The 144,179-nt window shown below is 45.7% G+C and overlaps 1 protein-coding gene across 6 annotated transcripts; it reads right to left on the bottom strand.

Moving 5' to 3' along the window:
- Nucleotides 1-27,895: 27,895 nt before the first annotated feature.
- On the bottom strand, nucleotides 27,896-133,498 carry CYRIA (CYFIP related Rac1 interactor A). 6 transcript variants are annotated; one of them, XM_080814336.1, is made up of 16 exons: nucleotides 133,383-133,447; nucleotides 100,878-100,972; nucleotides 89,548-89,574; nucleotides 87,769-87,903; nucleotides 76,678-76,773; nucleotides 63,420-63,540; nucleotides 57,554-57,633; nucleotides 42,960-43,081; nucleotides 41,535-41,640; nucleotides 39,703-39,839; nucleotides 39,154-39,231; nucleotides 38,864-38,980; nucleotides 38,694-38,773; nucleotides 37,007-37,133; nucleotides 33,253-33,323; nucleotides 27,896-31,254 (listed from the first exon to the last, which is right to left on the bottom strand). In XM_080814336.1, exons 7-16 carry the CDS (start codon nucleotides 57,621-57,623, stop codon nucleotides 31,191-31,193), a joined length of 972 nt encoding a protein of 323 aa, XP_080670462.1. In that variant the 5' UTR covers nucleotides 57,624-57,633; nucleotides 63,420-63,540; nucleotides 76,678-76,773; nucleotides 87,769-87,903; nucleotides 89,548-89,574; nucleotides 100,878-100,972; nucleotides 133,383-133,447; the 3' UTR covers nucleotides 27,896-31,190. The 6 variants fall into 6 exon arrangements, with proteins under 6 accessions (XP_080670462.1, XP_080670460.1, XP_080670459.1 ...); XM_080814334.1 differs by lacking the exon at nucleotides 100,878-100,972 and having other exon boundaries at nucleotides 133,383-133,467; XM_080814333.1 differs by lacking the exons at nucleotides 63,420-63,540; nucleotides 100,878-100,972 and having other exon boundaries at nucleotides 133,383-133,467.
- Nucleotides 133,499-144,179: the final 10,681 nt, after the last annotated feature.

Raw genomic sequence — 144,179 nt, 5'->3', positions numbered from 1 at the left:
CGTGCCTAGATTTGAGCCTTGCGCGCCCAGATCCTTCTACCTTCCTGACAGTGGACTACACAGGTGTTTTTCTCATTTTTCCAGAAAAGATCCAGTAACAGAAAATCTCAAAAGAGGAGTTAAGAGCCCAGCCTCTTTCTAGAAGGTTCCTTGCCCCCTGCATTCCTGTGAACCAACCCTACTAACCAAGGGTATCAGAAGGCCCTGGCTTTGTTGCTTGAGGCCAGAAAAAGTCTCATAAGTTCTTTCTCCTCCCAGACCAGTGGGGGGGCAAAAACTTACCAAATTTTTACCCAACCAAAGGCAGCTTCTTGGCTGACTGAACAGAGAGCATGTCCTGGGCTATCCAGAGCTTTTCTGCGGTTCCCCTCACTAGCAAAAACAAACAAATAAACAAATAATGAGCTCCACTCCCCAGACACCTTGTCACAGCAGATGGGGAAGTGCGAGGCAGCCAGGCTGAGTTTCACCCAAGGTCACATAGCTAGTGTGGGGGGAACTGGTGCTCAAATCTGGGTCCACTTATCCCTAAAACTGATGGGGTTTTTTTTATCCCAGTATTATTCTCTCTGGTGGGGAATTTTGGCTGTCTCAAGGATGACTTAGGCTTGCAGTTAATTGGATATCTCATATTTTTACTGCCAATACTATTTAAAAGACACTCATCTTCCTCAAACTCTGGTCATGGTATGTTGGAGTTAGTTGTCGTATTTCTCCTCTCTGATCCCCAAACAAAGTCTGTGGTTTCTGGGGGGCTTACATGACACTGGCTGATCAGGTAGACCAACGTCGTGCCCTAACTCACACCCGAAATCAGCACAATGGGGTATCCCAATGAACCTGACCTGATCCTGGATTTGCCTTCTTGGTACACTGACAGGTCTACAGGGGAACTTGTCCAATCTTTTCTTTGCTCGGGTGCTCACATCTCCATGGGGTGAATAGGGTGGTGGGTCTTGGCAGAGACTGAGGGTCATAAGCTATCAAAGCTAAATGAGGCCCCCAAAGACGCTTGGATCACCCTTTTCATTATACAGTCGAAAAGACTGGGGCCAAGGGAGGGAAGATGATACTCCTTTGCCCACACAGAACTCTTGACAGAAGTGGAATGAGTACGAAGATCCCACGCACATGTATCATGAAGCCTCTTTGGTTCATCATTGACCTCTCCAGATACTATCTTATAAATATATCGGCACTGAAAAATATGTAGGGTGCAAATCAACACCACTAATTTTTCAACAAAGTGCTGGGGCCCAGCTGGTTGAGCTGTCTTGCTCAGGGTCACTTGGTTGGTAGTGGAGCCAGAACTAGGATCCAGGTCTTGTAACAAGGAGGTGTTTATTCCTGTTGCCTCTGCTGGCCAGGAGTGAAGTGCTAAAAGGTTGTTGACCTGGCGGATCGAAGCCACTTTCTGACTCTTTCTGTGGACCCAACAGTGGCATTTTAGTATGACTTCAGAGAAGCTCAGACCTCTGGGAACCAGCTCAGCAAGAACCCAACTCACCTCACACCCAACACCTCTGTGCCTTTTGACCATAGATCACGGCAAGGGAAAAGGACTCTGGTTTGGTGTCAGAATTAAGTTAAACCCTGACTCTATGTCTTACCACTCCCATGACCTTATCCACCATTCTTTAAGCCAGAGTGTCATTTCCAGTTTCCAGAAGCAATAAATGTCTTTGCTTCTTGGTCATTGTTGCTTGACGCCAGCTTCATTGTCCACTGCAATTGTAGGATCTATAGTTAGGCCTGGGGTTTAGATTGAATATTCTCGGTGCCTTCCTTTAGGTATAAAGCCCAAGCTGGCATTGTTCCTGTCTAGTTTTTATTGGGCACAGGGGTCTCTTAGTCTTGGCTGCCACGACATGGACCAGGCCTTCATTAATTTCCAGATCTAAAGAGGCATATTAGAGGTTTCCTGTGGGATAACCCCTTTGGTCCAAAGTTAAGATGATTGCTCAGCCAAAAATGACTGCCCATAGCAGTCACTGCTACCAATCTTTGAGGTTTTCTAGACTGTGAGTTACCTGGAGACTATAGCCAGGTGGAGTTGAGGGCAGTTTCCAGGTCTTTTTTTTTTTTTTTTTTTTTTTTAACAATAAACTCTACCACCACCACAATGGTGTTCTGCAGACTGACATCAGAACAAGTGTTGAGCCTATGCACAAGGCAGATGATAAAGAGACTCAAGGCAAATGAGAAAGCCAAACGGCACTTGAACTTGAAAAAGGAAAGTAGAGTGAAGGAAAGAAGTAAGAACTAGTGATTATTCATAAATGAACCACATTATACTTATTTTTTGTAACTTTGCACTGAAAAGTATGTGAATAAATAAGAGGCCTTTAAAAATGTTATATTTAGCTAATTAAAAATATTTCACATTTTAAAAAGAAAGACAAGTATAAATTCTTTTGTTCTGATCCAAATCTCAGATTAAGGCATAAGGCTTGACGTTTACAAAGCATATCAGCCAATTAAGGTTGGTGGACAATCTCTATGTTGTGTTGGCAAAGAGATAAGCACCTGAGCTAATTGCACAAATGCCACTGGCTTGTTTATTAAGCAGCTTCAAATATTTCTTAAATGGGGATGGACGATCAGCCTGTACCGTATAGGTGATGTAATAATAGGCAGGGCCTAGGGGTACCAGGAATCAAAGACTAATTGGCACCATCATTTATTGAGCCTATATTCATGTCCTTTGGGGAAGGATTATCTCTCCTTGATTCACGAACACTTGATGTCTTGCTCCTCAGTGTCAGTATCAGAAAGTCTTGGCTGAGCCTTGGTCCTTCTTGAGCAAGGCAGGAGGTGTGAACTTCAAATGCACATGTGCCCTGTCATCATTGTCCTTCTATTGATTGTCCAGAAATGAGTTTAATGAAGACAGAATGTCTCCCGTAAACAAATCATTATCCCTGATCAAGGACGTGTAAACAGAGCCGGGCCTGGGAAGCAGGCTCTTTGTCTCTCCCTACCACAGACATGCGAAAGGCCTGAGCTCTGGGGATTTCCAGGAGTCTGGAGTCAATAATGGAACTTCCTGGAGCATAACGGGAAGACCCAACAACCAGACTCGCTGAGAGCCCCAACAGTGTCTTCAACATCAAATCTTACTCTAAAAATGGAAAAGTTGGGTGAAAGCAGGACGAGGTGAGTCTTATTTAAAAAAAAATTAAGTGATCGTAAATGTTTAAAATGTTGATAAAAAGGGGATGGAAATATATCACAAGGCATTTTCTCTAAGACTACTTTGAATTATAGGACCTAGAGTGGGATTCAATTTACTTAATATTACTAACATCAACATTTACTTTCTCTATGCTCTTATCTAAATCATTAGACCCCCTTGATGCTTCATTTATAATACATACTTCATCTACTTTGTATTTATAATACATACTCTAGGAAATTTGTTTTGTTTCTTGATGAAGATAAAGCTGCTTAGATAATTACGAAGGGCCAGGTAAACAGGAGGGGTTATATTTATACAATGTCCAGCACACCTGTCCTTAATAGGTGCTTGTTCTTACCATCGTTATTATAATTATCATGATCAACATCCTTCTACCATTTAATTACCTCGGTGCAAAGTGAAGGAGAGAAGTATGTTCAAATTCATAATGTAATAATGGATATCTCTTATTGATTGTAAACTATATGCCAAGTCCCATACTGGGCGCTTTGCCTACTAATTAACATTTCAGTTATTTCAAGAACCCTGGAGAGGAAAGGCATTGTAATCATCATTTTACTGAGGCTCAGAAAAGTCCAGCATCTTTTTTTTTTTTCAGGTTGCCTAAGTTATTCTCATTCTATAGCCAAGATTATGAGCCATTGTTCCAGAAGTCTTATGGTCCTCCAAATGGCTTGTTAAAATGAATCCAGCTCATATTCTTCAGCAAAGGAGGCAAGAGAAAGAGCCCAGCACCTGCTTTCTACAAGACTGTTGTGGCAAGGGATAACTCCTTGGCAGTGGTACCCTGGTGGCTGAGGGGTTTGGCACTTGGATCTTTCCATGATGTCATACTCACACCCAACAACCCAAGTCCCCTGACCAGTGCCTCCTCCAGATGAGTCTTCCAGCTCGAAGGTCCAGCTAGTTCCGAGGCTCTGGTGTGACAGGGAGGTTGTGTCTCTCTAACTTGCTGCAGGGTCCTGTCTGTGTCACTTCCAAACTCAGGATTTTGAGTGTCTTTTGTGAAGTGAAGATACCAACTCCTGCCTCACTGGGCTGCTGTGAGGTTCAAAGCAGACAGTGTGGACAGAGCTCTGCCGTGCTCTCTACTGGATAAGTACCTGTACCCACGAAGTGGGCTGAGTGAGGGAGGAGAGAGACTGCTTTACACCGTACCAGAGGGAGGCAGGCAGAGGGGACAGACTGAGGAGCCCAGAAGATGCTGAGCTAACCTGTGTGGGCTTTCCTGAGATTCCCTCCTAATGCCCCTACCTGTGAGAACCCCATGCCTACCCAGTTCCTCCAGATGGAGCCTGACCACATTGGAGCCTCCTTCTGGTGGTTTCTGTGCCCATCAGCCAGCCCTCCTATCTGCGTTCCTTACAGATAGGAACTTACTTCTCTCTTAATTCCTTCCAGGGGGTCAGAATTCCCATTCTGAGCCCCTCTGCTAATTCCTTTTGTATGAATTGGAAAAAGCACCAAAATATGAAATCTACCAGCGCTCTCTTTCCTCCTCCTCTCCGTCGTCTTTTCCTCCTCATCTTCTTGTCTCCGCTCTCCTCTTTCCTCAGAAATAGGTGTTCTTGTCCCACACCTCAGATGGGGGAATCACTCACCGTTTCTGTTCTTACGGCTTCTATGTCCCTCAAAATGTCAAGTTAAGGTCAAAGTGAGATGTCTGGGAGTATGTCCTTCAGAACCAGCATCAAGATCCTCCAGATCGTTCACTCATTCATTCATTGAATGAACGTGCAGTTTCAGGCATGTGATGGCATTCTTGAATGGACGCTTGCTTGAAGTCAGAGGACAGACAATCTGGAAGCAGAAGGCAAAATGCATTCTGGGATCTGACCATTTTCCAGTAGTCCCACCAAGCCCACCCTGGTCCCCATCGCTGCCTCTTGTCTGGATAACCGCAGTGACCCCCTAAATCCTTTGAAATTCCTTCTTTTCTCCTGCTCACCTTGCAGGCTAGTCTCAACAAAAAAGTCAAAAGGTCCTTTTTATAATGCAATTTCTAAGAAGTTACTCCTTGCTCAAAACTCAACAATGACTCACCATTTCACTCAAAGTGGAAAACCAAATTCTTACTATGACATATAAAATTGCCAGATCCTCCTCTATCCGACCCAGTCCTACTTAGTTTTCTGGCTGCTGTCCTCGCCCTTACCTACTCTGGCCCCGCAGCTCCTTGCCCCCTCCTCCAACACAACAGGCACTCCTGCACGGGGTTTGTGCGCCATCTCCACTCTCTCTCCTCTTCCCTCATTGCTTGCATCCTTATGCAGGCTGCTTGACTGTGCAGTCCGTTTAAGAATGTGCAATTCCCAGCTGCCCCAGCCTAGGAGATAGCAGGGCGGTCTGGACGTTCAACATGGTAAGAAACACTAGTCTGTTCGTTAAGGATTTCCTAGTCTGCTTCTACCTGAAGCCAAACATCTGGACGGAATATGCACAAGCCAGACCACATAGTTGGGTGTTCTTCACATGTGAGGGTTTGCCAGCAGAACGCAGACCAGCTGGTGACGGCTGCACTTTCATTCTGTGTCCTTAAGTTAAGGTTCAGTTACTTTAAATTCAACAAACATTTGTTTACAGCAACTCTTTGCTAGACCCTGTGGTGGTGGCAGGGGATCTAGAGATGAATGATTCCCACCGTGGAGGAACTGGCAGGCCAGAGGAATGGGTGACAAGGTCACAATAGATTCTACTCAACGCCAAAGTGCCTCGTAAAGATTCCAAAAGCTGCATTGGTGGTGGTGGTGGCGGGGGGGGGGGGGTGTCATAGACCATCAGTGAGCGGGAACGTTGGAAGCTGCCATCTGTCAAGGCTACGAGACAGCCTCCAGAAGCTCGATTGTTAAATCTGTAGAATGGGGAGAAGTCCTTGGGCTGTCCAGGGCTAGAGTGGACAGTGAGGCAAAGACTGTGAGGTCCATGGGGTAGGGGTACTGCCATCTTTATCTGCAAGTGGGGATGTGATCAAATGTAGGAATTTTACCTCTTTGGAAAGCAGATCCTCTTCCTGCTCTCTTTACTGGGTAAACATTTACTCACCACTTAAGACACCACATAACTCTCACCCCCCCCGCCCCCGTCACGAGAAGTCTTCTCTGACTGTGAGTACACCAGCCCCTCTTTGCTGTCTGTGGTCACCTCTCGCCTGGCTAAGCTCCACTACAGTTCCCATCCCACCATGTTCTCATGGTCTGTGTCCGGACCCTATACAGACCAGATGGAAGGGAATTCATGCCCTCCTCCCTGGACACTTCCGGGCTTGCTCTCCTTCACACCCCAGTTGTGACACCTTCTCCAGACACTCTCTAGGGAGCAGGCCCTGCACGGACCATGAGGAAGGGACAGAAGGACCCCAGCTGGCTGGGATGGGGGATCGTGGAGAAAAGGGACACTGCCTGGGAGCAAACAGTGCCAAGCCCTTCGGCTTTCTTTCAGCTGGAGACACAGAGGACATCTGGCAGACACCATTCCACCACAAGTCGCCATGTCGTGAAGCTGGGCGTCCGTGTGCTTGGGAAGACTCACTCTCCCTTCTTGTGCCCCTTTTATTAACTCCACACTGCACTTTATTTTCCTTTGTCTTGCTTCCTTTTCCCTTCTTCCTCATTCACCTTTACCTTTGCCTTCTTTCCTTTCCCTTTCTACCTGCCCCTTTTGACTCCCATGACGTGGGCTGGTCGGGGTTCCTGCAGCTGAGGGGGTACTGAGCAGGCAGAGGGAGCAGCCCTACTGACCTGACCATGGGCTTCGCATACGTATCCTGATTTCATGTCCATCCTCACTCTGTTGGCAGATTTTTCTCATTCCTGCTTTGCAGATGAGAAATATGGGGCTGGAGAGATCAAAGGAGGTTTTCAAAACCTTACACATCTAGTTTAAGAGGTCGCCGGGCCATTCTTTGAGTGCCAACGACACGCGAGGTCCTGCACAAGCCCTGGAGAGCAGAGATGAATACGTCAGTCACTGCCAAGCTCTCATAATCTAGCAGCAGCCGAGCCCCTGTGATTCTGCTGAGATTTTGCTGTAGCACGCTGCTTGGCACAAACCGATCACAGTTTGGGTGGAAACATACAAAGTAAAAATGGATGGGAGTCCCGGATGAAGCAAGAATGGGAAAATGTTGGTAGTTGTTGAACTTGAGTGAGGAGTACCTTGAGGTTTATTGTACTGCTTTGTCATACTTGGCTAATGTTTGAAAATGCCACGTCAGGTGGCTTAAAATTATGTCTTCTCAAAAAAAGAGACCCCACTGGGAGCGTCCCTTCTCAGAAGTTAAAGACAGACCCCACTAGAACAGGTCTGTCCCTATAAACCCTTGTTCTTGTATAGGGTTATACAGGTAAGAATGGCCCTAGAGAAAGGAGGAACTGAATGACATGAACAACACATGTAGGACAGAGGCAGGAGAATCCCATGGAATGAGAAGTCTCTGTCAACAGAGACATCATGGAGTACATTATCTTCTATTTTACAAGCCTTCTGTGATACATGCTCTATTTATGACGATTGTTTAAAAGGCACTAGAAAAAAAAAATTATGATACCTTCAGACACCTAGACCATTTGTTCTTTTGTCTTTTCTCTTCAATATCAGAGTCTCCGTTTCTGAGAAGGCAATAGAATAATCGATTTCCTACAAGATTGCTTTGTACAGGAAAGAGCTTGACTGAAAACCAAAGCCACTGATTCCATCTCCCATCTGCTCAGAGGAGGCTTTTCTTTCTGGCTCTTGGAAATCTTGGCCGTAATGGCTTATTGGTAGACGGATCCTGCTCGATATAGAGCCTGGCAAAAGGCAGGGTCCTGTGCTAATGTCAGATCTCGCCCCACTGAAAGGCGGCCGTGTAACGATCTCAGAAAGCTGCTCTTCGGGTTCTTTCTGGGTTTAGAAACTGGTTTTAGCTGCTGACGTGATGCTTCTGTGCATGCATAATCTATAGCCCGAGTGTGGCCAAACCCAGCTCCGTTGGTGGGTGAAATCTGTTAGGCTGTGGGGAATGTGGGGTGGGAACTGGGGTGGGGAACAAGGGGAACATGGGGTGATTGTACCAATCTGTCAGCTCAGTGTTTTTCACTGAGTACCTTCTTCATGCTGAGGCTTGTGCCAGGAGCCTGGGAGAAACGGAGAGGAACGTGGTGGGGTCCTTTCATGTGGGAGCCGGGGAGACAAACAGCATCATTTAAGCTGAACATGTTCCAAAGCAAGATTCTCTCATTTTACCCACAAACTCACGCCTATTTCTGTGAATGATCCCGTTCACCCTCCACCCCCATCCCCATGCCTCTTCCCAGAGATGTGGGATTCCTCCTAGATTGTTCCCTCCTCCCCACTTGTATCACATCCTAAATGTTCTAGATTTCTCTTCCCTTCCTCCTTTCCCATCTCATGAGCTCTGCCCCATCCACTGTCTTGCGTGGCCTCTCTCCCCAGGTTCCTGTGCTTCCCCTTCCCAGATGATAGCTCATGTCAATGGCTCTCCATCTCCTTCTAGGTCAATGCTACCTAGGCATCTGAAATCCAGGTGCTCCCCCCGATGCAGGCTCATGAGACATTTCCCATCGAATTTCCCAGTGTTTTCCTGTGGGAGTCATCCAGCAAGTTCCTTTCCTCCTTCTGGGATTCCGTCCTGTTTCCCTGATGCTCCCCTTCTTCTGGAATTTTATTCTGTCTGGCATGTGTCTCCCTCTGTTTAAACACTACCTGTGCTCCCTACGTACTCAATGCCACCTCTTTTACGAAGCTTTGCATCTTCTTCCCGCCCAAAGGCCATCTTTCATCTCCAGATCTCTCCTAGAAGCACGGTGGCTAGACCCGAGGCTTAAGATAAAACAAGCTTGTACTTGAAATTTGATTAAGTCACAAAATAACCAGGTGCTGTGAGGGAGTTGACCTCCCCAAGCCTCAGTTTTTTTAATCCATGAAATGGGGATGAGTCATACATTTATTGTGAGGATGTGAGACAATCGTGGCAAGTGCTTTAGAACGATGCCCGTAGAAGGTGTTTGGTAAAGAGTGGGCATCCTTATTATTATTCATGACCATCATTAGCTGTGGACATTGGCCAAGGCGCCTACACTCAGAGGCCCAAGTCCAGCCCACAGAGTGGCTGCCCAGAGCCTGCCCCTATGGGTGGCGGGTGAGGGCTGCATTTACTGGGGGGTGGGGGGTCTTGGTCCAGCTGCTGAGGGCACCGAGCGGTCAGGGGGAACAGCAGGTTCGGGGCCGACGCTGTCGAAGCCCTGAGGCCCCGCAAGGACCAGCCTGTTTCATTAAAACAAAGGGAAGGGTTTCCTTGAAAATCCTATTTTTTCCCCAGATTTCCCTCTTGGCTGCTTCTGTGGCCACATATGTTTCCGATGAGTCCACATTCAAATGAATTTCAGCCGACAAATAACTCGATACAGCTCTTCGGTGGGAGAGAATTCCTCCGGGATGAGGTCATGGTTTGGCTACAGTAAAATTAAAAATAACCCAGAGCACGCTCCCCCCACCCCACCCACCGCCCAGCCTGGCATCAAACCAGGACAGTGCATTTGGGAACTATTATCGGGTTTATCGGGGTAACGTATCGCAGAAAACCTGCTTCTGTTTATAGACCATTTTATTATTCCGTTTTGACATTTCCCTTTTTTCTTCAACCTTTTTCCCCCTTAAGCAAATATCTATTAGACTGAGTTGAAATGTGATCCAACCAAATGTCCTCTTTTTCAACTTCAGGCTAAAGCAGGTCTGACTAGAAGCAGAAATGCTTAAGTGAAAAGTTATGATTTACTTTCTTTCTAAAGGGAAACAGTGTCAGAAGGAGAATTTTATGTGACAAGGGAACTTGCAGAGCATGGAGCCTGGGCCGGCAGCTGACGCGGGACTGGGGACGCCTCCCTGCTTCGAGAAGGCCAGGCACAACCCGGCCAGGCCCCAAACCACGGAGAGCCGGCGAACAGAACCTGCCAGTTCCAATTCGGATAAGTCCCCCGATTGGACGGTAGATGTGTGGATGGTCAGGTCAGGAAGAAAACTTAGAGATAACTGACTATCATCTCACTATTAGGTAAACCGAGACCCACAAGGCTGCAGTGACTTGCCCAAGGTAACTAGGCCGAGCTATGGAGCTCAGAATGCAAAAGCCTGAAAAGCAGCTCTACCACATGACCCTGGGGAAGAGACTCAACTTTCTTGGGTCTCAAGTCCATTGTCTATGATATAGGATAATGATGATCGCTGTCCTGCCCGTATTGTACAGTGATGGAAGGATCCAGTGAAGGAGCAGCTAATGGCACAAGTATTTCCTGAGCGTGTGCACTGTTGTAAGCCATCGCACACCCACCTACTGCTCACGGCCATCCTACCAGGTGGATAACCAGAATGGTGCCCGTCCTGAAGATGAGGGAGCTGAATCAGGCTCAGGCAGAGTCTGTGCTCTTGACTGTGATGTGATCAGTTCCCTGTGATCACTTAGACCAGATCCCTGACACGGATGTGAAATGCGACATCCGGGCTGAGCTGGGATGGAGATCCAGGTCTCCTGACTCCTCACCTCTGCTCCTGTGTCCTGACTGCCCAGCTTCTGTGCGGTGGGGGCAGATGGCCAGGCTGCTTTCCTGCCCTTTTGGTCAGGCCTGGAGCAACAGACTGAATTATGAAATGGAAAGATGGTTTGAATTCTCTGTGAATGCATCAAAGGACAGACCTGAAAGGAATGTGTGTTGCTGCGGGTTGGGGGTTTGAGAGGCGGGCCTTCCCCGAAGGCTGACACGCATAACAGAATTTCATGGACAAGGCTGTGAGGTTGGGAGGTCCCTGCGGTTGCTGAATCGGGCTCTGCCCGTGCATCTGCTCTCTCCTCCCTCTTTCTCCTTCCCTTTGACTTCGGATTGTTCCCAGGCATGACTGCCTCCCGGCTCCCCTCTTCACAAGCCCCTGATGATCCGATGACCTGGTCAGCTTCCTCTTTCATCTCCATATTCCTGTCCTTTTTCCTCCTGGAGTTCCAGTTCCACTGCTGTGTGTGTGTGTGTGTGTGTGTGTGTGTTGTGGTTTGACTACTTCTTGAATGCACCAGGCTCTGCCCAGAATGCTCCGCCCTCCACTCTGCCCAGTTAATAACTCACCCTTTGGGCCTCCGTCCCAGTGTCCTTCCTCAGATACAACCTCCCTGATGCTCTGTCTTAATCCCTCCCTACCTCTCCTTTGTTCTCCCACGGAGCCATTTATTTTCCTTTGTGTCCTTCTTACTCTCTGGACTCACACACGCATTTATTCTTTGTATCTATCCCTTTCCAAAGACCAGAGATCAACAAACTATCTATCGCTGTAATAAACAACTAGCTAAAGCGTGAGTAAAAATGATTTTTACATTGTCAGTGGCTACATAAGCGCCTATATGATATCCTTGATTTTGCTTCCTGACCCTGCAAAACCTAAAATACTATTATTTATATTTGCCTTTTAGGATAAAGTTTGCTTACCCTGTTCTGGACTGTAAGTGCCATGAGACGATAGGCCACGTGTCTTTTACCTCCTCTGTGTACCTAGTATGTGACTCAGTGCCTGGCGTGTGGTAGGGGTTCGATAAATAATGATTTACTGATCAATCAATTTTCTCTACTTTCTAGTTCCCCCTGGAGGAAGGCAGTGGGTTTGGTAGGAAGAATTCAAGTGGCCGTCCAAAAAAAATCTCATTTGAACCTCAACTTTACTGTTGACTAACTGTGGGACTCTGGATGGGTCAACACCTTTGAACCTCAATTTCGTCATCCTTCAAATGAAATTAATAATGGTGGGGGGTAAAATAAGGCCATAAACAGAAAGGTGATTTGACCAAATATAAAGACTGTATAAAATGTTAACTATTATCATAATAATTGACGCTACTGTGTCAGATACTGCCTCGTCGCTCTCACCTTTCATTGCTTGCCTGGGATAATGAAGGACCCTGTAAATATTTCCCTTGTCAATTCACGCAATGTTTAGCTTTTCCAGTAGAGGGCGCTGAAGGGACAGGTCAAGAAGAAGGGGCCTCTCTGTTCTGGTGAGCTGCTTCCTTCCTCTATCCTTCTGCTGTCAGAGTCTCATTTAGGGACCTCTGCTGGTGCTCCCCTCTATCAGGGTGTGGGGGCAGCTCTGTGGATGATTTCCCTTTGACTTTCAGCACCGCCTCCGTGGGGACATTCCCAGTGGGTCTCACAGACTCTCCAGAGGCCAGCTTCCCAGCCTTGCCTGCTTGCCCGCATCACCGTAGGCTTCTGGCCTCCCAGGCATGCCTGTGGCTCCTCGCCTCCCATCCTGCGTCCACGAGCGCCCCAGAGGGGCATTTCCTTCTTGCCAGTTCTGGCTGTGGGGCCCTGCCTCTCCGTCCTGGCCTCCCTCAACCTAGGAGGGCTATTTCCCGTTTGCCGCATTTGTTCCACAGTTCCGTGCCTGCCACCCTCAGCCTGGTGTCTCTGCTTCAGCTCTGACCTGTGTCAAGCCACCAAGCCTCCCTGTTGCCCACCAAATACAAAAAGCACCTTCTCCAAGGAGGTGAAGACTATCCTTGAAGAAAGCCCTTTATTTCCCTGTTTATTTCCCCCAAGATGTTCTCCGTCAATCTTAGGGAGTTCTTTAGGATTGCTCATTATTCCTTTATAGGCGAACTGTAACTGTTGTTAGTTAGTGATTCCTCGTGTTGAACTTTTCTCTGTTCAAATAAGTGTATGCATTCTGTCTCCTGACTGTACCCCCACCCCCCCGCCGGCTGATACAGAATCGTTGTGGGAGGGAGTCTCAGGATACAGGCCACAAAGGTGGGATCTAAGGACTGATTTGGCTGGGTCTTCAAACTTCAGTGTCATGCTAGGTTTTTATTTTTGTTTTTATTTTTGCTAATGGGACATGAGATGCTAGTAGTCCATGGCAGGCATGCAGGGACATCCTGGTTAGTCAAGCTATCACCTGTGGTGGGACATGGTCAAGTGCCAACTGAAGACACGTCTTGGGGGCCCTGGTGGCTTCTGCGTGGGATGATTGTGGTAGTGATGGTGACTACAGGAACTGTGGTGCAGGAGCATTCTTCGAAGCACAACTGAGCAATTACACAAAGAAAATGACGAACTTTAGTCCTTTCACTATCAGCTCAAGTACACTGAGGCTCAAGAAGGCCCTAAAATGCCTGGGTGGCTCCTTCGGTTAAGCAGCTGCCTTCCACTCAGTTCATGATCCCAAGATTCTGGAACCAAGTCCTGTATCAGGTTCCCTACTCAGCGGGGAGTCTGCTTCTCCTTCTCCCTCTGCTCTTCCCGCTGCTAGTCCGCTCTCTCTCTCTCGCTTTCTCACTCAAATAAATAAACAAAATCTTTAAAAAAAATAAAAAAAGAAGACCCTAAAATGTGCTATTATTTCTTATAGCCACAGGGCTGATGTATGAAAAACAACCAAAAGTTTATCGTGCAAGTTGCTGAATGACAGTGACAGCTGAATTCAGAGTCTTACCAAGTTTCTTATGTGGAAGTTAGGACATTTGGGGGGAAAATATTAGGCTACTAAAATTTGGAGTGAGAGTATCTGGTTGAACCCAGAAGCAACTGGCAATCCTGAGCTTCCAAGTGACCCTGAGGTCCCTTTTTCACTGATTAAGCATCTTCTAGACTACTCTTCCCTTACCTGAGAGACTTATCATAACCGGATAACCTACCGGGAGTAGGTTATTCCTATCCAGTGCCTTAACCGTGGATGATCATTTTCCTCAGAAATCCACCACAACCACTCCGGTTGCCACTGGACAGACACCCAGGGCCCACACCCCCAGAGGCTCCAGCCATACAGATACATACTAAAGCCCAGGTGGAGATAGTTTAAGCCAAAAAGGATTTAAATTGTGCTTCCATATCAGCAGAAACCCAGGAACATGAATAGGGGCGGGTTTTCTGGATGTTAGACCAAAGAGTGTGGAATATAACAATAGATTGGGCCAAATTCATCGCTATTGCTAAATATTCCAGATCACGTGCTAACTCCTGCATCCAGCCGTGGTTCTCAGAGCTTACTTGGGAATGATGAGCCAGCAGGAGCCGTGGATTCTGTAGAGGGAGAAAGTACAGAGAATTGCAAGCCTCACCTCTACCCTCCAAAAGACCATGATTCTGCTGGAGAGAAAACTATATGAAAAGTGAATCAAAAGGAATCTCTCGGGAAGGCAGGCACGTCGGAAGAGTAAGAAAACAAGCAACATAAACGGCCAGAGCTGTGGTCCTCAGAGGACTGGGCTGGGGGAGTCAGCAACTACTCCTTGGAAGGGAAGGGCTTTTGTTGGAGCTGGACAGATGCCTCGGTGTGAGGAGGTCATGACAACGGAGTGGGGTAGGTGAAAGAGAGAGGCAGGCTTTTAGATCAAGAGGGAAAGTATGGCCCCAGATGAGGGTCATGGGATCTGTGGAGCCTGACAAATGTCCCACAGATGCTTAGGAAAACTCAAGGTGCCCACAGGGCACTGACTACCATGTGTAAAGTATGACCTATGGCCTCAGTATCTTCAGCCTGTAACCAGGGCTGTAGCGTCTTCTGTCCAGATCGAAATGGCTTAGAATCACAGTAATAGCACTTTGATGAGATACAGTAGTATCTTGACCAGGGATTCTGGTTAAAAAAAAAAAAAAAAAAAAAGGCTCAGCCCTTGGACAAGTCACTTCCCCTTGGTAAACTTGCCTTCTTGATTAAATGATGAGGAACTTGCAGTGGGCAACCCTTCAAGCTCTGAAAATTTATGATTCTGGTCCTTATATCCTTCCATATGGTCCACACCAAGTATCCTATCTGAAGGTCTGGAAATCAGTAAGTTAGAAATAGGGGTGCCAGATTGTCTCAGAAGAGAGGCTGTCCACGTATGGATCAGCAGGGGAAGAAGAGTCATCTGGTCTACTCGTTCTGTCTCCCAGACTCTGATGTTCACGGCCTTGTGTCACTTTCAACTTCTGAGCATTGGTAGGGGTTGGTGAGGCAAAGCTGCCATTAAAGGACCTACAACCCTCGATTTTAGCTGAATATAAAGAACGTATTAAAAATCTATGTTAAATAGGTAATTGACCAGTATCCCTTTAGAGGTATAAGCTCCCCAGTCCTGGGGTGTGCAGACATCAGCAGAATGACTGTTCTAGGAATGTCATAAAAGGACATTTCAGAATGGTCTAGAACCCAGGGAACACATGCAATCTTCCACTTCCTGAATTTATGCTGATTAATCCATGAGATAAATATGTGTGCAGGTCACATAGAGTTGCCTTACTCCACGTATCACAGCAAAGAAAAAGATACTTCCTTCATTCGTGGGCCCATCTCTGGATTGCATGGACTTTAAAACCTTGATGTTATCAGGACCTGATGCTTTTCTCTTAAGTAAAGCAGACACTTGTGAAAAGAAAGAAAAGACATCAGAAATTGGGCGGCTGCCACACAGCTAAATTGGATATGTCATGAATAATAAAATGAAGATGAAATATGCCTTATTATTTGCAAATTTAACTAAATCTATTAGAAATATTTAATTATAGCTATAAAAGTTGTCATCGAAATGACCTACCCTAATATGAACATAAAAGAGTAGACAATGAAATCTTCATTAGTTAATTAAAATTTCTTAATTTAATGAAGTAAGTGTCATTCTGATTGATTAAGTTAAATAAATATGGTATGCCCTGTAGTTTACAAATGAAATCCTGAAAATAAAAAGAGTAAAAAAAAAAAAAAACATTCTGTCTTTGTTCATTCAGTGCCCTCAGTATGGTCTAATAGGACCTGTGTAGTATCAAGTGTCAGAGCTAGAAGGATCCAGGACAATGGTTGGAACTCATTACAGATTTCTGCATGCACAGTTGATTATCTCCTCCATCACACACTGGACACTCAGAGGAAGAAACACCCGCTGCCAGAAGCACTTGCCTTTTATCAAGGATAAAATATATCTTCTACAAGGGTATTGCTGTAATGGGGGCCTTATAGACATTATCTGACATGTTTGGATGAATTGCCCAGTGTTGATGCCAAAGACTTGTTAAGTTGAGCCAGGGGTGAAAGAATGAGGGCGATCGGATGCCTGTCTGTCCCACTAGGGCACTGGCCATCATCCTTCACAGATTGCTAAGTGAGTTTAGAAATTTCATTAACCAATTCAAGCCCCAGCCTAGGGCTTGTTGAGAGGAATGCATTTACCCTGGCTTCTGTAGGAAAGTGGGCCAGCCTCAGGACCCCAACAGGAGGCAAGATTCCAGCACTGGGATGTATGCCATGTGAACCAGCCAGTGTGGTCAGATCCACTTGGTAAAGGATTCCCTTGTCCTTCTACACAAATCTGTCCCTTGAGGTGATAGTTGTACATCCTTCTGAGCTATTCCATTCCCGGACACTCCATTCATATCTCATGACCACTTCCTGAAGCTGTCATTTCAATTACTCTGTGACGTAGCAGTCCATAGGCTGTGGAGTCCCCAAACCCTGAGATTCAACTTTGAGGTTTCTTAGGGTCATAACAGCTGTCGAAAACTGCCCAGGAGATGTGTGATGGGAGCCATGGAGAACTGGTATCTTGGAGAGCAGTGGTGTGACCCAATCTCTCACTTGCATTGACAGCAGGTGACTTGTCACCGAGCCTGGTTTACTGGGGGACAATGTAACCTTTAAGCCTTTGTACATATTAGCTGTACAGACATTCCTATCCAATGCATGACCTCCGTTTCCAGCCTCAGTTTATACACCCGGGTGTATGAAAGGCCCCTCAGGGCTCCCCTAAGGAGATGGCTCTCATAATGTCATCTTCACAGTATCTATCTTCTCATCTATAGGGAGTTAGAACCTCAGAGTTCCTGGGAAGCTCCCATAACTTCTGGACCAGTAGTGTCTAAAATGTGCATTTCAATATCTTTGGTCTTCCCTGTTCGAGGATAGTGGGCAGTGAGAAAGTCGGCATCTAGACCTGTTACTCCTACCACTTCAGCCACCTCTGCTTGTCGGGGTTTCAACTGCTGGCATTCCAGGAGAGTTTTTGTTTAAGCAAAGGTATTTTTTTTGGGGGGGGGCAAACATGTTTAAAACTGTTCCCTACCAGCCGCTGGTGTTGTGAAGAGTAACCGGAGGAAGCCCGTCTCGGCGGTTAACACGTGGCCTACGGGTGGGGAGCGCCCGTGAGAAGCTTGCTAGGTGAAGCACAGCGGTGGAAAACGTGAGTTCTGGAGCTTAGGGTTTGGAGTTCTCTACCCGCAATTACAGCTCTGAGAGCTCGGAGCCTTTACTTAATATCTTTGTGCCTCAGTTTTCTTTTCTGTAAAGAGGGGGCTTTAACATAGTAGGGATCCCCTAGAAAGGTTAAGACGTGTAATTCACCTTCTGGGCTTACCTCCTGGTAAGTGCTATGTGTTAGCATCCATACTTATTTCTATCCTCATTACTAATTGCTAGTCTGTCTCCAGTTCCCTCTCTTCAGTCCATAGTTTCCAAGTCTTCCTCCCATAGAGCCATCGAAACAATCTCTGCAAGGCATACACTCAGCCGTGTCACGTCTCAGTGTAAAATCTTTCCGTAGCTTCCTACCGCCCTCATACGTTCTTGCCTTCTTGTCCACCTTCACCTCCCATTGGACTCTCAACATTTATACCCCCAGAAGAGAAAAGCTATATGCTCCAGCTGTACAAAGTCCCTGATTGTGTCATGCTTTCTGGCCATAGGCTGTTACTTCTGTCTGATACTTCAGTCACCCTCTTGTCCTTGTCCCTTTGGAGGTCTCCCTCTAGTCCTCAAAGCTCAGCTAGCTGCCGTCATCAGGATGACCTCCTTGATGTCCCCCCAAGCTGACTAGGCTACAGGCTACACTAGATTTCCCATGTTCTTCTGATGACATGGTTTTGTATTTATTTCTACCATAATAATAACAAAATAGAATCATGTTTCTTATGTTTCCCCTCATCAGAATGTGAATTATCTGTCTTCCATAATCATATTTTTGGCAATTAGCGCATGGTCTTATACTCAGTATAAGTAATTTGGTAACTGAGAAATGGACCAAAAAACCCATCATGAGTTCAGAGAAGAGATGAAAAATGTCACGCAGAATTTCCTCCCTTTATCCCTGGGTCAGTGATCTTCCCTTATCACCTCAGGAATTCAGATATGCTAATCTGACAACCCTCTGAAAAAATCGGGTAAGGGAATTATAATTCTATAGGTACAGTCTAGCTATCTTGAGGCTACAAGATGAGTTAATAACAGGTAGTTTAAGTCAATATGCCATGCATGGCTGCTTCTCAAACAACCCAACTCAGTCTAAGGCTAGAATGGGACATTTATTAAAAACACTGGCAAAGTCTGTCAGAGTGAGACCTTTCATATCTGTAATTCCTACCATCTGTAACATCTTATGTTACATAAGATCCCCAATTACCAGTAGCAGTGTTAATCCATCATCTGTCCTAAATATTTTTAGCTGTTCTTTATATACCCTACTTAGCTCTTCTTTCTGTTTTTGTAAGTATCTGTTCTTTACTTGCCACAATTAATTTTATGCTGACTTTATCATATTATAGGACTAGCCAAAATCCTTTGGGAATGATTTTTCAGAAGTATTACAGGGTGCAATAACAACTTATATTGAAACCATAGAAAAAAATCACAAGTCTCTTAATTAAGGAGAGGCAATCAAGTTTTCCTCTCCTTTAAAATAATATTATAAATATGACTTCTTACGGGCTTGTTATTTTTACCTAATTAAAAGTCACGCTATAAGGTATATGTTACTATTTATAATAATAAGAAAAAAATACATTTTCAGGAAATTACTAACACAAATGATTTTAGAATGTATCTATTTTATCTATTCTTAATGAATACTAGAGTTATTTACTCTTCAAGTTCCAGTTTAACATAAAGAAAATCTTCATCAAATACATGTGAGCAATTATTTACCATTTGTTAAGTGAGAAAATGATACAGTGCTGTATCTCTATTTCTTTTGGGATCGTGATACTCTCATGTATCCCTAAATAGTATTGTCTGCCTTATGAAGTATTGAACGTTTTCTCTATGTAAATTTAGAAGCTAAGACTGGAAATCATACCTCAAAATATACTCCTATTTTTAGCACACTTTATAAGTGGAGATGATTTTGTGAGTAATATACAGTATGGGTCCCCACACCTGACCCTGTAGGTCAACCCCATGATGTCAGAGGCAGCTGACTGTGGTAAGTGGGCAGTTCTCATGCACGTTGCCAGTGGTCTGCTCAGGGTCTGACCTCGCTCTCTCCTCATGTTTTTGTGTCTCACTTTCTCTGAAGTCAAGGAAGCTTGCTCAACTCATGTACAGGCACAGCCCAGGGAAAAGCTCAACTAACAGAGTCAGGGAAACTGTGGATGAATGCTCCAGCATCCAGCCCCACGGTGAGAGAACACGTAGGAATTTCCTGTGCAGTTTCTTAGAGGGTTTTGAGAGGACTGGACCCCGGTTGCCGCATGATGCACTTTGTTCAACGAGGTGTCAGCTGTTAAGTGCTCCTCTGTTCCTGGTTCCTTCCCTGTTCCCTTGCTCCTCCTGCCTGCTTCATCTCCTTAGTGACTACCTGTGCCTGAGTCCTGGTATTGGGCTGTGTTTCGGTGGGGGGGATTTGAACCAAGATTAGGCTACAAAGACACCGTTGATGAATTCCAGAATGGTAGCAGTAGCAGAGATTACACATTCTGATCATGATACAATAATACTAATATTAATGACAAAATTAGAGTACTAAAGCCTGAACTACTTGAATATTTCAGATCACTCCTAAATAACACTTAAATGATTACAAATTATATAGAGAGTATAAAACAGCTTAGTAAAAATGGTAATGAGATGCAACTAAAGGTGTTGCCATAGAAAAATCCATTTTCTGAGTTTTTCCACACACAAACAAAAAAACCACTAAGTATTCCACATGAGACATTATAAAATAGAAATTAAACATTTAGTAAATGAAAAAGTTTCACCATGAAAACAGGAAATAATGAAGATAAAAATCACTGCAGTAGACATTAATAGTTGTAATTAACAATTAATGATCTGTTACCATATGCAAGGCCTTTGGTTGCTTTTTAATAATTAGCATCATTTTGCGGATGGTAAAACTGAGGTACAAAGTTGCCCAAGATTACACATTTAGTAAGTCATGGGACCTGAATGGAAACCCAGGCTGCTGTTTGAGTAAAATGATTCATTCCATTCACCTCCCTCTTTTAGGCCATGCACTGCCACGTGATAGCTAGTTCTTATAGCACACAGACACATGCATACATGCACACGCATATGAAACAATAAAGCACGTGTCTGTCTAATCAAGGCAAAAAAGGAAGAAACACAGACTCAAAAATATGAGTTCCAGGGAAGTGTATGTAACTACAGATAAAGAGAAAATAGTGAAACAATGAACAATTTATAAAAGTTTTTGTTAAGTAATTTTAAATGCCAATAAAATATATCGCTTTCTGTGAAAACATAAGCTACTAAAATCAAAAGAAATGTAAATAGTGCACGAACAAGTCTCCCCAAATATGGAAGAAATTGGTAATACTGACTGAGAATGCCTCCCTATAAATATCAATTGAGATAGTCTCTTAAGTAATTTGTTTCAGGCCTTCAAATAACACGTTAAGTCTTTACATGTTTTTTTAATTCTAGAGTTGATAGAAAAAATAAGTAAATATGATTCTTTAAAGAAGCTAGCATAAATTCTATAATAAGTCTCTTGTACCTGCATACTTACACATGTACACATGCAAGGCTAATATCACTATGACTATTGAGAAAAAACATTAAATAAAACTAAACTGTAAGGACCTAGTTAGCTAGAGGCTTCCATCAAGGTTAAAACAATAACATTGTTTAACCCTTAAACTGTCCCTGCTCCTCTTCTCCCAGGGGATTTACTTAAAAACAAGTCCGGGAAACCAGCTCCAGGTAACAAAGCTCAAAACAAGGGTGGGTCAGGCCAGGTGGAGACATCCGATCAGTGGGGGGATGCATACTGTCTCCCCAGTTACCAAGGAGTATGGGCCCTGCCCTTTGGGCACCTTTTGAGCGCCAATTCTGACCAAGGTGATAGGCTGGTTCAAATGTCTACTAGGGTAAATTGTAATTCAATTGGTCACCTAGCATGACTGTGCAGCTTTCTCTGTGTGTTACAGTTTCATTGGCCACCTGTGCATGGCCAGTCCCAACCACATGGCCTTTGCCCTTAAAAGCTAGTCTGGGAAACAGAGAAAGGTCGCCCTCTCTGTAAGAGGCGCGGCCTTGGCCGGTCAGTTTGATTCTTGATGCTTGGTGCGAAATAAAGCTTTGCTTGATCTTCGCTTTATATCAGTCTCGCTCCTTTATTCACGGACCCATTATCGGGGCATAACATAAACCAAAGAGAATGCGTCTATATATGATATTACTTTATAAAAAAGTACATAGTATGACTATGTAGAATTTACCCCAGGATTTAAGGAATGTACAATATTAAGAAATTTGTCAATATTATTCTTGATAACATTTTATCTCACAGGAAACAAAAATAAGCTTTTTAGATTCTTACATGGGCATTTGGTTAAAAAATCAACTTACTTCACAAGGAAGTTGTCTAGGTCTACTGTGGACTATGTATTACTAGGCAACTGTGATAGAATGGTGAGCAAGATGGAGAAGGACTTTATCTTGATGAAGCTTATAGCTGGCCAAAAAATAATGGTAAAAAGCACTTATAAGTATAATATGGTTTATGAAAGAGGAAATATGGTGGGTTATGGCAACATACACCTAGAAAAGGTGAAAAAAAATCTAAGGATTGGAGATGGGGCTTTAAAAGAAAGTGATCTTTGAACTAACACGAGAAGATTGGGAAAGAATTAGGTAGATCGATGAGTTTAGTGAAGGGCGAATTCTGTCCAAATTCTTCCAAAAATTGAAGAGAGAAAAGACTTTGTTATTACATTCTATGAGGCCAGAATTGTTCTGATACTAAAGACAGGCAAAATCATTACAAGAAAAGTAAATTAAAAGCTAAGAACCCTCATGAACATAGGTGCAAAAATTCTCAACAAATTTTTAAAAAGTCAAGTACAAAAATGTGTAAAAAGGACAAAAAATCATGAGTAAGTAGAGTTTACCTCAGCAATGTAAATTTGGTTTAACATTCAAAAACATTCTTAAATATGATTCCATATTAATAGTCTAAGAAGTAAAAAAAAAAAGATGTGATTATCTTAATAGATTTAGAGAAAGCATTTGTCAAAATCCTACATGTATTCTTTTTTTTTTTTCTAGGTTTTATTTATTTATTTATTTGACAGACAGATATCACAAGCAGGCAGAGAGGCAGGCAGAGAGTGAGGAGGAAGCAGGCTCCCTGCAGAGCAGAGAGCCGGATGCGGGGCTTGATCCCAGGACCCTGGGATCATGACCTGAGCCGAAGGCAGAGGCTTTAACCCACTGAGCCACCCAGGCGCCCCTACATGTATTCTTTTTTAACTTCTTAAACATATTAATAAAAACTTTTTAAAGTTTTTGTCCGCTGGGCACATCAGTGGCTCAGTCATGAAGTGTCTGCCTTGGGCTCAGATCATGATCCCAGGATCCTGGGATTGAATCCCACATCAGGCTCTTTGCTCCATGGGAAGCCTGCTTCCCACTCCCCCTGCTTGTGTTCCCTCTCTCACGGTATCTCTCTCTGTCAGATAAATAAATAAAATGTTAAAAAAAAAAAGCTTTTGTCTGCTAATTTTATCATCTCTGATATTTATGGATGTGTCTCTGTTGTACTGATCAGTGTTCTCTGATTCCCTGCATATCAACTAAATTTACTATATATTGTATATTGTAGATGTTATATTTTTAAAAGCTAGTGCTTTTATTGTGTGATTTATTGATGATTGATTTAATTTCCAGTATAGTTAACATACAGTGTTATATTAGTTTCTGGTGTACAATATAGTGATTCAACAATTCCACACATCACCTGGGGCTCATCACTACAGGTGAACTCCTTAAGCCCCATCTATTTCACACATCCCCCTATCCTCCTCCCCTCTTGTAACCACCAGTTTGTTCTCTATAGTTAAGAGTCTGTTTCTTGGTTTCTCTCTCTTTGCTTTTGCTTGTTTTGTTTCTTAAATTGCACATAAGACTGGAATCACATGGTATTTGTCTTTCTCAGACTGACTTATTTTGCTTAGCATTGCATTTTCTAGCTCTACCTAGGTCATTGAAACTGGCAAGACTTAATCATTTTAATGGCTGAATACTATTCCACTGTATATATACATATATACCACATCATATTTATCCATTCATCAATTAATGGACATGAACTGCTTCCTAATTTGGCTATTGTAAATAATGCTGTTATGAACATAGTGTGCACATATCCCTTTGAATTAGTGTTTTTGTCCAATACGTATTCTTGATAAAAGTTCTCAGGAAGAAAAAAGAGAGATGCTCAATCTGGTAAAGGACATCTACATATAGCCTACTACTAATAACACTCACAATGATGAAAGACTAGATGTTTCCCTTTAAGACCAGGAAGTAGGTAGGAATGTTCATTCTTACCACTTTTATTCAACATTGTGCTGGAGATTGGTTGGTCTTATAGGGCAAGGAGAAGAAATAAAAGGGATTCATATTGAGAAAGTAAAAGTAAAGCTACCTTTACTCACAGATAGTTTATGTAAAACATCTTACAAAATCAAAGAGGTCCTAAACAAATGGGGGAGATTCATTATATTTACAGATCAGAAGACTCAATATTTTTAAGATGTCCATTCTTTTCAAATTGATGTGTAGATTCAATGAAATCTTAATAAAATTCCAACAAACTAATGTGTGTGTGTGTGTGTGTGTGTAGAAATCAAAAAGCCGACTCCCATGCAGAATACGTTCTACCTTCCTATGGAGATTTATAATGAATAAAAAAATCTGGTAGTAAAAAAATAAGTAAGCAAATACTGTGTTTGACCTTGTTTCACAAGTACTTGAAAACTGGAAAAAAAAAAAAGCTTTTTTTTTTTTTAATAGAACATAAATTAACATCTCTGGGAACAATTTTCAGGAAACTTGCTAAAGGCAATCATATGACACAGGCATGATCAGATATATGTCACAGGAAGATGAGTGTTGGCTGCATAGAAAATGGGCAGGAGGGAGAGTAAGGACTGGATGATCTTCTAAGGAAAAGATGGTGAAGCATAGAGGAAATAAAGCAAAATGAACTGGGAGAAGTTGATTTTGAGACTTTTTAGAAAAGATATTTGTTAGGACTTAATGATCAGCTGAAGGAATTAGGGTAAAGAAGAAAGAAGAGTCATTCCTATGAGTTTGACTTGAATCTAAAACTATGAATATGAAAACCCAAGGTGATACTTGTGCCTTTCCAAAACTATTTTCTTTACTTTTTTAAAATTTAATTTTATTATTTAAATGTTCCAAAATTCATTGTTTATGCATCACATCCAGTGCTACATGTAATAAATGTCCTCCTTAATAGCCACCACCAGGCTCACCCATCCCCCCACTTACACTCTTGGTGGGAATGCAAGTTGGTGCAGCCGTTTTGGAAAACAGTGTGGAGATGCCTTAAGAAATTAAAAATAGAGCTACCCTATGGCCCTTCAGTTGCACTACTGGGTGTTTATCCCAAAGATACAGTGAAAAGAAAGGCCATATGTACCCGAATGTTCTTAGCAGCAATGGCCACAGTCGCCATACTGTGGAAAGAGCCAAGATGACCTTCAACAGATGAATGGATAAAGAAAATATGGTTCATATAATATTATGCCTCCATCAGAAAGGATGAATACCCAACTTTTGTATCAACATGGACGGGACTGGAAGAGATTATGCCGAGTGAAATAAGTCAAGCAGAGAAAGTCAATTATCATATGATTTCACTTACTTGTGGAGCATAAGGAATAACATGGAAGACATTAGGAGAAGGAAAGGAAAAGTGAATTGGGGGAAACTGGAGGAGGAGAGGAAATGAGAGACTATGGACTTGGAGAACCAAAACTATTTTTTGCCCATTTTATGCGATATTCGAAGTCTCAGGCCAAGGAAAAATGTGTTCCCAGGTACCTAGCAACTTATTTTTTGTAATGGACATATTATCGTTCATAATCAGAATTTTAGAGACAAAGTGAAACCAAGTAATAGGGCAGATTCCAGGATAAATGGCTAAGGACTGTTAGGACAACACGCCTAGATTGCTATCCAAGGTGCTGAATGGATTTGTCTCCTTATTGGAAACCCTCTGCTTCTGTTGCCTTTTGCCTTTGCCTAAGCTCAGTCCTCTGATGGAGTAGCAGCCTTGTCCCAGACCAAGCTAGACTTCATCTGATAGCATGCCTGTCCTTGCTAGGACTAACTGACTCTGACTTTTGATTAAGACAACAGACTGATTTCTCAACTGGACTCCTGGCATATCAGCTGCAAGCTATAAGCTGTGTCCACAGAGGTTAAAAATATCCTGGCAGGTAGGTAAATATTTACTACAGGAATAAAGTTGACCAGCCACGGGAGCAGAGACTTTGTTACTGTGGATAGTTGTGAGCTATAGAAATTAATTCTCTGGGTTTCATTTCAGCACATTCAGGTGTCAGAACCCTGAAGTTTCCCCTTTACAGGCAACTTTTATTGGCTAATGGCTTACATTGAGCCTGACCCTGTAGGGATGTATTCTTTTCCCTTAGGAACTTAACATCTAGTATAAGAAATAAACATATAAAGTGCTGTTCAGTTCCTTACATTTAGCATCAAATAAATTAAATGCTTTAGAGACCAAGAACAGAGAGGATTAGCATGAATTGGGGGTGGTTAGGGAAAGCTTCTGGAAGAGGTAGAGTATGACCTTGATGTCTAGGTAAACTTCAGGTAGGCAAGGAAGAAGAAGGGGTGCGTTAATGACAGTATCATAGGAGTGGAAATGCCCATGGTGCATGAAAGTAGTAAATACTCACCTGGGTCAGCCTAGAGCTCCCTATTCTTTTAGCCTCCCCACCCACATTCACATATAACACCACCACCTTTATACACACCCCCACAGGGTTTGCATTATTTCTCTTATACGAAAGGAAGACAGTTTTCCAATGTGGAAGGAGCCTTTTAAAACCACTGATGCTCAAGCCCCAACACTGTAGGAATGGCTAATAAAATATAGCTCCTGACTTGAAACAAAGCCCATCATGGGGCAAACAAGGACAATTAAAAAAAATGAACAGTAAGTGCAGGGAGAGAGAAGAACAATCTAGAAATATACAATTTGTAGGGAAAACTGGAAGATCTCATAGAGAAAAGACTTTCTTAAATGAGTTTACAAGATGTCTCAGCCTAAATGACTCTACAGAAAATTCTGGGATTTATCTAAAATCCTACTTACCACAATTTCAAATGTATTTTTATATAGAATTTCTAACTTGAGGTGACCAGAGCAGAAAAAGTCCCTTCTTTGTAGTCTGACTTCAAGCTGAAGAGACAGAACAGTCAACACCTCTCTATTGCTATATAAAAGGTGTATGGGGGTGTGATCAGCAAGGCTTTGTTTGTTTCTTTGTTTTTTGTTTTGTTTTTACTATTAGGGATCAGGATTTTGGCACTGGATGGAATAATGTACTTAATAAATATGAATAGTACGAGTAGATTGTATAAAAAGTATAAGTACATATTATTATTATTTAATTACTTAAGTTGTGATAAATAAATATGTACAGACATTTCAAGCAAAAAATGCCTGCCTAGAAATTCTATCTACTCAGTGATACCTCGGAGTATGAAGTCAGTGTGAATAGAGATCGCATATATTCACTCTTTACCAGGTTTCATGAATGTGACCAGCTAAACTCCTCATCTCCATCCTTCCAAGCAAGCCCCGATTAATAACCAGCTTTTTGGATGGCATGAAGGTATTCCTCACTAGCTGTATTCCTCTTAACAATCACACATACACTCATTTTTTTTCATGTATCTTAACTCTCCACACTCATTTAATTAGTGTCTTTCTCTTTCTCTCTTGGCCCCTTTTCTTCTCTCTCCTTCCAGCTTGAGTCCATTTATAATTCATCAGTGTGTCAATTTACAGAAAATTTGCCATTCCTACTCATTTTTCTTTGAGTCCCAAATAGTCCTAATTATTGTACCTTTGTCTTTCGTATAGAGAAGGTCTCTTTTGGAGACTGTGACCCACACACGATTAGGTCTCAGGTGAAAAATTAAAATGTCCAAGGATGCTCTAAGTGGTTTCAATATTCAATTTTTAAAAGAATTGCTTTAGAGCTTAAGTTGCCTGAAAAATATACATATATAGAATAAGGCAATGGCTGATATTGTTGAATCCATAAAGGGCTCCTACTCTCAAAAGATAGAATGCGTGGGCATTTATCAGCGTTCCTTAGCATCCTTGGGAAATTAGGTCTCATGCTTCTCTAGGTATCAGTCTACCTCTTTTTATTCTATACCTTTTTAAATAATGAAAGATCTTTGCTGGAATGAATAAAATATAGCTGGTACCAAAAGCAGAATATTTTTCATATTTTATGTCGTAGGTAAGGAAAGGTGAAAGGCAGATGGTGTGATTTGCTGGTCTCCAGAGCAGGTGTTTAGCAAATATTGATGTTTAGCAAATATCTATGATCATGGGCTCATCACGTGGAACATCATGTAAAATAGAGGTATATTTTTAAATATATGTACCAAACTTTAATTTTCATTTCACGCTCAAAACTTCTGTACAAAAAGAGGCAAAGCAGGCAAAAAAAAAATTACAATGACTTTAGCAAACAACATATGACAACTTTAAAACAGCTTTGTGTTTGCAACAGCCTTTATAGATGTAATGGGGAAGTTAGGTTCCAAAATGTCTTTAAGATAAAATTCCACTGTTTATTATTAATGCATAGAAAAATTTGTAACTGGGTGGGTACAAGATTGAATGAGAATTCTCTGAATTCTACTTGCACATTTGGATTCCAAGACTGGGTAGGCTTCATTTTTCTTTTGAGGAAGCACAATTCTTACTTTTTTAAAACTTAAGTGTGATGATGTATCAAAAACCTCAGTTTACCATTAATGTGTTGATATAATGATGATGACTCGAAGCAAATGATGAAGCATGAGATTAACTAACAATTAAGAGATTACTATCAAGATTTTCTTTCTGGTTGTTAATAAATTCTCCAGCCCTAATGGGCTACCACAATGCAAAACACTCATCTTCACTTGCTTTCATTAGCAGTTCTTAGTGATGCATGAAAAACTTCTGAGAATAAAGTCATGGTATCAAAATAGCAGTACATCTGAGCAATGTAATTTTCACCTCTTGTCTGCCCCCAATAAATAGCTGAGTAATGGAAAACATTGTTTATTTGAAAACTATGAAACATCAAATATGAAATATAGTTAACATCGACATGGATACTGTGGCTAGCACTTTCCCCTAAACCACCCATGGGTCTTAAACACATGTGCATGCAGCACACACAGGAAAAAACAAACAAACAAAAAAACATGATTGTTCACAGACTCCCGGTGCCCGGAGGACAGGCTGTTAAAAGAATTTGTCTCCCACAGTAGCTCAGGAGTGGATCCAACGTCCATTACCTGTTAGTGATCACAGACGTTCAATTAACTTGTCCTCCTGATCACCAGAGGCAACAGTTCTGGCCCTGGGCTTTTGAAAATCCATGTACAGATGAATCCTAGCTTTGAAACAAGGTGGCCTGGCTGTATTGGGGCAGGCCAGCAGCCCCTCCTGTATATTTGGTCCCATTTGATAAAATTTTACTAAAATTATAAATGTGCTCAACTATGTCCTCTGCAAGTCCTTTCCCCTCTCCAAGACTTAAGCTCCTCACCCGATAAAGGGAACAAAGGGACCCAATGATGATAAACCCCGAGAGCCTCTATGATTCTTGACTTGACCTTGCTGCCCAAAATTGCTGCCCGAAGACGACATGCGGCTGCCAAATAGAGCATTTCTTAAGCTAAATAGTCAATGAATTTCTTCACTCGTTTTTACCCTATTTCCCGGCTTCCTCTAAGGTGTTAAGATCCCTAGATTTGAAAAGATCATGAAGGCCATCGAAGCGCATTTCTGTCCTGATGAGAAAACCCCCTATCCAAGGAGCTATACTCACTCAGCTTGAAAAGTTCTAAGGAAAACAGCCTTTTTTTTTCTCTCTCTGTTGACTGGCATTTAGATATAAACCAGAGAATCTGTTCTGCCACTTGATTGGAATTCTTGTTGCTGTTGTTGTTAAAAATAAAACAAAACAAAAGTATGTTTCCCCCTTTTTGGAGGACTCGAGAGAATGCCAGCTGGATTCTAAAGTCTGGAGATCAATTGTGTCTGACAGCTCCTTCCTTGGGATATGGTGCGTGAAACCACGATGTACCCAGGCCCAATTTCTGGGATTATCAATCACTCGGCAACTCTTTCCTTCTATCAGAAATAGGCAAGTAATAATATAAGCCAGACTGAAGATTGACTTTAAAGTGTCCAATCTCATTCCATAGTATGTATGCATAGGCCACATGGTGAAGAGGGAGAGTCAGGAGTGAGGGATCCTGGGCTCTAGTACTACCTGGGGTCGATCCTGTTTGACTTCACCCTCATCTTGTTTCTCCATGGGAGGTTGGAATAGGAGATTTCCAAGATACCATTATAAGCTCTGATCCGCATACAGGATGACTCTAGGCCCTGTCTTATTTTCAATCATCAAGACAAGATGGTGTGATGCTTCCTGGACGCTCTTTCTTAAGGAAGCATGTAAGAGTCTGCCATTCTATTGGCTCGTTGCCTTGCAGGGCTCTTGGAGATCGTCCATTCTAACTGCCCATTTTATAGATGAAGAAAGTGATACACAAAGACCTTAAGTGAATTTCCAAAGATCGCACAGTGGGTCAATAAGGCCAGGACTAAATCCAGGTACCCGGACCAAAGCTGTACACACTGCAACAAGCCAGCTATGTGGTCAAAGAGGAGCTACCTTTTAAATACTAGCGGACTGGAAAATGTAGGGTCTCCCCCCTCTGAATTCCCCAGTCTTCTGGAAATCAGTGAAAAACCTGAGACCTCTGTCACCACATGATCAATCCACAAAGGGCAGGGCCCATTTTAGGAGGGGGGCTGGGCTTCCAGCACCCCACAGACACCTGGAGTGCCAGTAAGATTACCCAAAGACAGAGGCTTGAAGTGGAGAGAGGACTGTCCTGTTGCCTGTGTCTCCTTCCTCCCAGGCTGTCCCCCATTTCCACGACAACCACCTTCCCAGCTCATCTATGACAGCACATCTATCTATACCCACTTCTTACAAATGGATTCAAGTGCAGGTGATTTTCCTTTTGCAGAATCGAAAGGGAATGTTAGAGGAACATAAATCCAGAGAGAAGGGGAATAGGTTGATAAATAAAATACGTGCAAACAAAAAAGCTGCACATGTGGTTTGCAGTCTGAGGAAAGAGGTGGGGGGGGGGCGGCGTGCTGAATTCCAAACACTTGAGTTTGAGTCTTTGCATGCATTTTTCTTTTCTTGGATTCCCCTCTCCCTCTGTCAGGATAATGGTTGTATTTCTTGTAGCCAAGCCGACACAGGAAATCAAATACTTCGTGTTTCTATAAGTAAACTTCCCAGAGAGATTACACATCTAGAATTAGAACACTACCACAAACTATTGGGAATTTCGGATTGTTATAGGGGTAGTTAAAGGACTGCAGTAGCAAAGATCAACATTGCCAAATTTTGGCTTTGGAGAAGAGGGCTTTGTTTTAGACATCAAAGGTAAGGCTCTCAAGTCAATTTATGCTCTGCTGGGTCGAGTCAGTCAAGATACAAATTAAAGTCCATATATTTCAGTGACAAGAATGAAACGGTTATGTAAATACACAAGTATTAACATCAATCTGTATTAAATTATGTAAACATGTACATCTTCTGAGGTCAGTACATAGATCCTCTTCTCTTCTCTGAGCAGAGCTCTACTGAAGCATTGCTCGAATCTGTTTGGAAGTTGATTCATCATTCAAGTGCTTGGTAGTGAACCTGGATGGAGAGAAAGCGACGGGGGTCAGCGTGTGAACAGTGCTCTGCCAAAGCTTCGTGATGACTCTCAGCCCATCTTTACCTTGAGAGACACGATGGCTATTTAAAAATCAAACTTGGGCTCTTTCCTTACACAAAGAACCACATGTTGATGTCCAGTGTATTTTCGGAAGGATTTAATATTTGATTCTTCTTCCCAGAGGAATTTTGGATTGTGGTTATTCAACCATTAGACCTTTCGTCTAATCAAATAAATACGTGGAGGAGACAGTAGCCGTCTCATTTTCTGGGGAGAAAGACTTGGTGTGAAGGCGCGCAGCGTCTCAGCCGTCTCAGCTCCCCCAGCTGAGTTGGGGAGAATGTGGCTCCGCATCCCAACATTCCCCCAAACCTCGATGCTGATGGTTTTCTACTTTCCTGGGAATGCTTATGCTCATTGCCAGCACAAGGGGGCCCGAATGCAGGTAAACACACCAAAAAAAGGAGGGGCGCAGTCTGCAACGTCACATTTATCTGGCACAGGCGTGGGGTCCGGAAAGGGAGGGGAGGGGAGTTAACATGTCATCAAACCCTGCCAAGTCCCAGGCACTTTGGGTACGTTCTCACTTCACCCACACTAACTCTTTGCAGGAGAAGGTCCTGTCTCCATTTTACAGGTGAGAAAACTGAGAATCAGAGAGGTGAAACGACCCATTTCAGACCACAAATCTGCCCATGTGTGATTTATGAGCGATCTGTGGCTTCTGATTTGGACGCAAGTCTGTCTGCCTCCAAAGCCATTCATCACAGTACCTACAAGACACCGCAGATGCCTGCACTCAGATGGGACTCACTGCTCAGTCGGTGCCCTGCTCTTCACGAAGCCTTGCTCGATTGAATGAAGTTGGAAAGTTAAAAAAAAAAAAAAAATCAGGCATTAACGTCTTACTATGTATGGGAAGCCAGCGTGCCATGAAATGGGCACCAATGGAGAAAAGCTTGGTTCACGCACGGAGTCTGGAAGGCTCCATCTGTTCTGAAGGACGATGACCTAGCAACTCCACAAAACAGCACTGACCTCAGTTTTATTCATTAAATGTGTGGCTCTTTCTTCATTTACTAAATGGGGATTGACAGAGCACCTCCCCACTGTGAGCTGTGACAATGAGATGAGACAACGCACTTGGGAGTGGGGCACAAGACACGAGTGTTGTACACAGAACACTACTGATCCATTCCACTTGTGCTAACTGAGCCCTTCCTGCACGCACCACAGTGAGTGAGACTCGGGGAAATCAAAGATGAATGAGACAGCGAGGACCTGAAACCTTTCAGATTGCAATCCAGCATTGGACTAATTCACGTGGTAGGATGAGTCAACAAATTCCTGTCCATGTGTCACGGCTAAAAAATAAGAATGCCTTCTCTGGAGTGAATTAAGCGCATGTATCCTTGGAAGGGAGGCCGCTGGGGCATCGGCTGTTAGCAGGGAGAAGCCGAGATGAGCCACAGCTGCCAAATAGTTGGGCATCCAGACGGGGTCGTGCAGGTCCCCCAGGGAGCTTTCGAATGAACACAAAGTGGTTGCCCGTGTCCCCACCCTCGAGACTCTAATTCATTTGGTCAGGTTGGAGCCTGAGTGTCAGGGTTTCCAAAAGCCACCCACCGTTCCCAGATACAGCCAGGGGAAGGGGAAAGGAAGACTCCAGCAGCGTCTTCTGCTGAGTCTCCACTCACCACAAGATGGCGGAATGTGGAGTGAGGCTCCCAGCCTGTGGGGTAACCAAGACCCAGGGTTAGGCTCTAGCTGTGTCGTCTGCTGTGTGACTTTGGGGAAGTTATTTGATTCTCTACATCTCAGTTTCTTCTGTCTGAGAAAAATGGTGCTGACTTCAACTGGTTGTTGGCAAGATTCAATGTGTGAAGACATGCCCGGGTCAAGCCTGGTGCTCCAGCGCCTGGTCCCTAAGAACATCTGAATTTGAAGGAGCTCCGAAGGGTCGCGGGGCTGAGGCTTACCTGAGGGCATTCAGCAGCCCCTCCACGCTGTCCGGGGCCTGTTCCTTCAAAACCTTTATGCAGCCTTTCATCTGCGGAGAGAAAGCACATTTTGTGAATAGCCTAGCGACTGTGTCTGTGGTAGTGTCCGTTCACGTGACCGTCGGTCCCTAATCAGATCGCGTTGTTTCTGCCCAGAGAAATCAACACAGAAACGACCCACAGACCTTCCTACTCCCTCAGGGAGTTGCTTCTTGGGGCAGTTCTCGAAGGTGTGTATCACTTTACTGTCAAACACTTAACATTTCCCTTTCTTTATCCTCCCTTCCTTCCTTCCTTCCTTCCTTCCTTCCTTCCTTCCTTCCTTCCAATACAGCTAAAGATCATCCAAACCGGAAGGCCTCTGCGTACCTCATTACCTTCAACTAGTAGAAGTAAACACCACCTCTTTGTGCTCCTAACAGCATGGGGGCATTCATCAGAGGACCTTGGAGATTTTAATGCCTGGGTTATTTGGGCTCCCTCAGCAGGAGGGGACTGGTGAAGGACAGAGGTTAAGATTATGAGGGGCACCTGGGTGGCTCAGTCAGTTGGGCATCTGCCTTTGGCTAGGGGTCATGATCCCGGGGGCCTGGGATAGAGCCCTGCATCGGGGTCCCTGCTAAGTGGAGAGTCTGCTCCTTTCTCGCCCTCTGCCTGCTGCTCTGCCTACTTGTGCTCTCTAACTCTCTGTCAAATAAATAAGCAAAATCTTAAAAAAAAAAAAAAAAAAAGAAAACGAGCCACTTGGGGGTGGACGGCTTGGGTTTCCTCCATCCTTGTTTATTTAGTACCTGCATGAACCTGGGCAAGTTTCTTGTTTTTTTGCATCCTTGGAATATAATTTATTCATACTTTGGGAAGTGTATGAAAACTAAGTTTACATAGATCACATTATATTATGCATATCCTAGATTTTTTTTTTTTTTTTTGGACAGGGAAGTATCTTCCTGCAAAAAGTACAATCGCTCATTTTAAACTCAGATGTTCATGTGCTATATTGAACCTGGGCAGACCAAGTGCCTCTTTTATGACGGTCTCCTTCAAATACTTTCTGTGGGACTACTTCTGGTACATAGGAAGTTTTATCTTATGACCTGATAGACTCTGGTAGATTGAAGGAGGCAGCCAGAAGCGCAGGGTTGAGAATCATTTGGGGGTCACATTATAAGCTCATCAAGAAAGAATGTCATGATCCCTCAGAGATGTCTGTCACAGTGCAGGATAGCAGATGCTGAAACATTCCCAGTGTGTGCCATCCTGAGGCTGCTCACTTCCAAGAATGGGCTCCCAGCTGAGAGATATAGAGATTTGGTCCCTTTCCCAGTGGAGCTCATGGTCTAGTGGAAGAAGAGACCCTCAAGCTTCTCCCATAAGTGTCCTTATTCTATCAGGAACCCAAAGAGCCTGGCCTTCTGGCACCCAAGAATGGCATCTCTTCTGTCAATGACCCAACCCTTCTGGGCCTCAGTGACTTGGCTCTGATGATTCACTGCTCCAGGAGCCTTCCTCCTCCCCTCTGTCCACTTGGGGAAATCTTAGCCCTTCTCCAACATCTACATTAAACATCGCCCTCTGTCTCTTCTCTAAGCAGAATAAGCTTCTCCACCATCTGGGTTTCCAGGGTACGTTCTTTGTAAGTGCATGGAATGAATGACACGCATCTCAGGGCTTCACAAATAAATACTTGTTTTTTTTTCACAGTTGATGATACTCAAAAGATGTATAAATCCAGTGTGTGTAACTGCTGGCTTAGAAGCAGACTAGTATCTGAAAGAGCCCCTTTATGGTGTCCAAGAGCATGGCCCATCCTGAATATGTGTTGTATTGGGTAAGCCTGAAACTTTCTCAGAGAAACATGCACAGTTCAGTATGAACAAGTTTCTCCTAGTGAGACCGAGGAACAAACAAGATTTCATGAAGACTCTGGGTGGTTAGATGTAACATTATGTAATGATTGTGACCTCAACAGAAAGACTCAGTAAATGACCAGCAAGGACAAGCTTTTAAAAGGTTACGGATACAAGCCATAGTTGTCCCCAGTGTATTTTGAATTGTTGACTCTTAGGTAAGTTGACAAGTGGCTCTGGTGAGTGAGAATGTCCTGTGGGTTCCAAGTGATAAACTCAATCCACATTCAAATGATGTCCATGGAGTTATTAATAGAGTTATTTACATTCAATCCATAGTATGAACATGTTCAAGCCTCACAAAGAATATAGTAAAAACGTTCAATGGTATGAAAAAAAATTCTGTAAAATACTGTGATGCAAATTTTAAAATAGTAGTTACAGCAGGGGGGTGATCTATAATGTACACACACACTTGCATATACACAAATATCAGCATAAAAGGAAGGGAGGTACATATGCTGCCATATTGACCACGGTCATTACCTATGGTAAGGTTACTATAGAAGACACGTTCAATTTTCTGTATTTTGATTTCTTAAGTTTTCCTAATTCTTTTTTACTAAATACTTTTTCCCTTGGTAAACAGAAAAATAACAAAGTGATATTAAAAAATAAAAAAAAATTATAATGAAGACTATGAAGAATGATGACTAGCTGTGTTAGGAAGCCAGACCTTCAAAATAAGTAATCTAAGTTTACTGTAATTGGTAAATTTCCTTATGGTCTTCAGCCTTGTGGTCCCTCTGGGCATGAAGACTTTCTGTCTGCATTGTACTAAAGTATCAGAGACGTTGTTCTGTGCAGATGAGTGAGAACAGAGTGGGCCTCCCAAACTGAGCATGGTCAGAAGGAGTTAATCCCAAAGGGGCCTTCCTATTCTGCCCCTAGAAGGCTGTATACTAAATCTTGGGGTATGTATTGGGGTGATGCTGCTGATGGGAGCTAAGAGGAGATGTGCTTTATGCTACAATCAAAGGAAGTCACTTGTATACCAAAACCAGGTGTCTTCCGGTTATGTGCATTCATTCAGCAAAAACGCTATGGAGTATCTATTGAGTGTCATGCTCTATGTCAAGTACGATGTTAGGCAGTGGAGCAGACGGTGGGCGTACAGATCATGGTCTTGTCCCTTACAGACACACTTGGAGTCTGTGAGGGAATCAGAAAATCCAAAATGGTAAGTGGTCTGGGGGCCAGAGGAGGAGGGAGGTCCTGATCACAGAGGGTATGGGAGATGTGTTCTTAAGTGAGGTGACCTTTGTGGATTGGTTTAAAGGAATCCACCCATCAGAAAGAAGGGAGGGTCTCTGGGCAGGAAATGGGGCTCAAGCATATCCCAATGACAAGAAAAGGCACGGCCATTGGAGAGAGCCACCAGTGGGGAGTGGTAGGAGAGGAAGTTGGAACGTTGCTTGAAATTTGACCATGGTGTGTTGTAATCCAGTCTCTCCCAACACTGTTTGCTTTAAGAAACCCTAAAACATATTAATATCTATATATTCGCATGCCACATTGGGTGCAGACGGAGAGGGCAGTTTGCAACTAAGTGATTTTCACGTCTGCTCCACTCCCCTGCCTGCTGTCAGGATCAATGTCTCTGAGCTCCTGCCAGGATTGTTGATTGGATGTTTTGCTGTAAGAACATGGAAAAGACTGGACATCTTGCTATGAGGATAGCTGCCAACTGGGGGTCTTGCCTCTTGGACAGATCCCTGTCTCCAAGTGGTGGATGGAGGAGAGAGAGAGAGAGAGAGGAGAAAGGTCTGTCTGGCATCATTCGCGAGAGCTCTTATTTGGAAAGCAGAGTTCGTCACTGTTCTTACATCAATCTTAGATGTCTTGCAGAAAGCTCCCACAGGGTGGACGTGGTCGTACAGAATGATAACTCCCACCATGACCCTCATGCAGAACATCAGCGTCTCGTCGCTTGTGAACCTACTCCTATATTCCCTGCAAGACAGAAGACATGGCAGCCGTGTTACTTCCTTGCCAGAGCACGTCCATTTCTGGCCACTTTAGGCTCCTCCAATCATCTCTTGAGAACAATCCTGGACCTGCAACAACCAGGTTAATATGCTCTTAAAGAAGCGCATGATGATAATTCTCCTTGAATCTATCCAACCAGCAATTCAGTGGGAAAATAAGGTAAATTAGAGGGCAGTAAATTCTCTTCTCTTCTGCCCTTCAGCGGCCCGGCTCATCACGCACACCGCTCCCCCCACCCATCAATCTTGACTATTTTATAGCAGGTCCCTCTGGCTGTCCAAGATTATAGAGAATAATGGCTTCATTATGGAGAAAAAGAATCAGGCTCATTTCTACAGAGCGGCTATCGTGCCTCCAGTCAGAGGAACTTCCTTTGTTAAGACACAGGCTGCAGATTGAATTGGTTGGGCAGAGATACGTAAAAGAAATTATGTACCATTCACTGGGGCTGGGAGTATTTGTGGAGTTGGAATTTTGTTCACTTACCTTGACAGGGTCCCTGATGATTCAGATCATTCAAGATAATTCTAGAGGCTTTCTTAACAACTATTTCATTATGAATTGGGCCCACAATGAAGGTGATTACTATTTCTGTCTTGGAATAAATCTTAACTTTGGTATAAGTGAAATATTTGAAATGAATACCCTGTTACATTTGAACAGAGTGTCACATTTCATATGGCACTTTTGAGGTCTCTGGCCCTCCCCAGCCCTCTGCCGCATAGATGACCTTATGGGAACCCCATCAGGGAAGGAAACCACGGCCTGGGCAGGCCATCCCACCTGTCTACAGGCACAGAAGTAGCTAAAGAGATTACAGGGTATGGAGAGGTGTTCCAGGAACCCTGGCTTGTGGGTGTGGACTTCCTCATTATCGCACTGTCTTATCATTAATCACCTCTGCCACTTCTAAAATCCAGCAACTAGTTTAAGCACAAAGGATCTGCTGAGAGAGGGAGACAGCGCAAGAGGCAGAGAGTAAGGCAGAAAATGAGAAGGAAAGAGGGAGAGAAGTCCGATAATCCATTATCATTCTTGCAACAACACTACGCCTTGTACTCTTTGTTCTAAATCTTCTGCCAAATCCCTTCTCCAATACACTAATAATAATAATAATAATAATAATAATACCACCCAGTCATTTAAGCCAGCCCTCCATTTGGCCCTTCCCCATCTTCTACAGCACCTTTGGTGTGAGTCCTGGTTCTGCCATCTAATAAGCTATGAGACCTTTGGGAAGTCAGCTAACCAATTTGGACCTCAGTTTCTTCAACTATACAATGGGGCTGATTACATTTACCACCCAGAGTTCTTTATAAAATTAATTCAAATAATATACCTGTAAATGTCAATATGCTAACCCAAATGTTAACACTACCACCACCACCATCATCATCATCGACATCATCATCAACATCAAGATCAACATCATCATCATCATCACCATCAACATCATCAACATCATATTAACAAGCTCTCTCCAGGCGACCTCTAGACCTTAGACTCCACTCTGATCTCACTTACGGCGTTTCCAGCATGACTTTACAGACACTTGTCATCGTGCTGAGGCAGTCTGTCGTGTTCTCTATTGGTAGGGTTTTGTTCTGAATGGGAGACACAAAGGTGTGTTAGCCCTGCGAGCAGCTTTTCCATGCAGCTAGGGAAAAAGCACCTCAGGGCTCAGCTTCACTTACTTCGGAGACAAAGTGCATGGTGGCATTGCTAAGGGTTTTCAGCATTGGTGTGGCTTCTGCATAGAAGAGGGACATTCGATTGGCCATCTCATTATTGACTTCATTCTCAATGTCTAGCTGATGAAAATAAGAAAAAGCAACTGATAAAGACAGGGTCGACAATCCCCAAACAGTGTCCGCTGGAAGGGGAATCAGAGACAGGATTGTCTTTTCCTTGGGCCCTGCCTGAGGCAGCAGCCAAAGGATGGTGTGGAGAGTGGGTGCACAGACCAGGAGACCCAGGGGCTCACATGCATGTTGTTGATGCGGTTGCGACTTATCGTCCTTCTGTAGTAGCTGAAATCGTTCTGAATGGCTGGGTTCCTCATCTGAAATTCAAAAGAGAGCAAAGAAGGTCATCTCTCTGTGTCACAGAGAGGATAGGCATTAGGGGCCCAGACACTAGACTTGGGAAATATACCAGGACATCTCTTGATTATACAACAATCAAAGCAACTTCTGCTTAAAAATGAATACCCAGCACCTCACTGTTTTAATATAGGCCCTGCTTTTCCTGTCAGCTAGATCTCGAGGAAAGAATTCTTGTTCTCAATCAGGACAGATACTTTGAAAAGGTCTCCTCTTCTCGTATTTGGTGGATTTTGAATTTCCACACACAAACTGCGATCCTAAGTCATGTGGACTATAGGAATGCAAATTCTCACCGTGTTTGATGTCTCTGTAGGGAGGGAGCTACATCCTACTCATCTATCCCCCGCCCCATGGCATTAGCAGAGTGCTGGCACACAGTAGGTCCTCAGGACAAGTCTGTTAAACTGTCTTAATGTGTGTGGTCTAACCTTCAGCTCATCAAATCGCAGGGTAAAATGAAGAATTTCTGCGAACTCCTTCGCCAGGGCCTGCTCCCGTTCCAGGTGCTGGGTTGGCGTGTAGGGTGGACAGGTCAGAGACTCTAACAAACTCTGAAGAGCTTTCTCTGAAAGTCAAAGTGATAAATATATATCTGAGGTGGCCCACAGAGATCCTTCTAGAAGCACAGTTCTTAGGCCCCGTTGACATTCTCAGAGGCAACCTGCTTGGGTCTTTCTTTCCCGTCTTTTCCCATAGCCGTGCACAGTAGGACGTATGCAGAAAGGAGAAGGAGGCCATCAGGCCTGAGCAGGTGGCCCCCCACGTGCGGAAGACCCCTAGGGCCACACGGTTTCCCCTATGTCTCTAAGAGCTCGGCTCATCTCCCAGTGTTCCATAGTGCTGACTCCTACCACTGTTTGGAACCAGACACGTTTTTGGATCCTGTGCTTGAGACTGTGCAGTGCTTTTCTGCCAACCCATTGCCATATTGACCTCCATTACTGTCCTTGAAACAGTCTCATTACTCCCTCTTGTCTATCCCTAAACATTCCCTCCTGTTTTCCCTTCAACATATTTCTAATAATACCGACTCATTTAGCGAATCCCCTATAACAGGGGTTGGCAAACAATGGTGCACAGGCCAAACCTGGCCCAGAGTCAATTTTTACAAATAAAGTTTTATTAACACATAGCCCCACTTTATTTCCATTCCTTAATGTACTGACTGTGGCTACTAATGTGCTACATTAGTTGGGAGAGTTGGGTAGCTGCAACCAAGACAGGGTGGCCCATAAGCCTGAAATATTTATTATCTGCTTTTTACAGACAAGTTTGCTGACACCTGATCTGCAGTCCTGAATTGTCTTTTATAGCATCTTTATAAGAACATCTCTTTACTTTTGCATTTATGGGGATGTACTGCCTTCTGAGGTAGCCAGTTCTACCTGGTCTGCTCTGACAGGTGGGTCTTTGTCCTGTTAAAAATCTGGCTTGTTAGAATTTCAGTCCAGTGGGTCTAGATATATACTTTGAAGAAACAGAGAGGGAGGAAATACGAAGACGCTGACTGAGAGTCTCCAGAAGCTCTCTTCTTGAAAGACTGCTCTAGTTCATTCAGCCATTCCCTTTGGGTCTTCGTTTCAAGTTCTCTCAACACCATGACGATTATTTCCCCAAAGTATTTCAGTTTCTCTGTTTAACTCTTAAAATGTGACATTCATTTACAGCAAAAGTAAACATGACTATCCCTTTACTCATTCAAGCTGTATTAACTAATGAAACCTCAGACAGCTTAACTCTTGGGGGTGTGCTTAGATCATACATGTGGTCACATCGACCCTATTGTTAACCACACCTGACATCACTCTTGCTTCTGCAAAGCCATCCTGTACCTGTACATGTTGTTTTTAAAGCTTCAGGGCAGAATATTGTTTGTTTTTCCCATGTATTACTATATTAAATTTATCACAAGACTCCAGCAAATCAAGTTTTTGGTATCAGCAGGTAACTTGTTTGTTTCAACTTCTCTGCCATTTAGGAATGTGATCAGCCTATAACAAAACTGTTAGCTGAGAACAAGACCAGAGGACATCCACCAGTAGAGACACACTCAATGTGCAGGTAACTGCAGGGGAAGGAACTCTGAGTGAATTTAAGGAAATGAATATGACAGGTGTTTCTGTCCATGGATGGCCTCTCCTAAGACGTGGGGATGGATGTGGGCCACTCCCCAGCTCACTGAGCTCGCTCTTCCTGCTCCCTAAGCAAACTCCATAACAGAACTTCACAGGCAGGATGAAACCTATAAACACATACTCACCTAGCCTTATGGAAAACTCGTAAAATCTCTTTAGCCTCACAACCAGAGGGCATACTGCATTCCAAGCTTTTTCTTGAAGCTGAATGTCATTGGGATTCTGAATCGCCTACAAAAACATGATAAAATTGTCTGTTTAAAAAGAGGGAATAAGCTCCACATCGAAATGCCTTAAGATTGAGAATGGACTTTAGTTTAAGAAAATACAATGCCTGATGCACTTCACTACTGTGCTAGTAAACTGACATCAGTTTCACCGAATGTCCTGCAAGATGTTTGATTAGAATGGAGATTTTAGCCCTTAAACATAATGCAAATGACCCTACAATTAGATCCTGTGTCATTTTACTTGTTTCTCTGATTTTAAATGAAAAAATAATTGCAAATCTAATTGGAAGCCATTCAGCTTTCCTCCATCACATGTTGATTCTGCTAAAGTAAAGCCAGTGCTCATTAAGAAGTGTGGATCCTGTTGACATCTTCCTTTCTCTATAATATGCATTACGTGCCTTCCGTTCTGGGATGTTACCTAAATTACCTAAATTAATGGCGACCCCTAAGTAGAAAGACCACCTCTTAAGAGGTTGTCACGTTCTTGGAAATGCTGTTTTGTCTGAGTTTCAGCAGCTCATGGATTACGCCAGTGGGATTTTTCTCAGAAAGATGGAGGCGGCGGCAGTAGCGTGTGCGCGTACGTGCGCGTACGTGCATGTAGGTGTGCGTGTACGTGCGTGTAGGTGTGCGCATGTGCACGCATGCGTGTATGGGTTGATACTGCCACGAAACTAATGATTTCAAATACAAGGAGTGTGAAGTTTCTTGCTTTTAAGGCATAATAAAGTCTTAAAAGCCACAATGACAATCTTCTTTGTTGTTTGGGTGGTTGTTTTTTCAGGGATTTCTTTTTAAAGCTCAAAGTCATTTCAAGATGACAAGCCTGCAGGCTACTTAAAGCGACCTTGCTTACAAGGACCCTGCCATTGGTGATACTGTGGAACCTGCCAAAATTATTACAAATGCTGAGAAATTCGTCTAAATCCAGACCTCATGACTTACAGTTCTTTTTTTTTTTTCTTTTCTCGTGACTTCTATTCCAACTTTCGTCCAGAGACCTTACATGTATGTTTCCCTTACCTGAGGTTATATGCTGACCAATCAGTGTTTAGACGTCAGTCCTGCGCTATCGCACGTATGACTGAGAAGAGAATGGCTGATCTTTTACACGGGCTACAGTGCCGTGTGCTCGGATTAATGTACCAGAATAAAAGGGACCATTCATACTTTGTGAAAACCACATTGCCTTCCTTGTTCTTCCTAGTACACTAGGAAATACTAGGGCTATTGCTTAATCTTTCTGGGTGTGTATGCGTGTGTGGGTTTCCCTTCTGGTCCAAGGGTGTTGTCAGCCCAGTGTTATCATTGGCTTACATCTCGGATCTCTGGCCCCGCACCCTTGTAAGCCTGCAGGTCTGCGAGGATGCTCTCGGAATCCTGGAGGACCGCGCTGATCTGGTTCCATATTTCCCTCTCTCCTTCTGTGGGCTGGGCATCTGAGCAGAAGGGAGACCAAAAGACACAGAGGGCTGGTATTTACAAACAGCTTGGAATGAAGATCAGCACCCAGTTCTACCTGCTACACAGTCCTGTTTGATTCCTGCAGGTTTGGTCTTTACGCTTTAAGGTAATAAGCTGCTAGGAAAGGAAACTAACACAACTTCTGCCCATGACTCAGTTCAAGACAGTCATCTGACTCTGTACATGTTACACGGAGCACACTGGAATCACTGAGCACTTTATTTATTTTGTGTAGAACATACTTTTTGCACACCAATTATGTGCCAAGTGATTAACTGGGTGATGGAAGGAATCAATGTTGTCTTCTGGGGGCGATGTTTAATAGGAGAAGCTACTGAATAGTTCTGTTATGACTAAAAATCTGTGAATCTGAGTGTAGGTGAGAAAAACACTCCCCCCATTACCATAGAAACAAATAAGCTTAAGATATTAGATAATCCTTCAGAGCCATGACAGAGATGTATCTTTCTGGAACACAAAGACAGGGAGAAAGCATTGAGATTTATAATTGAATGTGAACTAAAGAAGTACATGAGGTTCATTTGATTTATTTATTTGCTTGTTTATTTCCAGTAAGCTCTACACCCAATGTGGGGGCTTGAACTGATGACCCAAGATCAGGACTTGCACGCTCTATTGACTGTGCCAGCTAGGCACCCCCAACAGGAGGCTCATTTTAAAGATACTTGTACTATTCAACTTTGATCTTGATTATAAACAATTCTCACAAGAGTAAGTGACACATTCAGGTTTACATAAATAAAGAACATATTCTAACAGCCATAGAAGCATCCCTCAGCTCTGAATTCCAACTTTTACTTTGCATTCCTGAAGCCAATATATATTCTTGTCCCCACGAGTATTTTGTGGAAGCCAGTGAGTGGTAAAGATTGGGTTTTATCTCCTAATACTTACAAAATAGGTTACTTGCCTGGGCTAATAAGGGAATTAATCTCCATCCCAAACAAAGGTACTGTTAATGGAGAAGGGGGATAGATGTCACCTCCTAAAAATTCATTTTTAAAAATCCAAGTCCTAAGGTAGTGAATTCTCTCAGCAGACCCCCCTCATGAAAAGGTAGCTAGAGTTATGTCAGGTAAAACATTCATGAGAACATTATGAGGAACATGACAGAGACCCACCAGGTTATGGTACAGAACCTAGCCTGGGAGGATAGATTACTCCTTTATCTTCTTCTATCCTCCCACTGTTTCTAGAATATTCTCAGGTACAGTGTTATGCACAATATTGATCACTTTAGAGCCTATCCTTTCCTGTTTCCGAAACTTTCCCCAAAGTGATATGGGTGTCTTAAACAGAAACCTTTAAAACTTAGTAAGTTAGGAAGCCTGTAACTGAGGAGAGCATTTCAGTGAACAGAAATACAGGGAAATTTCTGAGAAAGAAGAAAGTCCGGGAAGAGAACGTGTGACAAATATGCAACACGAAGGTCCTAGAAAATGAAGAAAAAGGAAAAGCTCATTTCCTCAAATCCTTTTCCCCCTCTGATGAATGCACTGAAAAATCACAAGCTAAAAAAGCCCATTTCCTAGAGAGAAATTTGAAAAGGAGGAAAAGAAAAATAGTCTGTAACCAAGATTCTGGGGGGTAAGCCTGTTTGAATGTAATTATAAAATAGTATGAAAAGAAGAAGACACTTGGAGACCAGGAAAGGGAAACTTCTGATCTTGGCCGTCACCAGGGTTCCATCTGAACGAGTCCCCACTTGGTCAAGTTTTAGACAAAACAGAATTAAAGTGAAGTGGCTGGAAGACGAGGGCCAGACAAACACAAAAACCTGTTCTTCTAGTGATTAACACAAAAGGAGAAAACTTTCAGTCAGTCTTTAAACACAGAAGCCCTTTCTTAAGTGCTTCAAAAAGAAGACCATCTCCAATAGAGCGGCCTGAGCGTGGTATTGGCTTTGCTCTCTATCCCAGGAGAGGTGACACCTTCTGCTATGACTTAGCCCTGACCCTGATGTGACCAAAGGAACTGGATGAGTGACATGGGGTGGTGTCACTTCTCTCAGGGTGGCAGAGTTGGGGCTGTGGGGAAGCCCCTCCATCCTAGGGTGACCCTCTCGCAGCACTGCAATGGTCTCTGAAACAGGACACCTCAGTCCCAGCCTTCCTCTCTGGGAAAATGTTTCTTTTGGCAAATGTCCTGGTGTCTTATTAAAAACGTTTTTCCTATGGCCCCACTTCACAGGGGTGGGGTGGGATTGGAGAAATCCAATCCATTTTTCCTTTTTCATCCCAACTTAGAAATGTGTTGCTCATTTTCTTCCATAATTTGTTAGTCTTCTTGGATGCCCTATTTTTTTTTTTTCTTCCCCTCTCATGGAGTTGAAGTCACTTCTTCATCTAGCTAATGAGTAAGGCCTTGGTGCCGGCAGCATGGCCCCTGCCTTCTGAGGACTCAAGTCACAAGTGGGGTCAACTTCTAAGGTAAAGAGTTCTGACTGGGAGAAGCTTTAATCTATTTGCCTTTTTTTTTTTTTTTTTTCAAATAGAAAAGACTGTAGCCCTAATTTGGCATAGGCTCATGTCCCTATGAAAGTTCATGATTCATTCTGCTTTGATTCCCCCAGCCATGTGATCAGACGGCCAAGGCTAATTAATGAGAATCTGACCCATTAGGCTGCAGGACTCTGGCTTTACTTGTTTCATGTGATCTTAAATCTCCAGGGCCTGGCACATAGTATATGCTCAAGAAAGAGTTGCTGAATAGCATACCTGAATGAATGGTTTACTTCTCACACTACGTCTTATGATTTTTCTGCTTGTGTTTGAATTGGAAGGTTTTTGGAGACACAGTCTATATTTTATCCTCATTGCCTCCATATGTCCTACCTATTGGAGACACTCAATAAATATGTCATGACTCAATGAACATATGAGGACATTGACCAGGGGGTAGAGGATGTGGGTGTTTGGAGGCAGTGAAAGAAATAAAGGTCCTATTACTTCTGGATCCTCTCCTCTGTCTCTTCTTCCAAATGGTCTCTATACTAGTAACCTCTTTTCACTGTTATTGTTTTTCTATATGTATATTCGTCTACAACCAAATTGGCTATTCACCCTTTCATCAACACTTGTGCTTTTAAATCATCCATCATTTGTCTACAACTTCAATATCTCTTCAGTAGGGTCAACACACTATTAGGATATTTGTTGAGTAAAAAACTACGCCTATGTTGACTATCCCAATCCTAAGGCTGCTGCCATTTGCTTTCCGGAATATCCCTTTGAGAGGCTTGGGGTCTTTACGTCTGGTTCTCTCTGTATTCAGATTCAGTAGGTAGCCATGTTTTAAAAATGTATCTTCAGATGTCAAAGAGAGACATCTTGAAAAATTAGTGATTGAAAAGGTACGCTGATATCTAACCTATCAGCGACCTTCTAAAGCGACTGCAGAGTGAACAGGAAATCAGAATTATGGGTTTTGTTTTCCTACTTTTAACACAAAGATTGACCCTTACTCAAAGGTGCACACACATACACATGCCCACCGATAATATTACTTATGGACACCAGTCCTTATTTTCAGTTGTAGCCAGTGAATCCCTCAGTGATGCTTCTTCTAAGAATCACATTCCAAAATTCTAATCATTGTCCACTATTCCATCTCCATCGAGAAGAATGGTTACACCAAGCTGGGCTGCTCTTATCTAACAATGAAGCTGTTTAAAAAAAAAAAAAAAAAAGAAAAGAAAAACAAACCTGTGATTTACACACGCAATTTCAGAAACCAATCCTCCGAGGAGCCCCGGAACAAGCCTATCCAGGCTATTCCCCAAGCAATGATTTAAACCTCTGTTCTGGACTTGCTATTGTGTAAAGTATGAGAATGTATCATGTGCACTGTGACCTTGAATACATTGTCAAGAACTTGCTGAATTCCAAGTGCCTAGAATTTTTAGTGGAAAAATAACCCTCTTATCAATGAAGATAGTAAGGCAGTATTCATTTTGTTTACAGGGGATCTATTTACCCTCCTTTGGCTCAATTTGCTTGTGACTATGGATATTAACTGTCAGGATTCTGGTGTCACCAGGTCAGTTGGAGGCTTTGCTGTGGAGGCCTGTGATGTTTACTGAAAGCAGAATGCCTCACATTCCACCAGACGGATGGAGAGGAAGGTGGCCCAGTGTTTTTGTTTGTCAGGAAGGAACATCTTTGGTGAACATACCCCGGGGCATGGCAGCAGGGCTCAAACCAGAGCAGGGCTGTCAAATCAAAGGGTTCTTATCTTTATAAATCAGTCAAGGACATCCTCTGTCTTCACAAGCATGGGGGAACACGCATACCTTCTCCTCACAGTCTATTCAGAACTGTATGGGAAAATCTGACAGAATCAAACAAATTAATGGAAGATAATGTGAGCAGAGGACAGCATTTATATGGAGATGTCTTTGGCTTTGAAGGAAGCTGTGGCCTTTCATCCATAGGATATGCTGCTCTCCCTGTACCCAGTGGTGTTGTGGAAACCCTGAAGACAGTTTCAGCAAAGGGATTTGCCACAGCTGTAAATTAAGTCCCTCGCTCTTCTCCCCCACCACTTCCTTCCCCCTCCACCCCTTCCCCCTTCAGGATAGACTAAGAAACATAACCAATTATCTATGATTAACATTTGGGGATATAAAGTGGCGATGATTTATAGCAGAATACCAGCTGCTTGAAGAAACCACATAAAATTGCAAAGGTCCATTGGAAAATGTTAAGTGTGACTGGGCCGACATATTTATTTGCACGGGAACATTAGTCATCCCTATCCTATGGAAGAGCGAATGAGGGCCTGCAAACAGCAGGGAGGGCTGAGGTTGCTGGAAGGCTCATCTTTTCAACCCCAGGCAGTGGGATCCCTGTGATGTCACAGGCAGAGGAGGGAACTTCAAGGATGCAGAGTTTTGAGACTGGGTCCTACTGCCCCCCTGCCACTCAATGAATATGAGACTTCAAGGCCCCATCCATTCATCTCTCTGGCTCTCAGATTACTTGGTGGCAGAGGGAGGGACATGCACAAGAGCCCTGTCCCCTCCCTGTACAGTCTTGTAGGGACTATGGCCTGGAGGCTCCTAATGGGATGTTGATGTCAATCAAAAGCACTTAAAAAGAGAGTGCTGGAAATTTAACCAATCGCTGGACTGAATCTCTGTATTGGCATAAATTAGTCGCCTCGAAGGTCTGTTCTGTTGCTTTTTGCTTGTTTGTTTTATTTGTAAAGTGACCAGAAAACCACTCTTATTTCCCCCTCTCCTCTCCCAAGATTATCTAGCTGTCTCTAAAGAACCTTAGTAGAAGTGAGGGTACCAGGGAAGGGCAGGATGAGAGAAAAGCTCAGTAGTATCACTATATTGTACACCTAAAACCGACGTAACACTGTATGCGAACTACACTGGGATTAAAATTAAAAACTTAAAAAAAAAAAAAAAAGAAAGAAAGATGCTCAGCAGTGGCAGGAGGTAGCCTGCTCTACCAAGATCATCCCAGGCAAGGGTTTCATCTGACACTCCTCCTCGTTTCAAGAGGTAGGAGACTGTTGTCCTAATAAATCACAATAACCAGAGCCTTTCTGGAGGCTTTAGAATTTCCTTCCAAACTAGCCCCCACCCCTGCCCCTGACCACTCTTACTGTTCTTGGTATTCCTATAGCACTCATAAAGGTGGATTTGTCTTATAAGATCATTTCTCAGTTCCTGTCTGCCAAGAAACATTTCTTGGTCCCAGCCCTAGAAGCTCTACTTTCTCTCCTGGCTAGCCTGCCCCTTGCTCTCCCTTCTCTTGGAGGCTTCTGCACTGTGTGTCCTATTGTCTGTTCAATGTGCTTGTGTCTCTCCCCAGTACAGTTCTGTAACCCCTGAAGAAGAGGACACGGTTCTCCGAATGCCCCCCGTATTGATGTGCTCTATGTCATCTCCGTGCCTCTCTGACCCCACTCCTGTTGTTCCTGCTTGACGCTACAATGCAGCAGAGGTCCTGCATGTAGTTCCTGAATTAGCATCAGTACAAAAAAAAAAATCAAAACTCCTAAGTGGATACTTCATGTCCAGCTCTATGCCATCCAAGGCCTCTCTGCAGGGAAGTTCTTCATGCGGAAGTGAAATGATACCGAAGACATCTAGTTGTGTAAGAAGGAATGGGGGACACCAGGGCCAGCCACTGTGTCCGTAAATAGAAAAGATCTATTTAAATTGCGCACACACACACACACACACACACTGAGAGTTTAAAGGAAAGGAAAAGGCCACCATACATTGCGCTAGGGAGTTTCTAGCAGATATAAAAGCAAAACAGAAAAGAGCACAAGGGTGGAGGGATCTGTGACAAGAGTCTTGAATTCTTCATGAAATGAAGACTACATGTGGAAGATTGATTCTAATAAGTCAAAGATGTATCTTGCAACAAGCATGGAGGGGCAGAACTAAAAAGCCAACAGAAGGGGCGCCTGGGTGGCTCAGTGGGTTAAAGCCTCTGCCTTCGGCTCAGGTCATGATCTCAGGGTCCTGGGATCAAGCCCCGCATCGGGCTCTCTGCTCAGCAGGGAGCCTGCTTCCTCCTCTCTCTCTGCCTGCCTCTCTGCCTACTTGTGATCTCTCTCTCTCTGTCAAATAAATAAATAAAAATAAAAATAAAATAAAATAAAATAAAATAAAATAAAAAGCCAACAGAAAAGATCAAAGAGAATACCGAAATTATTCTATTTAATCAAAAAGCATAAAGATATTAAGAGAGAAAAATACAATAAGTAGAAGTCAATATCAAAATAGGCTCAGATACAAACATTAATTGAATATAAATGGGCTAATGACGCCAATTAAAAGGTAGATATTATCAGCTTGGATGGAAGAGCTGAGGCCAACTACATGTTGTTTACAAGAATTACGCTGTAAAGATAAAGACACAGACAGGATGCGGAAACATACGTCATACAAACAGCAAGCATAAAAATCTGGTATGGTCAAACTATAAAATTCTTAATGATACACTTAACAAAAGCTTATGCAAGACCTCTAAAAGCTATACAACATTGCTAAGTGAAATCAAAGAATATCTAAACAAATGGAAAGATATAGCATACCTGTAAGTAAGAAGAATCAATATTGTTAGATGTCAATTCTCCTCAAATTGATCTTCAGATTTTATATCATTATAATCAATATCCCAGCAAGGTGATTTTGTAGCAATTGAAGGCTGATTATAAAACTTATTTAGAAAAGTAAAGAAACTGGAGTAGTCAAAACAATCTTGAAAAAGAACAACAGATTTGAAGGACTTATTCTTCTTGACTTTAAGATTTGTTATTTGTTATAGTTTGGTAATCCTTGGTGAAAAGGCTCAATAAATCAATGGGGGAGAATAGAAGGCCCAAACATATCACAGTGAGCTGATTTTTGATAATGGCACTCAAGCAATCTACCTGTGCTAGAACAAGTTGATAATGCATGAAAAAATAAACCCAACACCTTGCTCATAAAATAAACAAAAATTGGTTGAGGATTGGTCACTGGACTGATGTAATGCTTAAATTTCTAGAACTTCCAGAAGGAAACAGTAGAATGTCTTTAGGACCTTGGAGTGGGCCATGATTTCTTACAGAAGAGATAGCATGCATTTAGCATAGAAGAAAAACAATCATAAATCACACTTCATCAAAATTTAAAACTTCTGTTCATGCAAAAATAAGAAAAAAAAGAGGCAAAGCACTGAGTGAGTAAAAACATTTGCAAGCTATTTTCTCACAAATGACAGGTATCCAGAACACACTAACTCCTACAACTTAGCAATACAATGAAAAAAACCAAACTCAAAATGGATAAAAGATAAATATATTCTAAAAATGCCAGTGAATATTCAATAAGCACATGCAACAGGGTCCAACAGTATGAGTTATGATGGAAATGCAAATTAAGCCACAAGGAGAAATCATCCCACAGTCACTAGAACAGCTGAAAGGAAAAAGATCGACAATGCTAAGTTTCGGAGAAGACGTGTTACACCTGAGCACTCTAGACTGCTGGTAGAAATGGAAAATAGTACATCCCATTTGGGAAACAATTTGACAGTTTCTTGAAAAGCTGCATATAACTACTCAACAAGTCTATCTTCCATATGTACACGAGAGAAATGATGCATGCAGATATTCTACAAGAATGTTCACAGCATGTTACTCCTCGTAGCAAAAAATTGGAAGTTGCCCAAGGTGATCATCAACAGGAGAAGGGATGCAAAACCGTCCCACAATAAGAGTATTCAGTGAAAAAGGGAGGAAACCCTGATACATGTAATAACATGGTTGGATCTGAAAAACATTTTGTTAAATCAGAAAAAGGTACCAAAAAAGCATACACTGTATAACTCCATTTATATGAAGTTCAAGACTTTAAAGATTAGCTAAATTTATCTTTGAGATACAAATCAGATCTGATCAGTAGTAGTTTCTGGGTGTTGGTTAAGGGCAGGGGACTGACAGAGAAGAGACATGCTGGAACTCTTTGGAGTGAAAAATCCTGTCTTGCCAGAGAGTGTGGCATTGGTCAAAATTGACTGTATTTCAGCCTGTCTAATTCAGCACATGTAAATTATGCCTCAATAAAAATAAATTTTAAAAAATGGAAAACTCAGGAAAAGAAGAAAAATTATCTATTTTGAGTAGATGGAATGGCTTCTTCTTTCCAGCAGCAAGAAATCGGATTTTCTAAAAGAAGCACTTTTTTTTTTCAGTAGCAGCTTTATTGTGATATAATTCACATGCCACACAATTCACCGATCCCAAGTATTCAATGATATGTAGTATATTGCCATTGTACAATCATCACCATCACCAATTTTAAAACATTCTTTTATCCCTCAAAAAATTTGTACCCATTAACAATTGCTCCCCATTTCTTTCTAGTACCCCTAGACCCAGACCATCACTAATGAACTTTTTATCTCTGTAGATTTGCCTAATCTAGACGTTCCCCATAAATGGAGTTATACAATATGCGCTCTTTTGTGATTGGCTTTTTTTCACTTAGCAGAATGATTTCAAGGTATCCCTTCATCAGTATTTTACTTTCTATCACTCAGTAATGTTCAAGTGAATAGCTGTTCCATTATGTGTCCATTCATGACTTGATGGGCATTTGGATGGTTTCCACTTTTTGGCTATTATGAATAATGCTACTGTGAAAATTGATGTCCCAGTTCATGTGTGGACCTATGTCTTCATTTCTCTTGGGATGTACCTGGGAGCGGAATCATTGGGTCATAGGGGCGACTTTATGTTTCACATTTAAGGAACTGCCAAACTGTTTTCCAAAGCATCTGCACCATTTTACATTCCCACAGACAGTGTAAGAGAGTTGCAACGTCTTCGCATCCTCACCAACACGTTTTATTATAACTTTTTTGTGTGTGAAGTGCTCTCTTGTGGTGGTTTTGCTTTGCATTTCCCTCTTGACTAATGACAGTGAATGTTTTTTCCTGTGTTAAGAGGTCATTTGTTCATCTTTGGAGATGTTCCTACTCAGATCCCAAAGGAATATATATATATATATATATATATATATATATATATATATACACACACACACACACATACATACATGCACACACACACATACATATACATATATTTAAAGATTTTATTTTTTTATTTGACAGAGAGAGACCACAAGTAGACAGAGAGGCAGGCAGAGAGAGAGAGGAAAGCAGGCACCCTGCTGAGCAGAGAGCCCGATGTGGTACTCAGTCCCAGGACCCTGGGATCATCACCTGAGCCGAAGGCAGCGTCTTAACCCACTGAGCCATCCAGGTGTCCCCAAAGGAATATTTTGATAGATGCAATTGTTTGGTAAGACAGAGTGTCTTTGAAGCAAGGTGCCCTTGCATAGATTGTCACCTACTGGGACTTGTGCCTGTCTCAGAGACCTTCTACTCCAGAGTGGATACTGTGTGAAGGGCTGAGGAAGCGTATTAATCCATAGAGTTCAAGTTCTAAGTTATGGCTACCATGGCTACCTTTATATCACCTGCCTGGCAAGGGAAAAATAGGGAACCAAAACCTAAAAGGAGTCTTCTGTGACCAATTCCGGAGCCCTCAACTCTGGATCTGGGAACTCGAAAGGTTGCCTGGTCAGCTCCGCTGTCCCAGACCCTAGGGTGTGTTAATGTTTGACTTGAGTGCGTTAGTCAAATATGGTTCCCAAACTTCCCGATCATCAGAACCACCTGGGACATGAGGGCAAAAGCAGATTCCTGGAACTAGGCCACTGCATCAAAATTTTGGGAGAGGCTCAGACAACTATGGAAAATCTATATCCACCAGATGTTTCTAATGATCATTTCAGTCTGAGAATCCCTGGAATTACTTCGCTGGATGGCTAATGCCTGCTGCTCCCTTTGGGGGTCATAATGAATAGATTCAATTGAACAATCATCAACAGACCTTCAGGCATATATCTTCCTATACACGGTCCCCAAAGCCATTGCTCAGGCAAGATTAGGTTGCATTTTATTCCCCTCTCTGTCCCCCAGCCTTCAAAAAGGAAATGGAAATATGTCAAGGAGGCAGAGACAGAAAAAGAAAAAAAAAGTAGTGGGATTAAAAAAAAAAACAAAACCAACAACAATAAAAGAGATGTAAAATAGTTGTGTAGAAATGTGAGCACAGAGTGTGGAACTCACTGCAAAGGTCAGACAAGAATTTAAATTAAATCTACACAACTGAAAAACCTTAGGACAGATGTGTCTAATTTTGTCTTATATTTTGACCCAGCTTAATTATATCTATTTGACCCAGTTCAATTATATTCCATCACTGACTTCAAAAAGAAGACTCAACACTCAGAATAGAGGTGCCAAATTCATTTAAGCTGTTGCTACATGCTGTTTGGCCTTCCTTCCTGCCTCCGTTGCTTTCTCCTTAACTCTTTGCAGTCCAGCCTCTATAGGCAAAGGAATGTGTCTTGAATCTGTTCTGCCAGTGGCTACAGTAGCTGGGTAGCTCACGGCCCGTGCTGCCATTCCCTTTCCAAGACTCATCTGTCTGGAGTGTTTTGCAGCACGTGAATCCACTTACAGTCCCTCCTTCTTTCCTTCTTTACTGTCTGTGCTCTCCTGGCTGCTGCCTCCATCTAGCCTGTTCTATTCCATTCCTTCACATGGCCAGCATCTGTTACTAAAACTTATTTGGTGATCCGTTCTCCATGTTCAACATGGGGAGAAGATGCTGGGTTGCAAACCTGAGTGGGGCCCGGACCCTGCCATCGTGAGTCTTGGTTTAGTAAGATGTTCTCTTTCCTCTACAATCTAGTCTCTTCTCCTGATCTCTGACTCATCAGCCTCCTGATAAGCATGAGCATACCTAAAGTTCCCACCTGCCAATCCCTTATCTGCTCTCGAGTTTTCCCTCAGGGAGTTCAGCTATTCTTTTTGAAGGTGAACCCCAATTATGGACCACTTAGCCCTGAGCTTCTGCAACCGCTGTGGTTTAACCCGAGCCAGCCCTCCATTTCTGCCCATACTTCCTTTTAGTGAGCATGAGCTGCTCTGTCTAAATTGGGCCTCTTGCCTTTCTTCAAACACGCCTTCCTATTCCTACCCCTACCTACTTCCACTGTTGGAAAACTCCTGTCCCTATACGCTTGTAGAAAAATCACCCATTCTTTAAAGCCTGCTCTAAAGGCCACCTTTTGCAAGAAGAATTCTCCAATTCCTTCTGTTGTCTTCCATTTCCCGAAACTAAATGCATGCTCTTTCTTCCTCTTTACTCCCCAGACTACAGAGTGGTCTTAAGTCCCTTATTTTTATCTTGTCTTGAAAAATGTGCCTATATTATCCTGCACACCAGCCTGACATTCCAATGACGGTCCTTATTTAGCTCTGTCTCCCTGATGTTGCCTGGCTTACATGGATGTTCGCAACAATATTGCACATACCACTGTTGTGCTGAGCGGATATCTACAGCCTACAGAGAAATCATGGCCTCAGCCCATTTTGCTACCCTCTGGTCCATCACCATTCTTTTTTGAAAATCACCTTTAGGAAAGAGGATTTTCGGGATCAAGAAAAACGTATTTTTTTCCATGAGATGTTTTAGTTCACAGATGATGGAGAAGCTCTCTACTCAGGAACAGGATGATGGCTGTCATACTTCTAAGAGGCTGCTTGTGATGGGCTCTTGAGGAGGAGAGCCAGAGACCTGTGCTCCATCTCAGGTCCTTATTCATTCCCTATGTGACATCTGCTCAGCTATTTATCTTTTCTTAGTCTCAGTGAAATAATGTTAACCTTCTCCTTGGGATTAACAGGGAAATAAAGAGTTCCCATACATTTGTTGGTAAATTTCTAGTTTTTTTTTTTTTGTTTTCCTTACATACTACTGCTCTAGTCCTAATGAGCCCCAAGGCATGAGAATCCAGTCCACAAGGAACTTTGTTGAAGATACTATGGCACATCTACAAATAGAGTTTTTGGTACCATAAAGAACATCATCAAAATTCAAGATATTTAAATGTCCTTTTTAGCCATAATGACCTTTTTAAAAACAAACAAACAAACAAACAAACAAACAAACTAATTAAGAAACTATCCAAAGTACAAGACCGAGCAGACCAGAGTGCTTGGTCTTAGGAGAGAGGAACAGCAACAGATCCTCTCCAACAGCAATGGGCCAGGGACCTCCAGGGGAATAACCCCAGAAGGCTGGTCCTCTAGAGAACACCTGTTGAAAACCACTGCTTTAAGTCCCTATAGACTGTGATTTTCTCACTTGGAAGACTTTTCAAATTAGACTTGACAAAGAACTCAATATTACTCTTTGTAAAAGCAAGAAAACCACGAATGCAAGAACAGCTAAATAGACAAATGGGGGTCACTGAACGTAGTAGGCATTTGTGAACAGGATGTACAGGTGCATGTGGCATTTAGAGCTTCAGGAAAAGTGCAGGCATTTAACTCCCCTAGGGGTTTATATGCTCCTCCCCCCACATTTTGGGTGAATGGAGTATTTTACCTTCACCACTGTTTTGGACCTTGTACATCCTGGACGCAACAGTGTAACATGCATGTGACAAGTGGAAGGAATCAACTAAACATGCAGATAGTAAGATTAGGGGGATGAGATAATAGGTCATTTATCTTGTAAAATTCTTTAAAGTTATTAATAAATCTTCATTAACAACAAGAGCAACAGCAATGAAGATATGTGTTCGCTAAAGTTACACCAAGAAAAAACAAACAAACAAACAAAACTTTCCTTTCAATGTGTCGTATCAATCTGGTATTGATCCCAACTATGGCACTTACCAAATCCAGCCAACCCAACCCAACCCATCCAACCCAATCCAACCCAACCCAAACAAATCCAACCAAATGGCAGCAGTAGAAAATGAGTTAAGTTAGAAGTGAAATATCCTTTATTGAATATAATCTAGAATCTGAAATTTTTTTTAGAATACGTGAGCTTCGGGATCACTTTTCCTTTTCATGCAGCTCTCTTACACTTACTGAAGATTCTGAAAAGACATCTCTAGGGAGCAGTCACCTTTTGCTTAACTGTATCTTTGAAGGGTCTTCTAGCATTTACCTAGAAAATCTCTGTTTGCAAGTTTAATATACATGTAAGGAAATTCTAACTTATTTTTTTAGTATACATAAATATTTGAAAAATTAAAGCTTAATGCAGGTTAAAGTTTGCAACAAATGGTGAATACTGACAAAAAGGACATTTAATGTGCTTGCTATTGTGGAATTGCAATTTAGAAAAAGGGGAACGTAATAGTGAAGGTGGAAACATACGCTTAGTTGATAAAACATGAATGTGTCACTCATCTGGAAATATATCCAATCAAGAAAATAAACAAGATAAGGAAAAAAAAAACAATGTTTCTTCAGTCATAATTCACAGTAATTTCACCTTAGGAAAAAAAATTTTTTTTGATAAAAGAAACATAACATTCAGACAAAAGGAGTATATCTCAAAAGTTTTATATAGTTTTATATAATCAAATAACATAAACAACAGACAGCAATGACTCAGAAATAAATAATCCAAATGCCTATTTTCTAGTTTTGATAATTTTTTCACATCTAGTGATATTTGTTTTATATTAATCTCTGTAAGTTACTACATGTGCTATTTTTCTTTAGAATACGATATAGTCTTCCATAAAATTTATTAAGAAAAATACATGATGATGATAGATGCTAGCTGATGAAAATAACTGGTTCTATAATCAAAGAAAACCATGGATACATTAAGAAGATCTTCTATGAGATTTAAAAAAAAATAATGGGAAAAGAAAGAAATGAAATACTCTTTGGAGACCCAGAAAGAAATGCATAGTGACATTTGGATTTAAGTATCACATAAAATCTTTATGTTATAACTTCTCTATCAACAAGCTATAAAGAGAGCAAACAAGTTCTCATCATTATCTTTTAATTTTTGGAACTTACTTTCAAAATCCAGGAAAAAGTGTGGATAATTTTCAATTTCCCTGGTAAGGACTTTGAGCAGGTTTCCCATCCCAGCAAACCTAGGAGAAGCAACACAAAACCAAATACCATTAGCAGGATGAAAAACAGAGTTCTTTTTCTTCTTCTCCTTCTTGTAAGAAAAAAAAAAAAACAAACAAAACAGACTTTTTAAAGGGTTGGTCCTATTTTATTACCTTGCATAAATCACACTGGACCCCCAATAGTTGCATCTGAGACCAGATACAAAGCATCTCTGTACCAGGAGATGACTAATAACTTAGCAACTTCTTCTTGAATCAGGGACAGATAAATATCTCTGAGGTTCTGGCTCTCTAAAAATTATGGTTATTTGGCCTAAGCCACATAAAGTATGACAGTGAGAAGAATGTCACAAGCTGTCTCTGAAGAATACACTTGTGTTTTACATATCATTCCCCGTAATGACAATTAACCAAAGAACATGCTATTCTAAAAATCAGGTATTTTAGTTATAGGAGACAAAGCTTAGGCATATTCTACATTGTTTACTTCTCCCCTTCACCAGTTCCCTGAATCTTTACAATTAATGCTTTAGCATTGCTTTGTTTCCTTTTCACCGATGTGGGAACATACCATGTTAATGGACAAGCACAAAGAGGGCATTATTAAAATATCTGCCCAGGAAGGAAAGTTTCTTAAAATTTCTGAGGAAAAGAGTTTAGAAAACACAGATTGAGAGCCCTAGGGACCCCTTATGGTCTGTACAGGAAGCCAGATTTCCTAGAAGTTCAATTTCCTGGTAAGTCAGAAACTCTCATTTTTTGGGATGCCTGGGTGGCTCAGTTGGTTGGGTGTCTGCCCTGGGCTCAGGCCATGATCCCAGAGTCCTCGGATCAAGTCTACATTGGGCTTCTTGCTTGGTGGGGAGTCTGATTCTCCACCTTTCCTATTCTCATCCCCGCTCAAGTTCCTCCTCTCTCTCTGAAAAATAAATAAAATCTTAAAAAAAAACCAAAAGGAAACTCATAATTTGACATTTCAGTGGTGACAAGATTGGCTACTTCATGAAGTGCAAACATGAAAAAGTGTTGCTATTAATCCAAAAACTTATTTTCAATAAAATTTACAGTGTAATTGCATAAGTGGATCAAACCAACAGAGAAATACAGATTTGATATATATCGGCAATCCCAACTTAAAAAAAAAAGGAATAGGGAAAACATAGTTATATTTAGGTTATTGGCAAAATTTCTACTGCTCTCAGCTTCAGACATTAAATTATCTTCTTCAGGAGGCCACTGGTCCATTCATTCATTCGGCACATATTCGTGGAGCCGCCATTTGATGCTGGGTGCTGTGCTCTTTGGAAGTCATTTCTCTAACTCCTGACACAGATCCCTCAGTTTGTAGAGGATCAACTTGAAAAATCACTGGGCCAGTAAAAGAAAACCGCAGGGCTGCAGTTTTCTGTGCACGGGGCTTCAGACAGTGTTTATGCTGATACAGGAATTCCTAAAAATACACCACTGTAAGAAAGATGGGAGGAGCAGAGAGTGCTTTGTGTGAGACAGTATGTAGCCAGAAGTTCCCTTGGATGCAGAAGGCGATATTCAAGTCCTCATAATCCTCTGCTGAGAAAACACTTGCACACATCATCCATGGAATAGACCACTAATAAGCTAAAAAGGAGCTTGGGAAGCCCAATTTCAATCCTTGTTCTGTGTCCTGCTACCTCTGTTAGCCAGGACAAGCCTCTTAATCTCTCTAAATCTCAGTCTTCTCATCTGTAAAATGAATTTTTGAAATGTATCTATTTCATCAAGTCCTGAGAATTAATGAGATCCAATTATAAAATGCTTTGCACATCAGTTACAGGAAGTACTCAAGAAGGGCGAAGTACTACTAGTATGGATAATGATGATGACAATTGCCAGCATCACCATTATCATGATTATAACAGCCTTCGGATACTTAGGGTTATCCTGTGGAAGATGGGTTAATAGGTTGTATGCAGCTCTAGGGAAGAGAGTCAGGGTCACTGAAGAAATAACAGAAGAAGATCTTCATTCAATGTCATGAAAAAAAAAATAACCATTCCAATTGTCTGGATAGTGAGGGATTTGCCTTGTGAAATAGTGAGCTTCCTGTAACTCGTGGTGTTTAAGTACTCTAGCAGCCTGTAAAAATATAGAAATGAATGATGTGTTGGGCAGATGGTTGGCCAAGATACGCCTTAGACCTCTGCCATCTTGAAGTATCTGGGCATGTGCACCTACGTGTGTGCACACACGTACACACCTGCCCTTGTGCACTGGGAAGCAAACACCATGCTTCCCTCTTCCAAAAGAATCTTCCCTATTCTGTCATTTTCTGTCATTTTCCATGCCCTTATGCACATATCTATTAAAGATATTTTTCGAGCAAAGCTCTGTATAAGGTAGATTTTGCCAAATTAAAGCTCAGAACTGGTGTAATCCATTCCTGCCACTGGGCAACATTCACAAACCCTCCTGAGTCTCTTGGAAAGAATCTGTATCCAGCTTAACGAACAATTCCAATTCAGACCCAAAGACATTTCTGGTAGGAAGATGATTCTACTGTTTAGTAGTGGTCCCAACTTTCACATAAAATGCCTTAATGGAAGTTAAATATTCTTGATTTTTCCTGGTTTAGCGCTATTAATGTGTCGCAAGAGACCTGAATGGATTTAGCTTCCTCCTAAAATTCTGTCTTGTGTGTGATTTTACTGTCAGACTACCTGGGTGGGAAATATGTCAAGCCTTTAAAATTGGTAACAGACTGAAAGGAACACACTCAAATATCAGTCGGCTACAGAATTCTGTCTGTTCAAAAGGTCATTTCAGCTAACTGGCTGATATGGTCAAACATTTTGCAACATGATTCTAACATCAACTGTGGTCAATTAAGGAACTCCCATTATTCTAGATGTTTCATACTCCCAAAAGGAACTGTCTGGAACGATGACTGTGGGACATTATGTAGCCCTAGGGGTCAAGTCCAGTCCCATGGAACCTGCATTTCCAGACACACTCTTTGAATAAGTACAGAAAGGTTTGATGCTTCTTGCTCCTCTTTAAGGTCAGCAAGAACTCATGGAAGTATATTCTGGTTTCAGGTCTGCAAAGTGAGTTAACATCACACAGATGGTCACTGAGGTGACCTGGGATCCACTTGGAAGAGACCCTCAACCATGGGGTTTCCACCACCGCCCAGCCATATCCTGCTGGCAGTGACTCTGCAATCTTTGCAAATAGCTCTTCAGTGCATAGAAAATACATCTTTATGCAGTACATTCCTAGTGAGATACTTTCATTCATTCATATGAAGATTCTTAAAAATATTTTATCTTGTTCAATACAAGGACATAAGATACGTTATTATAGCTATTAGAGAATGCAGATACATAGCAAGAGTGGGGAGAAGGGAAAAATAAAAACAGAATTGGAAGATGAAGGTAGAGAGGCAAGGAGCATGTGAATTATAGGACATCTGGGCTGTAAGGTCTTCACGTTCACTGGAGATGAGTGTTCAATTTCGACCTGCGCTTCTGCTGGCCAAAGCAAAGGAGAAAAAATGGTCCTTTTTAAGATACGGTGTCCAGAAAATAAAAACAAATGGGTTATGCTGAAGAAGTAGAGTTTTACTTTTTTTTATTAAAAATAAAAAAAGGAAAAATTGATCATAGCTAAGAGGCAGTTGAGACAAAGAGAAATCTCCTGTGCCTAAGAGTACATAGAGAAGTTATTCGTATCCGAGGAGGAGCCAAGGCTCCGAGCTCCCGGGGGCACAGAAGTGGTTTCACAGCTGAATGGGGGGCAGAGCTGCTTGGCAGGCAGTTTGGGGCTGTGCTTGAGAAAGTGGGAACTCTGGTTTCCGCGTTGCATTTGGGTCTGTCCCAAGGAACGCCAGTTACTTGCCATTCTCCCCTATGGTGCGGGAGCTTCTATCAGAATGAATACAGAAACCCAGCAAGTGCTCTGCTTCTCCTAGGAGGACTTTAACCTGAGTCTCTTAAAATGGGGATGATGATTCTGATGATGATTCCTGGCAGTTTCTATAAGTAAATTTCCAGGAATAGGAAAGGCCTCCCCAGTAATGCACGAGGGGGAGGAGAACCAATGTGAAGGAGGGAAGTATAGCCAAAAATGTAGAAGCTGAAGTACTAAAATACTTTACTAGAAATAGAAGTCACAAAGGAGGATGGTAAGTGGGACTCCAGGCATAAAAGAGATCAAGTAATAATGTATAGAGCATGCTTCTTACTCAAAAGAGTGTGTTGTCTGTATTGTGAGCTATAGGCTTACTTCACACACACACACACACACACACACACACACACACACACACACACACACAACTCCTTTGGCATCTTCAGAGATCGTTTTAAAGTGAGGCCTTCCTGGGACTTGCTCTAGCTACAGTGTGCATGTCAGGGTTGTGAGATCTGAATTTATTTCTGCGTGAAGAGTCTGGTAGGGGTGCAGCAAGGGAAGAGGACAAGGTCTTGGCTATCAGATGAAGACAAAGGAAAGGTATATCAGTTGGATAAGAACTTAGGAAGAGGTGAGCCTTGCAAAGACACTCTCTGACTCTTTTACTTGGGAGGTCTCTTGCTTTTGGAGAATAGCGTTGGAAGATAATTCTCTTGCCATCAGTTACCACTCTGGATTGCCCTTTGCTCTTAGAGGCACCAGTCTTCTTCCATGGCTGGATTTTCCAGAACTACCCCTTCTTTACCAAAGCAAAGGTCGACTGGGTTCTTGGCATGTTGACTTTCGCTATTGGCTGGACCTGTTTTCCCACACCATTATGAGCTAGGATCCACCGGAAAAGATTAAGACATGGTCTTGAGAATTTAAAGCACAGAGTAGGTCAAAATAACAATATGGCCCACTGGTGTTCTCAAAAGATGGACACCGTAAGTAGTGGATGAAGGAGATCACCCAGAAAATTTTGAAAGAGCTGCACAAATAGAAAGCACCATCCAATTCTCCTATTATTCTGGAGCAATTCATTTCAGTTGTGAGTCTTGGGTTCCTCATCTTAAAAATAGTCATATAATAACATCTCACAAGGACTAAATGAAACAGGTGTGAAATGATTGCGCATACTGTAGAATGCCATGCAAATATCACTACAATGACTCAGCATTACAACTCAGTTTAAGTTATTCAGGGAATCAAAGAAGTATAATATTCCCTGACTCACAATATCACAATATAAGTTCCTTTTCTCTAGATCTTTCATGTTTGGTCTCTTAAGGTCCATGTTTCTTCATGCAAATCACTTTCATTATCATCAGGTTAATAAGTATCTAAAGGCATTCATAGTTGACACGGCAAGATATTTTTCTAGGGGCCAAACAATGTATTTTAGATATATTTTTCTTATTTTATCTTCAAAATATACTTAGGAGAAAGATATATTTTCTAAGGTTTAGAAAATTGAGGATTATGAAAATTAAATGTAGAAGCTGATTGAAAAAATATAAATCCTTATTTAAAAAAAAAACCAAATTTTCAGAAGAACAGTATTTATGTGAGTTTGTAATAAGCGGAGGCTGAGGTCTTCAGATAACTTTGTGTACATTATCAGCCATTTCCAACATAAGAATTCCAAGCATATACAAATGCTTTTGAAAACAGGAACAACTAGGTCACTCTTTTAGTGAACGTTAGAATCGTCATTGAAAACTTCAAATTTTAACCAAATGATCGTGTGCCATTTCATAAACATAGCATAAAGTCCAAGGAAAATAACAAATATTTAAGGAAGAAAACCCCACCAAAGTGACTCATGAAACATCTCCACCGAAAAGGAATGAAGTGCCGAAGGACTCACGTACAGATTTGTCAGCAATCTTAAGAAGCGGAAGTTATGATTATTGCCCACTCGGTCCCCGGAGACTTGGTTCCTTCCAGTGTTGGCTTTCTTCCGCACTGATTCTCTTGATAACAGTGACCTATCTAAATAAAAGGAAAAAGCAAAAGCAAGCTCCTATCCCAAGACGAGGGAATCTGATAGTAGTTTGGTGGAAAGTTTCTCTCTGCTCTTCCGCCTTTAAACTTTTGAAATAAAACAACAACAACAACAAACCACACACCTGTGATAATTACTGGAGGGAACCAGTCAATTACTCATTGAACACCCCGACTACCCAGGGCACAGGGATGGGGCATGCAGGGGCAGAAGTCATGGCCTCAGCACTCAGGGAGGCATATTCTATTTAGGGAGATGGCAACAGGCTTAAGAATGGGATCTACCCAGGAAACATATAACACATTTCTGATAAATGATAAGTGCTCAGAAATGTTAAATGAGTGTGAAAGTCACACTTTGGCACATACTGAGAACCAATCAGGGGGATTAGAGCCTGTTATTATGATACCATACACGAGAGGGACCAGGACATCCTTTTTATTGAGTGCCTACTGTGTGCCTGGCGCTACACTTGAGCTTCCACACATTTCAGTCCACTCAAAACTCACAGCAACCCTTGAACTCGCTATAACTATCCTTATGTTTACTGGAGGAAAAAGGGGTTCGCGTGGTTAGAGCATCTTTCTGGGCATTGGCGGAGAATAAAAGATAGAGTCCCATTTGACGCTGAGACACCGTGAGCATAAGTCTATGCGCTTTTCCCCACAGGAGGAGACCTGAAGCTCCAGACCCTAGGTGGTCTGGGGACTTTGGGAGTCCATGAGCGGGGAAACTGCACGCAAGCTAGCCTGTTATCACACGCATGCGCTCTCTTTTCTTGGAAGAGGAGCCACCGTTTCTGTTCCATTCCAAAGTGGCCTCTCCACATGAGCACTGCTCAATGCCATAGATAGGGAGGGAAGTGAAAACCACGGCGGGTGGAGTCTCCCAGAGAAGCTGACTTGATAAAAATGAGCTGCCCTGAGAGCGTGAAGCACCCTACACGTCTGGACCTGGACTGGCCAAGGGCAGCCCTCCCAGCTGGGTTTGGGGGGAGGGGAGGGATTTAGGGACGAGAGGAGAGCAAAGGGCACAAGCTGGGTGACTCGTCAAGTCTTCCAAATACAGAGGGATTATCCCTCAAGGTTCTTTTACTGCTACATAATTTTGAAATGGGTCCTTTCGCATTTTTTTCTCCAAGTAGTCTAGAAGGAGGGCGTTTCTCTAGTCACTGTAGGAGTGTTAATAGTGCCTATAGAGGCAGCCCTGCACATTCCTGCCAAGGGAGGCCCTCATCTCCCAGGGGTGACAATTTGGGATGTGCACGTGGTATTTTCTATGACTACTTTCTTGGCTCCGGGCATAAAACCACTTCCACGGAGTTAGCTCTAAGCCTGCTCAGTAGAACACGGAGACTCTTAAAAAACAGTTCTCTGCTAACATTTCCAGTTCCAAAAGAGAGGAGAAAATTAAAGGGCACACATACACACACACACACGCAAATATAAATATATATATACCCATATATAGATATGCATATGTATGTGTGTGTGTATATATATATATATATATACACATATATATATTTATGTGTATATAAAATTTGGAGCTCTGCACTGTTTGGAAGGAACAATTGAGTAACAGCATTAGCTATATTCCCAGTGTAAAACCAAATAAAACAAATCTGAGCTTTGTCTTTAAAAACTTGGTCATAGTTTGTGAGGAAATTAATCTGTTTACTCGAAGTGAGACATAACAAAGGACCCAGGCCTAGGGTGCAGGCATTACTGGGATTTTTGACCTTTTCCTGCATCTACCAGAATTTCAATGCCAATGTCCTTGATTAGAGAATAGGCGCTTTAGGAACGATGGCTATTTGAAAGGAGAATTCCAAAGACAAGACCACCTTTATCAATAAAGAACAGAACATGAAGAAAAAAATAGATAAAACAGTAACCCCACAGGGTTTTACCTTCTAATATATTTTCCTTAAGGTTTAAGACAATGAATACCCAATGCCTCTATCAGAAGGGGTAGCTTTTGTTAACACATGGAATGAGCCAATGTCTTCCAGAATCTATAATACTTGGCATCCCTGCCCCTGATGCAAAGATTTTAAGAAAGCAAAGACTTTGGTTCTTTGTCTATAACTCAGTATTTTGCAGGATAAGAAGCTCGGTCCGTCCTAACATTTTTCTGCAACATAGCATATAAGCCACAGACCAGTCACGAATGCAACAATAACATATATTTATATAATATCACATCTTTGTCAAAGAGGTGTCTGGCCACAATCACCCTCAACAACCAGCACGTGTCAAATGTAGAAAAGGTATTATTAGGCCCATTTTACAGACCAGAACTCATGGGTCAGGTAGAGTAAGTGTCCTTCCCTAAGGCTCCAGATAGATTCTGGACTTTCTGATCACCCAAATGTCATCACAGTACGTTCTATAATAGAACCGGGATCACCTTTTTATAGCTCCTATTTTCACAAAAAAACACTTGCTCAAGGACCCAAAATACATTAGGGCCAAAGAAGGGACCAGAACGGAGATATCCTGCCTTTCCATCTCATGCTCCATCTGCCAACACAGAAAGTAAATGGGACACCTGATCCGTTCTTTAAGATGTAAGAAGTACAGTGCGATGTACTGTTGCCAATGCAGGGCTTCCGTGGCAAGTTTGGAAGGTCTCATCAGAACGTGCTAATTGGCGACCTAACAAGGACATCCCCGTGGATGGTTCACACACTTGTGCACACTTCTCTGGGCCCAGACCTTGATTATCCTAATTCTGACACTCAGCAGAACTTGTCTGCATCCAGCAAACAGCCCCCAAACTGACCTTCCTGGCTCGTCTTGTTACCCTGTCCTTCATCTCCACACGACTGGCAGCGCCCTCTCTCTAAGCACAAATCTAATTATGTTACTTCCTTTTCCACTGCTCGCCAGTGCCTGCAGGATATAACACAACCAGATACATGCACTGGGCACAGAAGAACCAGGCCTCTGGCCTCTGCTCATCGCCTCCGTCCCCTGTCTTCCTCTCTCTCCAGGGACCCTACATTCCCCCCACACCCTGTGCTTCTCTAAAGGAGTCCTGCTCTTTATTGCCTCAGGGCCCTTGCACATGCTTCTCCTTTTGCTTCCAATTATAATGACAACTAATATTTTTTTTAATGCTTTGCAGGCCATAGTGATGAGAGTTTCTCATGTATTAGCACGGCTTAATTTTTACAACAACCATATGAGGTCGGAACAGTTATTCTCTCAATTTCAGAGATAAAGAAAGAATCTTAGAGATTTAGAAACTTGCTCAAGCCCACAGTGGCAGAGCAGGGTCTGGAATCCAATTCCACGTGACCTCTAAGCACTAGTTTTGGCAAGTGCCTCCCTGGAATTTTTTTTGAAGTATGAGTTTGGAAACCAGGGTGTGCAGAAGGAGCCCCCTGACTCCTCCCTACTCTTTGACCCCTCTCTGGTAAAACAAAATCCCCTCCCCCGAGTGAGCTCTGCGTCTCTGCTCACCCACCATGCTGCGTTGCTATGTCATAGTGCTTATCAGTCTGGACCCTGACTGCACGCTTGCTTATCAGTCTGGACCCTGACTGCACGCTTTCTCCCTTACCTCTCTCAAGGTCAAGTCTTGGGCAGGGCTGTTTTATACCTTACTGTATCCCCTGCACTTAGCACAGTTCCTGGCCCACAGTTAACACTAAAACATAGTAAGCCATCCTTAACTGCTCTGCCCAGTGGTTCCAAAGCATCAATTAGTCTAAAGCAAAATAAGAAAAATAAAGGCTATGTCATGAGCCTTGCCGAAAACTAAAGCTATTCAAACATTTTTATGTAGCAGTGTTTTTATTTATTTTACAAAGCAACGGTGAGAGTTACATCCTAAATCCCCAAAGTTTATTTGTAAATTTTACTGGTTTATGAAATTTAAAAATCTTGGAACTGCTAACCCGGTCAGTTACTTGCCCGGACTCGGGAACAGAGCTCCAGGGGGAGCCTGGTCTCTGCTCTCAGGCCATTGCCTCTCCCTGGATCCTGCTACCAGCCTTTATCTAAAGTCTGACCTTCTAACTACAACAGTGCTCCAAGATTTGCCCAGCAGAACAGAGAAGAGCAGGCCATCTCCAAATTTATGAGTGTTTCTGGGACTATCTGTGAATTCAGGAGGGCTAGTAAGACAATCTACCTTTCAACCTGAAAAAAATACCTCTCGACTAAAATAAAGATACATTGCTTAAACAAAATAAGCACCTGTTTTGCTGGGGGGAGAGGGGGATATATACCAATGGAATGAAATAGCTCAGCTTATAAATTCAGCTGGAATTTGCTAAACCAGGTTAGCAATTTTAGATAACTGGGCTGGGTTGGACTTCCCGTCTCCATCTGCCACTTGTGTAACGGTTGTCTGTTGTGTTGCCGAATGGGTTGCCAAGAATCCAACAGATGAGTTCATTCTGAGATGAAGGAGAAAAGCTGAAGTAGAGTGAGTCTATTAAAGCACTTTCATCTGACAATAAAAATGAGTTAATGGCTAAAATGTGTTTTCAAAACGTTTTAACACTACAAGTAATGGCACTCAAATGGGAATATGCCTTGAATATTCTCATCGATCATTAATACCATGGTGTCCCTCAAAAGGGCTTGGCATTCCCCGTGGAATTCAAACTGCTAGAGTCCAGTCGTAAGAAAATCCGTGGGAATTCTCAAAAAAAAAAATTATATATATATATATATATATATATATAGAGAGAGAGAGAGAGAGAGAGAGAGAGACACCATTATGGAACAGAACGATTAAGTGCAGGTTTAAAATAGCCCTTTCAATATCTGAGCTCAGTTTTCTAAAATAAACTATTAATCTCATCATAGCTAATTTCCCCATAAACATCAGTATTAAAGCAGCAAAAAGCCTCCAAGAAATGAGGGCAAAATCCAATTCTTTTTTAAGGAATGAAAGTCAACATGTCCCCCAATTTCAGATGTTCGTGAAGATGGAAACAACCCGACTGGGCTTTGCTCTGGACAAGCCCACCGCTGGGAAGTCATTAGTAAATTTGTTCCCTTCTACTTGTGAAATCAAGAACACAGTTATGGGGACACCTGGGTGGCTCAGTTGCTAAGCATCTGCCTTCAGCTCAGGTCATGATCCCAGGGTCCTGGGATCGAGCCCCACATCGGGCTCAGTCGGGAGCCTGATTCTCTCTCTCCCACTCCCCCTGCTTGTGCTCCCTCTCTCGCTGTGTCTCTATCAAATAAATAAATAAAATCTTTAAAAAAAAAAAAAAAAAGAACACGGTTATGAGCAAACGGGTTGGTCAACCTGCCCCTGACCGAGGAGGAGGGCCGACAGTCTCAGCCCACCCAGGCCAGTTCTGCCTAATTTCAAAGGGAAAGTGACCCCTTGCAGAGCCAGCAGCCTGAGGACCTAACCGCTAGTCTTGGAAATGTCTTTTGTCTGGTGGTTAATTTATTCGACTTCTCTGGGATGGCCTCAGTTTAGAAACTGAAAGGAAACACCAAGAAGTTACTTAAAATTTGGGCTATCCAGACCATCAGTGATTTAAACACTGTCCGTCCTCTTGGATTATAAATCTCCTTTTTCCAGAATTCCCTCTCGGGTAAGCAGCTCAACAAGCAACCAGCCCCCCTTCCTCCCAGGGACGAGCTGCCGAGAGGTCCTGCTGGACGTGCTCTGGGTCAAACCCGCCTCCCTGATTCTGCTCCCCTGTCTCTTCTCCTCTCCCCTCCCTCAGTGTTCCTTCTTAAGTTTCCTCCTCCTCCATCTAACCTTCAAATGTCCGTCTCCAACTGTCTCTCTTCCCACTTTTCCCGGCCTCCTAGGTGACACCCTCTGGACTCCCAATTTTTGCCTGAAAGACTTCCTAAGACTTCTCAAACCCTAGCCCCAAACTCGACCTTCCTCCTCACCTTTAGGCCCACAAATCTAAGTGAATTTCCTGAAAGCACAGCAATTTGGGTTTGGGTTTTAATATCTGCCGCAAATATCCCTCCCTTCCCTTATTCAGCGAAAGGCATCGTCATTCAACCAATTGTATGAGCCGGAAACCCGAGTGTCATCTGAGATTTCTGTACCCACTACACTCCCTAGATCCATTCTCTATCCCAAACTGTCCACGTCACTTTCACATCTCCCCGAGATCCGCCCCTCCCCATGCCTCCTGCTTGCCACAGTATCTCCTTATCGCCCCCAGTCACCATCCCCACCCCCACCCTCGCACCCCCACTAATGCAGCACCAGATACCCCAAGCACCTCAGATCACAGACTCGTCTCCGAGGGTGTCACAGGAAATGCCACATGCAAAATGGATGCTGGTGGGTTAAATCTCTTCCATGTCTGTTACCTTATAATATAACATGAAAAAAAAAAAAAAAAAAAAGGATTTCCCCTTGTCTCTGCCTGGTTTTCATTCCATGGGCAGCTGTGTCCCACAACATTCGTGCTTGAAGTTTCTCTGCCTCCACAGTTCCCTGTCAGCGGATGAAATACGTCCTAGCAGGTTGACACGGACGGGGCCGCTATTGGAAGAAATTCTTCTGGGAAGTGAAAGCCGCCTGGAGAATCCCACCCACCCCAGGGCTGTGGGTTGACTTCATGCGTAAGTCTAGATTTTCAGATGTCGAGTTTTCTTAAACTGGGGCCCATCTGTACACCGAAGGAGATTTGGAATTGGCATGTCAAAGCATTAGGGGTATTACTTCCCAGATCAAATTTATCTGGGGGAGGGGGGGGCGGCTGGAATGTAAAAAATTAGGGAAGTGTCAAAAAGACCAACAAAAGCCATTTGGCATACTAAAAACCTGAAGAATTTGAAGCCAAGGGAGGCTGTCATGCCCCATTCCATCTCAAGCATGAAGGGCAGCGAAGCGCCTGAAAACCTCCCTTGAAATCTCACAGACAGGAGTGGTTCTGCTTTGGTTTCCAGTTTCTGAAGCCAGCCGTCGGCTTGATTTCAAAGTATTGTCCCCAGCAGACCAAATCAACATTTTTAAATGATTTTTAAAAATTTATTTATTCATCAGAGAGAGAGAGAGAGAGAGAGAGAGAGAGAGGGAGCGCTCACAAGCACAGGGCGCAGCAGGCAGAGAGAGAAGCAGGCTCCCCACTGAGGAAGGAACGCTCTGCGGGACCCGATCCCAGGACCTGGGATCACGACCTGAGCCGAAGGCGGATGTTCAACTGAGCCACCCAGGTGTCCCTAAACTAACATTTCCAATTAAATCCCTGGCTTGAACCCCCAAGCAAGTGACGAGGACCATCAGCCGAGGCAGGGACGGGAGAGGTGAGTAGGGAGGGTTTGCTGAGCACCGGGAGATGTGGCATCCAAGCCAGGTGCTTCCTGAGACAGACTCCATGGCTGAGTGGGACGTGGGGTTAGCTGAGGGGAAGGAAGGTGCGTTTTAGCATCCATGCTTTCCAAGCTGGCTGTCAAATTAAGAGGAGTACAATTTTTAAAAACATGCTACTGAGGGCCATAACATCTGACCCAGAGCTCCCTTTCAAGTTGCAGCTCTTTGAACGCTATGTACTTTGGTCGCACCAGAATATGGACAGTGCCAACAGCTCTGGCCTCCTTCTTGTTTTTGTTTTTTTTTTTTTTTTTCCCCTCCCTTTGCTTATGTTATTCCTTTCGCCTGGAATGCCCTTCTCCTCTCCTCTGCCTACAGATGTTCTGTCTGTCTTTCAAGACCCAAATCAAATAGCATGTCCTCCCAGAAACCTCCTACCTGACCCCCAGGCTGAATAAGCCCCCCTCCTTGCTGTGAGTTCTTGCAGGGACTAGGTCTTCTTCATTCTCAGAATGTCACCCATTTCAATCCATCCTCCTTCCTCCTCCCCACGGGGCACCAAACGCAGGTCCCGCGCGGCAGGCACACAGCCCCCCTCCCTTAGGTCTGCTGACACGGATCGGAAGAATGAGACGAGCAGTCACGGCATAGGAACGGCACTGAGATGTCAGCTGGGAATCCACTCAACAGAGAAAATAGTCATGGGTACAAGGAAGAGGTCAGAGAAAAAGAAGCATTTCCCAAAATAGAAATATCCCCGGGTGCCTGCCTCATTTGTTTTACGATCGCGGATGACTTCAAGAATCTCATGGAAGTCAGCCTTCTCGGGGAAATGCACACAACCACAGACCCACTTTTTTTTTTTTTTTTTGCATGTAATTCCAGGAGGTACTATAAACACACCGAAGCCTGGGAATGGAAATTCCTCATCTGCTTTAAAATCACCGATTTCAGTGTATAGGCCAAGGCAGGCATCTTCACGTGTGTGGATCATGGACCACACTGAAAAGGAGGAAGTCATTTGGTGGGACTACCATGTGTTCTGGACACTTTGGGCAAGTCCTTCTACTTTTCTGAAGCGGAGTTTTCCTCATCTGTAAAATGCAAATCATAACACTTCCTTTGCCAGGTTGCTTTTGAGGAAGTGGAGGTAATGCCGATTAGGTCGTCTAGGTCGCTGGAGGGGTTATCGGCCCACAGCCGGCCCCTGACAAGAGATACTCGTTTCCTGCACCTCCTGTCGTGCAGAGCAGAAACTGCAGCCACAATGCAAACAAGTCATTTCCCTTTTAGCAATAAATACTGCGCTGCTGTTTCTGGGCAAGAAGAAAGCCCACTCAGATCACCGCCTCCATGAGGACGTGAAGCCGGGTGCTGCACGGCTGCTGCGCGCTCACGGCCTGGCTATTAATCACACAAGAGCCCATTTATGACAAATACAGGTCCCTCCCTTTGCATGACAAGGCGTATGGGTCCACAGAGCCCCATTATCCAAAAAAAACAGAGCATTGTGGGCGACACAGGCGAAGCCGAGTGCACACACACAAGCGGACATTGTAAGGCTGTTTGCACAACCCCGCAGTGCTCCTCGAGGATTTCCTGCCAAGGAGACATTTAGATCTCATAGTCTGCAGCAGACATTTGCTCATTCAACATGGCTTCGGGCAGTGGGATGGAGAAACCCGGGCGCGTGGCCCCCTCTGCTGGCCATCTCGGGAACTGCATGCCAGGGACACTTGGCTGATGGTGCTCTCAAGATCCCAGCCTCTTCTCTCCTTTCCCTTCTAAGTCTTGCAGTGCAACAGGCAGGAGCTTGGGGGATCTGGAGAGCCTAGTTCACATCTCTACGGTACCATGTGTTAGCTTCAGACCTTGGACAAGTCAGATCCTACTCTCCTAGATGAGTCCACAGCACTCATTTGCCTGTGGCCTGGCTTACCCTAGAGGATAGCAGGGTGGGGTGCCTGCCGATGGCCAGTGTGCAATGCACACCTGCCTCCGGGAGGGTGGGTGTTGTCCTTGACCTCTGGGACTAGGAAAGGAAATCAACAAGCGCCTCCTGGTAATGTCTTTGCTTTAAACTGTAGCCGGCATTTAGAGCGGAAGCATGACTCTGTCTTGTGTCTCATCTCTGATGATTTTTTCAAATTGCACGCCCCCCCCCCCCACACCTTGCTTTACATCATGTGCCTTGTCGGCAGAGGCAGCACTCCTTGAACTCCTTCAGGTGAGCTGTGATCTGCTTCCTGATTGATGTTCTGCATGGCAACGGCAACACGGAGTTGGGTTGAATCCCGGCCAGCATATGAGCTGGGTGGTCTTAATCAATGTTGCTTAACAACATTTATAACCTCCCTGAGTCGGAGTTTAGATAGGAGTAAAACAGAGATTATTTCAACCTCTTCAAGGGTGGCCATTGGAAATAATGAGACAACCATAGGTAAGCAGCCAGATGCATGAACGGTAGCTGACATAACTCACTATTACTCTTGTTCTTTTTATAGTTCCAACCACTGTTCTTAGTTCTGTCCTCCCTAGTTCTGTCCTCCAGGCCATGATGAAGAATCCCACTTTCCTGCGCAGTTACGGATATCCGTGAGGGTTTTCCATACCATCTTAGAGAGGGAGGCTGACGACTTCCAAATTCGTATCTGTTGCTTTAATCCTCTCATTTGAACTCCCAATTCATATATCTAATAGATGACTTGACTCTAATAAACAACTGAAACTGAACACACCCAAATTACACCTGCCCTGCTCCAGTCTTCCCTAACTCAGCCAGGGACAATTCAGATGCTCAGTCCAAATGCTCAGTCCGAAAAGGCTGGTGTTATCCTAGACTTCTCTCCTTCTCTCATACCCCATAACCAAGCTAACAAATCCCATCAGCTATACTTTGAAGATGTACCTTGAATCCAATTGCTTCTCACACCTGTCATCACCAGTGCGCTAGACCAAGCCACAAGCCATCACCTCTTGCCCAGAGTATCAGAATTGCCCCTTAAACAGATTTCCCAGCCCTGCTCTTGCCTGCTCGCAATCACTTGGTTAATTGCCTGTCTGGCAGCGGTAATGATATTTTAAAGTTGCATCGTGTCACTCTGCTTAAATCCTTTTAGCAGTGTCGTATTTTACTTAGAGTAAGGTAAAAGATCCTTATCATAGTCCACAAGTACCTTTGTGATGGTATCTCAACGTGGTTCATCTCCTACAACCTCCCCTCCTTCACTCTGCTTCAGCCATCTCTGCCTCCTCACCTTTTCGATTTTGAACTTACCACATATCTTTCTGCCACAGGACCTTTGCACTTGTTAGTCCTTCTACCCAGAATGCTTTCCTCTAATACATCTGCATGGTTTTTCTCTAGGCCTCTGTTCAGGGTTAATTTTTCAGTGGAGCCCAACCTAACCACACAGTCCAAAATAGGATTTCACCTCACCTCACCACCAACCTCCCCCAACCCTAGTCACTGTCTTTATTTTTCCTTTACATCTCTATTACCATTGACATATGTACCTTCAACTCCTAGACTAGGGCCTGACACATAGTAGGAACGCCACACATGATCATTCATTCATGAACAGAACTCCCATGAGCCCATGGAGCTTCTCTGTCCACAAAAGCTATCTTTTTTCCTCCATATCCCTCCGGAGGAGAGGCTGTCAGGTCATTTGCATAAGAATGAGGGAGAAGTTGTCACTGCAGGGGATGGGGAAATGCTGGCCAGTGAGCATGGTCCTAATAAGGAACAGTATGAAGGTGTAAAACAGAAAGTATTTTGGAGGGGAGGGGAGGGAGGGAGAGAAGGTCAGAAGACTCAGCTGAGGACTGGTGATACAGGAACTTTGCAATGAGAGAGCAGGAGCAAGGACATTCCTGGGCAGACATGCAGCTTGACATCTTGGATAGGTCAGATGGTTATGGTGTCACCCAAGTCCTAAAGGACACAGGACATGCCATTGACCATAATGCCTCTGTAAAGCCACCAAGTGCACAGAGAGCCAGGGGCTCGGCATCCTAATCTCATTTTAGCCACTCATTTGCTGGAGAACCTTGGGGAAGGTCATTTCCCGGCTCTGAGCCTCATCCTTATCATCTGTTGCCCACAAGGACTGGCCTAATGAACTGGGAAGTCCGCCCTGTCCCAGTGTCCTAGGATTTTGTACAGTAAAAATGTGCAACAATTTCCAAACATGCATCCAGGAAATCTAATGTCAGATCATGAGCTAAGTTCATGAGAACGGGGGATGCACTTTCCATGTCACTCACAGCAGTCCCCACTGACAGCACTTTCTGCAAAAGCTGCCCTGGTCTTGCTCCTCGAAGCCATTTAGATTTCACGTTCTTTGGCAAGGACAGTGGCGACAGACCCCCAGCTCTTTCGAATGTCCCGTGCTGTACGTGAATTGGCCACTGCTGCCATCAGGGAGTGCTAGAGAGTTAGCCTGTGAAAAACAGCAATGATTCCGGAATCTGGCGGAATGCTGATACGACTCCAGAGAAACTGGTCTGAGCCCTTGCGCACGCTGGAGGCAGCAAATGTCATGAAACACGTGGGTGTGCAAACTACAAATGATTTTCGTATCTACAACAAAGCGGCCCCAAAGTAGCTCTATGAAGCCATGCTCGGACAGCCTGGCTTCATCTCTCCTGTGTCTCCAAAGATCTAATAGAACATTCTCTTATTCCGACCCCTTTCCTTTGGAATTTGAGAAGCAATTGAAGAAGATCTGCCATGTCCCAGCCCGAGAAGCCCAAATCAGCTCTCGCCGCAACTGTAATAATAGCACAATTGTGACATCAAGGCCCTAGGTTGGGGATAATTTGCAAACACCAAAGCTCTGTCTTTTGGCTTTCAAATTTCAAAAAAAAAAAAAAAAATCCACATGATGACAAAACAGTGATCTTAACACAGATCCCAAGGCTTTGGAAGTCTAGTTACATTGCCCAAGAAATGGCAGCATTTCGTTGGAATAAGTAATAAGCTTTTTCAAAATTTCTAGAAAGTACTATTTTAACCAAAGATTTTGTTTAGTTGGCAATACTCTACTGGTTCTGTTGGGCTACCTATCAATTTATATTCAATATAATTAAGCTGATGCCCCATCGCCAAAGATTTCCAACATCTCTGCTCACCCAGGCCACTTGCTCCCGAGTTTAAATGACCTCTTCCTTCCGAGGACCCTAGTATCCTCAATACCTAGCCGAGTCCTTCAGAGAGTATAGAAAGTTGGTGAATGGTCTAATGAAGAAGTACATGAACATTTGCTTATTTTAGAGACCTGTGCTCAGTAAGACTCGGTCACTGCAAAGCACAGTTCAGTGCGGGCAAGAAGCCATGTACAAAGCCCACCATAAAGGATGGGATCTTCTAGGGAGGACTGTGGTTTGTGTTCTGGACAAGGGGAGCAGGAGGAGAGGTGGCTTATCTGGGTTGGAATAAACTGGAAAGTTCTCACGTAGAAGGAAGCGTTGGAGTCTGGAGGGAGAAGCTCTCAGTGGACATCTGGCTACTGGTGAGACCAAGGAGCTGGATGGAAGCCAAGCCTCGGTTCCTCATTGTTGAGATCACACACTCTTGGCGGGAGTGGGCATGAGGGATCTTGGGAGTGACAACTGTCACATGCTCAGCTTTGTGATCCCCGGGCAGATCCCAGTCTTCTGTTCATGATGAAGTAGTGGGACCGGTTTTGCTACAAGCATTTACACCTGTTCTCAAGATAGTTCTCTGCCAAGTAGACTTCCATCCTCCACTGGCCAGGGGTCTGTCCTGGGTGGGGGCCATGTCCCCTGCCCTCTGCTTCTCATCAGACCCCGGGATCCCTCACACGCCACCCCTCCTAGTCATTCCTGCTTACCTGTCTGCCTCTCTTCCTAGAAGGTGAAAACCTCCAGGACAGGAGTCAAGACTTATGCTTGAATCCACAGCAGGCCGCTCGGGGAATATGTATTCGCTAATAAATGAAAAAAAAAAAAAAAAAAAGAATGGAGAAATGACAGCATGAAGGCCAAAATCGGTATCCAAGATCTCCTGAGTCCCAGCCATTTACTTAGAAAGAGAAAGAGGGATGGAAGGAGGATGGGCAGGCAGGAGGGGGAGACAGAGTGAGAGGGAGGGATGAAAGAAAGAAGGGAGAGGAGAAAGGAAGGAAGAAAGGAAAGAAGGAGGGAGGGAAGGAAGGAGAGAAGGAAAGAAAGAAGGGCAGGAAGGAGGGAGGGAGAGAAGAAATGTGTTTCCCCCTTTCACCTAGTTTAATAAAGATATAACTAGTTTCTGGCATATGGAGAGGCAGACAGGGATCTCAGGCTATGCTGGAAAATTGAAAGAAAGAAAACTGGAGTCATCTGAAAGGCAAACTACAGCCTCGGGGATGCACAAGTGAAGTGAAGACCGGCGGCAGGCTCGGAGATAGCCTGCCTCCCCGGCTCTCGGAGGAGGTAGCCCGCGACTCGCTCTCACGAAGAGAAGCCTGTGACCAGCCCCGCCCTGGGCCCTGCCAACAGGCTGCAGGGGCCCAGCTGGGAGAAGCCCAAGGTCAGGGACAGAAATGACAAAATAATATGTCTCAGGGCTGTGATTCCCATTTGTGGATGCCTCTTTGTTTTTTAAAGATTTTATGTATTTATTTATTTTGAGAGAGTGAGCGAGAGAGAGAGAGTGCGGGCGAGCTGGGGGAGGGGCAGAGGGAGAGAGAGTCTTAAGCAGACTCTCTGCTCTGTGTGGCGCCCGACGTGGGGCTGGACCTCAGGACCCTGAGATCATGACCTGAGCCAAGATCGACAGCCAGACGCTCACTGACTGAGACACCCAGGCACCCCCATAGATGCCTCCTGGACTCAAAATTCTTGCCCGGGGAGAAAGCACCCCCCGGCAGGTGGGTCGGCAGGAAGAGTCCCGGCTCAGGGGACGAGGGGCCGCTTTGGTCACCTTTCCTACCACAGGTCACCGCCCACACAGAGGGCCCTGAAACCGAAATCCTGGGGGATCCAAAGACCACTTGGGTCATCCCCTGCTTCCCCAAGTCCTCATGGTCAGATGACCACGGTCACAGTCAACAATACTCCCGCGCTCCATGCTGTTTCAAGCTTGCTCACAAATTATCTCATTTGATTCTCATGATGCCCTTCAAAAGCAGGTACCTTGTTTAGTTTAAAGAATTGTGAAAGTGATGTCTTCCTCTCGCACGGAGCTTTTTTTTCTTGGAGCTTTTCTTCGGGCAAAAGCAAGAGCCTGCAGTTAACAGTCTGTCCACTAAGAGGCATTCTCGCCCCACATTAGAATTGCCAGACCAGGTCAGGGTAGGGCCTTTGTACAAAGTCAGAAGTTGTAAAAAGGACAACTCAGCGGGATTGAGTTCAAAGTCCTGGATATTTTCTAAACCTTATTCCTGTCCTCTTCGTAGTAAAAAGTGTTCAGATTCGCAGCTGTACGACCCAATGCTTACTTAATACCATAACTCACTTAATTCCCGTTCAAGGTCATTTCCAAAGCACTGATCTTAACCAGGCTGCCAACAGGGGAGCCATGGCAATTGGGGGAAATAAAATCAATAGACTCCACCTTTTGGGTAAGTAATCAGCCTCCCCATCTGCTCTCGCTAATTTCCCAAGTCATGTTTTCCTCCAAGGGAAACATGGCTTGTGGCTGAATCACCTTGACTCCAGCTGGAATGCAAGAGAAAGAAAAAATGGAGGAGGGTGGAGGGGAAGCCTGAAATTCTATCCCAAGCTCATCAAAATGAGTTTCTATAGTTTACTTTGGCACACCTGGAAACCCTCTGGAAGTGTAAATTAGGACAGCGGGAGATCCTCCATTAGTGACGGTCCCGCAGCCCAGTGCGAGGCTGTGATTACGCGGACGGACAAAGTTGCTCTCAGGGAGAGAGGATGCTCCTGCAGGAAATCCATAATACACACAAACCCCAGTAAAGTCGCCGAGGGACTTCCCTGTTTGGATGGATCCACCAAGACCGCAGTTAAACCAAACAAACAAACTCGCCGAGTTTATCTCCAGATTTATGTTCAAGGCCAGCCCCACACTCGATGACTCAACCACGCACTATCCTGATTTCAACTTGACCTGCAGCTGGGGTTCCCGGGCTGGTGTCCGTGGCCGCAAATGACGACGCTTGAGAGCTCTGCTCTCCATCTGCTTTGGGGCTCGCCGCCCTGCAGATGCTTGATAGGGTTTCGGTAGCATCTTAGTCCCACTTGAAGATGACAAATTTTTATGCCAAAACGAAGTCTGAGGCTGCCCTTGGGGTTGGTACCAGCTGAGAAGCCCAGTAATGAAATGACTTCGGTCCTGTGGTGCCCAGTGGAGTGTGGGAAGCACCGGGGAGAGACAGTGGAGACACCCGCTTACCTTCCCCGACCAGCCTGCGGCCTCAGCCATACCCTGGAGAAGCCCCGCCCTAGACTAAGGACTGGAAGTTCCAATGTCAAATCCCCTTTTCACCCTGTAGCTCAAAAGCAAGCTGTTGTTTTAGGACGAAGAAAATCAGAAGTTTCTCCTGTACTGGTTTAACATGTATTTTGTTTTATGAGTGTTTCATTTATTGATCCCACTTGGCACACATGGAAGTTCACAGGGACAGCTTTTGCCGAGCCCTGCTGTGGGCCAGGTCTTGGCCTAAGTGCTCTATACACAGGATCCCGATCCTGGAGCCTGGGACTGGATAGGTGGGAAGGTTTTATTCTCCTCACTGTTCACACTGCCTCCTACCCCCCGCCCCAGCCTTAGTCTATTCACCTAAAAAAAAAAAAGATCAGAGTTAGACCAGCTGATCTTACAGATTCCTCTAAAGAGTAAGCTTTTCTTCTTAATTTTTAAAAAAGTATTTATTTATTTATTTGAGAGAGAGAGCGTGTGAGCACACAAGCAGGGGTAAGGGCAGAGGGAGAGAGAGAATCTCAAGCAGGGTCCCCTCTGAGCGCGGAGCCTGATGCAGGGCTCGATCCCACGATCCTGAGATCATTACCTGAGCCAGAATCAAGAGTCAGACGCTTAACCGACTGAGCCACCCAGGAGCCCCTAAACAGTAAGTTTTTATGAAATTTCGAAGGCAAAACTCTATATAAGTGTTCGTTAAAATAGAAAACCCGGGTGTTTAAATGCAACACTTGCTTACTTAAGAAGAAAACAAAAAACAGAAATCAACTCGGTGTATGCAGTGATACTTAATCTGGCCCCCCAATACTCGGTCCATTACTGCCCATCAGCTGGCACCTCAGAACCGTGCCCAGTGGCCCCCCTGGGGCGTTCAGACCAGCCACTCGCCAGCTCAGCACTGGTCCCGGCAGGACCCACGAGGGGCACAGGCGCACGTGGCCAGCGCCACCTCCCTGCCCTCTGCCGGGGAGCGCGTTGGCATGGCGACGCCTGAGCCAGTCTTCCCTGGCTCCCGCCCTTCCCTTTCAGGCTATTATCACTGTGTGAGATCTTGCCCCAGAAGAACAGAGAAGTCCTGAGGGCGAGCTCTGATGTCAGGGGAGAACAAGCGAGTCTTTGTCGGCCCTTCAAGGAGAGGAGGCCCGGCCGGGGCTCCTGGCGCACACAGAGGGGCCTGTGCTCTCTCACTGCGGCCCAGCGGGCCCGCTCCAGTCCTGCCTGCGTGGTGGGGCCTTCACAGCACATCCGGAGCCCTCTGCTTCCCCCCACCCCGACGTGGAGCTGGACGAAGTGGAGGGAAGCCCACCGGGTTCTCTCAGGCCCGCCCATACCAACACGCACAAGCGCTCCCAAGCAATCCCTCTCTCCCGAGCTGTTCCCCACCTCCCGTTCCCAGTGACTCCCTCATCCCTCCATCACCCCCGTGGAGCGTTCTCCTCCTCACCACCCGACATCTGCCTGCGACATCCAGCCTCCATCCCCTCCTGGCCACCACGCCCACTTGGAACCACCTCGGTGGCCTGAGCAGCCTTCGGGCTCAGGGCTCTCTCCTGCTGCCTCCGGTCTCCTCATACGTTCTGATGGCCACATGCTGCTCCACGTCTGAGACTGGACTGCTCAACACTGTTGCTGACTTTGGCTTCGAAATGCCTTCTTTTACGACCAGATCTGCACTCGGAAGACGCTTAATAAATAGCTCTTCAATGCTGGAAGCCACAGTGCATCCCCAAAACTGACTTTTAATAAGATATTCAACGAAGGCTTCAGATCAAAATAAAAACCAGCTAATATGAATTGGGTCCTTACCATGTGCCCGGCACCGCTCGGAACAGACACCTAGACTAGCTCCTCAAACCAGCACAGCAACCCCGAATGGCAGGTGCCGTCGACTTTCTCACTCTACAGACAAGGAAACTGCTGGAGGGGAGATGTGGTCACTGACCGAACTCAGCAGCTAGCGGGCGGGACAAGAGGCTTCTGACCCAGACGGTGGTGTGGCTCCAGTCTGAGCTCTGAACCATAAAGTGACCCCGTGTTACTGAGCCAAACCTTGCCTGCGGTCCTCGCCGAATGCACAGTATCATGTCATTCCCCCAAACTCGGGACATGTGCCTTTGCAGATGGCATCACATTTCCAGGCTCCAGGAATCCCATGAAATGGCAACTGAAGACAGAATGTTGGGTTTCCCTGTTCCCCTTCTCCCTGGATGGGCCGCACGGTCCGGAGAAGAGCCAGGTGGTGTGCAGGGGAGCGAGCTCTGTGGAGGAGACACGTCCCCAGCCTGCTTTCCGCGGTAACAAATCTCTCCCAGAGCACCTCTGCCCATTTGCAGATCAGATGAAGTCCCCATCCTGGGCTACTGGGCCGGCAGTTTCCGAGTGCCAGAGAAAAGCAGGCTCACCCTCAGGGCTAAGCCAAGCACTCCTAGCTGATTCTCCTACCTTCCAGCCGAGGGAAGGCGCACGGCGCTGCAGGGAGCTGGAAAACTGGAAGAAGGAGCAGAACAGGGATGGCGGCCACACCAGGGCTCAGGGCATCGGGATGGGGGTGGGGGTGGGGTGGCAGGCCGAGCCCCTTCAGTCTGAGAACCATGTCGGCTGTTCGGAGGTCCCAGAGGATGGAGGCCTGTCAGGTGAGGGGTCCAGATTCTCACCTTCCAGAGGCGCTTCCTGGTGGGGTGAGGCGGATGCGAACCCCACACCCCACACCGGCATCCTGCAGGGCTGAGTGAAGACCCAGCATCACGCAAGGACTCTCTCTGGGGTCAAGTTCAGAAATGCAAAGCCCTGAACCATCAAGCCCAACCGCCTCATAGTGACGATGCAGGAGGGAAGGCGTGTCCAAGGTCAAATGGTCAGTTAGGACCACAGCCTGGTCTAGAACCTGAGTTAACCCTGATGCCACAGCCATCCTTTTCGTCCTTCCTTTTCTCTTTCTTCCCCTTCTTTTCAAACTTCACCTTCTGTCTGTTAAGGGCATCCAAAGGAAATGCTTACTTGCCCTGAGAAAGTCAGGGTTGTGGAGCGAAGAGGGCCGGAGAAAGCGCACAGTGAGGTGTTTCCTTAGAGGGAGAAGAGAAGAAATCCAGATGCTCTGTCTTCCACTCAGCCTAACCCATCAGGAAGAACAGACAGATCCCCCCAAAAGCGAGAGATGAGGAAGCCCTAGCGGATCCTCCTGGCTCTCCAGGAGGAGAAACGGAGATGGGGTGTGCGTCATGGGGCTGCCCGGGTCTCCCGGAGACTCCAAACTGAGCAAACAGTCACTCCCTAAACTGCTTGCTGTTGAGATGTTTAAGCCTACGAGGAATGAAGGAGTGCCTGGCTGGCTCAGTCAGTATAGTGTGCTACTCCTGATCTTCGGTCATGAGTTTGAGCCCCACATTGAGTGCAGACATTGCTTACAAAACAAAACATACAAACAAACAAAAAAACCCGGGACTAAGCCTACTAGAAATGGGACAAGGTTAGTTTCAGAGATGGCTCTGTAAGGAGGGAAGTGTCCCTAGTGCCCACAATGAGAACTTATTGTTTTATCAAGTAGTAAACTCCCCATCCCTGGAAGCAAGTAAACAGACACCTGCAGGGCAAGCTCTAGAGAGTTTGCCGACACCACAGGGATCTGGAGTAGACTCCGTGGTGAGATGCCACTGCTCTGCCCAGTGCTGCCTTTCAGAGTTCTAGGTGGGAGCCATGTCCAAGGGTGATTCTCTGCTGCTCCTCTCTGTGCTGTCAGAAGGGCGGCCCAGTATGCGCAGCAGGCGAGGGGACAACTGCCAGATGGCCTGACTCCTGACCGCCGAGTAGTTGTGGGCCTTGGACAAGCTGCCCCGTGGTTGAGTCTCAGTGTCCTCTTCTGTCAGTGGACATCCTGGGGTGTGTGTGAACCCCTGGTGCTGGGAAGCACACGGGTCGCAGCACACCCAGGGAGCGTGCAGGTCGGCAAGGCCACTTCTACCCCATCCATTCCTCTCCCAGCCGGTACGTGTGGCTGGAGGGCTTCGGCGCTGGGCTGTTAGGCTAGCATAGATTCTAAGCAATATATACCTGAGTATGTGTGTGTGCGTGTGTGTGTACACACATACCTGTATAGACACACACAGAGTGTACACATATATACATGTGTCTGGGTACACACACACAGACACACATTTACATATATATGTATACATATATATATATATTTTCCCCCCTATGAGGAAGCTAGAGAGACAGACACAGTTCTAAACCTCTCTGGCAGTTTTCACCGGGAAGCAACAGACCTAGTTTTCTGGAAAGCTGAATTTTGCTACCAGAGAGCGCCGGCGCAGGCTATACCATTACATCAGTGTTCCTGGAAGACGGGGATGGATTCCTCCTCCTCCTCCTCTTGCCACTTCTTTCCGTGGTCTCTCTCAGCCTAGTCCGCTCACTGACACCTCCACGGGGTCAGAGGAGAGAGCGACTCAAATTAGTCAATCTGATTATTTTTAGTCACTGCTGGGAACAAGGTGGGAGGCTGAGGAGCGGCTACTAATGGGTTCTCAAAAGCAGACTGCGGGCATTATGTGTCGGTTGTTCACTCTGGCGATCTTCTCTCCATCCCCACCACAGACGTTCGAACGTTGGCCTGTATTTACACGGTGCCATTCCGTGCCGAGGGTGTCTCTCAGCCAGCTCCCAACTCCTACTCACCCTTCAATGCCCAGTTCACTGGGCCCCTCCTGGAAGCCTTCCCTGACCTCCCTGGGCAGAGAACATGCTCCCTTTCTGCACTTTAACAAAAACAAAAACAGTCGAAATCAAGAGCCAGACAAGCTTAACCAACGGAGCCACCCAGGCGCTCCTCCCTCTCTGTACTTTGTTCGGGCATGGGGCTCCTGCCCACGATCTGTGTCTGTGACTGCTGGATCCTCGGTCATTGTCATGAACATGACCTCCTTGGAGGGGCGGGCACGCTTCATTTGTCTTGATGGTTTCCAGACCTAGCATAGCGTCCGACCCACGGTAGGGACTCCAGCATTCCCTGGCCAGCGACTGTGTCCTTTCTAAAAAGAACATTCTTTTTGTCCCCTTCACCTAGGAGAGGGTTAAGAGATAGCTCTTACCTATTTGCTTTCTGACTGGAGGAAAATGTATCAAGACCTAAATTCCATCATTCCCGCTAGAACAGCCCAGGCTTTTGCCAGCCACTCTCCAGTGAGAATCAAGGCTCAGGCTCTAGCCACTTCCCAGCAACGTGTACACTCAGGCTGCACACGAACCGGCCAACACTTATATTCACGAGGGCGACAGAAAGGGCCGCGTATGCATCTGCCCAGACAACTACCTCATTCTCTCCATCCGTACGAACCTACTTAACACCCGAGGAAACTCTGATCTTATGATTCTATAAGAAGTGCGTATAAAATAAGCACTTTAAAAACCAACCGCTTTTGATTGATCAGAATAAATTTAGGGTCAATAAAATTAGACCCTTTGCCTCATATGCTCCGATCTCATCAGGCTATCTATCTTTTCTTGACAAAGACTCTTCACAGGTCTGAGCTGCCCTCATGCGGACTCGACACCCTCTGTGGGTGTTCGAGGCCCCCGGCGAGCTCTCCATCCTCCCCTTCTGACTGGGACCCTCAGACTTGCCTCACCTCACGCTCCACAGTCACAATGACTGACAGGCGCAGCAGCTCTAACGGGCAGCCCTGGCTTATCCCTTTCCTCTGCCTGGAAACTCCCAAACCCCTTCCCTGAGATTGCCCGCCCTCCCCGCCGCTCACCCGTTTGGCTGCTCGTCACCTCTGGGACTGATGGAGACGACACGGCCCAGAAGCTGCCCCATTCTGTCCCCTCTGTGTGGGTCAGCAACCTCTCCTCAGGCTCCCTCATATCCACTCTTATTACAACACAGACAGTGTCGTCTGGTCCCTAGCAGGTCTCCCAGGAAAACCGTCAACCCCTCGAGGGCAGGGAGCGAATCTAGACATCATCTGTAGCCAGGGTCTACACAGACACTCACGCAGAATAAACACTCACATCTTTGCTGAACGAGCTGATCCCCTCTCTACCCCGAAGGCAAGACTTGGTAACACACTATGTGAATGCATTCCAAGAAATCGGGTAGAAGTGACCCGTGGGAGGTTCCAACGGGAAATGCCCCCTCTAGCAAACTGGTTCCACGGGGACCGATTTAGAACAGCGCCTCACTTTGGCCTAACTTGTCAGTGCGACTTTTTCAAGCAGCCTGAACGGGGGCTGGATCACGGGCTCCTAGGGCAGGGCTCCATCTCATTCATGCGTCTCCGGAGTCTGCGTACCTAATGCCCAATATGGGTTTTTGACTGGGTGGCTTATAATCTATGGGACAAGAGCATCCGTCCCTTCTTCTACTTCAGGATGCTTCAGGAATGGGGAAAAGGAAGAAAAGGGGGGAAGAGGAAGAAAAGGGAGAGGGATCTCTGGAAAGGCCAGCCAGAGCATAAAAGCCCGAGACCTTACAGGGGGCTCAGTACGAGGCCCTGCGCGATCTGATTGCTTCTCTCTACCTTCCCGTCCTTCCCCTGTCCCCTCGCTCCTCTTGCTCCAGTCCTACTGGCTGCTTGCCGTCCCTTAAAGCCCGAGAACGTTCCCACCTCAGGCTGTCGTTCCTTCGAGCCTCACTCCCTCACTCTGTTTGGGTCCTACTCCAATGATGCCGAAGCAGGGAGGCCTTTCCTTGGATCCTGTTCCCACTTGCCCCACTTTCCGTCTCTCTGGCTTGGCTTTATTTACTTATGTTTTCCTGATTTATTTTTTTCCCATAACACTTAACACTGCCTGATATATTGTACATATGTTTACTTGTTGACCATCCCACGATCCCACGAGAATGCAAGCCCCATGAGAACAGGAACTACGGTTTGCTCTGTGCTGTATCCCTGAGACCAAGAATGTCACCTGCCATGTTCTTCATGCTCTCCCAACATCTGTGAAGTGGATGGCTGGGTGAAGGAGTGCCTAAAACTTCTAGATACACAAGGCACAAGGTTCTAATAGAACTCTATGGGGGACCAAAGCTATATTTAAGTAGTTCTAAATAAGACTGGGGAGGATAAGGAGTCAACTTTTTTTTTTTTTTTAGGAAGAAATGATCTCTTTTGATTCTTATCACAAGGGTACAACATAGGGCATACGGTCCCCATCTTACTGGTGGAGAGACAGAACCCCACCAATTTAAGGTGATTTCAGCAAAATCACAGAACTAATAAATAGCAGAACTGAGGTTTGAAATCAGGTCTGATTCCAAAAGCTCTTCTCTTTCCTCTGACTTATACTGTAGCCTGGTGGCCACCCTAGGAAAAGAAACCACAAGAGGAAGAAAGGAAGGGAGCACCAGATAATCCCATCCCCCTCAAAGAATGAGCATGTGGTATCAGGAACAAGTCTAGGATAAAATGATCCTGGGAACTGGGACTGGAAACCACCCGAGAAATCCAGTCTTACCTTCCCTGCTGAGCTCAGCTGTATGAAACGGCTTCTGCTTTTAGTTTTCAAGGGATCTCAAGACATTTCGATGTGAGGAAGAGCTTTAGGACAGAGGACAGCTGAAGGGAAGGTCAGCAACTAGAGAGAGATGAATAGGTACAAGGCCACCGCAGGGTATTGGCATCTCCTTTGTGATTCCTGATCTTGCCAGGGTGGGTTCCATAGGCCAGCTTAAGGAAATGTGCTAGAACACCAGCACCCAGAGAGCTGAGCCCCTCAAGTAGATCTTAAGTCATCTGGGAGGGGTGTCGGCTCGTGTCTGGTCCAAGTTCCATGAAGAAGTTCAGGGAGGTGTGGCCCAGCCCTTGCAGATAAGAAGTATCCATAATGAATGAGGAGGGGTGACAGAGGACGGAGGGAGGAACAGCAAAGAACCCATGTGTTGGAGGTAAGGCCTGGTGACCTGCTGCTGGAGCAGTGCGGTTGTCTTGGATGCTAACTGCACAAATGGAAAATGCCTCAAAAGATGTTACAGCGAGTGCGACGCAAGTCAGACCTCTTGCCCGAGACCCAAATCCTGTCCTGAGTTTGCTAATGAAGGACATCTCCTGCATGACTGGGATAGACAGAATGGATCCCGGAGCATTCTTCATCCCCAATGAATTCTGCATGGAACAGTATCCTAGAACTACAGTTCGAGTCTGTTCTCTGCTGCTTGTGGTTCTAAGCTACTCTAGTTCATGCCTCACAGTCTCCAGACCAGGATAATAACAGCTCCCACTCAGAATGAAGGTGTAGAACCCAGGTACCTTTAACCACTTCAAAACTATATCTTTGGGGTTTGTTTGTTTGTTTGTTTTGTTTTGTTTTTCCTCCTTTTATGTGTATGTGGTGTTAAGAGGCATGACTTCTTTTTTTTTTTTAATTTAAATTCCATCAGCCAACTTACAGTATATCATTGGAGGAGGCACAACTTCTAATCAAAGATGGCAAATCTGGTGAAATGACCTCCCCTCATGCTTGCCAGTGTTCTGGAAGCACACCTATCCCATATTCTCTCCACCAGCCGTGCTGCTTATCCCTGTGCTGTCTGCTGGAACCCAAGTCATTTGTTTCTTACCTAGAGGTCTCTCTTGTGATTCAGGTTCACCCGTCCAGACTGATGGGACAAAGCAGCTGGCAAGTCTGGGCTCCCAAACCAGGGCTGTGGCCCCCTAGAGTCCTGTCGTTTCTTCGTCGTCAAGTGAGTGTTAATCTGTTAACGGGAATGCAAGTCATGTTACTTTGAGAGGCCATTTCCTGTTCTCCTCTAGAAAGAATACTTGTGTTAAGGAGAGCAGAGAGAATACCAGAATTACAGATCACCAGGCCTACAAGAAACTGATGCAATCACCACTTGTGCAATGCTTTCGTTTTGTAGTTTGGGAAACTGAGGCTCAGAAGCAAAGAGCCTCATTCAAGGCCTCGGCCACTTGGAGAATTTAAATTGGAATAGGTCTCTGAGTCTCTGGCCTTCAGAATTTTTTAAAAAGTAGCTCTGTGGTCAGGCGGACTTCTCAAACAAGTGGTCACTGACCCTGGTTGGGAAGTCTTTTTTTTTTTTTTTTTTTTTTAAACAGATTTTCAGAAAGGGAGGTGGGACTTTTTCCAGATTGCTGTTTTTTATAGTTTTGCCCCTGGGAGCTAAATGAGTGAAACAGGCCTGTGGTTGGGATTGCTCTATTTCCCATCAGAAAAATATTATTGTGGAACATTGGGCCCCAGGAGCACAGTAGTGGGTGGGCTTTGTTTTTCAATGATTTGTGCCCAGCCAGTCGCTGTCTCTGTCTCTCTGTCTTTCTCTCTTTCTCCATGTTTCAGGAAAACACAGTAACAGATATGGACCCTCCTCCCAGGGGTATCATTTATTATGTGATTTTTCTGGCTACTATACAGTTGAACAGTCCCTCCTCTGTGCGGAAAACCAAAACCCAGGAGGGGATCTCACATTTATTAAGCAAGTAAGATCTGCCAGGCCTACCATATGAATCTGACAGATACATTTTCCTGATCTTTCCTCAAAAATCCCCATGAGGTACCGGTAACTCCATTTTTCCAAAAGCCTAGGGAACTCTGTTTCAGGGAACCAGAATGATCTATAGAAGCATAAAGAGAAGAGAGCGCAGGCCCAGAAATGAACTCCTATCTAACTCCCACATCACTGTTTTGTCCATCTAAACTAGACTTCAGTTACTTGGCCAAAACACTAGCAGTTGTCTTATTTTTCCAGTGTTTTAGCTTGAATGCGGGAGAAAGTTCTTTGGAAACTATGACTTGTTGCGAGGACGTGAAGGATTACTCTTGTTAGGTTCTCTCTCCGACAGCGGGCTCTAAAGGCCAGGCTTCCTGCTGTGCTCCCAGCAGAGGCTCCAGTGGCCCAGACAAGCCGGGCCCGTCCCTGGCTCCCAGCAGTGGGAGAGGACCCATCAGGAAATCATGATTATCTACGCTCTGCGCTTTGTTCCTGTTCTCAGACAACCAGGGACAGGGCTGGAGAGCCAGGCTAGCGGGTGGAGAAAGAGGAAGAAAAAAACAGGAAGTGAAGGGGGGGAGAGGAAGGAAGGAAATGATATGGAAAACACAGGGACTCTGACAAGTCCTTGGCCCGATGAGAAAGTGAATCCTGAGCCTGCCTTTGTGAGGCCGGCCCTGCACTTTGGGAAACCGGGTCACAGAGGTAAAGGGGGAGAGAGGTTTGTCTCCTCCGGATTTGGGGTTGTGTTCATAAAATCCCAGCACAGAGCACAGCCTGAGGAAAAGGGAGCCCTGACACAGGGGCTGTTTCCTGTGCACGTGGGTGTAGGCAGCGAAGAAGGTGAATTTCTGAAGAAAGATGCAGGGGTAAGACGGCGTCTCTCACCTTTTGCCGGGTGTACCACAGAAGGACCTGGAAACGAGAGAGAAGAAGTTGAAGTGATCCGGTATCAGGGTCACTGTCCCATCCCCACCGCTTTCTCTCTCAAACACTCTCAAAATTATAATCCATTTTCTGTGTATATGATAGGAACTTGATTCTCCCCCTGAGGCCCAGCCAGAATCCCACTTTCTTCCACCACAAAACTAAGAGGGTCAGGCCGGTAAAATGCTAGGTCATTGCCAGACTGTGACTCTCCGGTACTTCCAGAATGTTCTCCTACCCATGGCGTCCCCTCAAAAGTCCCCCAACTCCCACTATACATCATGAAGGACATGGTCACCTGGTTAAGCTAACAACCACATGAAGAGATAACCCTAATCGTAACTTGATCCTTCTATAGGGCTAATACTGTTAACACTTCCCAGCCTCCTGATGCGGACCAGGAAGGGGACAGGAACAGGGCCCTCTGACAGGCAAGCCTAGTCCCACCCACACTAGCGGTTCCCAAACTCATTGTGCATCTGGAGAAGCCAACAGAAAGTACGATTCCACCCTGGAGTGGCGGTCAAAGCTTCTGGCGAGTTTTGATGTCACCATCCTGGCTCTGGTCCACAGACCAGCATTTGGGTCACTTATGATCTTATCCAGCCCTCAGCCAGCCCACCTCCTTCCATCCGACTGATGTGGTCACAGAGGCCCTCTCAGGGAGGGGCTCGCTCTGAGGATCTGCCCTCAACTCGGTGAATTACTCCCCCACCCTCCAAACAGAGAGCAACGTGAAGTAAGCCCATCTCTGAGAGGAGTCCAAGCTTTTGAAGTGACGACTGATGGCTTCCTGTTTGAGTCACCCTTAGGCCAGATGTCTCTCAGAGAGCGCAGAGGTCAGCAGGGAAGGACACTTACAACTCCTGTCTCGGGTCCCCACAAGCAGCACAACCTCACACAACCCCAGTGCTGAGTGACTTCCGTCCCCAGCCACGTGGACTGTCACCGGGGCTGCGGCCACGTCCCTCTGCTCCACCTGAGACCATCAGGAGCCCTCGCTTCTGTACCACCCTCATTCTGGGTCATTTTTTAGAGGGGTCATTGCCCCCATTTTGAACCCGGGGACACTGAAATCCAGAGACATGAAAGGACTAATCCAGGGTCACCCCACAGAACCCGGACGATGACAGGCGTCTCCCGACCACAGGTCTACGACGTGTGGCTTTTTCTTCACGTTATGTGTCCCTGCCCCATTCAGCGGAGGCGCTGAGAGCTCAGAACAGCTGTGTGTCTTCCACTTTTGAAAGTCTCCAGAAGGGAAAGGGCAGGGCGGGGGCACACCAGAGAGAAGGCAGAGCCCGGTGAGAAGGCCCGGCATGGGTGGCTTGCTCCCAAGAGTCCCCACTAACCAGCAGCAGAGCCTAGACTCGGGCCAGGACCCCTCCCTGCAGCCTCAGTCCCACGGCTCCAAGAACACCAGGGGACGTGAAGAAACAGGAGCGGGCAGGATTTTATGATACAAATAGCCCCCATTCAGCAGGCGTCCCCTGGGCATCAGGCATTGTTAGGCTTAGTGACCCCTGACACCTCCCAGCAACCACACGAGAGACATATCCCTCTTGTCCCCTTTCACAGATAAGGACACTGACGTGCTCCTCCAAGGGACTCAGCTTTTGGGTGGTAGGTAGAGCCAAGATTTCAATTCAGGCAGTCCGGGTAGACTTCCTGCTCTCAACCACTAGGGAATCTTCCCTTTCAGAGCAGTCGCATTAGAAGAAAAAGCAGAAGAAAGAAAGAAAGGGCGAGGCATACAAAAAAGCAAATTAATGGAAAGAGCCAGGGAATAAAGCAAGGACCCTGGGAACAGAGGTCACCTTCATTCAGGAGGCACAGGAAGGGGGGAAGCTCCCCAGGAGGGGAACACTGAGAGGTGCCCCACAGGCCCACCCCGGAATCTGGACCCTGCCCCTTCTTGGGTGGCACCCCCTCCCCCATAGTAAGTGATGTTCTGGCCTTGGTGTTTATACAGCGTTGTTCATGGGAAGAGGAAGTAGGCTGGGCCAAGGAGGGCCAGCAAGGGGAGAGTCCTCGGGGTGGGTGGAAGGGGTGATGACGTCTTGGGAACCCATCTTCCATGTCACAGAGGGACGGCCCCACCGGGCAGGAGCGCAAGGGAGACTCTGTCCAAAGTCCTCGCCTGGGACAGCACGCGCATTCCCAGGGACACTAGGTTCTGGGGATGCTACTCGCTTTTAGTTTCACGAAGACCCAGGGAGCAGGGCAGGACTGGGATCACCCATCACCGTGTCGCAGATGGAGGGACTAAAGCCACAATAATAACGGTCACGAAATAATAGTAACAATAATAATAATAGTGGCAAGGCCGTACGTTGGTAGCTTATCATGTATCAAGAAATAAGCACTTGCTTGACATGGGTTATCACATAATGACACCAACCGTCGGGTCTCTGTGATTATCCCCAATGTATAGTTGAGATAAGCTAAGCAATTTCCTCAGGGTCAAAAATCCAGCAAGTTATGAGAAAGGATCTAAACCACTCTCTAGTTGACATTTTGGCCCATGATTTCACCTCGAAGCCATGTGTGTTACGAGACAGGGACATGCCTCAGTCACAGGGTACAGCCGTGCTCGCACACAGCTAGCCTCGGAGCCATTGGAGCACACAGGTACGGGCTTTTCTTCAAATATATCATCCACACCACATCTCTGCTGAGTGCACATACAAGATGACACACAATTAGGGTGACCACGTGATTTATCAGCCAAACCCAGATCCTTCTCAGAGTGAAAAGGGGGTATTAACGATGCCTCTGGGACAACAGACAGAGAGCAGGAGTGGCCCGGGCCCACAAGACATCTGGTCAACCCCCACATAATCCACAGGGCCTTGCTTGTGGGGCTGCTTGTTTGTATGCCTAGTTGTGCTGGACTCTCCTGGGTGTCCCCCTGCTTTCCAACCCACGTAAATGCCCCTCTGCAGCCACTCACTCTCCTGTGCTCAGCAGAATGCCTTCTAAATCTGCTGGGTTCAAAGGCCCTACATATAAAACACGCTGATGTAATTTGATTATAAAGGAGTCACGCTATGATTCAAGAAGCAAGGCGTGACGAGTTTCGGCAATATATTTTAAAAGGACCATTGGGTTCCTTGGGCCCTCAAACCCAGAACCTGAATGTGCAGCTGTTCTGATAACCAGCCAGTCCCCCAAACGTGAGGGCTCAGTGGCTCTCCTTTCCGGGGCAGCCTAGGGCAGTGTGGGAGCAGCCACCCAGCCTCACTGGAGAAACTGAGGCCCACTGCCAGGTGGACCCCACTTCTTCAGGGATAGCATTGCCAGGACAAGCCAGCCTTCCTCCAAGACCAGCAGGTGCTGACCCTGACCCAGGGGGGTGCTGAGCTGGAGCCTTTGGCCAGGGATCTGGCCTGGAGAGGAAGCCCTACTTAAGAATCAGGCCATAGCGGGTTGCATTCATTTAATCAAGGGACATCACAGCCCTTGTAGTCTAGTGATTTCTGAGGACCCTAGAGAAGCTCTCAGGGCTGAGGAAGGTTACCCATGCCTGAAGGGGCTGCTCTCAGAGACACTGGCCGCAGGCCTCATCCTGTAGTTAACAGGCAGCAACGCCTGCTCTCTGCTTGCTGAAGCAGCTTCTGCAAGTGATGATATTTGAGGAATAAGTGAGACCCTTCTTTCTAAATTAGGCCGCATTCACAGGTTGTGGGGGTTAGGGCATGGACTTTTGAGGGTGGCGACCACCAATAAAACCACTACTGACATCGGTACTATCATTACCACTATTGATATGACTGTTAATGCCATTCACGGGATCCCTGAGTTCTAGAGAAGGGGAGGGACTTGTCTATTGCCACCCAGCAGGTAGGCGGAGAAGCCGGGACTGGACACAGCTCTCCGGACTAGTTCCAGTTTCTTGCATCTTGGCACGTAGCCTCTTATGCTGGGGACACAACCTGGGAGCAGGCCAGAGTCCAGATGGTGATAGCCCAGAGTGTCTGGGCTCAGGCAATTCTAGACTGTCAGAGGTCAATGAGTGGATGATGGTGAGGGGATCAAAACATGGCACTCATTTGCACTGTGCACTGACTGTGCACCAGGCCGTGTGCTCCACATCTTGTGGTCCTCCTGGAAATGGCTGCGCTCATTCAGATAAGGACTTAGAGAGTAACTCTGAGAGGCCGAGTGAGTAACCAAGGTTGACAGTAAGCTGGGGTGGGGGATGGGTAACACCTCTGAGCCCAAGTTCAATCCCTAACTCCCTAATACCACATACTACAGCTCACAGCTGGTGTATCTGGCGTAGGGTGAGAGGGCCATCGCCAGTGGCAGGCAGTGGCAGAAACAGGACATGAGCCTGGGTCTCTGCTTCTGAGCTCACATCTGTTCCATTTCCCAGGGTTGTGGCTTAACATCTGCCTGTCATCTCTGTCATACTTCAACAGCCCTAAGGTAAGTGCCCACCCCCATGTGGAAGGCAGGAGGACCAGAGGACACCAGCTTCATTGTCCGGACCTGTCAGGAAACTTGGCCCATTTATTTAAGAAGTTCACATCTCATTCTCTGCACAATGGCAGCACAGTGGCTCCCTCCTCTTTGCGAAGAACGTGTTTTACAGTATTGATCATGTCAACCAGAGGTTCTCCTCTGGGGTGGGCAGGCGGACACACTTCTGAAAATGAGTGGGGCCAGCATCCTCTCCCTGATGACCCTGAGTGTCAGTATAATTAAATCGCAGACAACAGGGGAATTTCCATCTTCCTTCCTCCCTCCCTGGGCAGCAACCATAGGATTGCTGCCTTTCTGTAGGGAAAGGGCCACAACCTAATGGGTTTGAGGCATCAACATCTGACAGCCGCCTTGTCTGCACAGGCAGGCGGCAATAAGACAGAGACAGACAGTCCAGCCTGCAGAGGCTGTGCCCAACCATCCCCAGTGACACAAGCCGGGAGGACACCTTGATGTAGCAGGAACGTTTTATAGGCAGTCAAGGAAACCTAAGTCTACTCCCAATGTGGCCTTGGCTGGGCTGTGTGACCTTTACTTAGTCACTGCTTCTCTCTGATCTGCAGATAGAAAGTCTATTAAATGCAGATCTTTCAGCAATATATACCAGCAGCTTCTCTGGGCCACTTTGAAGATCAAATGAGCTTTGTCTTCTAAAGCATCAAAGCTACTTATGTCCGCGTTTTCTCTTTGTCACTGGACAGGGAGCTGGTTAAGAGGAAAGGCATGTCTTACTTATCTTCAAGGGGGAGTTATAGCTCTTGTAACTGGCCCAGGGTCCCACAAAAATGGCAAGGATCAATTGTAAAATTTGGCTTCCTTGAAGGCTCAGCATGGCTGGGGACGAGGGAAAGAGGTAGCAGAGACAGCAGGAGAAGAGACGGGTGTCAGGCTATGAAGGGCTTTACCCGCACTGGTGCTTCCTGAGATGCTGCCTGTGAGTTAGCACATCAAACACTTTTCCAAGTGTTAGTGGGGGGATGAGGCTGTGGCAAGCGCCTGGGGTCTTGAGCCCATCAGCTGTGAACTGTAACTTCTTTGCACTTTGGCCTCTGTCTGTCCGTTTCATGTGAACTTTAGAAAATACAACTGCTCCTCACTACATGGGCAAAGTGCGCCTGGACGATGAGAGTAAAGGATTGTTCTGAAGTTCAAGGCCAGGGCTGCCCAGGAGTAAGAAGCTAAGAAATGGTGCCACGGACAGATTGCACTGAGCGTAATCTGAAAGCCAGTCCAGCTGGAGTCATTTGCCATCCAAGTCCCTGCGGCGGGGATGGGTTCCCGCACACTGTGCCAACATCGGCGGCGCTCACGCTCCCAACGCCGCACGCGTGTCCTACGGCTGACGCCATCCGAGAGCCGCAAACCACCTATGAACTCCCCACCAGCCCCTGGCCCGTAGCAACAGAGGGCACTTTCTAGGTGGCTTCTGTTGGGTGTTTGATAGAGATAGCGCCTCTGCTGTGAGACTGGAGGGAGGCAGAGCACTGTGGGTTGAGAAGCTCGTGAACCGGGCTCCCGTCTCTGCTTTGACCCCACATTTCTACGACAGCGGGCAGGTCACTCCCTGCCACCTGCATAATGAAGAAGGCCTTGGAACTCGGGACTCGGGCCGTCTAGAAGAGCCCATCGGTGGAGCCCATCTATGGAGTAAGAGCCTAACCTAGGATACCTACGGCCATTTGAGAAAATGATTTTCTTCCAAGGCAGGTCTCTGCTAAACTACCAGGCAAATGGTTCCCCTCCTGCCCAATGGCTGGATCTGAATCCAAATCCAACAGGGACACTCTGAGGTCCAGAGGGTGTCTGGATTCTGTCCTCCTGCTACTGATTCCGGATGGTTCCACCCGGGGTGAGTCATTTTCCCTTCCCTGTTTGCTCACGTGAGCCTCAGGGGTTGTGCTACCTAGCTCGTGCTCTTTCCCAGCGAACACTTGTTTCCTGACCCTCCATGGGAAGCCCCCATCTCTGTTACCTCGGACGCTGTGAGGCTGGCTGTCCTTCGCCTCAGGGACAGGGACAGACAGGCTGTCATGAATCTGGCATGCGAGACAACGGGGCCTTTCCATCCTTTTTAGTAAGGGCAAAGGGTCACAGTCAACCCAGGGAGGAGTGATTGAGAACCTACCTGCGACAGCTGGGAGACGGCTTATCGCGGGGGACCACGGTCACCCTGGCCTAGGCAGACAAACCCTGGGGACTGCACTCACGCACCAGCACAGCTGGTCCCTTCCTGGGCCCCCCACTGCGAGGAGACTCGGGAGTCATCCATCAGCATTCCGCACAGCCTTCATCCTCAAGCCTCAGAGAGACGGTGCCGTCCTCAGCAGCACAGGGCTGCAGGCGGTGAGTGTGGCCACCCTTGTCAGGGTCCCAGACACCCCATACCTTGCCAAAGGCAAAAAAGCAAGTGGGAGCCGCAGACAGGAAAACGCCTCTGATCCGAGCCCCGTGGAAGCTGATGACAAGAGAATGTGCTTTCCTGTGAGGCCCACAGTCTTCTAACAAGAATCCACTTTCCAAAGCCTTGCATTCAGGTCTCTCCATCACTGGGTCCCTTGCATTGCCATCCTTTACACAAAGTCTCAGTTTAAGCCCAACGGGCTTTATTGCAGTTTTGTGTTTTCTTGCCTGTTCTGCAGCCTTAGGCTTATACCTCCATACATCTCCATCCTTCCAAGTCAGCAGCGGCCTCACCTCCTCCAGGAAGTCCTCTCTGATACTCTGCCGACCGCTCCCTTCTCTGAACTCCCATAGCATTTTCTGTCTGTGCCACTCTGCATTAGTGCCTGTGGAGGGCTCCCTCACTTTTTGACTGGACTTTTGACTGGACCACTCCCTAACTGGTTCCATCCTGCCTGGACTCTGGCCCTGTGCTCTGCGGAAAGAAATTTCTAAAGCACACTTCTGACGATGTGTCTTCTCTTTCAGCACTTCTCACTGCCTTCAGGAGAAACTCCAAATGCCACATCAGGCCCCCACCCTTCCTGCGGGGCCACCCACATTCTAGTCACACTGAACTGCTTCCCAAGGTTATGGAATGAGGTGGTACCAAAGTTGGGATGAGAATCCACGTCTTTCTACAACCCAGGTGAAGGTTCTTCCCATAGTCCCAGCTCCCCAAGGTCTCAGGCTGGACCAGAGAGAAGGAGCATATGGCACTGAACCATGACCAAGTGGAAAAAGCCAAGACCAGCTGAGTTCTTAGGCCTGATGAGCTGATACTATAATGACAACCATCAGTGCTTTGGACAGTCGAGTAGGTGAGCACACACCTGAGGCTCCTGACATAAGATAGTTCTCCTTTCACAGGTGTGGAGACTGGGTCTTACAGAAGTCCAAGCTCATACCCAGACTGGAGCTCTAGCCTACTCCCTACGCCCATCTCCCAGAAGGGTAAGTCCAATAGCCCTGTGGCCATCACTACCCCATATCTCCAGGCACCTCACACTCAATATGACGGATGCCGACCAACAGCCCTTACGTAGCTCCTGCTCAGGAGTTGATTCAACCCAGGAGATCCTACTGATGAGCTCCCTAAGGTTTCTGCTCTAAGACCAGAGCTTTCCTGCTTCTGCAGCTCCTCAGGTGGAAAGATTATGAAACCAAATGTTAACAGGAGAGGGAGAAAATTCCACTCTAACTGTTCTGTGCTTATCCAAAGGTGCGATCAAAGCCTTCACCAGGCTAATGCTTCCCCGTGGCACCTTCCAGTGTAAGTGTATCTGTGGATGGGGAAGAGGGAAGGGGATAGAAGCGGCCCAGAAGAGAGCGAAGCTATCTGAGCAGAAGCACACATGGGCCCAGTGGCATCCTGGAACCAGCTGGCACCAGACAACCAGAGCCAATTATGCATGTCTTCTCCCAACTTCTGGTTCAGCGATATCTTTTTGAGAAGAAACCGGCCATGGTGGGGGTACTTGCACCATGACGTTGGCAACCACTCCCAATCAGGTTTGCTTTGCTTTTGTTTTTCCCAGAGCATCAGTGACGAAACATTCACCACCACACCACTGAGTGGATCCACAAGAAGGGCACTGGGTTGGGAAGACAGCAACTTAAATTATAACCTTAGCTCTTTCCCTGACTCACTGTTTGATAGGCAAGTCTTCCCTTCCTGGCCCTCAATTACTTTAGCTATAAAAGGGGAGCAAGAAATCCTTCCGCCTAACTACATAAACTAGGACAACAGTCAGAAGGGTGTTTCGGTAAATGTAAAGTCTGAGGACGCATTTGGCAATGTCTGTGGACATTTTTGGCTGTCCCAGCTGGAGCGTGTGTGTGGTGTTCCTGGCACCCAGGGTAGAAGCCAGGGATGCTGCTGAACATCCTGCAAAGCCCTGAGAGTCTCCCACAATAAAGACTGATTTGGGCCCAAATGTCAGTAGCGCCGAAGTTGAAAAACCTTGGTGGAAGATATTCACACATTCTAACTGTTCTGCACTTACCCGAAGAGGTGATCGAAGCCCTCACCAGGCTAATGCTTCCCTGTGGCACCACACAGTGGCCCATTCAAGGTCCCTCAACACATTGGCATGTGGGGAGAAACACTGAGGGGACTTGGATGAGTTCCCAGGAATCCTACCCAGACAGCAGATGAGTGCGGAACACTGGGACGCAGGCGACAGAGAGAAAGGACCAGGACAAGATATGGTGCTGGCACACAGTATGTGCTCAATAATAGATTGTGGGAAAAGCAAGAGTCTGAAATCCTGATGTGCTCCTTCCTGAAAGCCCGCATGCCAGTGCGCATGTGCATCCCCTCCCCCCAAGGTGACACCAGGTGGAAGGATGTAACTAACACAATTTCACCTCCTCTGGGAGGGACATGGTGTCTAGTTCCAGCCCTGGAGACTCGGGTTAGACAAATAATCACCAGTCTGGCAATCGCAGCAGCCGTGGTCAGAAGAGCAATTTTATTAAAGTTACTTTCTAATCTGAGTTGAAACATCTTGAAAGGTGAGGTTTTCAACCCTCCCCTGGGGAGGCAATTGTTAAAAACACACAGCAGGCAGTCTTGCTTTCCACACATTCAGAAACCACTTTTTTTTTTTTTTTTAAAGACAGTCCTTTTATCCCTTAGACCACATGGGATTGCAAATGCACTTAGCACAAGCCACCCGAAGCGGAAACAGTGCTGGGTAAGATCCACTCCCGTCGCTGCGGCCACCGTGGGGAGCCACAGCCGAAGCAGCCCGGGTGGGCACAGCCCAGAAACTCTGAAGGAAAAGAAGCCGGGGCCGGCCACACATCCGTGGTCCCTGAGACTCTGGGGCCTGGAGCCTGTGCGGCCTCGGGGCCAGGCTGAGCCACAAGCCCTTTCTGGAAGACCCCCGCACATCTCCCAGCTCCTTGCCCCCGTGCTGGGAGAAGCGGCCGATTTCTCAAGGAGGAGATGACAGGAGCGAGGACCTCCCTGCGTGTCTCCCTGAAGATCTGAATCTGACCATAAACCATCTGACTCACGAAGCCCTTTAATTAAAAGCCCAAGGGTTCAGAGCTAATTCTAGATGTGACAGGACCCAGTGGCTTCTCAAGTACCAGAGCTGCGAGCAGAGTAATGAGGGTAATTTGGCCCTTCCTGGTCTGTGAATGACAACTCACTCAGCTATAAATTAGACTCCGAGGATGCCAGAGCTGGTAGCCACCTGGGCGACTGTCTGCCCTCCCCCTGCACCGTGTGGACGCGGAGCTGGAGGCCTGGGGAGGGGGGCAGGCTGCCCCAGGCCCGCTGCTGAGTTTCTTACTGCCTCTCTGGCTGATGCAGTATTTTTGAGTGCCCAGAAGAGGCTCTTGTTCAGGTCCTTCTACCAAACTCCAAGCCTACTTGGAGCTCAGGAATGAGCTGGTTACAATCCAGGCAGAATTCACAGATGGGAGTAGAACAGCTTCAGGGGAAGAAATTTCAAAACCACTTACTGAGAACCAGCTCAGTCCTTGGCTGCACGTGGCCTTTTCAACCGCTCATCTCTTACTCATTTCTCACGTCCACACCCTGGCAACACGGGTCTCCTTATGCCCATCATGGAGATAAGGCAACCCAGGCTAAGGGAAATAAGGAAATGCGTGGAAGTCCAAACAGCTGGAGATTTTTCTTTGTTATTCTGATGCTCCAGCCTTGAACAGATGCTTTTCTTTTCTTTCTTTTTTTTTTTTTTTTTTAATTTAAAGTTGTAATGTCTAAAGCAGTCCCACGATGGCTTTCTTCATCAGTGATGGTAAAATCCTTTTACTGTATTTTTAATAATGTGATTTCTTAGATTGGAAGCTGGACTGTTTTTCATACTACTAACACTCAATAGTTTTGAATCTTCTTTAAGTACTAAGTACTTTACAAAATAATCTCTTGTCATTAACAAACAGCTTCATACGACGCCTCTCCCTCATTTCACTGAAACAGATACAAAGGCTCCGAGCATTAAGGTCAATTTCCTGAGATCACACAGGTCACCCATTCGTGGCAGAAGTGGGATTCTCACTCAGGTCTGTCTGCCTGAATACCGCGTTCCTTCTATCCTAACGATCTGCTTCTCCCCCAGTGACTTTATTGACTCAGTGATAGATCAGACACCACAGATCCTGGATACGAACTTTCTCAAATGTATCAGCTGGGCGCAGTACCAAAGGCCTGGGTTGGGGCGGTTATAAATGGGGCAGCAGTGGTGACCTCATCTTGGGGCCTGAAAGCAGCCACACACCTGGTGGTACACAGGACAGTCACCAAACCCGGCCTGGTGGGCTGACTCTTTGTTTGGGGTACATCCAGAAGGACAGTGACAGGGAGGAAGAATCCCACCATGACCCACCCTGCAGCCGATTGCTATCTTCCTGAATTTCTCTAGGACGAAGATTCTGAGCGCAAAGCGTGGTGACTCCCTCACGTTCGCTAGCAGCTCCCGAGCTATGAGAAAAGATACATACATGAAATGACAATGAAGATACAATGTGGCAGCTGTTGCAATGGAAATGAATGGGCTGATATGACCCTGCCGGTAATGGATGCCTGAGCCTCACAGTGGGAATCTGGGGGATGAAGACTTCCTAGGAGGACCTGCACTGAGTCCGGAATCCATGAAGGACATAGCCACGGAAATGAGGAACATGTGAAGGAGAGTGGGAAAGGGGTGGTGCTCGGGCTCAGGTAACAAGGAGACAATATGTATGGATAGAAGTGACGAGGGTCACGAAGTAAGAACTCCATGCGGTGGGGTAAGGCTGGGGTGTACAACATGATGGGGTGCAGCGGGAGGGAAGCCTGAACGGAAGCTTGAGGCGGGGGGCCGAGCTAGAAGACAGAGTGCCGGCAAAGCCTTGGAAAGGACCCTCCCCTCCGAATGGGAGCTGGATCGTAGGGTTTCCCTTTTATTGTTTTCCCGTGGCGGGGCGATACCATCAGGCTCGTATTCTAGATCACATATATGCCTGTGTGGACGTGTATGTGTGTTTCACTGCTCGAGGGACAGGGACCGTAGTCCATTGCATCTCCGCTCCAACTTCCAATTATTTCATCTCTAAAATGCTAAAAACGTGGTGTGCCCACCATATCCCAAAGCATAAGAAGAATAAAAGGAGACAGTTAATAAAAGGGTTATTAAATATTAAAAAAAGATGAGACGCCTAGATAAAGAATCATAACCAGCTTCTCCCAGGCTATCTCAAGGAGAGCTCTGCATTGAGAAATACCCACTCCAGGAGGATGAATTGGGAGGGAGATTATGGGGCCTGGAGCAGAGAACATCCCTTCCTACAGCCAGAGGCGTTCTTATCTGGACGTCCTACCCAGTACTGTGCCTGGGGATGCACTGTGTCCTCAGCACTTGTGTTCGGGGCTAATGTTCTGATCCCTTCGAGGGCTCTAAGGAGGTAAAAAAGCAAACAGCAAACACCTGCCTCTCCTCTTGACCCAGTGGATGGCTTCAATTTCAGATCAAAGAATTAGTTTCAGAAAGCCCTTCTTGGCTCTGAGAGAAGTCGGGAAAGCACACCTGATACTCAGAGGATATCTGTCCTAAGGGGCGGATGTACAGATGCCTAGTTCATGTGTTGTCCCTCTCAGTCAGCCCTGACTCTGCGGGTGTCTGACTCCTGCTGAAATCGGACAAGACAAAGCCAGAGCAGGCCCAGTACCTGGAGCGCAGGGCCAGTGGGTGCGGGACAAAAGCTTCCTTCCAAGAGAACAGAGCAGTTTCCAATCATTGCACAATTACCTTTATTAGCATAACGTCTCCTCCTGCATTCCGTAAAACACTTTCCTTTTCCATCTAAGGAAGAAGGCGGAGACCAAAATTGCTGCCACGGAGAGGGAAAAAAAAAAATCTGTAAAATTTAAACCATGGGGCGTTTGTTCAAGACTCTTGGGTAATAATGTCTCTTGATACGTAATTCATGATAGCCTTAAAGCTTGGCCTCCTTCTGACACAGAGATCATATACTTGGGGGAAGTCAGGGAGGCAGAGGGAGAAAATCACTTTTAAATGGTCCCACTGTACTTTGTCTTTTGAGTAAAGCCAGACGATATTTTGGACCATTCTTTTCTACCATAAGGGCTTCCCTTAAAAAGCTTTTTTATTTTTTTTCCCCCTCTTGTAAATTGAAGAGGCAGCATATCATCCAGTTTCAGTTTTATCTTCTATAACACTAGATAAAAGATGAGTCTGGATCCATCTGTTAGCACATACAGCCTAGAAACTGTGTGAAAGCAATCTCTCTCTCTCTCTCTCTCTCTCCCTCTCTCCCTCTCTTTCTCTCCCCGCCCCCTTCTCCCCCACCCCCCCCCCCGCTTTGCAAAAAAGGGGGGAAAAGCCACACTTTTAAAAAATTTATCATCAGCAATCCTACCCAATGCCGACCAGATAGCAGCACTTTTCTCCTTTTATGGGCAGAGTCAGGAGGAAGCCAGCCTTGCCACAAAGGCTCGTCCCCCTACGCTGCCACATGAATTGGGATGCTGGCGCTGGCGCCAGGCCAGCCCCTTCCCCCACAGCCCAGGGTTCCAACCTCACGGAAATCAGTGAGGATCCCCCTGGGTGCCATTACCTGCTCGAGTGTGAGCCCACTCGAGCTGAGGCTGGGAGACTGGCAGAGGAGCGGGAGGGTTTCTGTCCTCCGGTACAAAGGCCGTGCTCCTGGGGTGGATTTGCCTGGGTAAACGAGCAGGCAGGCTGCCTGGGCCCCATCTGGGTCACTTGGCATTTCCTATGGCACTGCCAGGCAGGGTGGCACCATGCATTTCCCCCTCCCCAGGGCTCTGACTACTGCTTCACCCAACAATTCAGGAAATGCCCGCATGGCTGATCAGCCCAGGCGCAACAGAAAAATCAGAGCCCGAGGGCGGGAGGTGGCCTGGATGGACCCTTGCTGGCACCCTCTCTCCCATCTCCAAAATGACCTCCCTAAAGTCCAGGAATGCAGAGCTCCTTTGTTTCTTCAATGCAGAAACTGTGTTAATCACAGAGTTCCAGAAATAAGCATGCTTTATGTCATTAACGAGGTGAAACTCAAGTGCGCCTGGTTCAGAGGAGGACTAGGGGGGCGGAGGTGACAAGTACCAGTGACCAGGGACTGCCTAGGTCACTGCACTTCAAAAGGATCCTGTGGTTTTTAGGGAGGGCCCAGAGCCCCAGCTACAGGCCAGGCGCTCCGCACTCCTGAGTGTTAACGTCCTGCGGGTTCTGCCTCCGCTGAGTCTCACGTCACCCCTCCTCCCACCTCTCCTCCCTCCTCCCACTGCCACTGCCCTAATTTAGGTCCTTCTTCTCTTTCTTTCTTCTGGACGGTTCTGCACACACAGCCAGATGACTCTTCCCGAAGCAGCACAACTATTCCCACATCACTCTGTGGCTCCAAAGCCTTTAATGATTTCCCCGTTGACTAAGAAATAAAGCCCAGAATCTAATTTCTAAGATTCTCTTCATCAGGTCCTGGCCAAAATTCCAGGCCCCGTCTCCCACTTGTCTCTCTCCTTCCCACACCCTTCCCTCCAGCTCAGTGCCCCCTTTCCAGCTGTCTCCCTTGCTCTAGCGTTACCTCTGTCTGAAATAGTTCTCTCTTCTCTGCCTTCTCATTTCCGAATCTTGTCCATCCTTCAAGGCCACATTCAAAGACCACTTCAGCCATGGACTAAACCTTGACCCTCAGGGGAAACTTCGCCGGCCTCTGAACTTCCCAAATTTTATCCTGCCTCAATCGCTTTCTGGTGCTGTAACAGAGCCCAGACACCTTGGTTTTCTCTCTTAGATGGTAAGATAACTGAGGGCAGAGGAGTGTGCATTTGACTTAAACACACTCACGCCACCCAGATAGGTCCTGGTACACCAGTGTAGCTCACTAACGTTACCTCAGTAATACGTGGGGACGGCTCCAGGCTTGCTGACATAAGCTATTTTGTGCGGGCCAGGCTACTTGAACAGACCACATCGCTGCCGTGTAGAACATCAAGAAAGGAGCCCACAACATGTGGAGGGCACACGCTGGGTGGGCGGGGACCCAGTGGGCCACACCCGTGACTTCCAGGAGGCTCAATCCAGTGATGAGTTCTCAAACGTCATCATCACTAGACCATCATCAGTTGTGACACAGTTGAGTCTTTGTCTGTTCCAAAAAGTCTTAGTCACTGGACCCCTAGATCGTTGTCTCCTTTTGCTCCTCCTGGTTAACGTCTGCTCCCTCTCGCTCTCTTTGGCTGGTTCCTTGGCTTTCTTCCCAAACTCTTCACCCTGGCATCTCCTGGGACTCAGGACTCACACTTTTGGTGACCTTATCCGGGTTCACGGTTTTAAGTATCATCTCTATTTCGATGAATCTCAAATCCATAATTGCAGCTTTGACCTCTCCCTTATTTACAATAACCACAGCCTCCTCAAAATCTACACGTGGACGCCTACCTCAAATGTGTCACAGCCCCAGACTGAACACCCCGTCTCCTCTCTCTGTGCAGCTCCCCACCCCCCAGTCTTTCTCATCTCAGCTAATGACAATTCCATCCGTCCAGTGTCTTAGGACAGAACGTTGAGTCATCCCAGCCTCCTCTCTTATTTCACGCCCCACATGCAATCCTTCCAAAGATCCTTCTGGCCTTACCTTTAAACTATATCCAGCGTAGATCAAAACGTATTCCCTTTACACTGTGCTCCATCTTTTTCCATTGCTTTTTTGACCTTCTAATATACGAGAAGGTAATAAATATCACTTTATTACCTTCCCCTGATTTACTTATTATTATTATTGCTTTATTATCTACTTTTTCCTCTCACTGATGTAAGCCTTTCCCCAGAACTACACATCCACAAAGCAGGCTTTCAGTAAACAGTCATCATCCATTGCTTGAATGGATGACTTTAGTCGACGATCTCTGAACTGTGGCTTAAAAAATACACAGCATCCAGCCACAGAGAAAGGCATCTGTAGGCAGGGGAAATGTAAGAAGCAAGGACCTAGAGATACACCCTTCTCCACTGTCTTAAGACACAGCATTGTCCCGAAAGCCTGCTGGAACTATATAAAACCACAGAAGGAGCAGACCTGAACCGTTCGCAACTTGTCCAGACCAACCAAGGAAAGGTCCAAGAGACTTCAGTGAATAGTTATGCTTTTGTTTTGTTAAAAAATAGATATAGTCAAAATGAAACAAAATAACCTGAAGTCGGTAAATAATTGTATATAAACATCCCCTCTGTAATTTTATTTACCTTCCACATTTTCCACATCCCCCCACCCCCACCCAGGATATTACAAAAGGAGTATCCGGTTCTGTCTATATTCACCTACAATTCAATATCCCGTGTATGTTTTCAGGACCAGGCCCATGGCAGTCTTGCTTCCTGTCATTCCCTCAGTGCCCACCCAGACACAGTGTTTTCAAAGTATTTATCTGATCAAGGAAGGCATGAGTAAATGCTTTCTGGATATCTCCTGCCAGGACCGGTTCCATGATATAAGAACATATTCTGAGAAACAACTCTCCACCAGACTTCTTTGAGGCAGAAATGCATTAGCCCTTGCTTGCCCCCAGTGACCAACCCCATGGCCAGTGTCCAGCACTGTTGATGCCTAAAATCAAGTTCATCTACCTGCAGGACCCAAGTGATAAAGGACGCCCACATACATCCCGCTTGTTAACTCTACGCCAGCGTCTCAGCCCTCTCTGCTCTGTTGCTGGGATCTGACCCAAAGCAGAGCACAGGCCTCGGGGGAGGTGGGACACTCCACTTAGCTGTTGTGTCCACCTGCTCCACAGGGAGGTTATGGCGGGAACCAGAAGGCTCTGCTCTAGGACCATCCTCTTTAGTGGACAGGTTGAATCACCGGCCTCAGTGCTTGCATCCAGAAAAAGGACACCCTCACAGGCTATGGTGAGGATTTGCATGGCCCTTCGGAGGCTGATCGCATTGATTTCAGCCTCGGAGGACCATTTCTTCCCTGGGTGCTCCCTGCCGCGTCCCCCCAGGAAGCTGGAGCTGATCATGCTCTTCAAGAGGCATCTGTTGTGCGGGTCCTGGGGCTTAACTACTGGTCTCTATCCAAAGACTCCTCTACACATGCTTCCTTCGCAGATGTTTGTGAAGAGATCTGCCATTACCAAACTCAGAAGCATGATTAGGGGCTTTGGGCTCTGATTAGAATCAGGAATTAACTGGGCTAAATAATAAAAGACGACTCCAGCCTCGCTGTGCATGCTTTCTTCTACTTTTGGAGGGTCTCTACCATAGAAGGGGCGGATTATTGCTATGGGAGATGAGAAAGGGAGCAGAAAAGTGAAGCAGGATGTTCACTGCCACGCCGCCAGCAAGCACAAACACACACGCGCACACACACACAGGCGCATACACATACAGGGAGCGGTGGCCACCAGGCCTCCTAGAGACCAGAAGCTGATTGGATTTACTTCCTAAAAAGGCAAGACTTATCAAGGACAATGATGAACATCCAAATGAAAAGGTGTGAAATCCCATTGTCATTGTGGTAGAAACCAGGGGGGCAAGATATTCTTGCAACGGAAAGTCGCATTTCAGTAGGACCTGCGGACAAGTTCCAGCGGACAGAGGGAGGTAAGCAGAACGCATCCACGAGTGCAAACATTCTTTTCATGTTTCTCCAGCACGAGGGTACTTCTATGACCAGTAACAAAAATAACACATGGCTTATGTCCGGCATTTATTTGCCTCTGAGTTAATCGGCTCCCTTCTTCTTGGCTTGTATATTGATTCCACCAACAAGGACACACCCTGGGCTGGTGCAAAGGGCAGGGGACTTGGGGCCAGAAGTTTTGGTCTCAACTAAAACCCTAAAACTGTCTTGAATAGGTACCTTCACTCTTCAAATCTCAGTTTCCTTGGCCTGTAAGATGAAGCTTACCTGCTACAGCCACCTTGTAGGGCTGCTGGGGTCAACATGAGCCTCTGTGACAGCAGACTGCGGGCAGGGTCTGAGACGCAATTGGCCCTTCTCGAAATATGCTGAATCTGAATCAAATGTCTGTTAAGTCAATGCCACTCTGTTTCATGAACCCCATGTAGCTCTCCCTTCAGAGTGGCTGTATCATTGGAAAGGACAATGGAATGCATTCACCTGTGACTCCAATATAAGGGAGAAAGTCGTAAAAGCACTCAGATGTCACGAAAAGAATGCTCTGGAGGGTCAAAGCAGAGATTATTTATGGCTGGGGACATCAGGGGACACTTTCTGGCAGAAGGGGCAACTGATGTAGGAGGACGCCACAGTTTAGTTTCAAGGTTACGGCTGGATGGTTGTTCATTTATACTTTAACGCATAGAAAAGTCCAAGCCATTATGCTTGATGATTTGGAGGATATAAGAAAAGAAAGAGAACATGACAAAGACTCTGTCCCTAGACCACTGATAACCTAAGGGGGAAGAGGGCCTGTGAGTATAATGCACACACACACACACACACACACACACACACACACACACAGAGTATCTATCTCTGGCAATTTGCAGCAAATGATTAATAAATGATTCAGAAATTTGGAGCCATGCAGGGCAATCAACAGGGTGCTCTTCTCCTGCTCCTCCCTCTCCAGGCCTCAATCTTCCCATCTGTAAATAGATGGCTTAGACTAAATTGACTTTTTTTCAATCATGCAGCAAAGATCTGCTGCTGTATGCCCAGACCTGGGGGAGTCAGTTGGTGGGTTCAAGGTGGCCAGAGCCCCCTACCCCCATCCTGGCCACTCGCCTTGGCTACAAGCAGCTTCAGCATGTCCTCCGTGGGCTGCACACATAGCACCATTTTCCAGGTGATGATGAGACAGACCATGTTAGAAAATCCTTCGTTCAGGTGATCTCTGAGAATTCTGACCGTTCAGTCAACCTTTTAAGTGGAATTGGAACGTTGCTCTGAAAACGAAGGGCCTTGAATTGGATAAGAGCAGTTTTAGAATCTAGAGAAGCTGGTCCACACAAGGGGAGAGGGTTAGGGGCATGGTCCCGGGAAGGAGCTCAGACCTCTCTTAATGCAACTTTCAATTTTCTTTAAGTATATTTGTATTTATAAAAATGGTCCCTGTGATGGTGAATATCCCAGGTCAACTTGCTGGGACATGACGTGTCCAAATACTGGTTAAACAGTATTCTGAGCATGTCTCTGAGGATGTCTCTGCCTGAAATTCACATTTTAAAAATTTTATTTTATTTTATTTAAATTCAATTAATTAACATACGATGCATTTGAATCAGTAGGTTGAGTGAAACAGATGTCCTGCCAAATGTGGAAGGGCCTTATCCAAACCCTTAAAGGCATGAATAGGACAGAGGGCAGAGTAAGGAAGAACTTGCGCTCTCTATCTGTCTGTCTTTGAGCTGGCACATGGGTCTCCTGCCTTCCTTCCGGAAGACCCATCGGCGCGGCTGGTTCTCAGGCCTTTGGATTTGGATAGAACAACACCAGCAGCTTTGCTAAATCTCCAGCTTGCCGACTATGGATCCTGGACTTCTTGGACACACAAGTGTATCTCCTATTGGTTCTGTTTCTCTGGAAACACACTAACCCGTACCAGGTACCAGGGGATGTGTTAATTTGCTCAAGCTATGAAACCACATCGGACATGATCTCCCTTCTGAAAAGATGTGTTACGACCATGATCTGTGTTAATGTGATTCAGGGAGGAGACATTGAGCTTTCCCACATCATCGTAGTTGATACGAAGCAGAGAAATGAACATATATCTTCAAATCCTAAATCTGGTTGACCTTTGAATAACACGGGTTTGAACTGTGCAAATCTACTTCTATGTGGGTTTCTTTTTACAGGACAGGATTGTACGTGTGTTTCCTCTTCCTTATGGCTTTCTCAATAATATTTTCTCTAGCTGATTGCAAGAATACAGGATGTAAAGCATCAGGTACAAAATACATGTTGACTGTTTATGTTATCGGGAAGGCTCCTGGCCAACAGTAAGCTGTTCCAAATTAAGTTTTGGGGGAGTCAAAAGTCATACAGGGATTTGTGACTACTCACAGGGTGGGAGCTTCTAACCCCCATGTTGTTCAAAAGTCAATGTTAATAAACAAATGTCTAAATTTGAGGCAGGTCTGGGATATGTTCCGAAATTCAAAAGACCTTGTCCAAATGCTGGTTTTGTCATTTGTGAGCTAACTGATCATAGATAAGCCCCTCAGCTTCTTCATCTGTTCCAGACACTTTGGCAGAATTACTAAAATACTCTTTTTAATCCGATGACACCCAGTTCAGAGCTTTAGTGGACAATGGCTGCAAGCAGTTCCATGTCAGTTTCCAATCGCCCTGTTAGAGACCCGTTCCGCACAGCCCTTCAGGTCCTGCCCAACCTCTAGCTCTCCCCTCACCACTCTGGCTTCATTTATCCCCCTACACATCCTGCCGACACTTTCCTCCTGTCTTTGAACCAGCAAAATGCACTCTCACTTTCTCTTCCTTCTGCCTTGTACAGTCCACCTCTCTCTGCAGACAGGGCCAAGACTCATCTCCCACTTCTTCCAGGAGTCTGCTCATCAGACCACCTCCTCTGAACCACCCGTAGAGACACGAACCTTTTTCCCGGCAATACCCAGTTCCATTTCTTCCCATAGTGCTCTCCATGGCCTAGCATGGTGCATGCGTGTGCGTGTGCATGTGCACAAAAGATAAAAGTTGGGGCTCCGTTTTGTTTAGTGCCAAGGGATCAATAAATATTTGTCAACAAACGTAGGGAGTACGTTAACGAATGAACTGGCAGCTTCATTGCAGTCCTGTTGCCAGTGCACGTGAGTAGAACAGAAAACAATCAGTCTTGGGTAGAAACTGATGACAGAGTGTGGATGGGAAGAACTCACACCCCAGGGAGCCCAGGCTGATTACCCTGACCTCTCTGCCCTCCCATACCCCGGCATGGTCATAGAGTGGACCCCCTGTACAGGCGGCTGTTTCTCCCAACCGCTAAACCACCCTCACATACACACTTTGAGCCAAAGTAGGAAGGTTTTCATGAACACAAATCCTAACTCACTTTGGCCCAAGCAGCGAGGGCCAAAGAACCCTCAAAAAGTTCGATGGGAACCTCATGCAACCGACCTCTATCCCAGCCCTGTGCAGGGCCAAGACCACATACTCCGGGCCGCATCTGCTTTCAGGTTCAAGTTGTGCCCCTCCCCTGATCAGCTTTCAAAACCTGAGCTAAGGGCTCACACAAGCCCCTGAGCTGTAGTTCCCTCTTCGATAAAACGGGCTTAAATAATAAGGTGCCATTTCCAGAGCTTGTGCCGACTCAGGGAGACAACGGAGGTGGGAATCAACCTGGAAAGCAGTGTCCATGCACCCCCGAATGACACATTTCAGAGCAGAACATCCTGCCCACCTAATGCCAGCGGAAGGGGAAAATGATTAAAATGTAAATAAGCCCTACATTTTCCATTATTACAAAAACACAGCATTCCAAATGAGCTGTTTCCTTTTGCTAATAATACCTGTTAATCCTGGTGACAAGAGAGTTAGAAGTTGAAATGGATTTTGAAATTTCTGGGTGCTCCAGACGGAGTTATTTAAATTCAATGCCGGTAGAAGAAAGGTGACTCTCAATGACAGATGAACGAGAAGAATGACATGTCGTGGTTTTCAAGTTCACGATATGGTACACACTGGCCTCTCAGATCGTTGTCTACTCAAGGTCTTCGAAGGAAAGAGCTGGTGAGGGCTTGCAAGGACCCCCTAGAGGATCTTATATGCATGGGAGGTGCTCCCTGCTGTGTGGGGCATCTGGGTGGAGGGGCGCAGGCCTGCCCTTCTTCTGGAATGCTCTCACCTCAAACCAGCTCTGAGCATGCTTCCAGAGTTGCACACATGTCACATGCAGAGGTCCCGCACCTTTGACAGACAGATGGGGATTGCTTGACCCAAGCCATCACGAGGCCCGAGACAAAGATGAACAACATCCCTGTGAAGTCCCTTGTGTCTCAGCTGAGCGTTGCTTTGGAAAGCTCTTGCCCGAGTCACCATCACAGAAATATGAGGCCCACAGCCCAACTGACTAGAAGTCCTACCCAAACAGGAAGTCTCATAGGCCCCCTGCCTGAGAGGCTCAAGGGACAGTGGGGACCAAGGCCCTGCTCCTGAGGAGTTTTCCAGTCTCCGCACCTTGTCACGAGACTGTTCCAGACAGGAGCATGGCCACGTCGGCTGCAGGGCCCTCCCTTCCTTACTGCTCATCTCAGTCCCTCAGTCCATGGGGTCCCATCCCCCAGCTGCAATCCAAGACCTTACTTCTGCTCTGGCTCTCCCTTCAGTGCCGAGGCTGGACAGGATGGATCGTGGGTATCCTGAGCACTACTGATGCTAAACAGGGCTCCAAACCCTTCCCACGTATCACCCCGTCATCTCCTCAGGACAGCCTAGGAGGAAGATGTTATTATGATCCATACTTTGCAGATAGGAACAATGAGACACAGAGAGTTTGAGTAACTAGCCCAAGACCACACAGCTGGAGAGTGGAGCAGGGGCCCATGCCCACTGCCCGCCTTTGGCCCTGCCCTCGCATCCTGACAGCTTGGTTTTCTTTTTCTCTAAATGTGAGAAACTACCAGGGAGGCAGGCTAGGAACAACAACAAAAGTTAGGGAGAATAATACGAGCTCTGGAAAGCCCCAGAGAAAGTTGCAACAATGGCCAATTGCACTGTTATTGTTGACCCTGATGAGGACAGAGATCATCGACAGGGCTGGGGACCTTGAGTTATGTTTGTACCAGAGTTCTTTGATGTAATGACATGAGTTCCAACATAAAAGAAGAAAAAGGCTTCAGAATTTAAGAAATACACTGATAACCCTGTTTATCTAGCATGCAGTTGAAATCCATGCTTTGCCAAGTTTTCTCCTCTTAAATAGACTGTGGAAACCTTAATTATATTTGGCTTTTGAGTTCCCAGAGAATTAGAGCAGCTGTGATCTCATACAGTTATTCAGAACACCTAGTATATTCTGTTATCTACTGTTTTCCAGGCTCAGTGCTAAGTTTTACCCTCAGCATACTGGGGGTAAATGGCATTAAATCTCCTCCATCCAGGAGTACCGATCTTCTAGTGTAATCAAATGTTGGCTAAGTCAGCATATTTCAGTTAACTAAAATATCAACATAAACCAGCAGGTCATTATTATTTTACTAAGAACCTAACAAGCCCATCTTGTCCCACAGGTTTATAAGGTATGGGTTAGGCTACATTGTATTCTCAACCATAAAAAGATTATATTGCCTGTCTGGCTGTCACGTGGCTTGCATTCCTGATCTCCCTGCCCATGGGAGGGGGAACTCCACTGATAGAGGACCTGGCCATTTGTCCTGTTTAGCAAGTGGAATGTAAGTATAATAGAGCAGAAGCTTCAGGAAGCATCTCAAGTTTCTGTCACTTTGCTCACTCTCTTCCTTCTGTCATGAGCACAGCACACTCCCAGAAGTCACCTGTTCCTTCAGCCCAGGTCCCAGAATAGGAAATGTAGAGTGATATCATAGAAGGCAATCTACAGCCCCCAACATGGGACATAAGAGAGATGCTTGTTGCTACAACCACTGAAATGTGGGGCTATTTCTTACCACAGCAAAGCTGATGAATACACCACATTATCACATATAAAATTATTTCATATTCACAGGTAGTAGGTTGAGGACAGCAAAAAAAATGAATTTATGTCCATTTTATGGATGAAATCCTCAAGACCTAAGAGTGGTTAAAAACACTTGGAAGCTAAAGATCACCCTGCTTAAGAACATTTGGATCAACTAGGAAATCAAGGAAGAACTTAAACAATTCATGGAAACCAATGAGAATGAAGACACTTCAGTCCAAAACTTATGGGATATGGCAAAGGCAGTCCCCTAAGGGGAGAAGTAATAGCCATCCAAGCCTCCCTCAAACAAAACTGAAAAATCCAGAATTCACCAGCTCTCTTTATACCTTAAAGAACTCTAGAATCAACAACAAATTAATCCAACCCCACACAAGAAGGGAAATAATCAAGATTAGAGCAGAGATCAATGAGATAGAAACTGGAGATACAGTAGAACACATCAACGAAACTAGAAGCTGGTTTTTTGAAAGAATCTATAAGATCGATAAACCATTGGCCAAACTAATCCAAAAGAAAAAAGAAAGGACCCAAATTAATAAAATTATGAATGAAAAGGGAGAGATCACGACTAACACCAAGGAAATAGAAACAATAATCAGAAATTATTATCAACAGTTATATGCCAATAAGTTAAGCAACATAGATGAAATGGATGCATTCCTGGAAACCTATAAACTTTCAAAAACTGAATCAGGAAGAAATTGACAACCTGAGTAGACCAACATCTAGTAACGTGATTGAAGCAGTGATCAAAAACCTCCCAAGAAACAAGAGCCCAGGACCTGATAGATTCCTTGGAGAATTCTACCAAACATTCAAAGAAGAAATAACACCTATTCTCCTCAAGGTGTTTGAAAAAATAGAAATGGAAGGAAAACTTTCCAAACTCTTTTTATGAAGCCAGCATTACATTGATTCCCAAACCAGACAAAGACCCCACCAAAAAGGAGAATTTCAGACCAATATCCCTCATGAATATGGATGCCAAGATTCTCAACAAGATCCTAGCTAATAGGATCCAACAGTACATTAAAAAGATTATCCACCATTATCAGGTGGGATTCATCCATGGGTTACAAGGAGGTTCAATATTCACTAATCAATCAATGTGATAGAACAAACCGTTAAGAGAACAGAGAAGAAACACATGGTCCTCTCAACTGATGGAGAAAAAGCATTTGACGAGATACAGCTTCCATTCCTGATTAAAATGATTCAAAGTATAGGGATAGAGGGAACATTACTCAACTTCATAAAATCTATCTATGAAAAACCCACAGTGAATATCATCCTCAATTGGGAAAAGCTGACAGCCTTCCCTTTGAGATCAGGAACACAACAAGGATGCCCACTCTCACCACTGTTGTTCAACATAGTACTAGAAGTCCTAGCAACAGCAATCAGACAACAAAAAGAAATAAAAGGTATCCAAATTGGCAAAGAAGTCAAACTCTCTCTCTTCACAGATGACATGATACTTTATATGGAAAACCCAAAAGACTCCACCCCTCAACTTCTAGAACTCATACAGCAATTCAGGAATGTGGCAGGATACAAAATCAATGTACAGAAATCAGTTGCTTTCTTATACACTAATAATGAAAATATACAAAGGGAAATTAGAGATTTGATTCCATTTGGTTCCATTTACTATATCACCAAGAACCATAAGATACCTGGGAATAAACCTAACCAAAGAGATAAAGGATCTGTACTTGAGGAACCACAGAACACTCAGGAAAGAAACAGAACAAGACACAAAAAGATGGAAGACCATTCCATGCTCTTGGATCGGAAGAATAAACATCATTAAAATGTCTATACTGCCTACAGCAGTCTATACTTTCAATGGAATCCCAAATGGAATCAAAATTCCACAAGCATTTTGCAAAGAGCTGGAACAAACAATCCTAAAATTTGGATGGAACCAGAAGAGACCTTGAATTGCTAAGGAAATGTTGAAAAAGAAAAACAAAACTGGGGGCTTGATTTCAACCTTTACTACAAAGCCGTGATCACCAAGACAACATGGTACTGGCACAAAACCAGACACACAGACCAGTGGAAGAGAGTAGAGAGCCCAGATATGGACCCTCAACTGTATGGTCAAATAATCTTCGACAAAGCAGGAAAAAAAAAAAAAAAACAGTGGAAAAAAGACAGTCTTCAATAAATGGTGCTGGGAAAATTGGACAGCTACATGTAGAAGAATGAAACTCAACCATTCTCTTACACACAAAGATAAACTTGAAATCGATGAAAGACCTCAACATGAGGCAGGGATCTATCAAAATCCTTGAGGAGAACATAGGCAGTAACCTCTTTGACATCGGCCACAGCAACTTCTTTCAAGATATGTCTCCAAAGGTAAAGGAAACAAAAGTAAAAATGAACTTTTGGGACTTCATCAAGATCAAAAGCTTCTGCACAGCAAAGGAAACAGTCAACAAAACAAAGAGGCAACCCATGGAGTGGGAGAAGATATTCACAAATGACACTATAGACAAAGAGCTGATATCTAAGATCTATAAAGAAATCCTCAAACTCAACACACAAAACAGCTAATCTCGTCAAAAAATGGACAGAAGACATGAACAGGCACTTCTCCAAAGAAGACATACAAATGGCTAACAGACACATGAAAAAATGTTCATCATCATTAGCCATCAGGGAGGTTCAAATCAAAACCACATTGAGATACCACCTTACACCAATCAGAATGGCCAAAATCAACAAGACAGTAAACAACATGTGTTGGAGAGGATGTGGAGAAAGGGGAACCCTCTTACCCTGTGGGTGGGAATGCAAGTTGGTACAGCCACTTTGGAAAACAGTGTGGAGATTCCTCAAGAAATTAAAAATAGAGCTTCCCTATGACCCTGCAATTGCACTACTGGGTATTTGCCCCAAAGATACAGATGTAGTGAAAAGAAGGGCCATCTGTACCCCAATGTTCATAGCAGCCCTGGCCACAGTCACCAAATTGCGGAAAGAACCAAGATGCCCTTCAACAGACGGATGGGTAAGGAAGATATGGTCCATATATACAATAGAGTATTATGCCTCCATCAGAAAGGATGAATACCCAACTTTTGTATCAACATGGACAGGAGTGGAGGAGATTATGCTGAGTGAAATAAGTCAAGCAGAGAGAGTCAGTTATAATACGGTTTCACTTACTTGTGGAGCATAAGGAATAACACGGAGGACATTGGGAGATGGAGAGGAGGAGTGAGTTGGGGGAAATCAGAGGGGGAGACGAAGCATGAGAGACTGTGGACTCTGAGAAACAAACTGAGGGTTTGGAGGGGAGAGGGGTGGGAGGTTGGGTGAGCCTGGTGGTGGGTATTATGGAGGGCATGTATTGTGTGGAACACTGGGTGTGGTGCATAAACAATGAATTTTGGAACATTGAAAAAAAATTAAATCAAATTAAAAGAAAACAAACAAACAAGCAAACAAACGAAAAAGTGATGGCCCAGAATCAAACAGCAAAGAGATGAAGATACTAGAAACAAAATCATGATCATAGCCCAGTGTGATTAAAAATAGGACTGACACATCTTCAGTGTAAAAATTTCCTTGCAAACTGCAGACTGATCAAAATGGCAGCAAACCACACAGGTTTCCCTGGTCTCTGGGCCATTTCCTGAGATCAGGGATGACACAGACATAGAACACGAGACCTACAGTAAGAGACACACAGAACCAGAGGGCCGAACCTCCATCTGCGTTGCACTGAGCAGGCAGGGGGTGGGGGGACTGGCCTCAGCTCTCCTGCCCCACGGCTAGAGGGGCTCCACGTGGTCTCACTGAAACATCTCAGGGACGATGGCTGTTCTCTGGCCACAGCGAAGCTTCCCGAGTTTACAGAGTCACCCCACAGCAGCTCCGAATCGGCTCCGTGTCACGTATCCCCAGGATGCCTAGCACATGCGTGAAGCCTGCGCTGGGAACGGTGTGTCACTTTACCAGGAAATAAGACCATAAAGAAGCCCTGACCTTAAAACCTTGTCAGGGAGGTCGTGATTCAGGACAGAGGCTCACCGGATCTGTTTGGAGTGACTAATTCCAATTTTCTTATTCCTATTGTTTTAAATCCAAACCGATTGTTCTCGGTCTCTTCTTTATTCTCTTCTTTCCCTCGTATTTTCACTTTTCAAAAAAAAAAAAAAAAAGGCTCCTTCCACCAGGAGTGGGTCAGTGACCTTCATTACTGATTTAGACAGATTTCAGGCAGGCTTTATACTCTCTGTCCCAGCTTACTGACATATATGGAAGGTATTCGGCAACAGTGGATCTTTTCACCAGAAAGCTCAGTTTTCAAAAGCTATATTTGGGGGTCTGAGAGAGTTGGCACCCTGCGATGCTGCTTTTCATTCACACTAGGGGTTTCCCACCCTGACCCAAGCGAGGCTGACTTCTGACACCCTCCTCCCTGCTCTCTACCCACAGATGCTATTTTCATAAGGCAGCCCAGACTTTTCAGATCCTGAGCGACCAGCCTGGCTTTCTTCTTTCTTTAGTGCAATAGCCACCAAAAATGCAACCAGCCGCAGAGCGCTCCGGTACACATATACACGTGAATGTTTTTAAAATTTTGCACCGAACTGCAGAAACCGGGCACTAACACGAAGTCAGGAAAAGCCATTGTGAAAGCGGGAGGAAAGCGCATACAGGCGGTCCAACACACCAGAGAAGCAACATTTCTAACGACTGGGTTGCCAACAAACGTTAGGTTTCGTCCAAGCCTCTCACAGGTGCTACATTGTTAACGCAGGTCCCTCTCAGGCAGGTGAGGAACACCTCGCAAACTGTAGAGTTTGTTATGTTCATCAGCTCCCCGAGAGGGAGGGCTGCAAGGAGAGAAGGCCAAGTCCACCGATGGGGAGGAGAGGAGGGCCAGGCAAGGCCGTGACTTGTTTTTAAAAGGTCACTGGCGCGTAGAGAACGCGCTCTCTGTTCTTCACGTGTCAGGTACCGTGAATGTGTATTCCCCCACTTTTAAAGATTTGCAACACGCATCTGAAGCCAGGGCATGCAAGTGATCTTATCTCAAGTGCCCTGGAGAACAGTGCTTCTAGAAACCCCTGCAGATTAGGGACTCCGTGAGGGCGTGGGGGTCTAGACAGACAATCCCCTAGCAAGGTGCCTGCACACGGTTCACTCTCAAACCAACCAACCAACAAACAAAAAACAAAAAAAAACAACCTGTTGAGTAATGACAAGACAAACTTTTCGTTTTCCTACTTTATTCCTTTTAAACAAACCCACCACCTGACATACCAGCTATGAAGGAATTACTCCCCACCCCAACTCTCACCGATGAACACTCCACAGTTTTGTAAGAATGTCATACACGCTTTGACACACAAGTCCTTCTGGTTGAAAGTCCCGTGTCACCACTGCCTTGTTGAGATGCCTTAACGGCTTCCCACAGACTTCAGGATGTCTGGCTTCAGTTCCCACTCCCCCAGGCCCCCTGGCTTCGACCCTACTGAGCTACTTGCGTCAAGGTCTCTGAGTTGGGCCATTGCGCTATGTCCCCTTTATCCTGAGGGTGCACGATTCTGACTGGGAGCAGAGAATAAGGTGGGAGCTGATAGCCACGGGCGGTCTGCCATGTGACAAGTCGCCGAAGGCCACATGCTTCTGCCTGGCCCTCTTGTCTTCGCCCATCTGCATTTCACATGTTCCTGCCCCACCTCAGATGCAGCCCAAGCCTCTCAGAGACCAGAGTTCCACTCTGTGAGGGGAAACTCCCAAGCAGGGAAAGTGCTCTTTTCTTTCCAGAAAGGTCTCCAGAGATAAGGCTTTCCAGGTCCCTGGGGTCCCCCCTCCCCAGCTATCCTCTGAGAAGCAGTGAGTGGAAAGTCCTGGCTGGTCTCCTGACATGCTTTGAGGGTTTCTCGAGAGCCTCCTCGTTCCAGCCTGTGGTCACTTTCTGTAAACACCAGTCCCCAGCAGGGAACCGGGCCGTCCTGCTCCGTCCCTGGGGATTTCGGGTGAGGCCCTCGTCCTCTGGACTCCAGGGAACACCCTCCTCTCGGCAACTTTCGCTTCCAGCTTTTTCCTGGCACCTTGTTCTCTCCCCAGGGAGTCTGTCCCTTTGATGGCTGTCCAAGGAGGAAGTGGCTAATTGGAGTTTAGAAGTGGCATTCCTTCAAAATAACCATTTTTTTTTTTTTATCAAAAGAATCACAAATAGTCTTTAATGAGAACACTTGGCCTTCCAAAAAGAAGCAGAAGAAAAGGAGTAGACTTAGAAACGCTGCACTCTTCCTCTCCCCTAGGCCTGAGCCGGGGACTGGGGATGTGAAAACCAAGGATGGAAGAGGCCTTCCCTCCAGGCTGCACAGACCAGTATGGGCGCAGAGCAGCGGAAAAGGTGACCCTAACAATACAGTGAAGGCTCTCAGTCGGAGGGAACAGCGGGGTGGCTGAAATCACAGGCCAGGGCGCCTGGGTAGCTCAGTTGTTAACCATCTGCCTTCTGCTCAGGTCATGATCCAGGGTCCTCGGATCAAGCCCCGCACTGGGCTCCCTGCACAGCAGGAAGCCTGCTTCTCCCTCCCCGACTTCCCCTTGCTTGTGTTCCCTCTCTCCCTGTGTCTCTCTCTGTCAAGTAAATAAATAGAATCTTAGAAAAAAAAAAAAAAAAGGAAAGACAATCACAGGCCAGCCCTAGACTGTCATCCCAACATCTCTGTTTACCCCTGCCCACCTCTGTACTCAGCGACAAGCCCTGGTCTCCCGGTTGGTCCTTCAACGGGCTGGGTACACCGACCCTGCCTGCCCTCTTTCTGGACCACGCCTTCCCTAGCAGGGTACACGGCTCATTCTCTCACTTCCCGGACACCTTCCTTCATCCTCACCTTTCACGGGGACTTCTGTGACCACCCAACGTCAAGTAGCAACCCTCCCCCCACTCACCCCTCCCTCTGTCCACCTTCTCTGCTTCAGTCTTCTGCAGGGAACACAGGACATCTAACACAGCCCACATTTTACTTGCTCACGTGTTTATGGCGCATCTTTCCGCAGTGGAACAGAGTCTCATGGGGGCAAGGAGCTTTTTTGCCTGCTTCACTGCTGAATCTCCAGAAGTTGACACCGAGGAGAAATGCCCAGCTCACTGCGAATGCCCCATAAATATTTGTTGAGTAAGTGGATGGATGGATGGATGGATGGGCGGATGGATGGACGGATGGATTTGGCAGGAGTTGGGGGATATATCCAGGAGAGGGTAACACCAGAACCGAAACTCAACGGATATTTTTTTTTTTTAAGATTTTATTTATTTATTTGAGAGAGAGAGTGCGAGAGAGCACAAGCAGGGGAGGGGCAAAGGGAGAGGGAAGAACAGGCTCCCCGCTGAGCAGGGAGTCCTATGTGGGATTCAATCCCAGAACCCTGGGATCACGACCTGAGCTGAAGACAGATGCTTAACCGACAGAGCCACCCAGGCATCCTCAAAGGATCTTTTGGGTAAATAAAATGCACCTCAGATGAGATTGAGGCTTCTCAAGGTGTCAGAAGCAGCGCAGAGGATCACAGGGTGAGGGAGAGAAAACTGAACGGGGAGAAATCACAGAGGGAGACAAACCATGAGAGACTCTTGACTCTGGGAAACAAACTGAAGGTTGCTGGAGAGGGGGTGGGGGGGGGATGGGGTAGCTGGGTGATGGGCCTTAAGAAAGGCACGTGATGTGATGGGCACTGGATGTCATCTGCAACTGATAAATGATCAAACATCTGAGACTAGTGATGTACTATATGTCAGCTAATTGAATTTAAATAAAAAAATTTTTAAAATCATTTTGGAAAAAGAATGCCGAGCCCACGTGTGATCTTGGGTACATCATGTTACTGCTTTCTCCTCTGTAATATGAAGCTAATGCATAATGTTGGCAAGTCTATGATGAGCAATGAAACTGAAAGAGGAGTTCAGACTAACTAAAATGAGCTAGGGACGGTGCAGGCTAACGCAAGATGGGGAAAGACGAGAGGAACCATGCCTTTCTCCGCAACCACCAAATTAGGTTCCAACCGCGGCCGACAGAGGCTGAGGAAGCCAGGCACAACGCGGGTGTGAGCAGGGTGGGTCAGCTGAACTTGGTCTTGCAGTTTAACAAGGGATGCCTCCGTCCCAAGCCAAAAGCAAAATCCCAAGCACGCTCTAGAACTACATTCTAAGTTGTTCATTCACAGAGCAAACCATCCCCTTTTCATATGGTATTTGCCTTTATGTACATCATTGCATCTGAGTCTGAATTTCGCGCTCTGTAAGATAAAGTCCACATCTTTTCCTACTAAAGGACACAGAAAAGCTTCTAGAGGAGTGTCTACTACTTTGGAAGTGCATAGTAAAAGTTTGTTATATGGAAATACAGTGACTGCATGAAGTTTACATTACAGCAGGGAGAGCCATGGGACTCCATTCTGGAAAAAGGCAGCGCACTCCAACTCAGATTGTATTTTCTGAGGCTTAAGGAGAGTCATGACAGGAAAAAAAAAAAAGATCGTATTTTCCTAAAAAATAAGACTGTGGCCTGGAAGCAGTGAATTATGTGGTGTGGGTAAGTGTGAGATTTTGAGAGCCGGGCAGTTTGGAGTCAAAATTCTGGGGCCCCGTTTTCAGTCCTATGTCTCAAAGCAAGTTTGTAAAATTCTCTTGACATCCTTGCCTTTATCTTCAAAAGAGAAATCAACAGATCTGCCTTGCAAGGTTGTCTATAGGGTGAGAAATGCACATAGACAGCCTAGTAAAATAGAATTAATAGGTGCTCTATGTGCACTGAAGGGCATAACTCATTGGTACTAATATAACTGAACATTTGAGTGGGCTTTGAAAAACGAGGGGCCCTGCTGGTCCTGGGTCATAAAAATAATTCATGTGCATATACCATAAAATATCAAAAACACCATCGCTATTTCTGTTTCTATGAGCTACTCAAAGTATTTCCTGAACTTGAGGTTGAGCAGATAAATTTGTACAACCCACAATCTCGCTAGCAGGTTAGCGAGTGAATGATATAAAAAAGGGAGGAGGAGATAGCATCTTGACACAGTGCCTTAAAAGGAGGACAAAATAGGAAATGTGCATGTAACACTTCATTCACTCAAGCACGCACTTACGGGCTCGCTCCCGGGCACGAGGGAGGAAAGCCCGCATGTGGATGGACCCTATGAGGAGGGAGGCCACCACCACAGAGAGACCGGAGCCAGGCTTTCCTTCTCCATTTCCCGGAGAGCCTTGGGTCCAGAGTCGGGGGCCAGGATTCCCTCTTTGACCCCAGGAATTGCTTTACTCTTCACCTAGTGAAACTCACTTATTAGTCAGTGACCGGGATCTAGAGAGGGAGGATGATTGCAGAAAGTTAGTGAGTCAGTGGCAGACCTCAACTCCTTGGGGACTCCCCAGGCCCTGCTCCCTCCATATCCTGCGAGGTCTTCCGGCTCCTTGGAAGCTTAGGAAGCTAAACTGAGCCAGGATCCCTAGCTCCCTACTTCAGTTCCTTCTGCCCTCTCCCCTCCAGGCTCCCGACTCCACTTAGCTTGCATGAGAGGACCCGAGTACCCAAGGTTCCTGGGACAGAGGCAGCTGCCACAGTTTTCCTTCTGGGTTTCTCTTTTTCCTTCTCTTGCCTTTCTCCTTCATCATCTTTTCCTATGTCCCCCAACGGGCTGTTAAACAAAACTGAGTAGTTCCCTCGTCCTTTACTTTTGAAACCTTATATTTGGGTTTTCTTTCATTTATTTTATTTTAAAGTAATAAGCTCAAAGGATTTGAGTATTTTCAAGTACGTCTAGAATAAGACTTGACAGAGTTCTGTGCTTCCCAAGCAAAAGGATGAGCTATTTCCCCCTAAGAAACATAATGTAGTTGCTTCCTGCCAGGGAAGCCCAGAATTGCCGATCTCAGGGGTCACTGGTCCTTGAAACACAAAGGTTCCTTAGCCCTGGGGAAGCACATCAGTGGTCAGTCCCCCAGTGAGCTACACAGAAACCAGGGCTCAGGTCGAGGTGAGCCTTGTTCAGAGTACACCCAGCAGGGCTCGGGTCTTGGCAGCGCCTCCCAAAATCTGAAAGGACTCCCTAACACATGCATTGGAAGTGCATGTGCGCACGCGTGCGTGCACACACACACACACACACGAGTCCAGGCCTCTCTAACTTGTAAGCACCAGCCATTCCCAGAAATACCCCCACCTCAGCATGCCCTAGTGTCTACCCTCTTTCCCGCTCCCCAGTGGCTCCCAAAGTCTCTGCGAACAAAAAGACTTCAGGATCCCAAAATTGGAGGTCACGTCTCCACTGTGGAAAACCCCTGTCCACAGTCAGGCCCCTGGTTCCTAACATGAGATCCCGGGAGGTGGGATGACCAGGGTGGGAGCTCAGGGAGAGGCAGATCTACTGCCTTCTCCCACAGTTAGGTCCGGGAGGACAGGGGAAATGTTCACCCTGGCAAAAGCCAGAATTATGATACCTGAAGTGTAAACTTAAAAGGCAAAGAAATAAAGAAGGAGAGAGAGAGAGAGAGAGAGAATGAGATTCATCCCCAAAGCCCTTTCCCTCCAGGTTCTATAACCCATGCTTAGCTCGTGAAGGCACACTCTTCCATATCCCTGGGAAGAGCTTCCTGGTCCCAAGGTCTACAAGAGGGAACTTTCACGCTCCTTCCTGACTTCTCAGCAACGCTGAGCCTTGGCCTCAACAACTACCCCAGGCAAGAGAGCAGCCGCGGGGAAGGCCACCTCCAGCAGGGACCCGGTCACCTGCAACGTTTGCGGGAGCATCACTGAGCCCTGGCTGGGCAACACTTCAGGGCCTAGAGCCCCAGTGGATCCCACACAAACCAGTCCCAAGGAATCAGAAGGTTGTGCTGTGAGAAGGATCAGCCCGAGGAAACCGATGCAGAGTGCGGGGAAGCCTCTTGGCCTCCCTCTCCGGTCCACATGGAGGCCGGACGGAAGCTACCAGAACATGGTCAGCAAGCCGGCCGCTGAGCTCTTTTCACTCTCTTGGGGGCCCCCACCTCCACTCCCAACCTCTCAGAGAGGATGAAAGACTTAATTGACTTAGAAACCAAGTTCCTAGGGCCCGGAGAAGGGAAGCAACAGCCCAAGCTGAACGGCCAAGTCAAGAGCAGACCCGAGATAAGAAGCAAGACCTTCTCACGCTCGGCCGGCCGCTTTCACTTCCCCCGGCTCACTCTTCAGGACCTGGTTCCTCCTCACGTGGCTACAACGATGAGTAAGATTTAAAAATTCCCTTCTACCTTCCTCCACAGGCCAAGGATGACATTGGACTGTAAGCCACACCAGACCAAAAATTCCCAGCTTATTTTTAGTTCTATGGAATTTTCTAAAAAATCACTTCGTCTCCATGAAACGTTGAAACCGATGCTTTAAAAGGTTTTGTTGTTGTTGTTGCTGTTGTTGTTTTGGGTCCGTGCCAAGGATGGCCATTTAATATTTTTTGCCTATTACAGTGGATCCTTGAATAACACAGGTTTGAACCATGTGGGTCCCTTATACTTGGATTTTTTTTTTAACAATTGCAGTATAGAACTATAAATATATTTCCTCTTCCTTATGATTTTCTCAACTTTTTCTTTTCTCTAGCTTCCTTTATTGTACGAATATAGCATGTAATACCTATCACGTACAAAATAGGCATTAAGGTTTCGGATGAGGAATGAATAAACCAAGTCCCCATACCAGCTGGTACCAAAAGTAGGATGCTCAAGGGCCCACTCATATCTTCCCAAGCCCCCAACCCAAGGGAGGCTGTGTGTTCTTATGGGCTTTTGAAGAAGAAGCCCACGAACACTTCTTTGAAATCTCTTCCCTATATGTACTTCCAAATTCAGAATCTTTCAGATTTTAAAGATTTTATTTATTTACTTGATAAACAGAGATCACAAGTAGGCAGAGAGGCAAGAAGAGACAGAGGAGGAAGCAGCCTCCCCACGGAGCAGAGAGCCCGATGTGGGTCTTGATCCCAGGACCCTGGGATCATGACCTGAGCCGAAGGCAGAGGCTTTAACTCACTGAGCCACCCAGGTGCCCCAGAATCTTTCAGATTTTAAAAAACAATAACATAGTGCATGTATTATGTATACCCTGGGTAGGGTGGGGGGCACTCAACCATCTGATGAAAGCTTACCCACCTAGAGCGGTATAAATAAAAACTACCCATAGTCTCAGGTATGATCAGGCCAGCTTTTGCTTCCAAATGAGCCATGAGAGATAAAACTTTAACTTTTCAGGGGCGCCTGGGTGGCTCAGTGGGTTAAAGCCTCTGCCTTCGGCTCAGGTCATGATCCCAGGGTCCTGGGATCGAGCCCCACATTGGGCTCTCTGCTCAGCAGGGAGCCTGCTTCCTCCTCTCTCTCTGCCTGCCTCTCTGCCTACTTCTGATCTCTGCCTGTCAAATAAATAAATAAAATCTTTAAAAAAAAAAAAACTTTAACTTTTCAGATGATTTTGGATTTTGGACTTGCAAAAAGGGGAATGTCAGAAAACAGCTTATAAACTCATTTTTCTGTCTGAAGGCACTTAAGGGCCCAGATTTGAAACCTCAACATTCTAGGAAGAAAACACACACACACACACACACACAAAGAAAGAGACTTAGGGTGACTTACAGAGTAAGTACAACCCTTGTACTACACTCCAGCAAACACTACAGCCAGCTTCAATTCAAGTATAAAATGAAGGCTCCCAGCTAGAAGCATCAACCCAGAGGAGTGGATTCGGGGGATTTGTTGGGGGCAATTCAGGAATGTATCTCTAAAGGCAAAGAGAAGCCCCAGGTCATTTTCTACCCCAAACAACAAATAAAGAGGAGCCTAAAGGAAGTAGCAAAAAATTCTCAAATTTTCTTCGACGAGCAGGCACAAAAGGGAGACTGACATAGGTTTTTAATTAATTTGTCCTTTACAATATTCCTGAGACACGAGTATCATTAACTTCAGCTCATAAATTACAAACCTTAACAAGCCTGAGGAATTTGCCGAGGGGAAGAGCCAGGATTTCAACCCAGGTTTGCTTGCTCTCTCTGTAGCCCTGGGATATTCTCCCAGAACTTCTAGATGCATGTCTCACCTCCAGACCTCTCAAAGAGCTGTAGCCCCGTCACAGCTTCCGCGAAGCTGAATTCTTGTGCTAGCCTTGGAAAAGCCTTTGATATTGGCTCCCCAATCTATCTGTCTCTTTCTCTTGACTTTGGTTTTTGTACAGTAGAGGAAGTGGACCAAAGGTGTTGTTCCAGTCGAGGACAGGCAAGTCTGTCATTCTGCAACTGAGCCCACAGTTCTCTCGTGTTCCCATGACCTCCAGCTGTCGCAGGGAGAGGTCTGAAAAATAAGTTCTGCACAGCCTGCCTCAACTGGGTGGGTTCCACAGCTCAGCAAGGCCATATGCCGCACACACCAGAGGCTCAGCTCATTCCTGCTGGATGGCGTTCTCTGATGAAGTGGGCTGAGCAAAGGACACCGTCCAAGGACATCAGTCTGATGCAGAGATACGGTCCCAGGGAAGCCTGAAAATACAGCTCTATTTTCTTCTCCTCCTCCTCCTCCTCCTCCTCCCCCTCCCCCCCTTCTTCTTCTTCTTCTTTTCAATTTCAAGGTAAGGAAGCACATCTAGCTCTCTGAGATGAGGATTTTAGCCAAGACCCACGCTTATTAATTGCACGCTCCTCACACACGCACGGCTCTCATCTCTCGTGTGGGTGACAGAGAGAGACCAGGCTTTGCAGCACACAGATGTGGCTTCGGCCGTCAGCCTACAACCTTCCTTAATGAGGTGACTTTATGCAAAGCTCCTTCTTAACACCCCTGCATTTCTGTTTCCCCATCCAGAATGGGGATATCCGTTTCAAAAGTTCTTCAGAAGACTGCTGAAAGTGATCCGAAATGCTCATGATTGCTGCGGACAATAATTTCCATGCCTCGGAAGGTGCGAGGGCCCATGTTGGACCGAGAGGACTACGAGCCTCAGACAGATGAGAAGTTGCTCGCCTCCCAGCCACAGCACTCTGTCACCCTAGTCTGGGCAACTGGGACCCAGTCCCGTGGTTGCTTCTGGAAGGGCCTGTGTTCGGTTGTCAGTGGGAAAGATGGGACTTGATGCAGTGCTGAGAGAGTTGTGTGTTCGTCATTGTTCCTCACAATCCTAAAATGATTGTGCATTTTCATTTATTCTAAAGCCCGGGGATTATCAAACCAAATGATTTTTTTTAAAAGGACATTAACTTAAAGCAACTGCGGTAGCCAAGACATCTGTGAAGCCAAGCCCCCCATATCCATGTCAGCAGAGACCCCGGGAAGTGGGAGTAAGCTGGTGACTCCTCCCCGCCCCTGCTGAGCTCCTGCATTCCTTTTGTCTCTCCCTGTTGTCATTGGCCTTGACTTCCACTCATTTATCTGACGCTCAATCAGAATGGCGGTTCCCTTTCTGGGAAGGAGAGCAAGGTTTCTCTGCTCTTTGAGAAAATTATTTGAAAATGCCCTTGGCTCTCCCCATCCCCAGCTTGGCCTTGGCGGCCCCCCTGACTAAGGCTGCCAGGTTTGCCCCTTCCCCTGTCACTCAGGAAAAGGGGGTCCCGGGCGTATTGGAATCATCAGGCTCGATGCAGAAGGACCCTTTGAAGCCCTCGAATCCAACCTTCCTGTTTCCCCGACAGAGAAACTGACCCAGGCAGCGAGGAGCAGGGCTGAGAGCCACGCCCAGGTCATCCGCTGTCCCAGCCACGTGTTTTCGTCCTCTCCCTGCAACGCGTCAGGTGTAATTCAGGGGCTCCACAAATAACACAATAATAACTCTCACTGCGTTGCAGCAAGAGTCGAAATGATTACATTTCCCTCTTTTTCTGGCACACGGCACTCTGTAGGACAAATGACAAGGGTCCACTTAGGTATGGGGCTTCTCCTCTGCCTCGCCCGAGATGACAGCTGGCTGCGGGCAGGGACGTCGCCCTCTTGATCACTGTACCCTACCTACCACAGCACAGGGCAAGAACCTACCCCATACATATTTGTTAAATGAATGAATGATCTCATTTTAATGCTTGATCCACCATAAAACTGCAATTCTTTGGGGGCAGACCATTTCCCCAGTTTCATTTTAAAGATCTAATTATCTACACCATACAGAATTGTTATTAGAAAGTGAAGTCATTAAATAAGCAGACACCAGACTCGGGTCCTGAGATAATTGCAAATAGAAGCACATCTGTCTGCAGCACTAAGCTGGACCCAGGAAGCCCATTGCTGGGCGAACAGGGCACCCATTTTCAGCACTTGGATTCACTGGGACAACGGCTTCCTAACCGGGGAAATCAGGCTTCTAAATTACCTGAGAAAGGCCAGGAGTGAGCAATTTTGCAATCCCTTTTCAGTACCTCCATCTTCCTAGACATGGGTTATGATGCCAGCCTGCATCCAAATCACCCTCCCTTTTAAAAGCCATCCACCCACATTTCCTGACCTTGTTGGTTTGGTCCATATATATTCCCTGGACATACCTGTCATGCTTTCCATTCGTATGTTCAGTTATAAAATCAGTTCAATTTATTTCAATGACAAACCAGCAATCCATTCTTAAGCAAAGGAAGCTACTTCTAGCATCATCGAACATTTTCTCTTAACTCAGACATATCAGACTCCTCCTCCATTCATCACTTCTAGGACTGAGGCCTTAGCCAACCACACAAAGCTTTGTTAATGCTACGCTGAGAGCAAAACTCTTATTAAAAGTCTCTAAATATTTACTACGAGTCTAAGTTACTGACCAGTTCCACTCCCATTGAAATCTGCTCTCTTTCTCCAAACACAATTATTTTAGGTCACTGACACACCAGCCAAGGAAATGACAAGACTGTATACTATGGCGGAAAGTGCAAGCAGGCCACAGTTTTAAATTCTGGCCCTGTCCCTTACTAGCTGATAGACTCTGCCAGTTACCTTGCCTTTCCCGCTTTCCCTAACTATAGAAAAGGGGACGAGAATACTAATGTCACAGAGTTCTGGTGATGATTTGAGAGAAATGTAACATGGTTCATGTTACAATGTAACATGGTACATGTTACAATGTAACATGGTAACTTCAAAAAAAAGAAGCTAAACACGCCCAGTATAAAACCTATGAAACATTCATTTTCAAGTGTTCTCTGACAAAGGAGCCAAGAGTACACAATGGAGAAAGGACAGTCTCCTCAACAAATGGTGTTGGGAAAACTGAACAGCCACATGCAAAAGAATGAAACCAGACCATGACCTTGTACTGTACATGAAAATGAACATGAAATAGATTAAAACCTTGCAAGTAAGATCTGAAACCATAAATGGCCTAGAACATACAGGCGATAAGTTCCCTGACACTGGTCGGACAATGAATTTTTGGATTTGACAACAAAATCAAAGGCAAAGAAGCAAATTACAGTATTTTCACAGATAGTGACATATTCTTGAACTCAGAGTGTTTTTTTGGCCATTTCAAATTCATTCCTCTTTGAGAAAACAAAGTTGGTGATTTGCGTAAACTCACGGTGTTTGGAGCATAGTTTATCTGTTGAGAGATATCTCGCCGACTAACCAGCAGTTGAGGAACTGGAGTATGGGCAATTTTTAACCTTTCCAGATAATGAATAGATCTCTGAAGGCCAGATTAGTCCAAAGAGCTCCCCTCCTCTGTTCTAAGAGGACCCAGAGGCCCAGTAACTGAGAACTCTTTTCTAATCAATGAAAGTAAATAATGGCAAGTCTACTGTGAGGTAGGCACCATGCCAGATGCCATAAAGACATGAGATCATCTCCTTCCTAGAAGGCAAGTATCAGTATCACCATTTTACAGGTACGAAAACTGAGGCTCAGAGGGGTCAGGTAGTCCTGCAGGATCCCACAGCTGGGGCACAGCAGCAGCAGGGTCCGGATTCATAGCTGACTCCACAATCTGCTTCTTTCCCATCACCTTCTTTCCCATCTGCACTGTCAGGTAAATCACGCAGCCTCTGAGAAAGGATCACGAGCAGGATGAAGTAGGAACCAGAGGATACTATGGGTCGATGAGTCGAAACTCAGCAAGGAAGGCGGGACTGGTTCCCGGCCGTGGGCCTCTGCTGTTCCTGCTCACCAGCCAAGGGAGGGGTCTGGAACAATCACCCCATCGCTGTGTGGGGTGGACTCGGGCTCCCCAAGTGGGCAGTGGTAAGACAAATAAATTGTAGCCACCAAGCACAAGATGCCTGATTCAACATTGATGGGTGACCTAGTCAAGTTGTCCGGGGCCCCACCTCGCCCTGACTTCTCCTTCATCGCACCACCCCTCTGACGTGTCATAAGGATCTCTTTCTATGTCCGACTTCATTCTTTGGGAAGAGGAATAATGGACAGGGTTTTAAATGCGCAGTTCCCAAAACTGTATTTGGTTCAGAGTAGATGCTCACTGAAGGCCGAGTGCATGGAAGGAAGTGAATTCAACATCAGGGCTGGACAAGATGACTTCAGACAATGCCTCCCAACCCTGAGATATCACGGCTTCATGATTCCTAGACCAGCTTTGCATCTCCAGGCAATAGTTCAGGGTCTCTTCAACACTGAGATTTCCCAATGGGATGAGGGCATTAGAGGTGCCTCAGGGCTTCAACCCTTCAAAACACCCCCTACAGGCTACTCCTTGCCATCCTTCAGGAACAAGCAAATGCGGCTATTGGAACAGATGCTGTCAAACTCGTTTTAAAGGCTGTAAACTGAGGCCCATAGGAGTGAACCGACTTCTCCAGGGCCAACATTTGACAAGGAGGCTGCTGATTCCCTAGTCTTTTCATGTTACCAAGCCTGGAGCACAGATAGGCAAAGCGGAGGGAGGGGGGTGGGGGCAGGGCAGTGGGAAAGAAGAAAGTATGCAAAAAAGCGAAATAAAAGGAAACAGAGGGGGCAGCTTCTCTGGAGAGTGTCACTGACAGCTGACAGTCGGTGACCTATAGCCCTGGCCAACTCTGAACTCCTCACTCTGGGCTGGCTGGGATGTGGGTGGGGGTGGGGGTTAACTGGGCTCTCAGTGCCCCTGACTTACCCAGCATCTAGGCCCTGAGAGCAAAAGCAAACTGAATGCTTCTTGGTGCTGAGTAAAAAAACAGGAAGTGACAAGTGGCTTCACTCTCCTCTCAACTTGGGTCTCCAACAGTTGGGGTCAAGGGTGCAGCAAAGACCTGACAGGCAGTTCCCTGGCAGCTTGCCACTGTGGGAGTCAGTGGCACCCCCAGAACAAGGGGTTTAGGGGGCCCCGTTGTCCCGGGAGGACCAACCAGGAAGCCTACAGGGTGGGAGGTCAGGGACATGGGCCTTTGGGGCCAGCTCCATTTCTGTTCCATTCGTTGAACAAAAACTGAGCTCTGACTACATACTAAATCCAGTGTGACCTGAGGGAAATGGCTCACTCTGAGCTTGGTTTTGTCATCTGCAAAGTGGGGACAGCCCCGAGCCCACAGGGCTGTCATGAACATCAGTGAGCTCCTTCACTACACATGGAGTCTATTATTAGCACGCAGGCAGGATGGGAGGCATGGTGTGCCTGAGACGGAGGCGCTGCCCGCTTCCCAGAGCTGGAGGCAGGAGGGAGTGTGGGCAGGTCTGTCCCCACCTCTCTCCCCTCGCAGGAGCCCGGGGCCAGAAGGAGGTGAAGTTCTGCCAGCCCCCAGCCTGGGCCCAGTGCCCATGTTTATGACTGTTTATTTCAGAGCAAGTAGAAAGGAGAAATTAGAGTCATAAAAGACAGGACAACAGACCAATAAAAACCAGCTCCCAGAAGAGTCAGAAGGAGGAAGAGAGGCAAAACTGTCACCATAGCAACACAAGACAGTCAGAAGCACGCAGGAAAAACAGCCCCTGCTCTGCCTCCTCTCGTCACAGCAAAGCGAGCCTGGGACCCCACTCGGGGCTCAGGAAAGCGCAGACCCACCCCAAAGCCCTAGTCCCCAGGCCCAGATGCTCAGCCTGACCTGGCTAGCAGCCACCCTCCTCTTGGTGGCCCTTCATTGCAGCACAGGTCCCAGCCTTTCCCGGTCCCAGCCCAGCTTGCTGTGCCCTGGGGACTCAATGCAATGCAGATGGCCCAGGCCCTATCCAGAGGGACAGCGATAGTGAAAGATGGGAAAAGTTTCCAACAGAGTAAGGCAGGAGGGCCACAGAGCTGTGGGGGCGATGGAGGTCCCAAACACCTGCCCCTGGAGTCCCTGGGGCACAAGCAGGGAAACAAGGACATGGGAGAGGAGACCAGGCCCTGAAGGGTGGCCTGTCACTGCACGACTCTACACACCCAACACAGTGGCTGGGGGAATTCCTAGGATCTGGGGGTGGACTCAGCAAATACCCCCGGAGGTCTTAAATGACAAAGGTCTTGGTTCTGGTCCCTAGGAACACTGGCCAGCAAGTCAGGACAGCTTGAAGAAGGATCCCGGAACCCACTGGCCCATTTTGACAGAGGCTTCTTAGTCTTTTGGCTGGCAGGCAAGACAGGTGTCTCCACCAAAGAGCACGGCTGGCCTGGGACCAGCCTTTTGGGAAGTGGGTCAAATTGTTCCCAAAGCGCAAGATCTGTAAAGTCCCTTTTGCCAGACTGGGATTCTCAGGAGGAGGAAGGTGATAGGGCCAGGAGGCCCGGGTCCTAGACACAGCAGTGCGCTGACTGGCTAAGAACATCTAGGGCAGGTGGCTGCAGAAGGGTCCAGGTGTGCAGGCACTGGGGGCAGGCGGGTGGGGGTCATCCTTGCGTCTGGCGCTCTAGAGAGAGGCGGGGAGCCTGGGCCTCTGGTGGTGGGAAGGGGGAAGCAGAAGGTTGGGGTGTCCTGGAAGAATGGCTTTGGAGCTGAAGATACCTGGCTGGGGGCGGGGAAACCGGGGGGGCCGGGGGACCGAGTGACTGAGGGGTGACGGGGGTGACCTGTAACACAATCGGGAAGCAGTCCTGGGGAGCGGGGCAACCGGCGCACAGACGGACATCTGGACGGCGATCACAGGAGAAGGGCTGAAGGACTGGGTCCTCCGCTCTTCGTCCCTCCCTCACTCCGTCCCTCCCTCCCTCCCCTGAAGGCTGCAGGGGCATCGGGAGCTGGGGAAGGATGGCAGGGTTCTCCCCGGCGCCCTCCGAGCCCCCTTCCCTGCCGAACCCCACCCGCGCTCCCCGCCGCACCCCCGCCGCGTCCGCGCTGCGCTCACCCGGGGTCGCCGCCGCCCTGCTCGGCCGCGCGTCCGCCGCTGCCCCAGCTGCCGCCGCTGTGGACGCCTCTCCCGCGGCCGCCGCAGCCTGCGAGACGGCCCCGGAGCCCCGCCCCGGCCCGCCCCGCCCCGGCCCGCCCCCAGCCCGGCCCGCTGCGGCCGCCCCGCCCCGCCCCGGCCCGCCCCGGCCCGCCCCGGCCCCCGGGGCTCCCCACCCGCGCTGGCACCCGCCTAGCCCCACACGCGCGCGGAGACCCCTTCCCCGCCCCCGGGAGTGGTGCCGGCCGCCTCCGCACACGGTAGCCCCGGCCTTCTTTCGGCCTTGGCCACTTGGCATTGGCCTCCGCGAGCAAGCCGGGGCCAGCCCTTGCTGCTTCTACACACGGAATTCCTTCATACCCATTATTCCCTCATACCCATTATTCCCTCCAAGAAAACCGGAGAAGGGCCTTGCAATCAACCCCGAGACGCGCACGCCCACCCTCAATTTAGTGCCCGCGCCCCCCGCCAGACCGCCCTAACCTCTTCCCACCCTTTCACGTTGCTTTGGGTTCTGAAGCCACCTTCCTCCCTGTCCTTCCGTGTTCATACTTTGAACAGATTCCCAGCCTTGGGGGCTGCAGGGATCCGATGGGACCACCAAAAGTCTTTCAAATGCTCGAATCCAAATAACGTAACTACTCTAAAGAGTAAGGCTGCAAAAACACTTTAAAAAATTCTGTGATGCCAGGAGAGTGTAGGAGATTAGGGAGTGTCACTGTCATGATCATTGTTTTAAAGCCTCTGCCATGAAGGCTTTCTGCATTAGAGAGAGAGAGAGAGATTCAGGAAACCCCAGAGGTGCAGGGTGCCAAACAGGTTGTGAGTCAGAGCTCTTCTTGGGGGGGGCTGGGGGGCCGCCTTCTCCTGCTTCCTTTCCCAGTCAGCCAGAGGATCATGAAACATTTCTGAAAGCCCATACAATGGGCTTAGCCCTGTGAGGGGAACCGGGTCAGTTTCAGGGGGTGTGTGGGCTGGGAGCATAAGATGCCCAGGTCCTAGAGTGTGCAGAGCTTCGGGAGACTTTGGTCAATGCCATCTCCTTTCTGAGTTCCCCATGCTTAAGGTGATGCCATCCCTGCCTCCTTCAGACTCTGAAAAGCTTCTGTGAGCTGCCTAGCATGGCTCCAGCTCTGGGTTTTGGTAAGAATTCAGGGAAGGCCCAGGAGGGCACAGCCTAGTTAGAATGAAATAGTCTCCTGGTTGGAAGTGTCCTTAGAACGAACACTTTCCCTCTCTTCATTTCGGAGTCAAGACCCCTCATGTCTGGCCCAGGCCCAGCTGTCAATCTCTGCAAAGAAAATCCATTTTACCTTTGGGTGTCTCTGTTAGAAGACCCTTCTTAGTGCATGCCCATACATACACACAACAAAACTTCGGACTTATTCTCTCCACCTTGGACCTGGCCAGGCTCTGGAAAGGACAAGGATGAGCCAGCCACAGATGCCATTCACCCATAAAACACTATCACAGGAATACTCCTTACTTTACGTGGTCTGTCTCTAATAATAATATAGCTTAGGTTGGTGATAAGGGACTATTTGATGTATGAGACTTCACTTCCACACACTTAAAAGATGGCTTCTGTTTCCGTAATTGACAGATACCTGTAGAGCATTGCCTAGCCCATTATGAAATAACAGGGTTTCTAATTATCAGTGTGGAATTTAATAATTAAGTGTTTCCTAAGACACAATAATCAGACGAAATGGTCTTTCAACTTCATTAGTAATACTAATAACAGGTCTGGAGGTTACTATAATAAAGATTATAGTGAAATTAAACTGTCATTGAAGGGGCAGGGAGGTTGAGATTAAATTTTCATTCACAGTATAAGTTTGCTAAAATGAACCTTAATGTCTTAATTAAATTAACTTTAAACTGAACTGCTCTAGTTTCAAGGGCATCCTCTTCGTGTATTTATTTTTTAAAAGAGATTTCTCGAGCTTTGACGCAGGGCCAGGCGCTGTGCTAAATGATGGCATAAAGACACAGGTCCCTGGCCCTGAGGAGGATTCAGACAGATTGCCAATTCTGGTTTATGACAAAGCAGAAAAGAAAGCAGGAGAAAATAGGGGCATTTGCTGTATGGGCCCAGGCCAAGAAGGAATTCATCGAGATTGGGGGAAATGGAAAGCAGATTCTTTTAAGCTGAACCCTGAGGGATGAGTTAGTCTTTAATAGGCAAGAAATGGGGTCAAGGACACTCCAGGTAGAGGGACAAAAAGAGAGGCCCCAGTGGGAAGGGGTTCGGTGTGCCTGCAGGGCCCGGGGGTCAGCACGAAGTGGCTGAGAATGAAGAACGAGGGCACCAGCCCAAGAAGGCTGCCCTTGACCCTGGCAGCTTCAGGGAACTGGGTAGTCTCGATCAGAGCGTCAACTACAGAGTCCGACAACAGGTCAAGTGTGCCTGGGGATGGGGTGGAGAAAGAAAGGGCAGCAATGAGTGTGGTCAGGTGAAAAATACCATCACCGGGTTGGGGGGGGCTGTGGGCTGCCCCTCCGGGACCAGGTTCTACTCTGCCACATTTGAAAACACCTTCTCTAAAGCATCCCCAGTGCAGAGAACAATACTTGGCACAAACTTGGTGCCCATTGCTGTTTACTGAGTTGAACGGCAGGGTCATGGAAGATGAGCATCTTCTAGTCACAAGGACTGATCTCACTGAGATCCATTCCAGGCCTGGGGGAACATTCCCTCTAAATTCCTCGACAAATTAGTTTTTTTTTTTTTTTTTCTTTTCTCAGAGCAACCCCCTTCCTCCAAAGGATCATTTCTGCTTCTGAAGCTTTGCTTCCTTGTACACCTAGGATAATTCCGTCTCCCATCTCCAGCTATCAAGGCCCACTAGTTCTTTTTTTTTTTTTTTTAAGATTTTATTTATTTATTTGACAGACAGAGATCATGAGTAGGCAGAGAGTGAGGCAGAGAGAGAAAGAGGGGGAAACAGGCTCTCCGTCAAGCAGAGAGCCCAATGTGGGGCTCGATCCCAGGACCCTGGGATCATGACCCAAGCCAAAGGCAGAGGCTTTAACCCACTGAGCCACCCAGGCGCCCCAAGGCACACTAGTTCTGAGGCTCATGATGTCTGTGGCCAGTGGTGGCATCTGGGCTCATGCTTCTTTACTCTGAAATCTCATGAAATTAACTGTCTGAGCCACTTACCCCTCTGAGTCACTACGTATACAAGTTTCCTGAGGACAAGGACCTTCTCTGAGATACGGCTGAAACTTCCACTCAATGTGAAATCAAAGCAGAGTGTAAATCCTGGTTGTGCCACTCATGGGCTGTGTGCACTTAAGTTACCTCGGAGTTTGGGTTTTCTCTTCTATAAAATGGAGGTCATAAAACCTACTTCAGGAGGTTGATGTGACGGCAAACATAACTGCTTTGCAGCTGTGGTGGGAAGAGTAATTGTGTGTGCGTGTGTGCGTGTGTGCGTGTGTGTGTGTGTGTGTGTGTGTCCGTTGCCTCTTGGTGTCTTGATTAATGCTGGCCATACAGTCAGAGTCAATTGCAGCTGAGCTGGTTAGTGGGCTGATTCATGGATGAGGAGGTGAATATTTTATTTTATTTTAAAGATTTCATTTATTTAGTTATTCAGTAATTTATTTAGCTATTTGTTTGTTTGGTTAGAGAGCCTGAGCAGGGGGAGGGGTAGAGGGAGAGAGAGAATCCCAAGCAGACTTCCCACTGAGCGTGGAGCCCCATGCTCTATCCCACAACCCTGAGATCATGACCTGAGCTGCCATCAAGAGTCAGATGCTCATCTGACTGAGCCACCCAGGCGCCCCAGGAATCTTGATCTTTGTCCCCCCGGTTTACTTTCCTCCAGCAGGAATTACACAGGGCTTGCTTTCCCTCCTGCTTTACTATAATGGCTTCCAAAGGTGGTGGATGTTCTTGCCAATTACAGGCCAGGGTTCCTTTATGTAACGAGGGGTTTCTACGGAAACATGGCCCCGGCTTCAGAGGGAGCATAATAGATTTGATTAGGAATATTGAGCCAATTTTCACAGCTGACATACCGTACACTTCCTCGTTGCAAAAAATCACAGTCCAAACTGTGCAGAGACACTTGGTCATGCCTGCAAATTCTGCATGTGGATGATTTGGAGCCTGTGACTTGAAATATCTGATTTTAATCACTTTTTCAATCTGGGAGCATGTCAGGCTCTTTCAGATTTCCCTTGCTTTGCACGTGGCTCCAATCTGCCTTGAATAACCTTCCTTCCTGGTTCATTCATTGAGTTTCTACTTATTTTATGTATTTTTTTAAATCCCAACTCATAAGCAACCCCTCTATAACTCCTCCTTCATCTCTCCCTGGTGGAGCCCATTCTTCTTTCTGGTGTGCCTCTGTAGATTTGCATTCATACCTTTACCATCACAGTCGCCAGGCTGTGTCTTGTGTGTGTTTCTGTTGAAAACACCTTATTTAATGTACACCTTGTATGGCTTGATTCATTAACATTGAACTCACAGCCAACAACACTGTAACTCGTGCTTGAATGAAGCTTGTCTAACGTGCATTTTCTCCATAAGACACACCACCCCTTTGCACACTTTGGGGCACCGTGCATGGGGGCCATTTTAAACGTGCAATCACCAACAGAAAGCACACAAATAGGAAAAGCCTGGCCCTAAGCAGACCATGGAAAGGGCACATGTTCACAGTACGACAGCTGAAATGAGAAGACAATTTTGCCTCAGCCGACCTCCGCTAGGGACATATGTGTTGGTGACTTGAGTTTCTCACTGCTTGGCGCACAGTGGAAAATGACACATTGGAAAATCACCCAGAGTATTGATTTTGAGGTTACAAATACATTTCAGTGAGTGGGCCAAGTCACAAACATGAAATCTGCAAATAATGAACATCGATTATAGGTGCCTCCTGCCTAGACGATGAACTCTTTGAAACCAGCATGTGTGTTTATCGTTCTTTGTATCTTTCCAGTGCTTTGAAGAGGACCCAGTACATGAAAACCCAGCCCTCAGTGAATGCCAGTTGAATGAGTGAGCCATTCAATCCCGTCTTGCATTTCTTTAGTGATTTCCCCAGCAATTTATAAACATATTAATAAAGCGGCAAATGTCTTTGGTTCTTCTCCCACATGAATGTCATGGGCCTAATTTGATTCTTTGCGGTTATTTGAGAAAAGCCCTGCCTTTGAAAGTAAGAAGCGTTATATATGGAATAGATCCTCACATGTGACAAATCTGGATAATACAGATACCGGCTTCCAAGATGGGTAAAAAATGATACATAACAGCATCTACCCATCTCCTCCCAAAGAGAAGAGGGAGTGATACATTTCTAGGATCTGGAAAAATAGTGTCAAATGATGACCAACAATGGAGAAAGATGACGCAGCCCAGGATCTGAAAGGGGGATGCTGGTGATGAAGTACACAGTGGTGAGAGGGAAGGAAAGTGGATGACGGGAGGCAGGAGAGTCATGGGAATCATGCAGAAACTTTGCAGTGAGGTCAAGGTTTAAATCTAGACTCCTCTCTCTCACTTACAGAGCAGTATGATTTTGGGCAGGTTTCTCGACTTTCTGCTTCCTTGGTCATCATGTACATAAAACAGGGATAATAGGATGTACCATACAAGGTTATTTATGGGACTGGTATTTATTGATGCCACTATGTGCCAGATAGAAACGTAAGAGAGATAACATATAGGCAGATAATTAATTAGTATATAGCACAGTTCTTTTTTTTTTAATTTTATTTATGTATTTGCCAGAGACAGAGCACAAGCAGGCAGAGAGGCAGGCAGAGGCAGAGGGAGAAGCAGACTGCCTGCTGAGCAAGGATCCCGATGTGGGACTCGATCCCAGGACCCTGGGATTATGACCTGAGCTGAAGGCAGCGGCTTAACCAACTGAGCCACCCAGGCGTCCCTATAGCACAGTTCTTAATGTTAAGTTAGCTACTAAGTTAAAAAAAAATGATCTTCACTATTTTCACCCTTAAGTTATTTCTGCTTTCATTCTTCTTCTCTCTCCTTCTGTCTCTAATTTTCAAGGCTTCGAGGTAATACTTCTTCCAGTCTCTTCCAAGTCCAAACCCTCTGATACTTTTTCATGGTCAGTTGATCTCAATATTTAGCTGGCCAGGTAAATCCAGAAATTGCTGATTGCATCAATTTTTGGCAGCTCAGACAAAATGAGTCAGTCCCTCTAGGGGACTCTGTCTCACCACCCACAAAGCCCACATCAACTCCAAAATCACCATCAACAAAGTAATGACACATATATGGGGACCTTTGAGCAAAGCCTGGGAGCATTTTACAGGCATTGCCTAGTCATTTATGCTGCAGCATAAACAGGTAAGTGGGGCTCACTTCTGACTATACCCATTTTATAGCCAGGGAAATGAAGGCTTGATGTAATGCCTACAAGTCATAGGTGTCATGAATCACAGTTGAGAACCAAGCATTGAATTCCTTGGACAACGTGATCTTCCTTTTCTTTAAATGGTTTTTTTTGCTTTTCAGGAAGTCCATCAGTGAGCAAGCTGACAAGTTAATTTGGACGCAATCTAGGATTCTCTCTCTTGCTACCAGACTTTGAGTCCAGTGTGGGGTGCTGAAAACACAGCTTGGTGCTAAGGTGATGTAAAAATTCTCACCAAACACAGTGATTACTGTACTGAACTTCTTTACAAGACCTGCTAGTAATGCACGAAGGTTTCGTGTCTATAGGCACAGAAATACTGTATGTGACATTCAAAAAGATGGCCATGTTAATGGTTTTCAGCCTGTAGTGTTTGCCTTTGACTCTTCAATCACTTGAAAGATACCTTATAATAGTGATGTTTGATATATTTCGACCTCCTACTGCTTTGTTTTTGTTTTATAATTTTTTTTTCATTCTCCCTTTAGCCACTACCCAGATCAACCCCTAACTCTCACTTGAGTTACCTGGACAGCTTTCTGATGGGTTCTCTGTCTTCACATTCAATCCACTGCACTACTGTCTACTGGAAGCCCCAGCACCCCCTCTAAGAGAACTATGTGATGGGAGCAGCCCCAGGACATAGTTTTACGTCTCTGTAGAACTCACGTGGCTGTTTATAGTCTGCCCTTGCTTGTTCTTCCTCCTGTACTTCTTTCTACTTCTTGACTCAAAATATTATATCACTCCTCTCTCTGTGCCTGCTGTTTCCTCTCCCGGGAATGCCCACTCTCTGTTATGAAATGGACAAACTCCAAGTTATCCTTCCAGGTTGGAGAACATCGTCTTGTAACAAAATCTTTTCTGAATCCTGATCTTCAGCCTGCAGACCCACTGACTCACAAGCACTTTATCTCAGTGTTTTAGTTCTGTGCCACACTTCTTGAGCCCCTGAAATTTAGAAATTGTGTGCATGTGTGTGTGCGTGTGTATGTGTGTATATGTATATACACACACACATGAATGTACGTATATGTATATCTCATATGTATGCATACATATACATATTTTATGTTTATACGTATATATATAAACATATAAGTGCAAATATACCTGATAGATATATACATATTTTACACACACACACACATACACACACACGTATAAAACATCTGTGCTTTCAGTTCTTGACATCTAAGATCCACTTGATAAATATCCACTGAGTTTCTCTGAGTTAAACTGAATCCCTCCAGATCCAGAGTCTGGAAAAACTGTGCTTTCAAGTTAGTTCTGGAAAAATAAAGTATAACCAAGCTTGAAAGAACCAATACAGGATCTTTTTCACAGAAGAATCCTTTTTTGGGGTGCTTTTTTTTCTGATTAAAAAAAAACACAAAAAACCTTCTACAATGTGCTTTGCTGGCTGTGTGATCTTATAATAAAATCCACGTTAGTGATTATTAAGCAAATCCAACAAATAGTTCTCCACTTCTGATGTTGAAATGATCCCTTTCCTTACATGCCAACACCTCTACATTTTCTTTGTTTTAATTACACTAAGCGTCTTTTTGTTCTTCCTGGGACACTTGCCTGGGAGGCTGGGACAAGCTATAAATAATAATCATCATTATAAGAAATAGTATTTATAGAGTCTATTCTTGGAGCTGAAGACTAATTCATGAGCGTGCCCAACAGGGGCCTGGTAGAGATGCCGTGATTTCTTGGGGGGAGTCCTGGGCTCTTGAATATTTCACCTGTCTCATTAGCATCACTCATGCAGCGTGACTGTTCAGATGGCGGCTGCTTCATCCAATAAACTTCCTCAAACTGCTTCCCATCTGTTAATGGGGAGGAAATGGGAGATTTTAGAAAATATGATGATTTTTATGTTCTTGTACATAAATGCAATTGGTTTTCTGATTTCTACATTTCCTCTATACCCAAGACTTCCATGAATCTATTAAATATGTTTTTTTAAGAAATAAAAAGAACATTATCTTTTATTACACATATTGAGACACTTGAAGGTCTTAAAAGAATCTCAGTGCAGAAGTGGTCCTGGAAATAACCTAATTTGGTTTGTTCATTTGACAGATAGAAAAACTGAGGCCCAAAAAGGGAAGGTGATATCCCAAGGTCGAATAGTAAGTAAATGGCAGAAGCTGGGATTTTTTTGGGGGGAGGGGGTAGATTTAAAACACGATGTGCTGGTTCCATGTTAATTTTTTAAAGATTTTATTTATTTATTTGTCAGAGAGAGAGAGTGTACAAGCAGGGGTGTACAAGCAGGCAGAGGGAAAAGCTGACTCCCTGCTGAGCAGGGAGCTTGATGCTGAACTCAATCCCAGGATCTTGGGATCATGACCTGAGCCTAAGGCAGATGTTTAATGACCTGAGCACCCAGGGGTCCTAAAACCACAAAGGGAGCACCCAGACAGGCCACTGTTTGTTTTTTTTTTTCCTCTCCTTGATGCTGAACAAATCTTCACACACCCCCTTCTGACCTGAGCCCTAAAATTTTCAGCCTGTTATATATTTAGGGCACTAATCTTTTGCACATGAATTATCCAGTTACCTCCATAGTTTCTTGTAAATCCTGAAACTATTTTATTGGACTGCACTGGGCGTTGTCCTCAAGATGAGCGAGCCTATGGAGGGAGAGATCCAGGTGAGTGCTGGAGATGAGAACTGGAAACTGCCAACCCAACAGGCATCGTGACCTGGTGGGAAGAGCTTGCTGTCCTTAATCCTGGGTTCTAGGAAAAGATCTGCTAGATTTGTTCTATGATTTGGGGCAGGTCAGTGAACTCATCTTTTTCAATGTTTTCATTTGTTCACCATAGACAATAATTGCTTGCCCTTCCTTCCCTAGAGAAATGTGGAGGGAATCAAATAAAATAACAGATGTGAAAAGACTGTGAAAAGATAAAAACCAACAACAAAAATCATTATTTCATTTGGCAGCAGAAACAGAGCAGACTCTTTTGCCTCTGTTTATTGCCAAAGTGTCATGTATGGTAATTTCATGCTAATTTCCCGCAGGTGGTCAGGTTTTCCTTGACCCTTATCTGTCTCCTACCAAGCATCACTGAAGTTCAGGACACATTTTATATTCTCACATATTTAAGAATTTACTTAGCATTTACTATATGCCAGCTACTCCGACAGGTGCTAGGGATACCAGGAAGGATGCTCTTGTGAATTCACCGCCCAGGTGCGAAACAGACATAAAAATATATGAGAAGCATTTAAGGAATTTAGGGACAGGTGTTCAACCCAGGCTGTGAGAAGAGCTGCCAGGAAAAGTTGTGAAAGACCGAGAAGGACTGATTCAGGGAAAGGAAAAGGAGAAGTTAGAAATAACCACAAGTGCACTGCGATGCTGATGTACCTGGGACATTAGGAATGCTTTGGTTGGACAGACATGACCGTGGATGAGAGACGGAGGTAGCGGTCATTGCAGAGACACATTGGATACTCTCAAAAGCTGATACTAGTTGTTGAAAGTGTGTGGGAAAGTTTGATCTCAGCATGCAGCCATTTCCTTTCTCCTATCTTTAGTCCTGATCCAAGCACACTTAAATTCACACTACCAAGTGATGATTGAGACGTGCTTATCCCTTTCTGGGGAGTATGTGTACAAAAGATAGTATAACAAACACCCACGATCCCATCACCTAGAATAACATCTTGTTATTTGTGCTTCATTTTTTCTATTAAATAATAGGACATTAATGATTTATACTAGCACATTAATGATTTACAATAGGATATTAAAGATTAATGATTAAATGTTCCCATGGGTAGTAGAAACTTCTAATGCTAAGAAAATTCTGGTTCTTCTCCCCTTCTGGATGCTGGGGGGACCATACTCCCCTGACTTCTTGTCACCCATTCTGTCCAATGCTTTGTGGGCTGATACAAGTCTCTTCTGGGTTGTAGCACTCAACTGACAAGGTGAGACTCCAAACACTTTTATCCCTCCTGTTCCAAAATGCAATGTTCATCATCATAGGTCCTGGAGAAAGGGTAACATTGAGAAGCCAACCCACCTGTACCACGAATGGCTGGTGGACATATGGGTGAGACATAGATACACCCTGTTGTTTAAGCCGCTGAGACTGAGAATTTGGAGTTTGTTTTGACAGCATTCTCTTATCTAACTGACTGACACGTCTTCTAGCCCTAATCCCAATCTTTCCCATCTAGAGATAACCACTATTGTGAAGTCATAGGGAATATTTGCATTCACATATTCTGAACAATTTTCTAAATAAGGATGTGGACTTAATATATGATATTATAGTTTTAAAATTTTCATAAAGGCCATCATATGGTATTCCAGTTCTCA

This window comes from Martes martes (genome assembly GCF_963455335.1).
Source record: "Martes martes genome assembly, chromosome: 9".
NCBI lineage: Eukaryota > Metazoa > Chordata > Mammalia > Carnivora > Mustelidae > Martes > Martes martes.
This window is presented reverse-complemented; position numbering and strand designations above follow the sequence as displayed.

Bases quoted from the DNA above. Each gene is read 5' to 3' on its own strand.
- CYRIA (XM_080814331.1), bottom strand. From the start codon at position 57,623: ATGGGAAACCTGCTCAAAGTCCTTACCAGGGAAATTGAAAATTATCCA. The intron at 38,981-39,153 runs GTGAGCCCCTGG...TATTTTCATCAG, and splicing joins ACCGCATCAACAACATGCAT to CTAGACATTGAGAATGAAGT. The intron at 38,774-38,863 runs GTAAGTGAAGCT...TCTCCCATTCAG, and splicing joins CCATGCACTTTGTCTCCGAA to AACAAAACCCTACCAATAGA.